Below are 134,896 nucleotides of genomic sequence, written 5' to 3' on the forward strand. Positions count from 1 at the left end.
ACTTTTGACAAATATCAGTCAGGTTTTAGATCAAATCATAGTACAGAAACTACATTGCTTTAAGTAGTTAATAACTTGCAGCTTAATGTTGATACAGTTAACATATCAGTTTTTGTTCTCTTGGATTTGAGCACAGCATTTGATACAGTAGATCACAACATTCTCATAAACCACCTTAGTCGATGGCTGGGTCTTTCTGGTCCTGCCTTAAGGTGATTTCAGTCTTAGATAACAGGATGAAAATTCTTTGTTAGCTGTGGTGATTGTGTGTCTAAAATCCATGTTATTGTGTTTGGTGGGCCACAAGGATAAATTCTTGGCATGTTATTTTCACTCTATGTGCTTCCATTAGGTCAGATTATTTCAAAACACAAGGTGAATTATCACAGCTATGCAGTCAACACATAACTGTATTTGTCTATTACCCCAGATGACCCTGAGGCTCTAAGCCCTCTGGACCAGTCTCTTTACTAGTATTACAGTATTCATTTACCTTAAACTAAGTAAGGAAAAAACTTACGTTTTGGTTGTATTTGTAGCGATTTTTAAAAATCGAAAATCTTAGAAATAAACGATCATCTGGCCTTACAAATTAAGCCAGAAGTAAAGAATTTAGGTGTTATTATTGACTGTGAGCTAAATTTCAAATTACCATATTAATCAGATTATTGAGACTGCTTTCTTTCATTTAAGGAACTTTGCAAGAGTTTGATTTCTTACAACATCTCAAAATGCAGAGAAATTCATACATGATTTTGTTTTTAGCTAATTAGACTACTGTAATGCTCTCTTTTTCAGGACTGCCCAAGAAAGATATAAATCAGGGGCAGCTTGTTGAAAATGCAGCAGCAAGAATGTTAACCAGAAAAAAAATCTGTGCACGTTTTACCAGTTTTGGCATCATACTGGCTGCTTGTGTCCTTTAGGATCAATTTTAAAGTACTCTTAATTGCATACAAGTCTCAGAAGAATCTAGCTCCTCCATATATTTTAGTGTGTCTGTCCCATTATTTCCCTAATCGTAATCTTAGATCCATGAATACTGATTTGTTTAGTCTTCCTAGAGGCAAGCATTACAAGAACTAGCGATATAGCCTTTTGCTCTAATGCAACAATCTGAAATACTTGACTGAGATCGGCCAGGCTGGTACTGTGGAACGTTTCAAAACACTTCTAAAAATCCTTATTTATACTACTCACAGGATTACTTAATTTCCTGTTGATGTTGATTACAATTACATTTGGTATTTTCAATTATATTTTATTCAACATTATTTTTCTTATGATTTTTAATTTTTCGTATTGTTTTGACTATTGATTTATCTTTACAATCTATGCAGTCTCATGCATCTTAATGTATGAAGGTGCTATATAACTAAAGTTATTTTCCAATGTTAAATATTTCTTTGAATGTTCTGGATTCAGATTTTAACATAGAACACTGTAAAGGCCCTTCAGCCCAAGATGTTTTGCCATCCTTTTGACCTACTCTGAGATCAAACTAATCTTTCCCTCCATTTTTCTATCATCCATTTGCCTATCTGAGAGGTTCTTAAATGTCCATGATGTATCTGCCTCTACCACACCCCTGGCAAAGCATTCCATGCACCCACCACTCTCTTAAAATTAAACTTGCCTCTCCCCCTGTACTTTAAAATTATGCCCCCCCTGGAAATTGCTGATTTATCTTGCATAACTTTATACACAGTTATGATGTGTATCTATACATTTGCCTGGTGTATCTCGTCTTTAACTTCATCCTCCTAGAACTCTGTGGGTTCTAGCTGAATAGCTGCCAGCTCATAAAAGTATCTAAAGAATGTTGAATATACAGTAAATGTCACATGTACATTTTGACCAATCTGAAAAGACCAAGAAAATGTTAAATTTATTCCTATTCATCCATTTTCTGCTTTCATTTTGTGAAAATAATATAACATGGAACATTACAGTACAGGCCACTTGGCCCACTATGTTGTGCTGACCTTTTAACCTATTATTCTAAGGTCAATCTAACCCTTTCCACCTACGCAGCTCATTTCTTAAATGCCCCTAAATGTATCTGCTTCTGCCATACCTCTGGAGATGGTGCTGTCTCCTAAATTAGGTTGTTGCAATGATTGTGCTAGTCAGCACCTTGGAATGTATATGCAGTGTCTGCAAGGCAAATGTTTTTCCATTGGATTACTTGTCCTGTGTATGAGCAGAAGTTCTTCATTCCAAACGCCAAACTTTACTACCAGTATTAATGAGATAACAGCAAACTGTTAGATTGGCATCATGTCTTTATTCAGTACGTGCTGCATAAAAAAATTAATAATCTCAAGCATTTGCAAAAGTCATCATGGTATTCCCAGGTCAATGAAGTGTTCATTATGTATGTTCTACCAAAGTGCATGACCTCATACTTTCCCAACATTAACCTCCATTTGCCATGGTTAGCCTTCAATCAAACTATGCTGATTTACACAAAATTAGTTTGCATTTTTCTGTGCCAATATTCTATACTGTATAATCTACCCTTTGTCATGTTTAAAAACCTCATGGACGTTTCAAGAAACTGTAAAGGTGTGGAACGAGGTAGTCTTTAAAGTGTCCATCGATAAATCCTTTCCCGCTGTTATGGATAAACCAGCAGTGGATATTTGTTCCATTTACGGTGTCTGTCCTGTAGTCTTTCTGCACCCCCCTACAAGACAATGCACACATGGTTAGGTTAGATCACAAGCATACAAGCGCTTACCTCATTCACTGTTGGAAGGTCTGATTGTGTTTGTTCCCCACCACCTTTTGCAGGCATGTGTTTCACCACTGATTTTCGCTAAAGCTTTGCAATCCTTTAGTCTTTTATGTTTCACTTTAAATCTATGTCCTTCAGTTGCTGGTTGAGAGCAATGGGGCTGGTTTCGCTGCTGATGCTTTGTTGTATCGTATGGTCTGTGTTTTTCTGTTGATCATGGTGGGCTTGCTGTATTAATACCGGAATGTATAGTGGCACTTGTGAGCTGTGGTCAGCACTTCCTTGGGTGGGTTGGTGTAACTGGCAGATGGAATAGTGTGTCTGGAAATGTATGGTCATGCACTTTGGTTGAAGAAATGAAAGAGTTAACTATTTTCTAAATGGAGAGGAAATACAAAAATCTGAGGTGCAAAGGGATTTGGGAGTGCTTGTGCAGGATTCCCTAAAAGGTTAATTCACAGCTTGAATCTAGTGAGGAAGGCTAATGCAATGTTAGCATTCATTTCAAGAGGACTAGAATATAAAAACAAGGATGTAATGTTGAGGCTTTATAAGGCACAGGTAAGGCCTCACTTGGAGTATTATGAGCAGTTTTTGCCCCTTTATCTTTGAACGGGTTTACTGAAACTGGAAAGGGTTCAAAAGAGGTTTACAAAAATGATTCCAGGATTGAATGGCTTGTCATATGAAGAACATTTGATGGTTCTGGGCCTGTACTTACTAAGATTCAGAAGAATGAGGGGTGACCTAATTGAAATCTGTGGAATGGTGAAAGACCTTGATGGAGTGGATGTGGAGAGGATGTTTCCTATGGTGGGAGAGCCTAAAACTAGAGGAGACAGCCTCAGAATAGAGGGGTGTCCTTTTAGAATGGAGATGAGGAATTTCTTTGGCCAGAGAGTGCTGAATCTGTGGAATTCTTTGCCACAGGCAGCTGTGCAAATCAAGTCTTTATGTATTCTTAAGGCAGAGGTTGATAGATTCTTGCTTGGTCACAGAATGAATAGATACTGGGAAGACAGGAGATTGGGGCTGAGAGGAAAATTGGATCAGCTATGGTGAAATGACAGAGCAGACTCTGGGCAAACTGGACTAATTCAGCTCATATGGTCTTAATGCAAATGACACATTTTACTGTATGTTTCGATGTACGAGTGATATATAAAGCTAAATCCGAATCTGAACAATCTGCTGATTGGAACTACGTTTTGTCCTACTTAATCCTGTATATGAGTAACACATCTTTATTTCAATTATAATTACCCATTCTGCTGATGAGGATGACCAAGGCCAAAGGTTTTCTATCTTAAATGGTACTTTTCTGTTCATTTGATCCCATGTATATTATTTCCAACTTTAAATGACACAATTTTAAAACAAACACTGCTCTGGGAGGTGACACATGTTTCCTTATTCAAAAAGACAATGGTTGAATTTGTGTTCTGACATTTCACATGATTTCCATGGTGTTACAATCTTGAGGGAATAAAGAGCTAAGGATTGTGATTCTCTGATGGGCTGTTAAGATTAGCTTTATTTATTGCATGTACATTGAAAATGAAATGTGTCACTTGCGGCAAATTAAATCAGCAAGGTTGTGTTGGGCAGCCTGAAAAATGTCATTTTTCATAAGTCAATAAAGCATGTCTACAACTCACGAACCGTATCTGTACATCTTTGGAATGTGGGAGGAAACCGGAGTGATCATGCCGATAACATGCAAACTTCTTACAGACAGTAGCGGGAATTAAACCCCAATCAGTAGTCACTGCTGCTGTAAAGCGATGCGCTACTGTGTATACTGTGGTTAACCTGGGAAAATGGAGTTTAATGTGCAGAAACTGTGAGTTCATGCATTTCCGTAAAGTAGTACAGTACATGAACAGGCCCTTCAGCCCACAATGTATGTGCCAACTATGATGCAAAGATAAACCAAACTTATCTGCCTACACGTGATTCATACTCTGCCAATAGAACTCCCCACTGGCACCAATTGTTAACATTTTAGGAATGATGCTTTCATTCACTTTGCCATCTGAATGCTCACATTGATCATGGTCCTTTATCTATGTGGTGTGTTGGTCAGTGATATGATGGTTTTGAAGAAAGATGAAAGAATAACAGTGTAAGTGGGAAATTTGTGAAAACAAAAAAGTATTTTCAATTAAAATGTTGATGGTACAATTGTAATTGCTATTGTTTCCTGATTTTGTCAAACACAGGAAAGCAATTTCCAAAACTAAACCTACAATACAAAGCAAAAAATATCACACCTAAAAATGAACTTAAAAAATTTGAAGTTGAAACTTTACTGGTTGCTGATATTGTTTATAGATTTGTATTTTGTTCAGTAATCCTGTAATAATGGTCAAAATATCAATATAAAATAATAAAATAGAAACATAGAAAACCAGCAGTACAACACAGGCCCTTCACCCACAAAGTTGTGCCAAACATGTCCCTACCTTAGAAATTACCTAGGATTACCCATAGCCCTCTATTTTTCTAAGCTCCATGTACCTATCCAGGAGTCTCTTAAAAGACCCTCCACCACCGTCGCCGACAGCCCATTCCACGCACTGTGTAAAAAAAAAACTTAACCCTGACATCTCCTCTGTATCTACTTACAAGCACTTTAAAACTGTGCCCTCTTGTGCTAGCCATTTCAGCCCTGGGAAAAAGCCTCTGACTATCCACACGATCAATGCCTCTCACCTCTATCAGGTCACCTCTCATCCTGGGTCGCTCCAAGGAGAAAAGGTCAAGTTCACTCCACCTATTCTCATAAGACATGCTTCCCAATCCAGGCAGCATCGTTGAAAAACTCCTCTGCACCCTTTATTGTTTCCACATCCTTCCTGTAGTGAGGTGACCAGAACTGAGCACATTACTCCAATTGGGGTCTAACCAGGGTCCTTCGGCGCTGCAATGTTACTTCTCAGCTCCTGAACTCAATCCCACAATTGATAATGACCAATGCACCGTATGCCTTCTTAACCACAGAATCAATCTGCACAGCAGCTTTGAGTGTCCTATGGACTTGGACCACAAGATCCCTCTGATCCTCCACACTGTCAAGAGTCTTACCATTAATACTACACATTGCCATCATATTTGACCTACCAAATTGAACCACTTCACACGTATCTGGGTTGAACTCCATCTACTACTTAGCACAGTTTTGCATCTTATCAGTGTCCTGCTGTAACCTCTGACAGCCCTCCACACTATCCACAACACCCCCAACCTTTGTGTCATCAGCAAATTTACTAACCCATCCCTCCACTTCCTCATCCAGGTCATTTATAAAAATCACGAAGAAAATCTAAAACTTTAAATGCTTTCCCTCTCCCTCTCTAAGTGTTCCCACTATTTTCTAATTTGTCCTATATATGTGTAAAGTAGAGGTTTAGCATTCTCTCATTCCTTAGCCATGGTAACACACAAAAAAAGCTGGAAGAACTCAGCAGGTCAGGCAGGATCTATGGAAAGTAATAACCAGTTGATGTTTCAAGCCTTAGCCATGGCTCAGTGATTAACCCCAAGCTATTAATTCCAACCTCTCAGGTTACAAGTATCCTTGAGAACACACCAGAGTACAATCTGCAATGTGAAAAGATCAAAGAAGGAAATAAAAGATATGGTGTGTTTCTGTAATTGGTAATAATTGCTCAGTAATGACATTGCTTTATTTACGTACCTGGTTACGGTAATTCTGTGACCTTTCACTTCCATGGTAGCTTGTGGCTTATTTGAGTCCGAGCTGGTGTACACATTGTACACATTTACTTCTGGTTCATGGGTAAATTGACCTGCAACGAAGAGAATTCCCTTTGTCATTGAACCTTCTTAACCTGACTAATTAGCATCTCGTCCATTTTATAGGCTTTAACTTTTTTTATTTATTGAGATACAGCATGGAATTGGCTCTTCGAACCCCACCATCCAGCAATCTCTTAATTTATTCTGAGCCTAATCACTAGAGAATTTACAATAACCAATTAACCTACCAACCGGTACACTTTGAACTGTGAGAGGAAACCCACATGTGCATGGGGAAGCATGTACAAACTCCTCACAAACAGCAGCAAGAAGTTAACCTGGGTCGCTGGTACTGCATAAAGCATTGTGCTACACTACGCTACTGTGCCTCCCAGGTACTACACCAGTAATCACTCTCTACTGAATCTGCATTCTTTGGAATTTAGAGAAAAGAGAGGTGAACATTGAGACATACTGTATGAGATTCTAAGGGGGAAGTCTGTAAATGTCAAGGCATTTATTCCTAAGAGACAGAGTCACAAGTGAGGGCACATAAAAATTATAAGATAAGGGGCTGAAGTTCCTTCTCACATTGGATAATGAATATCTGAAATTTTCCCAGAGGGAGCCATAAGAAGTACTTAAATTGAAGGTCGATAAATTCAAGGAAGATTGGTGATTGACTGTGGTAACTGCGCATAGAAGAGGAATTGAGTCCAGGGTGTAGATCGGCCATTGAACTGTGAGGCGGGCTTGAGGAAGTGAGTGGCATACTCCCACTCCTGGTTCCTTGTATTCTAGAAATTGGCTGCCTCAAATACCGCATCACCGCCATGATTACTGATAGAGTTACATAAAAAAGAATTTTTGAGAAGTAATTACCAATCAATCCATGGACACTGTTGGAGAATGTGTTTGTGGGAGGAGTGTAAAATCCAAGGAAGTCCACATTGGTTGGATGATTTTTCCAGACACGGTGAAGTAAAATCAAGAAAACCATATCTCTGTCCATGGTGATTGTGACGTTAGTATTTCTTTTCACCCTGATAACAAAACTAAAACAGGAAAACAAGACAAGCAAACTGAATATGTTTCACTAGCTTCTCTGAATTAGTCTGAATAGTTTTTCAGAACTTTCATGCTTTGCTTGATGTAAGAATAAATCCCTCTCTGGTTAATTGTCACGGAGACTGATGGAGCAATACCTCACTAAGGCGCTGGGTTAGGATTACAGACAGGATTTTAATTTTCAACCAAACCTCCGAAAGCTATCCCTATAATACAATGAGCCATAGGACATTGAACAATATTGTGTTATTTCTAGTGCATGGAATTTTTCATGCTAGTCAACTCCAAGTACATAGTTGAATTATGAATAGAAACCTCTTAAAAATAAAAGTAATTATACTCTCATGGCCAGTTTAGTAGGTACACCTGCTCATAAATGCAAATATCATCCAATCATGACAGCAACTCAATGCAAGCAAACAAATCTAAGAGGTTCAGTTGTTGATCAGACCAAATATCAAAATCAGGAAGAAATATTTCCTCAGTGATGTTGACCGTGGAATGATTTTTGGTATTAGGCAGGGTGGTTTGAATATCTCAGGAACTGCGGATCTGGGATTTTCACTCACAACAGTCTCTAGAGTTTATAGAGAATGGTGCAGAAAACAAAAAAAAAAATCCAGTGAGTGGCATTTCTGTGGGTGAAAACACCTTTGTCAATGAGAGAGGTCAGATGAGAATGACCAGACTGGTTCAAGCTGACAGGAAGGCGACAGTAACTCAAATAAGTGGTGTGCAGAAGAGCATCTCTGAATGAACATGTCAAGCATTGAAGTGGATGGGCTACAGCAGAAGAAAACCATGAATATACACCCAGTGGCTATTTTATTAGGTACAATAGGTACCTAATATGATTATTATTCACTTTCAAATTATTTTTTCTCTATGAAAATTGAATTTATGAGTCTGTTCTTATAGTAGAATCCAGAATCCCAGAATAATTTTTATGACTTTTTAAAATTGTTAATCTTCATTCATTTTTCAGCTGGGACTGTCTCTGACAATTCCGGCATTTGTTACCCTTCTCTGCTCATGAGAAGATGGTGCTGAGCCGTTGCTGCCCTTCTTGCGAAGGTGCCCTCACGGTGCACAAGAGACTTCCAGGTCAATGATATACAATATTTCAAGCTCAGAATGAGTGTACAACTTGGATGGGATCCTACACTGCTGTTGTTCACCTCTGCCTGCTAGTCTCGTCCTTTATATCTTTTCGTCTCGCGCTGCACAAGTGGAATGAGGGAGGAAATGAGCACCCAGGGGAAGCGCCCATGGCCACTGGCAGAATGTACAAATTCCTTGCAGACATTAGCAGGAATTGAAGCAAGTTGCTGGTGCTGTAATAGCATGACACTAACCAGGATGATACCATGCAGTCCAATCTATTGTCCTTCAGTTCTCTCTCTCCATCCACATTTTGTTCTTGGCATTGAATTGGGCGTTACTGTTGGAACAGCATAATCGAGTACGATGCATTTCATCATTTGTAGGAAGCTTCAGGGATCAGCCCATTTTTTCTTCTCCTGATGATGTTCTCTGGAACAACTTCACCAAAATCTCTATCACTGTCTCTGTCTTTACCAGAATTTTATCGCTGTCTGATATAGAAGCATCACTGAGCTGATTTGGGAAACGCTGCAGAGGATTATAAATTCAGCCAGCTCCATCATGGGCATTAACATCCCCACCGTCAATGATATCCTCAAAAGGAGATGCCTCTAAAAGGTTGCATTCATCATCAAGGACCCCCACACCCCAGAAATGCCCTCTTCTCATTACTACCATCAGGGAGCAGGTACAGGAGTCTGAATGCACACATTCAAAGCTTTAGGAACAGCTTCCTCCCCTCCACCATCAGATTTTTGAACGGTCCTTGAACACTACCTCACTATTTTTGCTTTTTTTTGCACTATTTATTTAGCTTTTTTAAAAAATTTTTTTATTCCTTATTAGAATTTATCATATATTTCATGTATTGCACCAAACTACTACCACAGAACAACCCATTTCAGGCCGTATGTCAGTGATAATAAAGCTGATTCATTTCTTCCTTTTACAAAACCATTATCTCAAGTCTTCAATGTGGACGTGGCACAAACACATTCATTCAGTTTCTCTCCCCAGCCAACTTACTTAGCATGGGTCAACATAGCATTCTCTGACCACTGAAGCAGAGTTTTCTGAGCCCCATCCTTCACGAGAATCTTCTCTGTGCTGATCTCAAAGCTTAGGTTCAGTTTGGTGAAATGGAGCCCGATTATTCCAAAATAGGTGTTCAACTTCTCATTTTTGGCTTTCTTTCCACTGATGACTTTACCATTGATTGCAATGCCTGTGGGGAAAAAATAATGCGAGTGTGTTAAAAGGAACAAAATCAGTACAAGTGTTTTTGTGTAAATATCTTGATTGGAGGCTGTGATGGTGGATCTATAATCTATTTAACAGGATGGATGGATTATCCTTTAAAAGGGGAAGAGCTACTTTCTTGTTGCAATGTCATTGCTCAAGCACTAGATGGTGATATTGAACCACATATAATCATTTAGTTCTGTTGCCCCCATTCCAATATTGCTTTGCCTTATTTCTTTTTTTTTCCACATTTTAAGCACTCCTATCCTAAGTTATTTATATTTTTGTAGGTTTTCCATTAAATTGCCACACATTTATTGAGGAGTAAATGAGGCAGGAATTTCTGGAGGTTGTGCATTCACTGTTAAACACAAACATTTGCAACTGCAATTTGGGGTTGTCCCCCATTGCTCGCCTAACAGATATTTAGAAAGGTCTTAGCTCCGTGTGTGAGTTTTTCATAGTTTGATAGATACACACCAACTGACACTGGCTTATAGGCTGAAATGCACACAAAACCTTACAGTGACTCACAAGCAGAAAATTACACACGAACTCGCACCGTCTCACAGGCAAAAACCCACCACACTATCTTACACCATCTCACAGGCGGAAATCCGCACACAAACTCACACTGTCTCACAGCCAGAAACCCACACACAAACTTACACCATCCCGCAGGCAAAAACCCAAACACAAACCTATGCCATACAATGGCCTGTTGACATTTTGGGTCGAGGCATTTCATCTGAACGCAGATAATTCAGAAATCCTGATGATTTACCATCTGGCTCATCAGTTTTTCATTCACACTTTCCTTTTCAACTCACCAAAGGCCCGTTTGCTGGATTTCCTTCATACACTGGGGCCTTGCTCTCCACACTCTTTTGAAACTCAGCTGGTTCATTGGAAAGTTTATAATGCCACTGTGTAACATCTTAGAAAATGTGAATTAGAAGTGTGATGGGGTACCAACAGGAATAACATCCAGCAGTCTGGTAAACTGACCAGTTCGGCACAAAGGAAGTCCTTGAAAATACCAGTTACCAGAGTATCACTACTGATTCTTGCTTCATGCCCTGCTGAAGGGTCTCATCCTGAAACGCCGACTGTTCATTTCCCTCCATAGATGATGCCTGACCGGCTGAGGCCCTCCTGACGAAGGGTCTCGGCCCGAAACGTCGACAGTGCTTCTCCCTATAGATGCTGCCTGGCCTGCTGTATTCTACCAGCATTTTGTGTGTGTTGTTGTTTGAATTTCCAGCATCTGCAGATTTCCTCGTGTGAGGCCCTCCAGTGGTTTGTGTGTGTTAATCCCTACTTCATGTAGATTATCTAATCCTTCAGCCTGTTGTCAGTTCCACCTATCACCTTTGAGCTTCTGGTTCATCTCCCACTCTCCTCTCTCTCAGTTACCTATCATAGTCCATCCAGCTCCTTCCTCACCTATATCCACCTATTGCCTGCTCGGTCTCGCTCAGCTCTTACCCACCACTGTGGGGCTTATCTCCCCTCTATCTTTCAGTGCTGAAGGGTCTCAGCCTGAAACATCAACTGCCCATTTCCCTCCATAGATACTGCTTGACCTTCCGAATTCCTCCAGGCTTTTGCACGTGACCCAGATTCCAGCAGTCATTGAGGTTAGAAACAGGCCTTTCATCTCATCTAAACTATTCCAAAATATTGTACGGTGTAATTGCTTCACACTTGGAGCACAGCCCTCCCTACCACTCCTATCCATGTACTTAACCAAATTTCTCTTAATGATGCAATTGAACCCACACCTGCCACTTCCACTGGCAGTTCATTCTATACTCTGAGTGATGAAGTTCCCCCTCAGTTTCCCTAAAATATTCCACCTTTCACCTTTAACCTATGACCTCTAGCTCTTGTCACACCGAACCTCAGAAGAAAAGGCCTGCTTGCATTTACACTGTCTATACCCCTTATAATCTTGTGTACCTCTAACAGATCTCCCTTCATTCTCCTATACTCCAGGAAATGAAGCCCTAACCTATTCAAACTGTCCCTATAACTCAGGTCCTCAAGTCCTCTACAACTTTGTAAATTTTCTCTGTATTCTTTCAAGCTCATTGATATCTTTCCTGTAAGTAGATAACCAGAACTGCACACAATACTCCAAATTAAACCTCACCAAAGTCTTATACAATTCTCGTGTGTCTTCATTTAAGTTAGTATCCTATCTATTCTGCTACTGATCCTGTAACTCCCTAAGCATCAATTTTGCTAACTTGCTTGTGAGAATGGGACTAGCAAGATGACACTGCATTTCCTTCATCAATGTTGTTGCCTTATCAAAGAGCTCAATCAGGATAATCAAACGTAATTTATACAAGGGACAGATAATTATCAAGTGCACATAGTTACTTTGACATAATAAGTGCTTTGGAAGAGAAGTCGAGTGGTTTCTCTGTTACCTTTGATTGGATCTGACACCAGGCTCAGGATTCTTCCAGGCTGTGGATCGATATTGAAGCAAACAACTTCATTACTCTTCGGCAGATGAATGATGAAGTGAGGATCATTATCAACTAAACGAGAAAAATATGGTCATGATTATTGAACAGATTTCCCCCTAAGATACAGTTAAACATCCCAATCCTTGGGTAAATCTGCTACAGAGCCGAAAGCAGCCTCCCCTCCGCGGACTCTGCCTACACAGACATTCTCTCTTCTCCCCTCTCGCTTTGAACAGAAGATTAAAAAAACCTGAAGGCACTTACCACCAGGCTAAGGACAGCTTCTATCGGACTGTTATAAGCCCTTTGAATGGTCCTCTAATATGAAAAGATGGCTATTGACCTTAAATTCTAGCCCATTATGACCTTGCATCTTATTGTCTACCTGCACTGCACTTTCTCGGTAACTGGGGCACTTTATTTTGCATTGTAGTTTTACCTCGTTCTACCTCAATGCAGAGATGGTGGAGTACTGGGCTGGATGTCATGCTCACTTAAGGAAGGTGAATTGTCTTCCATATCCTCTCCTTTCCAGCTGTAGTGATCACTGTAGGACCACTGGCTTGCCATGCAGAAAGTCACAGGCATATGGCCTCTCCTTCAGTACCATATCCATAGCAACGCCTTCACCTGGCATCTCTATTTTTACTAAGTTTGCTATGTCATGAAATGACTGGGTGCCCAGTGGTATGACTGCGTGGGCAGGCTGGGCTATTCAGCCTTGGATGGCATCCAGCCTCGGAGAAGGACAGCTCTGATTCCAAACCCGGGTAGATGGGGCTCGTTAGCTTTGCCAGGCAGTCTGTCTAGGAGAAGGGAATTTCTGACACTCAACCTACAGCCTTGTGGTTGCCTCAGTCGTTGCAGCTCGCTGTACCATTGTGGAACGTCCCCCGGCCTAAAGAGTGGAGTTGGTCCGCACGCACCAATCCTCACTATAAACCTACGCAGCACAGCTGGGAAGGAAAGTCCTACAGTGATGGAGTTTTCCCTCCTGATCTTCGCAAGTGAAGTACCAGTCATCATCACCTCATGGCACTGTGCAATGATCAAACAGTTACCTCGTATGATAAGGTGGGGTCTTGACCTCACAACCTACCCTTCAGCTTTCTGCCTCTCTCCACTGCACTTCCTCTGTATGCTGCATTCTTTATTTATTTTATCGAGAGACACCACGCAGAACAGGCCGTTCTGCCCAACGAACAGCGCCGCCCAGTAACCCACCAATCACAGGACAGTTTGCAATGACCAATTAACCTACCAACTGGACTGTGGGAGGAAACTGGAGCACCTGGAGGGAACCCATGCACTCAGAGGGAGAACATATAAATTTGCTTACAGAAGATGCTGGAAATGAACTCTGAATTCTGAAGCCCTGAGATGTAATAGCGTCGCATTAATTACAACACCACCACAGTGCCAACAATGGTGTAACTGCATTGTTCTACCTCAACGCACTGAGTAATCAGCTGATCCGTATGAACAGTATGCAAGTCAAGCTTTTCATTGTATCTTGGTACATGTGATAAGGATAAAGCAGTACCAATATCAGCAGAAAAGGTGCATACATTCTTTGAATCTGTAACATATTATTCACATTCTGTCATCTATCATATTAGCCAACCATTAATCATTGCACAGCGCATTATTTCCCTTTGGACTACCTCACGATCTGCATGCATAAAGATAAACATACAAAGCTTTATTTGAAACATACAGCGAGATGTGTCATTTTGCATCAAAGACCAACACCATCTGAGGACGTGCTGGGAGCAGCCTTCGAGTCGCACCATGCTCCCAGTGGCAACATTGTATGCCCACATCTTGCCAACCCTAACCTCTACATCTTTGGAATGTGGGAGGAAACTGCAGCACCCAGAGGAGACCCAAGGGGAGAAGATCCTTACAGACACTGGCAGGAACTGAACCCAATCTCATAGCTGGTGCTGTAAAGCATTACAATAACCGATGGCATGTCATCATGGACAATAGCAATATCTATTTCAGGCTGCTGTTTATTGATTACAGCTCAGCGTTCAACACCTCCATACTCTTAGTACTGATCAATAAGCTCCAAAATATGGGCTCCTTACCTCCCTCTGAAACTACTTCCTCATCGGGAGACCACGGTCAATGCAAGTTGGAAATATCATCTCCTCCTTGCTGACAATCAGCATTCATCCCCCTCAAAAATGCATGCTCAGCCCACTGCTCTACACCCTCTACATCCACGACCGTGTGGCTCGGCACAGTTCGAACAGCAGCTATAAATTTGCCGATGACACAGCTCTTGTCAGCAGAGTTTCAGATGGTGATGAGGAGGCATGGAGGAGTGAAATGGATCAGCTAGTTGAGAGGGGTCACAACAACAACATTGCACTCAACATCAGTAAGTCCAAAAACTTGATTGTGAACTTAGGGAAGCAGGAATCAAGGGAGCACACACCAGCCCTCTTCAAGCGATCAACAGTGGAAAGGAGAGGAATCAGAAAAAGCTGTAGAATGTTGTAAAATCAGCCGGCTGCATCTTGGGCAATAGTCTACCTGGCATTGAGGGCACCTTCAAATGGTGATGCCTCAAAAAGGTGGCATCCACCATTAAGTAGCCCCATCACCCAGGACATGCCCTCTTCTCATTCCTACCATCAAGGAAGAGGTACAGGAGGCTGAAGAAACACCTCCAATATTTTAGGGACAGCTTCTTCCCCTCCACCAGCAGATTTCTGAATGGACACTAAACCCATGTCCACTACCTCATTATTTTTGCTCTCTTATTGCACCACTTAATTTAATTTTATATATGTTCCTTATTGTAATTTATAGTTTTTAATTATTATTTATTAAAATGCACTGCTGCCTCAAAATAACAAATTTCATGATATACTGTATGCCAGTGATATTAAACCTGATTCTGATTGAAAACAATGTTTTTCATTGTATCTCAGTTCATGTGACAATAATAAACCACTTTACCAATATACCCCTAGTGGCCACATTGGAGTTTGAATGAACCTGCTATGCATCTACGCTCACTGGCCTCTTTATTAGGTGTCTCCTATACCAAATAAAGTGGCCACTGAGTGTATGCTCTTGGTCTTCTGCCGCTGTGGCCCATCCAAAGTTTGATGTGTTGTGTGTACAGAGATGCTCTTCTGCACACCACTTCAGTATGATTATTTGAGTTACTGCCACCTTCCTGTCAGCTTGATCCAGTTTCATTGACAAGGCATTAACCTCTCCCATTAACAAAGCATTTTTGCCCACAGAGGCACTGCTCAATGAATTTTTTTTTGTTTTCCTCACTGTTCTCTGTAAACTCTGGAGACTGTTGTGCCTGAAAATCCCAGGAGATCAGCAGTGTCTGAGATACTCAAACCACCCCATCTGGCACCAACAACCATTCCACAATCAAAGTCACTTTGATCACCTTTCTTCCCCATTCTAATGTTTGGTCTGAACATCAACCGAAACTGTTGACCATGTCTGCATGATTTTAATCATTGAGCTGCTGCCATATGATTGTCTGATTTGATATTTGGATTAATGAGCAGGTGTACAGGTGTACCTAATAATGTGACCACTAAGTGTGTATTTTCCTGGTTGATTCTTGGTGTAGAATGTTACCATTGTGATCTATCCACTACAATAACATCTCATTTTAAATTCTGGTTTTCAAAGAAACACTGTGATGACAACAATAAGTAACATTATTTCACTCAGCATTGTATCACCTGGATGATAGTAATACCTATAATCAGGCTACAAGTTATTGATTACAGGTCAGCGTTCAACACAATCATACACTCAGTTCTAATCAACACACTCCAAAACCTGGGCCTCTGTACCTCCCTCTGCAACTGGATACTTGACTTCTTCACCAGGAGCCCAGCAACTTGGCAGATCAAAAATAACATCTTCTCCTCACCAAAGAGTATCATAACTGGTTGCATCATCATCTGCTACGGAAGTTGTAAACTCAGCCAGCATAAAGGACATCTTCAAAAGGCGATGCCTCAAAAAGGCGGCATCCATCATTAAGGACCCCCATCACCCAGGACATACCTACTTCTCACTGTACCATGATGGAGGAGGTACAACAGCCCAAGAAAACCACACTTAGCATTTCAGGAACAGTTTCTTTACCTCCACCATGAGATTCTTGAATGGACACTGAACCCATGAGTACTAACTCCCAATTTTTCCTTCTTTTTGCACTACTTATTTAGTTTAAAAAAATATATATGTATACTTTCTGTAATTTATAAATTTTAATTTTTAAAATTATGTATTGCAATGTACTGTCGCCACAAAACACCAGATTTCATGACATATGAGAGTGATATTAAGACTGATTCTAATAACATGAAGAAGTGCTACCTGAGGTCACTCGAGTCCCGAGCAATTCAGATGGTTTTGTAGGGAAAGGTGTAGGACCATTTGGTTTTTGAAATTGAATGGATGTTATCTTCTTCCCAATGATAGGTGTTCCTACAACAATGAGAATATCAAGTCAGGGTATTATCAGTCATTGTAATTCTACTTAAGTGCGAGAGGGTGGCAGCTCTTTTTCTCCATAATAACATGAACAATATTATTTCTGGAGAAAAGTACTTGTTCCAATTAACATAATTGTCTACATTAGTAATTTTCAGTTTGTAGTTCATTACTAAACAACATAATGATACTTTAATTATATCTGGATATAATATAATGTTAAAATTATAAGTTTTCAATATCACATAATTAAGAAAATGAGGACATGAGATAATCACCTATGATTTTCCATTGTTACATGAAACTGTGAAACATTATAATAGTTACTCAGTTACCTTTTATTAACTCCAAGTTCACTTATGAGAAATATGCAACATAATTGCATAGAGAAATGCAAGGCACATGAACAAGCCCATAATGTCTGTGCCGACCATGATGCTGAATTAAAATTCCCACCTGTGTATACGCGATCTGTCTCCTTGCATTCCCTGTCTGTCCATGTGTCAGTCAAAATGCTTCTGAAATTTTACCGTATTATCTGCTTCCAAAATCTCCCCTGGCAGCTCATTCCACATACTGACCACTCTCTGAGTGAAAGAGGTTTCCCCTCAGGTTCCAATTAAATATCTCCACTCTCATTTTAAACTTCTAGTTTTTGATTCCCCCAACTCTGCACAAAAGAGCAAGTGGATTCTCTCCATCAATTTCTTTGATTTTTCAAAAATTAAAGTTGACATCTAACGTGTTTGGTTTGGTGAATGTGCAGAGGAGATTCACTGAGAGGCTGCCCGCAGGGAGTTTCTCAGATGTTTTTACTTTCCTTGGAGAAGAGACTCACTGAGGTGTACAAAGTTAAGAGAGGCATAAATGAGACGGGCAGTAGCAAACTTTCCCCCACAGCATAGCTATCCATAACTAGTGGTCATAGATTTAAGGCAAGTAACTAGTTTAGGGAGGATACAAGGAAGAATTTTTCACCCAGAGGGTGTTAGGAATTTGGAATGCAGTGCCGGAGAAGTTGGTTGAACAAGACATTCTCACAATATTTAAGAAATATCCTGACGAGCATTAAAATTGTCAAAGCATAGAAGACCACAGGCTAAGTGTTGGCAAATGGGGATAGAAACGTGTAGAGGGGCACTTGATAATCAGCATGCACAGGATGGGGACCAGATCCTGTTCCACTGCTGAATGATTTTATAACTTGTGTTGATTGTGTAATTGTTTATATATAAGAAATTAGTCTGGCATTTTTAATTAACTGTTGTGCTTACTGCATTACTACAATAATTTTACTCTATTGGTTGGTGTTGTATCCTGATGCTTTTGCGATCCAAAGGTTCTTTGGAAGTTAAGAATTAGGAATAAAACTTGTTATTTATGGCCGTTTTATTACACGTTACAAGAGCAAATAAGAACAAGAAGAAGTGTTGAGAGAATGAAGAAAAGACCAGATTAATAAGTAGTCATGGTTGTCTCAGCAATGCAACTGAAACAAAATGCTAGGGGAACTCAGCCAGCTAGGGAGCATCTATGGAAAAGAGTACAATCGACATTTCGGGCCAAGACCCTTCATCAGGACTTCGTCATCCTGATGAAGGATCCCAGCCCAGAACATCAGCTGTATTCTTTTCCATAGACGCCGCCTGGCTTGATGAGTTCCTCCGGCATTTTGTGTCTGTGTTGCTTGGATTTCCAGCATCTGCAGATTTTCTCTTGTTCATTTGTTGTCTCATAACAATCTAGAGAAAACAGAAAATTCCTTTGGTAATAATTAACTTATAAAATAGCCAGATCCATGTGGTGAGACACCTGCTACTGAAAGCTAAGAAGTTTCTAGAAAAGTACAAAAGTAACTGTACTGCAATTGTTGAACAATCACAAATATATAGGTGATTACATAAAAATACAAACAAGCATAGCAAAGTTCACCTACAAGAAATTACATGAAAAAATATAGTTCTACACCCCAATCCATCACTGGAGACACAAGAGCCTGCAGATGCTGGGATATGGAGTGATAAACAAAGTACCAGACGCAGCGGGTCATGCAGTATCGTTGTAGGGAAAATGATGATTTGGGCCAAGATTCTTCATCTGGATCCCCTCTATGACTTCCACTACCCTTCCTACCACATCAGACTAAGATTCTTGACCCAAAAAGTTAATTTCCTTCCTCAGATGCTGCCTGATCTGCCGGGTTTATCCACAACTTGCTTGTACCTCTTCAGCTGCGTAGAGATGATCAGAGATGTTATAAAAATGTAAGGCTTTATTCTTTTGCAAGGCCTTTCTTAGACACGTGAATACATTGTGTTTTTTAACTAAACCGTAAGAATTAACAAACCTGTACAGCATCCATTCCTGGTGTCCCTAGGAGAATCTGCCAACAGTTTTTGCCCCGTCTCCTCGCTTTCCACCAACATGGAAGTTACTGGGGTCACAAAGTGATGAATCAGAGCTAGGGCTAAAATTCTGCTCGTAATGTTCCTCTTCTGAATGCCGGATTGAGCCAATGCCCTATCATGAAGAAGAATTTGAGCTCAATTAATCTTCATGGGAGTGAAAAGCTGGCTAACAAAATGAAAAACTGCGACAATATTTAGCAACGCACAATCCAGTCTTGATAGTTGTTGTATTTGTTTCTGATATCAAATGTATTATTCTAAACTAAAACTGAACTTTAGTATGAAATAATATTAGTTATGCGTTATTATAAACGGTACTGCAATAAAAGCTTTAAAATCTGAAATTATGACTGAAATACAAAGAGAAAAAAGGGTACAGTCGACATTCCCTGTGTGGTAAGAAAAAGAAAGGAATAGTTTTCATTACAGGTGATCTGTGCTCAGTATTGGACTACGCTGCTTGGGAAGAGGACACTACATCCATGGACGTGGCCAGTGCTGCAGCCAACAGTGTCTGGTGTGGTGTATGTGGGACTAAGGCATTATTGTAAAAATAATTGTATGGAAAATTGATCGCATTGTGCATAATTTTAATGTCTTTTACAGTAGATCTGAAGTTCAAAATTAATTGTTAATAATGTATGGTGGGGTCTACCTGATGATAGTCGACTCGTGCATGGATAGTATTGGGCATTCAGTAGTGATGTTGATTCAAGATTCAGGTATTTTCATCACACGTACATCAAAACATACAGTGAAATGCGTCATTTGTGTTAACAGCCAACAGAGCCGATGGTGTGGCTGGGGTAGCCCGCTAGTGTCATCATACATTCTGCAACCAAACTTTTGGCTTCCCTGCTCATTGCTTATCCCTTCTGAAACACTTTGGTGTATATCTGTATTTAGCACTTATTGGGGAACCATATCAAACCTTATGGACTTCCAGTCTTCACTGGAAGTTTGTTCACTGTCCATTTTTATTTGGACGCTGCTGGGGCCACTAAAGCAACCGACGGCTCTCACCAATGATCCTCTTCCCTACGAGTCTAGGGATATGGCCTTGTTTTATCCTTAGAAAGGCCCCGACCACAACCATTCTTTCGCTGGCTCTCCCTGTAATGCCCTACTCCATCAGAGAGACTTTGCAATTCTGTCCCATCATAGAGCTTAAGGGAAAGCAACGGATGTGGTGCATTTGGTGCCAGGAAACATTTGAGAAAATGTCAGGCAAAACGTTATTAAATAAAACTAAAGCACATGCGATTGAGGGTAACAAACTTCCATCCAGGAATGGAGAGAAAACAAGAAACAAAAATAGAACAACAGTATAGCACGGGAACGGAAACTTCAGCCCACAGTGTCTGTGCCAGCCATGATGCCAATTTAAACTAAACTTCTGCCAGTACATGATCCATATTCCTACATTTGCTACACATTCATGTGTCTATCTGACAGCCTCTTAAATCTGAATCAGAATCAGTTTTAATATCATGGGCATGTGTCATGAAAGTTGTTGTTTGGTGGCAGCAGTACAGAGCAGCACTTAAAAAAACTATAAATTACAATATGAAATATATGTAAATAAAGCAAAAAAATAGTAAAGCAGTTTTCACGGGTTGGTTCATTGTCCATTCAGAAAACTGATGGTGGAGGGGAATAAGTTCATGAAACATTGTGTGTGTGTCTACAGACTTCCGTACCTCCTCCTTGGTGGTAGCAATGAAAAGAGGGCACGTTCTGGGTGATGGGGGTCCTTCGTGATGGCCGCTGCCTTTTTGAAGCATCTCTTTCTGAAGATGTCCCTAATGCTGGGGAAGGCAGTGCCCACGATGGTGCAGGCTCAGTTTCTAACCTTCTGCAGCCTTTTCTCATTCTATGCAGGAGCCCCTCTACCCCTGGAAACCCATTCCAGGCACCTACTACTCTCTGTGAAAATACTCTATCCCACATCTCTTTTAAACTTACTCCCTCACCTTAAATGGGTATCTTCTAGTACTTGAAATTTCCTCCAAGGGAAAGAGATTCTGACTGTCAACCCTATTGATGCCTCTCATAATTTTATAAACTTCTTTCTGATCTCCCCTAAGCCCCTAGTGCTCTCCCCACCATTCGAAAGCAACTTAGAGTGGTAATTCCAGCTGAGAACTGCTGGCCCATGATGTTGCACCAACCTGTGAACCTACTCTAAGATCAATCTAGATCTTCCCTCCTACATTGTCGTCCATTTTCCTATTATCCGTCTGCATATCTAAGAGTTTCTTAAATGCCCCTAATGTATCAGTCCCTACCACCATGCCTAACAGAGTGTTTCATGCACCCACTGCTCTCTGTGTAAAAGGTCTACCTCTGACATGGCCCCCTATACTTTCCTCCAAACACCTTAAAATATGCCCCCTTGTATTAGTCATTTCCACCCTGGGAAAAAGTCTCTGGCTATCCATTCTATCTATGCCTCTTATCATTTTGTACTGTTAAGAGCTCCTTTTGGGGTTCCTAGTGTTAACTTTGTTTCTTCCTCCACTGAAGCTGACTAACCTATCAGAGGCCTGCCAAGGAATTTTGTGTTGAGCATGTATAGTGACAACACTATAGCCTGCCACACTGAAGACGATTGGGCAATCTCTCTGTCAATCAAGTTCAGAGATCACATGAATGTGACTGAGGTTGTTTTTAAGTACATAACTACATCTTGACTATCCCTTGCTTAATAGCTAGAAGAGTTATTCTGCATTTCATAGAAGTTTGTTCCTTCTATGCTTTAAATGTGGCATTTTTCTTACACGTTAATTAACTTTGCTGTAAAATACATTCCCAATCCATTAAACACATGCTAATTTCTGGAGATGTATGGTGCAGAGCATTCTGACTGGTTGCATTAGAGCCTGGTAAGGAGGCTCCTGTGCACAGTAGAGGCTGCAAAAATTTGTAGGCCCAATCAGCTCCATCATGGGCACAATACTTCCCACCATTGAGCAGATCTTCAAAAGGTAGTGCCTTATAAAGGTAGAATCCATCATTCAGGTCCAGGAGACTGAAGGTGCACACTCAACTTTTTGGGAACAGCTTCTTCTCCTTGGCTATCAGACTTGATGGGTCAAATGGCCTAATTCTGCTTGAATGTCGTGTGATCTTATGGTCTTATACGATCACTGTGATCTCTGCACTAAAATAGACTTGGTGTTGTTTTTGTTCTAATTACGATCTTTCATGTAAAAGATGTGTATAATTTATGTTTAATTGGTGCATCACTAAAGCTCAGCAGTTGGTGTGACGATATTGCAACGTGAGTTATTGGTTCAGACGTTCAAAGGTCAAATTTAATGTCAGAGAAATGTATACAATATACATCCCGAAATGCTTTTTCTTCGCAAACTGAAGTTCAGAGTTCAATTCTATCACCCTCTCTAAGAGTTTGCAGAGCCTTCCTGTGAGTGCATGGGTTTCCTCAGGGTGCTCTGGTTTCCTCCCACAGCCCAAAGACTACCTATGGATTAGTAGATTAATTGGTCAGTGTAAATCGTCCTGTGATTAGGATAGGTTTAAATATGTTGGGTAACTTGGCCGTGTGGCTTGTTCGGCCTATAGGCCTGTTCCAAGCTGTATCTCCAAATAAAGTTTAAAATTAAATGAAATTGTATGTTTTTCTTATGATTTGCTTATCCGATTCTATGTGCCTGTGATACTGCTGCAAATAATTATTTCATTGCACCTGGTCATACATGTACTTGTGCATATGACAATGAACTCAACTTTGACTCTGTGTGAGATAAATTAGTTGGAGCTTCTCACTCCTGTTATCATCTTGATCCAGGTACTGTCCTCCACAGAATGTCTGACAAATCAAAATTAGCCGTGTCTATGCTCTTCCCCTTCCCCCATCTAACCCAGCATTGTACTAAGACAAGGTCCCAACCTGCCATCATCATGGCTGGGGCCCCAGCATAACAAGTGGTTTCAGAAGAGAGGAGGAAGTAGATGGACAGAGAGAAGAATGAAGCAAAATGTAGAAATCAAAATTATGAGATAACCTGTCGGCAAGCAACTGTTGAATAGTAAGGAAAGCCCAAAGTTGCTTTGTAAAATGAGGAAGAACATATTGGTGTTTAGCCAGGATTTTGTCAAGCTCATCTGTTGGGGCCTCCACCTCCAAATGTACGTCACTGTTTGCCTGAAAAAGAGGAGAATACATAAAACATTAACCTTGCCTTTGGCTTATTCTCCAGAATTGGCCCACGTCCTGCTCCCATCCCATTCCACAAAAGGTCACAAGAGCATGTTATTGAATCATTCCTGATGTTCTAGAGGTCATCTCATTATGCTTTTAAAACCACTGAAAATTTGAAGAATCTTACTTTATTCTGGGGCACCTTGCCCAGATTAAGTTAATCTAATCAAGTCCATAATCAAATATTAAAACAGACGTTTGTTTGAGGGATTGAGTTCAAGAGTTGCACCTCTATAAAACCCTGGTTAGACCACGCTTGGAATATCCTTCAATATAGGAAGGATGTGGAAGTTTCAGAGAGGGTGCTGAGAACATTGACCAGGATGCTGCCTGGATTACAGAGCATTTCTTGTGAGGATAGGCTGAGCAAGCTAGGGCTTTTCTCTTTGGAGCGGAGGAGGATCAGAGGTAACTTGATAGAGGTGTACAAGATGATAAGAGGATTTTGACCGAGTGGACAGCCAGAGACTTTTTTTCCAAGGGCAGAAATGGCTATAAGACAAGCAGCAAAGTTTTAAGGTCTTTGGAGGAAAGTATAGGGAGAATGTCAGCACCATGTTTTTTTACAGAGAGTAGTGGGTGTGTGAATACACTGCCAGGCATGGTGCGAGAGGCAGATACGTTAGGGACAATTAAGAAGCTCTTAGAAAGGCACATGGGTGATAGAAAAAGAGGGGACTATGTGGAAGGGAAGAGACAGATTGATCTTAGAGTAGATAAAAGATTGACACAACATCGTGGGTCAAAGGGCCTGTATAGTTCTATGTTAGATTTATTTTAATGAATCAGTTGTACTTCAGTTAAGATAATTATTAATGTAATTAGACAAGCTGAGGGAGGGTGGAATATCAAAAGATTCTATGATTCAAAGTACATTTACTATCAAAGAATGCATAAACGATACAACTTTTAGACCTATTTACTCACAGGTAGCCACACAGCAAGAAACTCGAAAGAACCCAGTTAAAGAAAAAAAAGACCAAAACCCAATGCGCAAGAGAAAGAGGAAAGAACACAAATCATGCAAACAATTGAAGCAAACAACAACATTCAGAACCAAAACTGAGGCCTCAGATCCGAACCCTGGAGCAGCCTGGAGTAGGCCCAAAGCCTTGTATTAGTTCATGATATTAGTGGGCACAGAGCACAAATTCTGAGGAATTTCCTTATTCTCTGCTACATCGAATAGTTAACTGCTAGGTAAACCATCCTCTGAAAGAGCCCATTCTACTCCTTATTGGCGCATGGCCAAGTGGTTAAGGCGTTGGTCTAGTGATCTGAAGGTCAATAAGACTATTCCCACTTTAATATGTATTCAGTTCATTGTATTCATTCTCTGAAGTCCTCTATTTCAGCACAATGGAAAGCTAATGATTAAAATTCACTGCTATGTTTTGTCCGTTAAAAACTATTAAACAAATTAGTTTTAAATTGGAAAGAAGCTCCATTAAAAGAATCTTTATAAACACGGAAGTAGCTTGAATTTAGACATTTAACATGTAATTACTAGGTGTGGAGCAAAACGAAGACATTTCCATACAATCTGTGACACACTGTGCAACGATTCTTAGGTGTGTTACAGTTTCCCGGGAAAAACATCAAGACCACTAGTGTTTTGTGCTGGGGATTATTGCTTCCAACTTCTTGATTAAAGCTAAGTATTGTGAGGGCTATAAATCTGAAATTAAAAAGAAAACCGACAGCTGCAGGAGCTTCCTATCAAAACCAGTTAACTTTCTCATTGGTGTCTACCTGTGCCTTTACCGATCACTTTTCTTTGCATTTATTGCTTTTTGCTGTTTCCACCTTCACAGATCCTTCAGCTTCCACCTTTCACACCTTTTGCTCATTCCAACCCTCTTTACCCGCCACATAATTTGCTTAAAATCCATTACAGCCCTAATATTTTCAGTTCAACTTTGATTAGCTCTGCGTGTTTCTCTCTCCATGGACGCTGCCTGATTTGCTGAGTATTCCCTAATTCTCATATGTTTATTTCAAATTTACTTGCATCTACTAGTATCTGTAGTTATTTATCTCTGATTTTTTTTCTTGTGTTTCTGTTCTAGATAAGAGGATATACTTTGTGATATTGAACTTGATATTGATAAGAGCCATGCTGTTTCATGGACTTGAACTCCCTCCTCGCCACGCAAAACCATACTTAAGTGTACAGCAGTTTGCCAACACACAGAACCTCACTATTGGTGTGGAGGTAAAAGCTGATCCCAGGCATTCTGCTAAATGTAAGTAATCACAAATTTACTCAGTGGCCTCTTTATGAGGTACCCCTGCTCGATAATGCAAAATCTAATCAGCCAATCACGAGGCAGTTACATAAATGAATGCAGGCATGTTCAAAATGTCCAGTTGTTGTTCAGACCAAACATCAGAATGGGCAAGAATTGTGATCTAAGTGACCTTGACTGTGGAATGATTATTGGTGCCAGACAGGGTGGTTTGAGTATTTCAGAAACTGCTGATCATCTGGGATTTTCAAGCACAGCGGTTTTTAAAGTTTACAGAGAATGGTGTTAAAAACAAAAAAAAAAAAGACACCCAGTGAGCAGCAGTTCTGTGGGCAAAAACACCTTGTTAATGAGAGAGGTCAGAGGAGAATGGACAGACTGGTTCAAGCCGACTGGAAGGTAACAGCAGCACAAATAACCATGCGTTACAACAGTTGAAAAACACCTCTGACCGCACTACACATCAAACCTTGATGTGGATAAGCTACAGCAGCAGAAGACTGCACCAGGTTCCACACCTGTACCAATAAAGTGGACACTGAGTGATTGTAGTCAGTCTTAGAGTAATATTTTGCTGCGCATCCTGAATTCATCATCAACTTGGCATCTTCTTCCAATTCACAATTAAGCATTTATAAATTGAATTCACCTCATAGGGTTGACTGATCACTGCTGTTAAGCCACACTGCTCATTCATCCCATTAGGATTAATTGTATTTTTAATCCTTTGTTTCCTATTATTAGACTTAATAGTATTTCAATTCCTGGCTTTTTTCCTCTGAATGCCACTGAAACCTTCTATTGAAATCTGTTTGGTTAAACTGTTAAAATCCATATGTCCTCACGCCAGTGAAGAAGGCTATTCAGCCCATTGAACCTATGCTGACTCCCAGAACAATCTCATTCCCCACTTTTTTTGTGAATAGATAAGGTAAACCAATGGAAATATAGGAAGCATTTGATAAGGCGCTGTGAAAAGTGTTACTCAATAAAATGAGGGCACCTGGGTTATAGATGGTAGCACGATTACTCGTCGAGTATGTTGTTCTCCTAAATGTTGTCAACTGGTGCATCCTCAAGTGGCTCTGGAGGCCAGTCTGGGATCTGTGCATGCTGGAGCAGTGTGGGCACAAAAAGTGGCGGTTCTGGCTAACGGTTGGGTCTTCTGTTGCTTTGGAATGAAGATAACTTGCTGAATGGACGATGGACAGAAAACAAGAATAGAGCGCTGAACAATACAGCACAAGAACAGGGCCTTAAGCTCTCCATTGTCTGTGCCAAACATGATGCTGATTTAAACTGTATGTCTGTCTGCACACGGTTTATAGCCTTCCATTACCTGCCTGTGCATCCATCTGCCAAAAAGCCTCTTAAATCGTTCTTGTTCTTGTGAAAATGCAGCTGAGGGCAACATCCCATGCATTATCAATCTCAGGCCATGTCACTCAGGGACTTGTGCTAATATTATTTTGTGACTATATGTACTATTGTAACTGTATGCGCTGTCTGTTACTGTACTTTACATGCTGTATTTTGCACCTTGGTCCTGGAGGAATCATGTTTTATTTAGCTGTATACATGTGTAGGTTAAACAAGAATAAACTTGAACTTGAAGTAAACACAAAAGATTTGGAAGATACTGTAAATCTTGAAGAACACACAGAAAATGCTGGAGGAACTCAGCTGGTCAAGCAGCATCTATGCAGAGGAATAAGTTATCTGTGTTTTGGGCCAAGATCTGAAAGTCTCAAAGCTCTGATGAAGGGTCTTGGCCTGAAATGTGGAGAGTTTGTTTCTACTCATAGATGCTGCCTGAACTGGTAAGCTCCTCCAGCACTTTGTGTGTGTTCCACTTACATGCAGTACTTCTATCAGATCAGTCCTCAGCCTTTGATGCCCCAGAGACACCACCCGAGTTTGTCTAACCTCTCCTCATGGTGAATACTTTCTAGTCCAGGCAATGCCCTGGGGAATCTTTTCTGCACCTTCTGCAGACCACCCACATCCTTCCTGCCATGTGGCAGCCTGAACTGCATGCAGTACTACAAATGTGACCTAACCTAGGTATTATTCATGACTCCCTGATCTTTATATTCATCACCCCAACTGCTGAAGACAAAGATGTTGTACGTCTTCTTTACCACCCTCCCTTCTTGGGTTGCCACTTTCAGGGAGCGATGGACTTGCACCCCAAGATCCCTCTTTACATTAAGAAGTAGGAATAATTTGATCTCTTTCGCTTCGAGAGGCTGTAAATGATGTGGTACCATAGGGATAGGCTTTGGGACCCCAGGTGTTTGCGAACTGTGTCTTTAGACAAGGGATATGGATCTAACAGCGATGACTATATGACACTGGATGGAAGAGTGAGTTCTCAGGAGGACAGGAGAGAGATTTAGACTGGCTGTGTAAAGTTGTCAGGGTATTGCTGGTGGAATACATTGAGAAATATTTGTGAGGTCATCCACTTTAGTAGTTAATCTCAAGGTAGTATATGATGACATATGTGTACTTCGTTAATAAATTTACATTGACTTTGATTTATGTTGGCTTTAGTAGAGAAAATATAAACCTGGAGGTTTTTTTTGTATGATGTGAAACTGAAATGTGTTGCTGTTCAGAAAGACCTGGGTATCACTAGACTCATTACCAGAAGCTACATGTTTTACAGCATGTAATATGGATGGCAAACAGTTTATTGAAGAGGATTTTAGTTCAAGATTTAGGGATTAAGGATAATTGGAATTCTATGGGGCTCTGGTAAGGTTTCACCTGGGACATTTTGTTAGAGAGTGTGCAATAAAGGTTCACCAGACTGACTGGTGCAAAAATTGTCCTGAAAGTAAGCAGACCCGGCTGATCCACTCAAGTTTAGGACAATCAGAGGCAATTTCACTGATTGAAATAAAATTCTTACGGAGACATTAGAGAAAGTGCATATGTGTGAATCTGGAGAAACACAAAAATCTGGAGGAACTCAGCTGGTCAAGTTGCATCTGTGGAGGGAAACAGACAGTTAACTTGATGAAGGGTCTCGACCCAAAATATTGACTATCTATTTCCCTCCACAGATGCTGCCTGACCTGCAAAATTAACCCTAATCTGCCCATGTATCTTCCCTCCTGCCTGGCTTCACTTATCACCTGCCAGTTTATACTCCTACCCTTCCCCTTACCTTCTTATTCCCCTTCCATTCCAGTCCTGATGAAAGCTATCAGCCAGAAACTTCGACCGTTTATTCCCCACCTTAGATGCAACCTCTCATTATAGCATATGCCCTCTAATTCAGGCAGCATCCTGCACCCTCTCCATACCCTTGACATCCTTCCTATACTGGAGAGACCGGAACTGAATACTATACTGTAATGCACCCAAGTAGAGTCTAATAAAGCTGTAACATAATTTCCTGACTTTTGAACTCAGTGCCTCGACTAATGAAGGCAAGCATGCCAAATGCCTTCTTAACTAGCAGATCTAACAACCTGACAACACACTGCTAAGTATTTGCTTTCAATTTCATAGGAGAGTACAGCACAGTACCAACCCTTCAGCTCGTAATGTTGTGCTGAGGTCTTAACTTATTCCAGAATCAACTTAACGCTTCTCTCTCCATAACCCTCCAATGTTCTTCATCCAAATACCTAAGAGTCTCTTAAATATCCCAAATGTATCTGCCTCTACTACTACCACTGATAGCGTGTTCCATGCACCCACCACACTGTGTTAACAAAACCTACCTCTGACGTCCCCCTATACTTTTCTCAAATCACCTTAGAAGGACGTCCTCTTGAATTAGCCATTTCTGCCCTGTGAAAAAGGCACTCTATCTATGCCTCTTATCATCTTTTACACTTATATCTCAATCACCACCTTCCATGAATTAGTTTTCACATAAATCCATCTGAAGGTGCTTTGCAATAAGGAAATTGTCAGCGATGGGGAACAGGATTATATTCCACTAGAAACTTCAAAGTTCAAAGTTCAAATTATCAGTGTACGCACATTGTTACCATATACAACCATGAGATTCATTTTCTTGCCAGCATTCACAGTAGAACAATGAAAGACAATAGAATCAATGAAAAGCTGCACACGGAAACTGGCAAGCAACCAATGAGCAAAAGACAATCCGTGCAAATACAAATAAAAACAAACCTTCATAATAATAAATAAATAATCAGTCAATGAATACTGAGAACGAGTTGTAGAGTCCTTGAAAGTGAGTCCATAGGTTATGCTTATAGTGCACTCAGAATTAGTGAGCCCCTCTCATCCTATATTTCCTTAATCAAAACTGATTCGTTATTTGTGGGTTTACCATTCTGCAAAACAAACATCTTCATGGACCTCCACAGATGGTTTGATATTCTTTAAACCTTTATCTTGAACATTAAGTGGAGTGATTGGATCATGTTGTCTTAACCTATCTTCACTCAAAACTCTTGAATTATGAACTCCATTCAGAGGCAAATCCAAGATCAATGGAGAGCGTACTCAAGTATTGTCCTCTTTCCTATTACGTAAATAATCATGAAGACAATTGAGCCCCGCTTACTGAACTTAGTTTCATCTTCCACTAACTACAGGCAGATGATAGAAACAGATCTGATTACGATTCATGTCCAATCAGAATCAGGTTTATTATCACCAACATGTGTTGTGAAATTTGTTAACTTAGCAGCAGCAGTTCAATGCAATACATGATACAGAAGAGAGAAAGAATAAGTAAATCAATTACAGTATACATGTTGAATAGATTAAAAATCATGCAAAAACAGAAATTATATATATTTAAAAAGTGAGGTAATGTTCACAAGTTCAATGTCCATTCAGTAATTGCATGGCAGAAGGGAAGAAGCTGTTTCTGAATCGCTGAGTGTGTGCCTTCAGGCTTCTGTACCTCTTACCTGATGGTAACAGTGGGAAAAGGGCATGCCCTGGGTGCTGAAGGTCCTTAATAATGGACGCTTCCTTTCTGAGACACCACTCCTTGAAGGTGTCCTGAGTACTTTGTACCCAAGATAGAGCCAACTAAATTTATGACCCTCTGCAGCTTCTTTTGGCCGTGTGCAGTAGCCACCCACCCCATACCAGAAAGTGATGCAGCCTGTCAGAATGCTCTCCACAGTACATCTATAAATGTTTTTGAGTGGTTTTATTGACATACCAAATCTCTTCAAACTCCTAATGAAGTATAGTCGCTGTCTTGCCTTCTTTATGGCTGCATCAATATGTTGGGACCAGGTTAGGTCCTCAGAGATCTTGACATCCAGGAGTTTGAAACTTCTCACTCTCTCCACTTCTGATTCCATTATGATGATTGGTATATGCTTCCTTGTCTTGCCCTTCCGATAGTCCACAATAAACTCTTTCGTCCTACTGACATTGAGTGCAAGGTTGTTACTGCAACACCACTCCACTAGTTGGCATATCTTGCACCTGTATGCCCTCTCGTCACCACCTGAGATTCTACCATCAATGGTTGTATTGTCAGCAAATTTATAGATGGTATTTGAGATATGCCTAGCCATACAGTCATGGATATAGAGAGAGTAGAGTAGTGGGCTGACCACACACCTCTGAGGTGCACCAGTGTTGATTGTCAGCAAGGAGGAGATATTATCAACAATCCACACAGATTGTCATCTTCCGGTTAGGAAGTCGAGGATCCAATTGCAGAGGGAGTTACAGAGGCCCAGGTTCTGTAACTTCTCAATCAGGATTGTGGGAATGATGGTATTAAATGCTGAGTTATAGTCGATGAACAGCATCTTGACGTAGGTGTTTGTGCTGTCCAGGTGGTCTAAAGCCATGTGGAGAGCCATTGAGATTGCATCTGCCGTTGACCTATTGTGGTAATAGATGGGTCCAGGTCCTTGCTGAGGCAGGAGTTCAGACTAGTCATGACCAACCTCTCAAAGCATTTCATCACTGTAGATGTGAGTGCTACAGGACAACAGTCATTAAGGCAGCTCACATTATTCTTCTTAGGCACTGGTATAATTGTTGCCATTTTGAAGCAAGTGGGAACTTCTACTCGTAGCTGTGAGTGGTTGAAAGTGCCCATGAATACTCCCGCCAGTTGGTTGGCACAAGCTTTCAGAGCCTTACCAGGTACTCCATTGGGGTCTTCGGCCTTATGGGTTTCACCCTCTTTAAATAGATCCTAACATCAAGTTCTGAGACAGAGATCACAGGGACACCGGGGAGCAGCAGGGATCTTATATTCATCCTTTCAAAGCGGGCACAGAAGGCACTGAGTTCATTTAGTAGTGAAGCATCGTTGCCATTCATGCTATTGGTCTTTGCCTTGTAGGAAGTAATGCCTCGCAATCTAATGGCTGAGTATGTAAAATTTTGCCCCAGTGGACAGCTTAGTAAAATGGATTAGAAGATACCTGTTCCAGACCCCTTTGCCGAGTTAATGCATCCACACACGGGAGTATTTGAAATTACCAAAGAAACAGCAGTGGTGTGTAGACAGAGGATCCTGGTGCTGGCTGTTTGTAACTGCAGCTAAATGGTACATACGAGATTTGAACTGATGAGTAATTATTATAACATACTGTATATAATATTATTACTCGTTTCATTAAGTGTATCTTTTTTCACTAACAACCGGACATTGTATTAAGATCAACACACTGTTTAATATACTTACTGAGCTTGCTGTAACCAGGCTTTGTAAGATTGAAGGATCCTTGTTTGTCAGTCTTCCTGCGATAATGAGTTCAGAGCCACTGAAGTACTTGTCAAAGGTGTTTTGTGTCACATCGGTTACGTTTTCACCACCGTAGTGCACCTCAATCTCCCTCAGCAGTGGAGTGGCAACCTCCTCGTAGAAATCCTGTCATTGACAATGAGAATCACAGCCAGATAACGTGCGGCTGAACTGGACTGCAGTATTATTGTACAGTGTTAATTCATTACTCTGTGAAAGAAGGCAGCTTTTTGGAAGCACTGATTTCAAGGTGACATTTCTGTTGGAAAAGTGGATTACTGAGTGCCCCTTGGAACCATGCACAACCCGAGACTGTAAAGAAACTGCAGCGAGTTGTGGATGCAGCTCCGAACATCACAAAAACCAGCCTCCCCTCCATGGAGGCAGTCAACGTCATCAAAGATCTCACCCATTCCCCCTCTCATCAGCCAGAAGATGCAAAAGCACACATCATCAGGCTCAAGGACAGTTTCTATCCCACTGTTATAGGACCACTGAATGGCCCCTTAAGTTTAAGGGGAACACGAAGGGGAATTTCTACACTCGGGCAGTGAGAGTGTGGAATCAGCTGCCAGTGGAAATGGTAGATCCAGGTTGGATTTCAAAATTTAATTGAAATTTGATTAAGTACATGGATGGGAAAGGAATGGAGGGTTATGGTCCAGGTGCAGGTCATTGGGACTAGGCAGAATAATGTTTAGCATGGACTAGATAGGCCAAAGGATTTGTTTCTGTGCCGTAGTGCTCTAGATAGATAGATAGATAGATAGATAGATAGATAGATAGATAGATAGATAGATAGATAGATAGATAGATAGATAGATACTTTATTCATCCCCATGGGGAAATTCAACTTTTTTTCCAATGTCCCATACACTTGTTGTAGCAAAACTAATTACATACAATACTTAACTCAGTAAAAAATATGATATGCATCTAAATCACTATCTCAAAAAGCATTAATAATAGCTTTTAAAAAGTTCTTAAGTCCTGGCGGTTGAATTGTAAAGCCTAATGGCATTGGGGAGTATTGACCTCTTCATCCTGTCTGAGGAGCATTGCATCGATAGTAACCTGTCGCTGAAACTGCTTCTCTGTCTCTGGATGGTGCTATGTAGAGGATGTTCAGAGTTTTCCATAATTGACCGTAGCCTACTCAGCGCAGAAGAGGGCGCTCTCCACAACTGACCTATAGAACATCTTCAGCATCTCACTACAGACATTGAATGACGCCAACCTTCTTAGGAAGTACAGTCGACTCTGTGCCTTCCTGCACAAGGCATCTATGTTGGCAGTCCAGTCTAGCTTCTCGTCTAACTGTACTCCCAGATACTTGTAGGTCTTAACCTGCTCCACACATTCTCCATTAATGATCACTGGCTCCATATGAGGCCTAGATCTCCTAAAGTCCACCACCATCTCCTTGGTCTTGGTGATATTGAGACGCAGGTAGTTTGAGTTGCACCATATCACAAAGTCCTGTATCAGTTTCCTATACTCCTCCTCCTGTCCATTCCTGACACACCCCCCTGCGGCGCCCCTGTGCTGCTGACCACCGTGTCAGACCTACAGTCTCCCAACCGCACATACTGAGGTCTATCTGTCAAGTAGTCCACTATCCAATCCACCATGTGAGAGTCTACTCCCATCTCCGTTAGTTTGTGCCTTAAGATCTTGACTCCTATGACTCCATGACTACAATAAGACGACTCTTGACCTGTCCAGGTATAAATGAATTTGGCCCTTTGACTGTCAAGGGGAAGATGGTAGAGTGTGGCATACTGCCCCAATGAAGCAGGGGAATTCCAAGTCCAAATAACCCAATTCTTGCCTGCATCCCTCTTGAAAATCCAGAGCAATGCACAAAATGCTTCAGGAATTCTGCAGGTCAGGCAGCATCTATGGAGGAGAATAAACAGTTGAAGGCTGAGACCCTTCATCAGGACTCATTGGTCTGTTTATTCCCCTCCACAGATGCTGCCTGACCTGCAGATTTCCTGAAGCATTTTGTGCACACCTCTTCTGAAAATCTTGAGAGTTAAAATTATGAATCTTTTCATCAATTTCTCCAATAAAAATATATTAATAAAACATGTGCTGCTGTATATTATGATTCTAATTAGGGGATATGAATATAAATTATAATTTATTATATTAAACAGGACTATGTTAGCAGAGTGATTCAGTTATTGGAATAATAAGTAAATATCTGGACTATTGATCTGAAACATTTCAAAGTCCATTGCTGACTAAACAAACCTGGAAAGAAAACCCTAATCTGTTATGGTCACTATGAAGCCACAGATATTCATGTAAACTCACAGGTCTCCTGAATGCTTTCACGGAAGGTTATCTGCCATCCTTAACCGATGTGTAAATATACGTCTGCATACAAAATGGCTGACTTTTAATTGTTTTCTGAGGGAGGCCAGTAGGCAACTCAGTCCAAGGTCTGAAGGGATGGGCAACACACTCAGTGGCCAATTTATTAGGTACACCTGCTCATTAATACAAATACCTAATCAGCTAATCATGTGGCAGCAACTCAATGCATGAAAGAATGCAGACATAGTCAAGAGGTTCAGTGTTGTTCAGACCAGATATCAGAATTGGGAAGAAATGTAATCCAAGTGACTTTGACCATGGTGTGACTGTTGGAGCCAGACAGGATGGTTTGAGTAACTATGGAACTGCAAATCTCCTGGGATTTTTCATACAGAACAATCTCAAAAGATTTTAGATACTGGTGTGAAAAACTAAAAAAAAACAACATTCAGTGAGCGGCAGATCTGAAGGCAGAAATGCCTTGCTAATGAGAGAGGTCAGAGGAGAATAACCAGACTGGTTAAGTTGACAGGAAGGCCCCTAATAAAATGGCAACTGAGTGTATGGGTATAAGTGCATCCACATTCAAAATGGTTGACTTTTAATTGTTTTCTGAAGTGGGCTAGTGGGTCAATCACGGATGGAACTGCCCACTTCCATGAACAAGTAAGCAAGCAATAAGCAATCCCCTCTCACCATCTGTCCATGAAGGGAGAGGGGTGAGAATCAATGTAATTTTTCTAATTGGGCTCACAACAGCAAACTGAGAAGCTGAAGGGAAAGCTGAAGTGTTATTAGTAAGATTATTACCTTCAGTTGGCTGGATGCATTGACATTTGCCTGGATGCGCCGAGCTTCCCCTCGGTTTTCGAGGGCAATCCTCTCCAGGAAGTCGTAGTCCACATCAAAGCCAATTCCGAGGCAGAAGAGGGAAAAATTTTCTTGCATGTGTTTCCTGATGTTCTTCTGGATGGTGCTCAGTTTAATTTCACCTTCACATTAAAGAAACATAATTCTACTTCACACAATTCTTTTTTATGTCGTGAATGTAAAGAAAAATATCTCTGGAGACAATTGCTAGTCAAATGCTGCCTTACATCTTCAGTGACTCATGTTCAATCCTGACCAACGGTGGAGTTTGTACTTTCTTCCTGTGACTTCCTCTGGTTTCATTGAGTAATACTGCTTGGAAACAGGCCCTTTGGCCCAGCTCTCTAGGCTAGCCCAGTAGTCCAATTTGATGGCATTTGGCCCATATGCCCCTAACCATTCCTATTCAGGTTCTTGTAAAACTGTTTGTTAACATTCTTATTGTAACTGCCTCAGCAATGTGTTCTGGCACATCAATTAAGATGCGTTGGTTGATATGTTAATTGGCCACTGTAAAAATTTCCTCTGGTGTTTAGGTGAGTGCTAGAATCTGGAGGGAATTGATGGGAATGAAGGAAGAATAATAAAATAGAAAGGATTAAGTTAGATAGATGTTTAATGAGCCTGATTTTGTACTTTGTGAATAGAGTATATTATAAATCTGACTGCTGGGCACTGCACTATGGAACTTACTGCTGACTCTCAGGCACACCAGCTTAATAGTATATCATTCAATGGGACAGTGTTTGCAGTCGTTTACTGTATCTGATGCTTCTGGTGAGAGCCGATGTAGATTGGGGGACTGCTTTATCAAGCACCTTTGCTCCATCCACCACAAAAGGTAGACTTTCCCAGAAGCCACACATTTTAATTCTACTTCTCTTCAGTCCATGTTCTCCTCTGCTGCCACAATGAGGCCACTCTCGAGGTGGAGGAGCAACACCTCATATTCCATCTAGGTAGCCTCCAACCTGACAGCATGAACGTCGATTTCTCTATCTTCTGATAATTTCTCGCCATGCCCCATTCTCAAGTTTTCCATTCCCCATTCTGGTTCCCCCTTACCCCTTCTTTTCTCCTCATCTGGCAATCACCTCTTCTGGTTTCCCTCCTCTTTTCCATTCTCCCACAGACTACACTCCTCTCCTATTAGATTCCTTCTTCTTCAGCCCTTTACCTCTTCCACCTATCACATCTCAGCTTCTTACTTTATCTCCCCTCTTCCATCCACCTTCCCCCCTCACCAGGTTTCATCTCTCACTTCCCCACCACCAACCTTCTTATTCTGGCTTCTTCCCCCTTCCTATCGAGTCCTGATGAAGAGGTTTTGGCCTGAAACCATCTGTTTATTCCTCTCCATAAATGCTGCTTGAACCACTGAGCTTCTCCAGATTTTGTGTTTCTTGTTCAAATACAGAAAGTGATTTACAAACCTTGCCTATACAACAAAAACCCAATCTGTTTATTGTGTTGATTGATGTTATTGATAGACATTCAATACGACTGTGAGTGAGAGAGAGAGAGAAAGAGAGAGAGTGAGAGGAAGAAAGGAAAAAAGAATGGGAAAGAGAGAGGGAAAGAGAGCGGGAAAGAGAGTGATAGTGAGAGAGATTGAAAGAGGGTGAGAGTGAATGAGAGAGAGAATATATCTAAGACTGGGTGACAGTCTTAGAGTAGGAACATGGGCCATTTTGAAGAAAAAGAAGGAAAAAGCTCTTCCCTCAGCAGACTGGAATTTACTATCTCAGATGGCTAAGAGGGGAGGTTGCTCATTGAGTCCATTTAACAAAGAAATTGATAAAATTCTGGATATTAAGTGGATCATTAAATTCAAGGAAGTGTAGTCTGTCCATGGCCTCCTCTACCGTCAAGATGAGGCCACATGCAGGTCGATGGAGCAATACCTTATCTCCTGCCTGGGTAGCCTCCTACCTGCCGGCATGAACATCCAACTCACAGACCTCCGTTGATACCCCCGCCCCCCCCCTTACCCCCATCCCTATCTATTATTTCAGTCTGGTTCTCTTTCTCTCTCTTTTCCCCCCCCTCACTATAATCTCCCACCAGCCCTACCTTTCTTTCTCTTTTATTTCCCATAATTCTCCACCTTCCCCCCCACCCCATTTCCCTCCAGCCTATAACTTCCCAGCTCTCTACTTTATCTCTCCCCCCACTCCTTATCCCCCCTTGACCATCCCATGTTACTTCACTGCTGATGAAGGGTTTCGGCCCGAAACGTCGTTACTACCTCCTCCCATAGATGCTGTCTGGCCTATTGAGTTCTGCCAGCATTTTGTGTTTTTAAGTGTAGGAAAATGCCATTCAGGTTGAAGATCAGGCATAGGTTTGAAGAATAGCTGAACAGACACAAAGGATTGGAGACTGCTTCCTACTCCTCGTTCTTTCATTTTCACAGGCCCACTCACATTCCTGGTGCGTTGCATTAATTACACCAGCATATATCCAACAAGAACTGGAAAAGGTACATGCCTGCACAAGAAGCACTGTTTGGGAGAGCGGGCAAGGAAGTGGCAGATGGAATACAAATTCGGGAGGTGTCAGGTTATGTGCTTTAGCAGGATGAATAAAGTTGTAAACTGTTTTCTAAATGGAGGAGATAATTCAGATATTGGAGATGTGAAGGGACTTGGAAGTGCTAATTCAGAAGTTGCTAAATGTTAACTTGCAGATTGAGTGGGTAGTAAGGAAGGTAAATGCAATGTTATATTAGGTTCAAGGGGATTAGAATATAAAAGCAAGGATGTAATGCTGAGGCTTCATAAGGCATTGGTCAGACTGTACTTAGAGTATTGTGAGCAGCTTTTGGCCTTTTATCCAAGAAAAGATGTGCTGGCATTGGAGAGGGTCCAGAGGAATGAAACACTTGATGTAGGAGGAGCATTTGATGCCTCCGGTTCTGTACTCAATGGATTCAGAGGATGAGAGGGATGTTGTTTAAACCTACTGGATAATAAAAGTTCTGGATTGAGTGGACGTGGAAAGGATGTTCCCATTTGTGTTTTATTTTCTGTGTTTTTTGCTCCTTTTTGCCATTTGCGCAATTTTTTTGATGTCTTTTTCATTGAACGGGTTCCATGGTTTTCTTTGTTTTGTGGCTGTCCACAGAGAAGACGAAACTCAGGGGTGTAAACTGCATATATACTTCGATAGTAAGTATACTTTGAACCTACAATCTGAGAGCACAGCCTCAGAATAAAGGGATGTCCCTTTAAAACTGAGATGAGGAAGAATTTCTTTAGCCAGAAAGAAGTGAAAGTAGTGAATCTGTGGAATTCATTGCCATATGTGGCTGTGGAGGCCAAGTCATTGGGTACATTTAAGGCAAAGATTGATAGGTCTTTAATTGGAAAGGCTAAAGGTTATGGGGATAAAATGGCAGAATAGAGTTTAAAAAGAAAACAATGATTGAGAAGACTTGATGAAGTCTGTTCCCAAATCTTATTGTCACATGCCCTGTTATGGATAAGATGGGACAAGATGTGGGGTATAAAAACTGCTAAAGAATTTAGGGCCAAATTATTTGCTTCTGTGTTCTGGATACTTTTCAATTTGATCATTAGGTAGTTTTTGTGTATTAAGCATACTCACCCACAGTGGGATCTCCATCTGAAACCATAACGATGAGTGATACAGATCGAGGATCCAGCAGGCCATGGATGTCAGCATTGGTTAATATCTGAATGGCTGACAGGATTGCTTCATTGATGTTTGTTCCTGATTTAAAACAAGAAAGTTTGGTGAATAGGAACATAAGAAACTAAGTTCAGGAGTGTGCTACCTGCTCCCTAAAGCCTGCCCTACTATTCAATGGACGATCTCTGCTGGCCTCAACAATTCTTTTTTGTCAGATTCCCATCACCCTCACTTGTCTACCTACCTATAAGTATATCTGATGATCTGGCCTCCACCACCCTCGAGGGCAGAGAATTTCAGAGACCTACATCCTATGAGAGTTGCTACATACTTCAGTTTTAAATGTCAGTCTCTTATCTTCCGGCCATATTCCCTCCCTTGTTCCAGACTCTTTCACTAGTGGAAACTTCTCAACATCTACCCTGTCAAACTTCCTGCTGCTCTCCGCATCATCGATCATGTGCTCAGCTAGACTCACTCCTATCTGGTATCTTTCCTGTCAGCCCTTTACCTCTTCCATGTATCGCCTCCCAGCTGCTCACATCGTCCCCCACCCATCCACCTACCTTCCCCGTCACCTACTCTCCCCTATCACCTACCAACTTGTATTCCTTCCCCACCCTCCACCTTCTTATTCTGACTTCTGCCCCTTTCCTTCCTAGTCCTGATGAAAGGTCTCAGCCCAAAACATTGAATGTTTATTCCTCTCCGTAGTGCTGAGTTCCTTCAGCACTTTGTGTGGGTGTTGCTCCTTTAGATTTTGTATGTTTAAACATACCATATGCCTTTGAGGGATCTATAGATGTGGGCCCCAAGGTCCCTTCGCTCCTTCACACTGCTAAGAATTCCTGCCATTAACCCTGTATTCTGCCTTGAAGTTCAACTTTCCAAAGAGTTTAACTTCACATTTTACTGGATTGAACTCCATCCGCCACTTCTCAGTCCAGCTCTGCATTCTATCAATGTCCCAGCTATGACAACCTTTTACACAATCTACACAACACCACCAACTTTTATCTCATCTGGAAACTTGCAAACCCACCCTTCCACTTCCTCATCCAAGTTATCAAAATCACAAACAGCACAGATCCCAAAACAGATTCCCACAGGTCACCGACATCCAGGCAGAAAACACTTCATCTACTTCCACTTTCTGCCTTCTGTGGGCAAGCTAATTCTGTAACCACATAGGCAAGTTTTCCCGATACAATGCCTCTTGATTTTCTGAATGAGCCTTCCATGGGGAACCTAATTAATTATCTGCCTTTTGATACTTCGGCCCAATATAAACTCCATTTACCCAATTACTCAGTCAACAACTCAAATAATAGAAAACACATATTTAAAACTCTTTGAAATGACCATCAGTAGAGTAAGTTGCAGGTTAAATGGTGCATTAGTTCTTTACTTTTAAGTTAATTGTCTGAAAGCCTATTTTCCCTTCTTTCACTGGCAGTGATACAAATAGATTTACACCACACAAGTATTAGACCAAACCCCACCTCTAGCATGAGAATATATGATTATGATATTCAAAGGTAATACCATCTTTGAATCTTCTGCCATCTACATCCCGTGCTCAGCAAGGTTGTCAACAGTTAAAAAATCCTCGAAATATATTAATTAGATTTTGTCATCATAACATGGTAAATTATGCATAGATCTATCTTAGCGGCAGATTAATACAATGAGATGTTTTTAATCTATCTGCTAATGTAGAATAATGTTTCAAACAAATCACCATGCACAATGCCAAAGATGATTCAGTGATTTTAAAAAACATTGGAAACCACTTTTAGAGGCATTAATATGGAAAATATAAACAAGAAATGTTTTCTGAATGATTCAGTGGGGCTATCCAGTAAGTAGAAGTTATTTTGGGCTCAGCTGTGTAGTTGCCCAGTCAGCTGATCTCAGCTCTTTGAATGAAGAATAACAAGCCTCGGGTTTCTGAATTAATTGGCATTTTGTTCCCATTGGTTTATATGTGTAGCTACAAGTTCAGCCTTGGAGCAGAATCAGTTATGGTTCCTACATAATTGGAGTAGTTATCATCATTTCCAGGGTTCCCAATTGAATAATGGCTATTTGAATAAAGGGCTGGAATAGAGGCATTCTCTGCAGATCTTTAAAAAGGAAAGAAATGTAAATGGACAGAGATTTCTGGTGTAGAAAAGCTGAAAGACAAACACAGATATTTAATGACAAAACCATGCCAGCCAATGAGATGGAAGTGGTAGTGGAATATGAGTCAGAGCAGATTATTGTTGCAAAGGAAAGTTAATTTAAAGCGGGGCAAACAGCATTTCAAAAGCTCTCCCTGTCTAAGTAGGATAATACTTTTCAAATGTGGAAAGGATGTTTCCCATGGTGGAGGAGTCTAGGACAAGAGGGCACAGCTTCAGGATAGAAAGACCTACATTTAAAACAGAGATATGGGGAAATTTCTTTAGCCAGAGGGTGGTGAATTTGTGGAGTTTATTACCACAGGCAGCTGTGGAGGCCAGGTCGATGGGTGTATTTAAGGCAGAGCTTGATAGGTTCTTGATTGGACATGGCATCAGAGGTTGCGGGGAGAAGGCCGGGGAGTGGGGCTGGGGGGCGGGGGGGAATGATCAGCCATGATCGAATGGCAGAGCAGACTCTATTGGCCAAATGGCCTAATTCTGCTCCTATGTCTTATGGTCTTATAGCTCCTCTTAAAATAGGCAATAGATAGAAAATAGTTACATGTAAATTATGCACATAATCTCACAATGAGGTTACCAAACATGATTAGCAGGAGCAATATGTTATAATCTCTACTCTACTGGTGTAGCTGTTGGACCTATATACAGCCAATAAATAAACATATCTGAATCAGAATCAGGTTTATTATCATTGATATATGGAGTGAAATTTGTTGTTTTGCAGCAGCAGTACATTGCAATACATAAAAGTTACTATAAGTTACACAAATAAATAGTACAAAAGGTGAACCCATGAAAACTACTTCATTATTCCTCTTTTCCACTATTTATTTATTTATTGTAACTTATGGTAATTGTATGTCTTCATCTGTACTGCTGCGACAAAACAACAAATTCCACAAGATATACATTATCAGAGATAATAACCCTGATATGTTGGTTTATTGACTGTATATAGTTCCAACAGCAACAATTGCGGAGAAGAGGCTATAAAATAATTCTCCTGTTAGTCAAGTCTGGTAACCTCACTGCTTGAAGTGCCTGAGATCATACACATATTTGTCAATAATTTTTAAATGACCACTTTAGTGGCACGGAAAGCAAGTTCAAACTCTAGTTTTCTAAATCTTGCAAATACTACATGTTTAGTATCCCTTGTCTAAGAACAGATTGGGTCTATATCCTTTGGCTGAAGGTGAATCCTGAGACTAGCAGTGAGTCGCTCTGTGCTTTTCGACACATCCTTGATGTACCCACCACCATTGGGCTGGATATTCTTAATGTATTTTTTGGCCTCTGCAATCTGGACAGATGTGGCTGGAACCAGGTGTTGACTCCAAAACCGGATGTTGTGGTTGAAGTCGATGATGGTGAATTGGTCCTGAGGACGCAGATCATCCAGGATGGTTGCCATGGCTTCAACAGTCTAATCGTGAAAAATGAAGAATACATTGAAAATACATTAGAGTTTGCATTGTATTTGGCTTCAGGTTCCCACAGTTCTCATAGACTCATGGAGGAAGGCATTTCACCACCGCTGGCCATCAAGTACCCTATCCATACCAATCCCATTTTCAAGCCCTCAGTCTGTAGCTTTGCATATCATGGTGTCTCAAAGTCAAAGCCAATGTCAATTTATTATCAAAGTAAACTTATTAACAAAGTCCAAGTAAAATGCTTATCTAAATGTTTCTTCAGTGTTGTGAGAGTACCTGCCTCCACCACCTCCTCAAACATCAGGATAAAAAATAATCATTCTTCCTCAAATCCTTTCTATATCTTCTCTCCCTTCTGTTAAATCTATGCCTTCGGGTCATAGTCACCACTCCAAGGAGTTAAGTTTTTCCTCTATTTATCCTAACTGTACACCTCATAATTTTGCCTCCTCTGTTCCAAAGAACACAAACCAGCCTATCCTGTCTCTGCTCATGGCTGGAAGACTCAGGAAACGTCCTGATGAATCCTCTCTGTATCCTCTCCAATACTGCCTGGTAAACGATCTCTGTACTCTGTTCAATACCTCCTGGTAAACGATCTCTGTACTCTGTCCAGTACCTCCAGGTGAATCCTCTCTGTACCCACTCCAGTACCTCCTAGTGAACCCTCTCTGTTCTCTCTCCAATACCTCCTGGTGAATCCTCTCTGTATCCTTTCCAATACCATTGTATTCTTCCTATGGTGTGGTGGCCAGAACTGCACATAGCACAGGTTGCCCTTGGCTTAAGAAACACTTGACTTGTGGACACTCCTACATGCTGATGAGGTCCCATGATATTAAAGACAGTAGTTCCTCTGAATGGCAGAACTAGTTTCCTCCACTCTCTTTACTTTTGGAAATTGTTCTTTCATATCAGTCTGAAATGCTTTTATTGTTGTTCATTACAAGGCATAGAGGTATCATTCCCATATTGAGCGATGTGTATTTCCTGACTCATGGACAAAATAGATTTCAGTACAGCTGTATGAACAGAACCCGGTTATTATCCTGGGACAACTGATACTCTGACTGTAGCCTAACTAATGATTTATATAGTTGTACTGCATCTCCCCACTCTTGTATTTATTTTTAATAGAATAATAGAGCACTACAGTCCAGAAGCAGATCTTTTGGCCCATCTAGTCCATGCTGAACCGTTATTCTACCTAGTTCCATAGACCCACGCCTGGACAACAGCCTTCCATACCCCTCCCATCTATGTACTTGTCCAAACTTCTCTTAAGTGTTGCAATCAAACCCACGTCCGTCACTTTTGCTGGCAGCTCATTTTACACACACACCACTCGCTGAGTGAAGAAGTTTCCCTTTAATATTTTTCCTATCACCCTTAACCCATGACCTCTAATTCTAGTCTCTGAGGGGACAAAACCTGTTTGTAGTAACCCCATCTATACCCCTCATAATTCCGTGTATCTCGACCAACTCTCCCCTCATTCTCTTACACTACAGGGAATAAATTCATAACCTATTCAACCTTTCCCTAATAACACAAGTCAGGGCAACATCCTTGTAAATTTTTTTCTGTACTCTTTCAATCTCATTGCTATATTTGCTCAGAATAGGTGACCAGAACTGCACAAGTATTCCACATGTCTTCTTAACCTGCCAGCCTTCTGTAATATGAAAATCCTTCTGTTATTCCATTTTTCTTATGGTTCTGGCATTTATTATGTATTTTCCAGCTTATTAGTCATCCAAAAACATATAACCTCACAATTTCCAGGGTTTTCTCTCTCCATCTTTACCGACAAGTCAATATTGGTCTTTAACTGTAAACCACCTTTCCTATTATTACCAATCACTGAATGAAAATTATCTCTAAAAATGGAGATGCTGAAAAAAAAACAAACAGAAAATATTGCAAAGGTTTAGAGCAAGTACAGTAGGTCAGGCAGCATCTGCGGGAAAAGAAATAGTACCCTGTTTCTTTCTTCATAGATGCTGCCTGACTTAGAACATAGAAGAGTGCAGCACAGCAGTAGATCCTTTGGCCTATGATGTTGTGCCAAACTAATTAAACTAATGATACTAATTAAACTAACCAACTCTGCATATAATCCAGTCTGTGCATATTCCTGACAAAGGGTCTCGGCCCGAAACGTCGACAGCGCTTCTCCCTATAGATGCTGCCTGGCCTGCTGTGTTCCACCAGCATTTTGTGTGTGTTGTTCTCTGCATATTCATCTGCTTTTCTAACTCTTGCATAAAACGACTTGCCCCACATCACCTTTGAACTCCCCCCTCCTCAATCACCTGAAAAATGTCAACTCTAGCATTGGACGTTTTGAGCCTGGGTAAAATATACCAACTGTTATTCAGTGCCTCTCATAATTTTATGAACTTCTGTCAGACCTTCTCTCAGCTTCTGAAGCTCTAGAGAAGTCAACCCAAGTTCGTCCAACAACCAGGCAAAATCCTGATAAACCTTTTCTGCACCCTCTCCAAAGCCTCTATATCCTTCCTCTAATGGGGCAACCAGAACTGAATACAGTACTCCAGAAACAGCCTAACTAGAGTTTTATGAAGAGGCAGTCTGCTAAGTGTTTCAGCATTTTACAAGGATGTTGCTGGGATTGAGGACCCAAGTTATAGGACAAGGTTGAATACATTAGGACTTTATTCCCTGGTGTAGCGGAGAATGAGGGGAGATCTAACAGAGATATACAAAATTATCAGAGCTATTGATTGGATAAATACTTGAAGACTTTTTTCCACTGAGGTTGAGTGAGACTGGAACCACAGGTCATATGTTTAGGGTGAAAGGAGAAATATTCATGGTGACCCGAGGGAGAACTTCTTCATTCAGAGAATGCTGCGTGTGGAATGAGCTGCCAGTATAAGAGGTAGATGCAGGTTTAATTATAACATTTAAGAGAAGTTTGGATTGGTACATGGAAGGATATAGTGAGCTAAGATTTGGATGCAGTTAGATGGGATTATGCAGAAAACCAGGCTGGCATGGACTAGAGGGGTTGAGTGTCTGTTTCTGTGCTGTAATGCTCTATAACTCCATTTTCTGTTTTAATTTATTCTCCATTATTATGTCAGCTGCAAACCTGCCAGTCATAGCTCCTACATTCACATTGATTGATACAATTACCATGCTCTGTATGTTCCTTCAGTGAAAAACTGTCCCCCTCGTTCCTATTAAATATTTCTTCCTTGTTTTCCTTGAATACTGTTTGATGTACTGATGTATGGAATGATCTGTCTGCATGGTGGGCAAACAAGAGCGTTTCACTGTATCTAGATGCCGGTGACAATAATAAACCAATTACCATTTACCAGTTACTTACCTGCTTCATTTTGATTCCCCACATTGAGCCGCTGACATCGATGACAAAGATTATGTTTTTCAGAAGAGGTGGCAGATTGACCGGAGCAAAGAAATGAACAAAGTAGCCATCCGAAATCTGGAGCAAAGTGGACAATTCAGTCAGTGTTTTAACTCAAAGACAATGACCCTTCAAAGAGAAAAAGAATTAACTGAGAAGGTTGTAGGCGTTGGGTACAAAACACAGAGTAACCTGAAGGGCTCCTCCATTGAGCTCCCGTTTCACATCGTATTTCACCACAATGCTGCCATCAATGGCCGTTTCAGGACAGCCTGGGCATTTCCGCTGCTGGTCCACAGTTGGCTTGAAGGTCAGATGAGCCTGTAGAAACAAAATGGGTTGTGAATGCCACTCCTAACATTGGTGTTCAATGGTAAAACACAGAATGGGTTGCTTGGTTGTAGATCAGGAATCATAGATTCAGAGAGTCACAGAGCACCACATCACATAAACAGGCACTTTGGCCCATTTAGTCTGTGCTAAACTATTATCCTGTCTAGTCCCATCCAGTCACACTTGACGCATAGCCCTACATATCTATCCCTTTCATTTCCTATGCAAGGTTCTTCTAAGTGTTGAAATTGAGCCCACATCCATCACTTCTCAGGCTCTCACTTCCCCCTCTGAGTGAAGAAGTTCCCCCTCATGCTCCCCTTAAATTCTTCATCTTTCATTCTTAACCTATGACCTCTAATTCTAGTCTCACCCAACCTCAGTGGAGAAAACCTGCTTGCATTTGCCCTAGTTGTACCTCTCATAATTCTGTACACCTCAATCAAATCTCCCCTATGCTCCCGGGAATAAAATCTTAACCTATTCAGCTTTTCCCTATAACTCAGGTCCTCAAGTCCCAGCAACAACCTAGTAGATTTTCTCTGTACTCTTTCAATCTAATTGATATCTTTCCTTAGGCAGGCGATCAAAACTGCAGACAATACTCCAAATTAGGCCTCATCAATGTCTTATACAACTTCAACATAACATCCCAAATCCTGTATTTAATACTTCGATTTATGAACCACTGATCACTTTGTGATCCTATCTATCTGTGATAGAAGATACTGTAATGGGAGTTTCTCCTCCATTATCCAATCAGATAACCTCCTTGCAGGCTGGTCCCAGACATTTGCCAATTTATAAGAAGAAAGACAAGAATGCCTAGTGTTTATATAGTGTCTTTTACATCCTATTTGGGATAAGTGCTTCGAAGAATTTCTGAAATGCAGGCACTGGTTCCATGTGAGAAAAAATCGAAATAAGCTATTTTCAAATGCATTGACACATCAGGAATAATTATCTGAAGCACTGGATTGATGCAAATTTAGACTGTAATTTTCAATTAAAGAAACTTAACAAAATTTTAAAGACATTTAATTTACAAGGAAAGTTGGGTGCTTCTAAAAGTAAAAATGTCAGAGGAGAAGTAGTTGTTGGATCCTGATACATCTGCCATCCTAAGGTTTTTTTGGAAGTTGAGAATAAGGCATAAAATCTGTTGCTTATGATTCTTTTATAACCTGTATGAACAGTGCGGAAGACCAGCTTTTCACCCTAAGACCTTAAGATTATTGAAAAGACCCCTAGTATGATAAGATGGACTCTTGCCTTTACAGAATACCTCAATATGGTTTTAGTGGACATGGAGAGGATGTTTCCTGTAGTGGTGGAATCTAGGACTAGAGAGCACAGCCTCAGAATACAAGGACATCCCTTTAGAACAGAGATGAGGAGGAATTTCTTTATCCAGAGGGTGGTGAATCTGTGGAAATCTTTGCCACAGACAGCTGTGAAGACCGTTAATGGGTATATTTAAAGTGGGGAGTTGATAAGTTCTTGATTAGTAAGGGCATCGAAGGTTATGGGGACAAGGTAGGAGACTGGGATTAAGATGGATAGTAAATCAACCATGGTGGAATGGCAGAGCAGATTCAATGGGCTGAATGGCCTAATGCTGCTCCTATGTCTTATGGTCTAATGGTCTCATAGCAACAAAGTGCCAAGAGAACAAAGAAAAAGAAGACTAAAATGTAGTCGTAGAGTTCTAATACCAAGCAAGAGCTAACTGAAATTCCCCTGATAACAGTTAACCAGTAAAATAGCCACATTCTAGTAATGTGACACCAGCTACTAAAACAAAGAAATTTTCAGAAAAATACAAAGGCAAGTGCTCCGTAATTACTGGAAAATTCACTGAACAATTATATATATATTTAGGTGAATATACAAAAACATAAGCAAACATAGGAAAGCGAAACTACAGTCACCTCCAACATAATGATTATTCAAAAATTAATAAAGAGATAACTCTAAGTTGCTTATAGATTCCACAAGTGTGAGTTCATTAAAACCTCTGGTGCTACTATCCTGTCTTACATTATAGCCCATTCGCCTGACACCTGTCAGCTAAACATCTTCCCAACTTTACATGCAAAGTGCTGGAGGAACCCTAAAAGTTAGTGGCTAAAGTACACATATGGAATAAAATGTGGATAAATACATGAATGCCAGTATGTATTCATTATCTTTTATTTAGCGATACTGCCTCTTTCGGCCCTTTGAGCCACGTCATGCCAGCAATCCCACAACTCCCAACTAACACAAAACTAACCATGGGACAATTCACAGTGACCAACTAACCTACCCGGTACAGCTTTGGACTGTGGGAGGAAACCGCAGCACCCGGGAAAAACCTACACATTCCTTGAGTGGAACCTACAGAGACTCCAGACAGAATGGCACCGGAGTTGAACTTTAAACTCCAAAATGGCCCGAGCTGTAATAATATCGTGCTAACTGCTATGCTTCTGCGGTGCCATGCTATTTGCAATGTAAACAGCATTATAGAAAGTGCAGTGCGGTGGAGGGGTAAATAGAATGATTGATCAAATTAACTACCTGGGGGAAGAAACTTTTAGGATGGCGTGGTTTTTGTTTCAGTGGCTCTATGGCGCTTTCCAGAAGGAAGTTTTTGGGAAAGGGAGTTTGCAGGGTGACTTAGTGTCTGTAATGATATTTTCTATCCACTTCCTTGTTCTGCTCACTTGCAAGTCCCACAGTCATGGCAGACTGCTGCCAATAACCCGACAGTTTCCTGTCATTTTCGTATATTATGAGAGGATGCTGCACCAAACCAGACAGTAATGGCTGACGTGAGGACGCTCCCTATGATGGCAGTGAAGAATTGCAGCAGGATGTCCCAGGGAAGATGGAATTTTACCAACTGCTGCAAGAAGTGCATCCTTTATTGAGCCTTTTTGTTAATGAAGGATATATGATTTTATAGTGAGATCCTATGAAATAATGATGCCCAGGAACCAGAATATTGAAACGTTGCTAACTATCACAATCACCGTGATGGTCTACATACAATCATAAGAAATACAAACAGGAGTAGTTCATCTGGCCCTTCAAGCATGCTCCACCATTCAATAAGATCATGTCTGATTTGTCTGTGGACTCAGCTCTACCTATCTTCCTCTCCCATAATACTTAATTCCCTTGCCATACAAAAATCTTTCTAACTGTTAGAGTCTCTATTGTTTCCCTGGGCAGCAAATTTCACAGTTTTTAAAAAAATCTCTGTCCTAAATCTATTCCAGTAAATCTATTCCCCCAAACCTTGAGGCTATGTCCCCTACTTCTAGCCTCACTTACCGGTGGAAACAGCTTTCCTGCCTCTATCCCTTTAAAAATGCTATGTTTCTATAAAATCCCCTCTCATCCTTCTAAATTCCTGAAGGTCTCCCAGGAAATCACAGTCAAAGTTGTGACTCTGCTTACCTTGTTCTCTCCTTTCGTTATATGGATGAGTCCATCAAACTGTGTTCCGAGCTTATTAGGTGCTTCGAGGAAGGCAATACCTTGTGGCTCAAAAATGTAGACGTCAACCTAAGGGAAATATAGATGAGGTTTTCAATAAAAGTACCGTGAATTCTGGAGATCTGATATAAATACAGGAATGAAATGGATGAAGCATTTCATTCCATTCTATGTGAAGAAAGAAGCTAAACTAACATTTCAATTTGCAGACTGATTGATATCAAATTCTTTTCTACTCTCTCTTTGAAGGTGAAATCTTTTCCAAAGATGGTCACGTAATCCAAATGTGGCAGTTTAATAGTCAAATGTACATGTTAAGATCTCCTTTACAGGTCTTTATGTCCTCTCTGGTTCACAGACTAGGGACAATGTCACATGAGACAGGGATAGTGTCGTCTGATTGAATGAAGAAATCACAGGGTGTTCTACAAAGGCCCTGATTTTTAGCAGCCTTCTTCATCAAAATGAACTTGCTTGACAACGTGTTAGTTTGTGTGCACACACACACACACATGTGCAAATTCTGAGAAGCACCAAACATCAAACAGGTAGTAAGCACAAGTCAACTTAGCCTTTACTGATCTTAATGAATCCCTTGTTGTGAAGCTAGAGTGTAGTCAGAGATCAGGTACAAGGTTGAAATGCTTTGCTTTGAACATGTCCTATGTCCAAAGGAAAACTAGGGTGCTCCAGCTTATTGTAGACAGATAAATCATAAAAGATTATTAGGCACTACATTTTGAGTATGAGAAGGAGGTACAGAAGCCGGAAGTCCTACACTACCAGGTTCAAGAAATGTTACTTCCCTCAGTAATTCAGTTCTTGAACCAACTCGCAAAACCTTAATCAGCACCGCAGCTTAGTAACGCTATGACCACTCTGATTGCTTTGCACTCAAATAGATATTTTTTTAGGTTCTAATTGTGAATTTTTGTAAAAATTATGTATAGTTTATGCTTTGCTTTTCTTCTGAATGCTGCTTATGTGATGCTATATGCCTGTGATGCTGTTGCAAGTAAGTTTTCATTGTACCCCGAAGACTTGTACTTGTGCATATGACAATAAACTCAAGTTTGTTTTTGATCTTTGATCCCACTAACTTAGCCCTGAAATTGTGGGCACTTCATGGGATAAAATGGATTGGACAGTCCTGATTGAAACACTTCAATTAGGTTTAGTTCCTTCATTAACCTTGCCTTGTGGTTACACCAAACCTCTGTGGATGCAATTCCTTAGAACTTTGAGGTGCAGGTTCTACCCCCAGTCAGTTCAGAGGAGAGGACTATGGATGATAAAAACCTTCAAGACACCAAGTCCAGTCTGCAGTGCTTTCCTTACAGCTTGAGCTACCTGAGTCTCACTTTACTACTTCAACAAATAGAGGCATTTAAAAAATCATTCCAATTATTCCACCGTCACCAGCAACCAGCAATCCTAATGAGATCATAGAAAACTCTTGAGGTGATTGAAAATCTGAAGTAAAACTGAAAGTATTAGATCTATGGAGAAAACTGGTCAACATCTCAGGAAAAGTGAAGCAAAGTAAACCTGTTGCTATGGCAATACCTTTTAATCTGAACTGTTAACTCTTTCTCTCTCTCCATATATGCCGCCTGGCCTGGTATTAAATATACAGTAATAATTTTAATGCTTATTACCTGATGAAATGTACAATAATAATGCAACATTAATGGAAATATAATCAGAGATACTAATGCTGAATTGAAGAGGGGGAATCTGTAAATATGAATGATATAGATATGCTTGATATTTTAAAGAGGTTGGTGCTAGATTTGGGAATGAACTTCTTATTGGAATTCAAGTGATTAAAGATTCATCACATACATGAAACATAGATTGAAATGCATCTTTTGTTTCAACCACCAACACAGTCCAAGGATGGGTGGGAGATGCCTGCAAGTGTTACCATGCTTCTGTTGCCAACATAGCATGCCCACAACTTACTAACCCTAATCTTTGGAATGTGTGATGAAATGACATGGTTATGGGAAGAACCAGCAAAGTCCTTACAGACAGTGATGTGAAGTGAACCTCGATTGGAGACGGCTGGCGCTGTAAAGCGGTGTACTAATCTTTATGCTGCCATACAGCCCCTGGGAGTGGGAAGTGATGCAAAATATTCCAACCTTGGTCAACTGTTCACTTTAGATAACCTTTGGTAATTTCTCCACTATTCCCTTCCCTTTTTTAAATTTTCCACTCTAGCTCCCTTCTCACTCCTCTTCTTCTCACCTGCCTATCACCTCCCTCTGGTGCCTCCCCTCCCCTTTCTCTCATGACCCACTCTCCTCTCCTACCAGATACCTTCTTCTTCAGCCCTTTACCTTTTCTACTTATCATCTCTGAGCTTCTCACTCCATTCCCCCCTCCCTCACCCACCCACCTTCCCTCACACCTGTCTTCATCTATTACCTTCCAGCTTATTCTCCTTCCCCTTCCTCCTCACCCTGAATTCTTATTCTGGCATCCAATCCTGATGAAGGGTCTCGGCATGAAACATCAACAGCTTATTCTTCTCATAGAAACGTGGAAAACCTGCAGCATAATACAGGCCCTTCGGCCCACAAAGCTGTGCTGAACATGTCCGTGCCTTAGAATTACCGAGGCTTACCCATAGCCCTCTATTTTTCTAAGCTCCAGGTACCTATCCAGGAGTCTCCTAAAAGACCCGTTCATTTCCGCCTCCACCACTGCCGTTGGCAGCCCATTCCATGCACTCACCACTCTCTGTGTAAGAAATTTCTCCTGACATCTCCTCTGTACCTACTTCTAAGCACCTTAAAACTATTTCCCTCTCGTGCTAGCCATTTCAGCTCCGGGAAAAAGCCTCTGACTATCCACACGATCAATGCCTCTCATTATCTTGTACACTTCTATCAGGTCACCTCTCATCCTTTGTCGCTCCAAGGAGAAAAGGCTGAGTTCACTCAACCTATTCTCATAAGGCATGCTCCCCAATCTAGGCAACATCCTTGTAAATCTCCTCTGCACCCTTTCTATGGTTTCCACGTCCTTCCTGTAGTGAGGCGACCAGAATTGAGCACAGCACTCCAAGTGGGGTCTGACCAGGGTCCTAGATAGCTACAACATTACCTCTCGGCTCCTAAACTCAATCCCACGGTTGATGAAGGCCAATGCACCATATGCCTTCTTAACCAAAGCTGCACAGCAGCTTTGAGTATCCTATGGACTCGGACCCCAAGATCCCTCTGATCTTCCACACTGCCGAGAGTCTTACCATTAATGTTATATTCTGCCAATATATTTGACCTACCAAAATGAACCACTTCACACTTATCTGGGTTGAACTCCATCTGCCACTTCTCAGCCCAGTTTTGCATCCTATCAATGTCCTGCTGTAACCTCTGACAGCCCTCCACACTATCCACAACACCTCCAACCTTTGTGTCATCAGCAAACTTACTAACCCATCCCTCCATTTCCTCATCCAGGTCATTTATGAAAATCACAAAGAGTAAGGGTCCCAGAACAGATCCCTGAGGCACTCCACTGGTGACCGACCTCCATGCCGAATATGACCCATCTGCAACCACTCTTTGCCTTCTGTGGGGAAGCCAGTTCTGGATCTACAAAGCAATGTCCCTTTGGATCCCATGCCTCTTTACTTTCTCAATAAGCCTTGCATGGGGTACCTTGTTCAATGCCTTGCTGAAATCCATATACACTACATCTACTGCTCTACCTTCATCAATGTGTAGTTACATCCCCAAAAAATTCAATCAGGCTCATAAGACATGACCTGCCTTTCACAAAGCCATGCTGACTATTCCTAACCATATTATGCCTCTCCAAATGTTCATAAATCCTGCCTCTCAGGATCTTCTCCATCAACCTACCAACCACTGAAGTAAGACTCACCGGTCTATAATTTCCTGGGCTATCTCTACTCCCTTTCTTGAAAAAGGGAACAACATCTGCAACCCTCCAATCCTCTGGAACCTCTCCTGTCCTCATTGATGATGCAAAGATCATTGCCAGAGGCTCAGCTTCCCACAGTAGCCTGAGGTACATCCCGTCTGGTCCCGGTGACTTCTCCGTAGATGCTGCCTGACCTGCTGTGTTTCTCCACCATGTTCTGCATTTGTCCCTGGATTTCCAGCAACTGCACAATCTCTTGTGTTTGTGGATCACTTTAAGGTATTTTTAATTAGGGGTATGGTATATAGAGAAGGCTCTATATTGTCCACAGCTACATCGAATGACTTCCACAATACCTATAATAGGTTTCACCCTGTTAGCGTAAGATCTACAGAGCAGATATTTATCAGGAACACTATTATGCAGGGCCCTTAATGTTATCAAGTATTCCTCCCACACATCTTTGACCTCCTATTGTTTCAGTAGGACAAAAACTGTTAAGGTGGGAAACAGCTTCTTCCCCAGGGCATGAGTCTACTGAACTCCCTGCCACCAACCACCCAGGTTTCAGCACTAATGAAACGCCAGTAGTGTTTCACTGCTTACTTTTAACTTTTGTCCTAAACACACCTCATGCTAAATGTAAATCTTCTGGAATATATTTTATTATTTGTTAATTTATTTGTGGGTAATATTACTTTATGTGTTGTGTGGGAGTTATATGTGTCATGTTGTGCACCTTGTCCAGAGGAACATCGTTTAGCGGTACACGTTTTGAATGAAAATAAACTTGAACTTGAATTTTCTCATGTACCTGGAACTGCCTCACCAAGCTTCCTGGTTGAAGAACAATAATTTGCTCATAAAATCCCAGTCGTCGCTGTAGCAGCTCTTGGCAGTAAAGCTCAAAACTGATTTTACTTCCTCCAGGGACATTCACATCAGCTTTAAAGTGCTCCATCTCACGGCCATATGTCCTGACCACATAAACAATCAATAAATTGTTGAATGGTATATCAGACAAATATATACAATATATACAGTACATGTTTAAAGTTCAAGGTAAATTTGTTATTAAAATACATATATGTCACCATATACTACCCTGAGATCCATTTTCTAGCAGGCATTCACCAAAGGTACAAAGAAACTCAATAGAATCCATGAAAAACTAAACACACACACACACACACACACTGTAAGAGGACAAACTGTGCACTTTCAAAATCAGATAAGTGAAAACAAAAGTAAGCAAGTAATTAATAAATAATATTGAGAACATCCGTTAGAAGCCTTATGGTCAGGCATGATGCTACTGCTTATCCAATTGATGAACCACAAGCCTTTTGATCTCCGATTGACCTCTTAACCAAGGAACTGATCCATTACTTAAACAAGATGTGTAAGGAGCAAGAGAAAAGCTTCACCTAATAAGCCCAGCAGCTTTTCCTTGAGTTCTTGCTTCTTCATAAAGACGTCTGGCTAAATTCTTCTCCTGCACGGACCCGACAAATGTGATATCATTCACAGTCCTGTTTAAGACAAGAGAACATTTTAATTGATCCTCATAATTGCAATACAAAAACACAAGAGATTCTGCAGATGCTGGAGGAACACACAAAATGCTGGAGGAACTCAGCAGGTCAGGCAAGATTCATGGAAAGGAATAACGGGTTTCGCTCAGAAACTCTTCATCACATCTGGTGTGTAACATAGAGAGCATGCTAACAGTTTGTAACACCATCTGGTATGGAAGGACCACTGCACAGTGTTGGAAAGAGTTGTAAACTCAGCCAGCTCCATCATAGGCACAAGTCAGCCCAGCATCGATGACATCTTCAAAAGATGATGCCTCAAAAAAGTAGTATCCATCATTAAGAAACCCCATCACCCAGGGCTTGCCCTTTTCTCTTTGCTACCATCAAGGAGGAGGTACAGGAGGCTTAAGACACACACTCCTCACTTTAGGAGTAGCTTCTTCCCATGTGCCCAAGTAGATTACCTCACAATTTTTTTAGTTCCCTTTTCCACTACTTATTTAATTATATATATATATATATATATATATATATAGTGAATAAGGAGTGAAAAAGCTATACTTCCGCTGTGGAAACAACAGCATGGTTTTAGATAGAAACTTCATTTGCTCCTGACATTGTCATGGTCCGGATCGGTTCCCCTTTAAACTTAGTTAGGTTGCGATCCGAACCATTGACGCCTTGTTCCCTTCTAATTCCGTTTCACGCGTCCCTTGAGCTTGGCAATCGAGGTAGTCCACCCTCGACCCGAACCGGCAGCTTATAAGCCCCTGGATTTAGCAGTTCGGGGCAAGAGTGTTAAGAAGCCTTCGCAGTTCGCCGCCGCTGCTACGACAAGCCAGAGTGATCCAGCCCGCATCGGAGTACCAGCAATTCCCCTTCCGTCGCCAGAGTGATCCAGCCCGCATCGGAGTACCAGCAATTCCCCTTCCATCGCCAGAGTGATCCAGCCCGCATCGGAGTACCAGCAATTCCCCTTCCGTCGCCAGAGTGATCCAGCCCGCATCGGAGTACCAGCAATTCCCCTTCCGTCGCCAGAGTGATCCAGCCCACATCGGAGTACCAGCAATTCACCTTCCGTCACCAGAGTGATCCAGCCCGCATCGGAGTACCAGCAATTCACCTTCCGTCACCAGAGTGACCCAGCCCGCATCGGAGTACCAGCAATTCACCTTCCGTCACCAGAGTGGTCCAGCCCACATCGGAGTACCAGCAATTCACCTTCCGTCGCCTGAGTGACCCAGCCCACATCGGAGTACCAGCAATTCACCTTCCGTCACCAGAGTGACCCTGCCCGCATCGGAGTACCAGCAATTCCCCTTCCGTCACCAGAGTGACCCAGCCCGCATCGGAGTACCAGCAATTCACCTTCCGTCGCCAGAGTGATCCAGCCCACATCGGAGTACCAGCAATTCATCCTCCGTCACCAGAGTGATCCAGCCCGCATCGGAGTACCAGTGATTCACCTTCCGTCACCAGAGTGATCCAGCCCGCATCGGAGTACCAGCGATTCACCTTCCGTCGCCAGAGTGACCCAGCCCGCATCGGAGTACCAGCAATTCACCTTCCGTCGCCAGAGTGATCCAGCCCGCATCGGAGTACCAGCAATTCACCTTCCGTCACCAGAGTGATCCAGCCCGCATCGGAGTACCAGCAATTCCCCTTCCGTTGCCAGAGTGTGTCCGGGCAAGGTCAATCTACCAGGGGTGAGTTGAAGGCAGAGTCCTGGCTCGAAGTTCATGCCCCTTGTCCCTGTCTACTCCTCGAAGAGTCCCGGCTCGGTGCCTGAGTTGAAGGCAGAGTTCGGACTCGACGTTCATGCCTCTTGTCCATGTTTACCCTTCAAAGAGTCCCGGCTCGGTGCCTGAGTGGAAGGTGGAGTTCCAGCTTGATGTTCATGCCCAGTGTCTGTGTCTACCCCCTGAAGAAGAGTCCCGGCTCAGTGCCTGATCTGAAGGAGGAGTCCTGATTCAAGATTCCTTGTCGTGTATTTTGGTGTCCACGTTTCTGGCTGCAGTGATCCATGGTGTCCATGCATCTGGCGGCGGTGAATCAAGGTCCCAGTCTTCAAGTCCAAGGTCCGCGGCTGTCCATGTTCCCCCGTCCAAGTCCAAGGTCCGCGGCTGTCCATGTTCCCATTGTCCAAGTCCAACGTCCGCCGCTGTCCACGTTCCCCCTGTCCAAGTCCAAGGTCCGCGGCTGTCCACGTTCCCCCGTCCAAGGTCAGCGGCTGTCCACGTTCCCCCGTCCAAGTCCAAGGTCCGCGGCTGTCCATGTTCCCATTGTCCAAGTCCAAGGTCCGCGGCTGTCCACGTTCCCCCGTCCAAGGTCAGCGGCTGTCCACGTTCCCCCGTCCAAGTCCAAGGTCTGCGGCTGTCCATGCTCCCCCGTCCAAGTCCAAGGTCCGCGGCTGTCCACGTTCCCCCGTCCAAGGTCAGCGGCTGTCCACGTTCCCCCGTCCAAGTCCAAGGTCTGCGGCTGTCCACGTTCCCCCTGTCCAAGTCCAAGGTCCGCTGCTGTCCACGTTCCCATTGTCCAAGTCCAAGGTCCGCGGCTGTCCATGTTCCCCCTGTCCAAGTCCAAGGTCCGTGGCTGTCCACGTTCCCCCTGTCCAAGTCCAAGGTCCGCGGCTGTCCACGTTCCCCCTGTCCAAGTCCAAGGTCCACGGCTGTCCACGTTCCCCCGTCCAAGGTCAGCGGCTGTCCACGTTCCCCCGTCCAAGTCCAAGGTCTGCGGCTGTCCACGTTCCCCCTGTCCAAGTCCAAGGTCCGCTGCTGTCCATGTTCCCATTGTCCAAGTCCAAGGTCCGCGGCTGTCCATGTTCCCCCGTCCAAGTCCAAGGTCCGCTGCTGTCCATGTTCCCATTGTCCAAGTCCAAGGTCCGCGGCCGTCCACGTTCCCCCTGTCCAAGTCCAAGGTCCGCGGCTGTCCATGTTCCCCCTGTCCAAGTCCAAGGTCCGCGGCTGTCCATGTTCCCCCGTCCAAGTCCAAGGTCTGCGGCTGTCCACATTCCCCCTGTCCAAGTCCAAGGTCTGCGGCTGTCCATGTTCCCTCTGTCTGAGTCCAAGGTCTGCTGCTGTCCACATTCCCCCTGTCCAAGTCCAAGGTCCGCGGCTGTCCATGTTCCCCCTGTCCAAGTCCAAGGTCCGCGGCTGTCCACGTTCCCATTGTCCAAGTCCAAGGTCTGCGGCTGTCCACATTCCCCCTGTCCAAGTCCAAGGTCCGCGGCTGTCCATGTTCCCCCTGTCCAAGTCCAAGGTCTGCGGCTGTCCACGTTCCCATTGTCCAAGTCCAAGGTCCGCGGCTGTCCATGTTCCCCCGTCCAAGTCCAAGGTCCGCGGCTGTCCATGTTCCCTCTGTCCGAGTCCAAGGTCCGCTGCTGTCCACATTCCCCCTGTCCAAGTCCAAGGTCCGCGGCTGTCCATGTTCCCCCTGTCCAAGTCCAAGGTCCGTGGCTGTCCAGGTTCCCACTGTCCAAGTCCAAGGGCCGCGATTGTCCACGTTCCCTCTGTCCAGGTCCAAGGGCCGCGACTGTCCACGTTCCCACTGTCCTAGTCCAAGGGCCGCGGCTGTCCACGTTCCCATTGTCCAAGTCCAAGGTCTGCGGCTGTCCAGGTTCCCACTGTCCAAGTCCAAGGTCTGCGGCTGTCCACGTTCCCCCTGTCCAAGTCCAAGGTCCGCTGCTGTCCACGTTCCCATTGTCCAAGTCCAAGGTCCGCGGCTGTCCACGTTCCCCCCGTCCAAGTCCAAGGTCCTCGGCTGTCCACGTTCCCTCTGTCCGAGTCCAAGGTCCGCGGCTGTCCATGTTCCCATTGTCCAAGTCCAAGGTCCGCGGCTGTCCATGTTCCCATTGTCCAAGTCCAAGGTCCGCGGCTGTCCATGTTCCCTGTTTCCAAGTCCAAGGTCCGCTGCTGTCCACGTTCCCATTGTCCAAGTCCAAGGTCCGCGGCTGTCCACGTTCCCCCTGTCCAAGTCCAAGGTCCGCGGCTGTCCATGTTCCCCCTGTCCAAGTCCAAGGTCCGCTGCTGTCCACGTTCCCATTGTCCAAGTCCAAGGTCCGCGGCTGTCCACGTTCCCCCTGTCCAAGTCCAAGGTCTGCGGCTGTCCACGTTCCCCCTGTCCAAGTCATGACCGCAGCGATCCCAGTTCCCTGTTTCCAAGTCCCAGGTCCACGACGATCCTAGTTCCTAGTCCCCTAGTCCGAGGTTCATATTCCTCTTTGTCCTCCTTGATTTCCCGATCTTCTGTGTAGTGAGTAATAAACGCTATTTTATTGTACCTAAGAAAGATGTGTTTGTGTCCTGCTTGTGGGTCCTCTCCCAGCACCCTTGTCCCCACCTCGTTACAGACATATACCTCTGACCTTCTGCCAGCCAAAGTGCTTTCCTACTTCATATTTTCTGACTGTGCAGGAAGGGACCTAATACAGATCTGAAAATGCTCATTTCAAAATAAAAGATAGATATGCTTAATCACACAGAAAAAAACCATAAATCAATTGCCTGAAATCTGAACTTTCATTCCATAGCTGATGACATCCTTGATCACGTCATTGACCCTGTACCACAAAAACGTGAGATAATTCCTGTGGTCACCTCGGAGGAGAAAACAATGGAACATTTGTTGTATGTCTGCAGGGATAGCGACCTGCTCCTTCCAAAAACAGACCAAAACCCCCCAGGAGGGAGTTATTGAAGTCTGGACCTATAACAGAAATGGAGCTCTTTGTGCTGCAATTCTTGAAGGTAGATCTGTCTGATTTCCCAGATGCATCTCTGCTATTTGGAACAGTGAACCTAAGCCTATTTCTTTTGCATGCCTTTCGGCAGATGAACCTGGCGAAGTAATCAAATGGAGAAAAATGGCCACCATTTTCTTCTTTGAGTCTTTCTTTCTTTCTTTCTTTCTTTCTTTTCCAATCTTTTTATTATTATTATTAATATCAACATAATAAGATTAATACATAGATAATGGGATTACAAACATACAAATTTAAACTGAACATGAAAGGATACATAAGCAATAGTTACAATATAAATGAGTCTTCCCAAATCATGGACAATACAAGTAACATATAAACAAAGCAAAACTAGGTATATCATAATATATATTAAAAAAAACAGAAAAGAGAAAAAGAAAAAAAAATTATGCTAGAAAAACTAATCTAACAACCTAATAACTAATAAGGAAAAAAAAAGAAAAAAGAAAAAAAAGGAAAAAAAATGAAAAAAATGGGCTGTTTATAATATCTAACAAAAATACAAAATCATCAGTGTCATCAACTCCGATCCTCTCAACATATGTAAAATCAAAACTGGAAAAACAAATAGGCTTGGAACAGGGTCACATTACATCATATGAAAATATTGAATAAATGGTCTCCATATCTTTTCAAACTTAATAGAAGGGTCAAATACCACACTTCTAATTTTTTCAAAATTTAGACATAACATGGTTTGAGAAAACCAATGAAATACAGTAGGAGGATTAATTTCTTTCCAATTCAACAAAATAGATCTTCTAGCCATTAATGTAAGAAATGCAATCATTCAACAAGCAGAAGAAGATAAATGGACTGAGTCCATCATTGGTAAACCAAAAATTGCAGTAATAGCAAGAGGTTGTAAATCAATGTTCAATACCATGGAAATAATATCAAAAATGTCTTTCCAATATTTTTTCAAAAGCAGACAAGACCAAAACATATGAGTTAAAGATGCTATCTCAGAATGACATCTGTCACAAATAGGATTTATATAGGAATAAAAATGAGCCAATTTATCCTTGGACATATGAGCCCTATGCACAACTTTAAACTGTATTAATGAATGTTTAGCACATATAGATGATAAATTGACTAATTGAAGAATTTTATCCCAATTCTCAATAGGGATAGTAAGGTTAAGTTCTCTTTCCCAATCATTTTTAATCTTATAGAAGGGCTCGGAATGTATCTTCATAATTATATTGTAGAGTTTTGATATTACCCCTTTCTGAAAAGGATTTAGTTCTAGCAAATTCTCCAAAATACCCCAAGACTCAAGATTTGGAAAGGTAGGAAGTACAGTATTTAAGAAATTCCTAATCTGTAAATATCTAAAAAAAATGAAATCTAGGCAAATTATATTTATTAGATAATTGTTCAATAGACATAAAACAATTATCCAAAAATAAATCGGAAAATCGTAGTAATCCTTTAGTCTTCCACGTTGAATAAGCTTGGTCTATAATAGAAGGATAAAAAAAGAAATTGGATACAATAGGAATATTTAAAACAAACTGAGTCAACCCAAAAAATTTCCAAAATTGAAACCATATAAGTAAAATATGTTTAACTATCGGATTGTCAATTCGTTTCTGCAATTTAGAAAGAGCAAAGGGAAGAGAAGACCCTAAAATAGAACCCAATGAAAATCCTTGTACAGATTTAATTTCCAGGTTCACCCAATGAGGGCTAAAAGATAAATCCCAATCCTTTAACCAACATATCAAATACCGGATATTGACTGCCCAATAATAAAATCTAAAATTAGGCAATGCCAATTCACCTTCCTTCCTTGCCTTCTGTAAATATTTTTTACCTAATCTAGGATTTTTATTCTGCCATATATATGGGGAGATTTTTGAATCAACATTAGCAAAAAAAGATTTCAGAATAAAAATTTGTACCGCTTGAAATATATATAAAAACTTGGGTAAAATAATCATCTTAATAGCATTAATCCGACCTATCAGAGATAAAGATAATGGTGACCATTTAGTGAACAAACATTTAATCTGATCGATTAAGGGTAAAAAATTAACCTTAAATAAGTCCTTATAATTTTTTGTGATTTTAATCCCTGTATATAAATGAGTCATTAACTAATTTAAAAGGTAAATTTCCATAAATTGGAACCTGTCTATTTAAAGGAAACAATTCACTCTTATTAAGATTTAATTTATACCCAGAAAAATTACTAAATTGAGCCAACAATGATATAACTGCAGGAATGGATTTCTCAGGATCAGAAATAAATAATAATAAATCATCTGCATATAATGATAGCTTATGTATATCTGTCCCACGATTAATGCCAAAAATGTTCAGTGATTCTCTAATAGCAATTGCCAAGGGTTCTAAAGCAAAATCAAATAATAATGGACTAAGAGGACAACCTTGTCTAGTACCCCGAAATAAATGAAAAAAGGGAGATCTTTGATTGTTAGTAAAAACCGAGGCTACTGGAGTATGATATATCAGTTTAATCCAGGAAATGAATGTCGGACTAAAATTAAACTTCTCAAGCACAGTAAATAAGTATGGCCATTCAACTCTATCAAATGCTTTCTCCGCATCTAATGAAATGACACATTCTGAGGTGCTATGTGAAGGAGTATAAACAATATTCAATAATCTCCTAACATTGAAAAAAGAATAGCGATTTTTAATAAAACTAGTTTGATCTTCCGAGATAATTTGAGGTAATACCTTCTCCAGCCTGGATGCCAGTAACTTGGAAAAGATCTTGGAATCTACATTCAATAAGGATATTGGTCTATAGGATGCACAGTCAGTAGGGTCTTTATCTTTCTTCAATATTAAAGAAATGGAAGCTTTATAAAAAGATTGTGGCAGATTACCCAATCTAATTGCTTCTTCAAAAACCCTGCATAACCAAGGAGAAAGAGTAGAAGAAAAACATTAATTTTTTTTTACTGTATACCCATCTGGACCTGGTGCTTTCCCAGAATTCATGGAGGAAATAACCCCTTTAATTTCTGCATCCGTAATAGGAGTTTCTAATATTGAAAGATCATCTGATGATAATTTTGGAAAGTTCAATTTCCCAAGAAAATCATACATGATATAATCATGAGGGAATTCAGAATGATACAGGGAGGTATAAAAATCTTGAAAAGATTTGTTTATCTCATCATGGTTAACTGTCAAATCACCATTCTGCTGACGAATCTTAATAATTTGGCGTTTAACCAAAGCATTCTTCAATTGATTAGCTAACAGTTTACCCTATTTATCACTATGTATATAAAAATCAGATCCGGTTTTCATTAATTGATTTTCAATCGAAGATGTAAGTAATAAACTACGTTCCATTTGAAGTTCAACCCTTTGTTTGTAAAGCTCCTTACTAGGAGCAGTCGAATATTTCTTGTCAATCTCTTTAATTTTATCAACCAATAAAAGAGTTTCCTTCTTAATGCATTTTCTCAAACCAATGGAATAGGAGATAATCTGTCCACGTATATGTGCTTTAAAAGTGTCCCAAAGTGTTCTGCAATAAATATCATCCGTGGAATTAGTTGTAAAGAAGAAATCGATCTGTTCCTTCATAAATTTAATGAAATCCGGATCTTGCAGTAAGGTAGAATCAAATCGCCATTGTCTAGCACTAGAAGCTGTATCCATAAATTTAATAGAAAGTTTTAATAGAGCATGGTCAGAGATGGCTATAATATCATAATTACAACCAATTACCAATGGAATAAAACAAGAGTCAATAAAAAAATAATCAATTCTCGAGTAAGAATGATAAACATGTGAGAAAAATGAAAACTCTTTGTCCTTAGAATGCCGAAATCTCCAAATATCAAAAATTCCATTATCAGTCAAAAAAGAATTAATATAAGTGGCCGACTTATTAGGTAAAGTCTGAGTAGATATAGATCTGTCCAACAAAGGATTTAAAGAACAATTAAAGTCACCACCCATTATTAACCTATATTCATTTAGATTAGGTAGAGAAGTAAATAAGGACTTAAAAAAACTGGGATAATCCACATTTGGAGCATAAACATTAACCATAGCAACCTTTTTGTTAAAAAGTAACCCAGTAATTAACAAAAATCTACCATTCGGATCTAAAATAATATCGTGTTGGACAAATGCAATAGAGGAGTCAATAAAAATTGAAACTCCCTTTACTTTAGCATTCGAATTCGAATGGTGCTGTTGGCCCCTCCAAAACCTAAAAAAACAATGATTGTCCTCTTTCCTCACATGAGTTTCTTGTACAAAAATAATATGTGCATTCAGTCTTTGGAATACTTTGAAAATCTTTTTCCGTTTAATCGGATGGTTTAAGCCATTAGTATTCCAAGAGACAAAATTAATGGTCTGAGCCATATTTCTGAAATCAACCCTTTGGTATATAAAGGGTTAAACAAATTATGAACTCATGCACCCGGAAGAGGAACAAAAATAAGGGGCAGACCCGGAAGTGACAACATCGCGGACATTTTAGTAGTTTAAAATCAGCCCAAATGAAAAAACTAAAAAAAAACTGATAAAAAGAACAATAGATTTAGAAAAAAAACCTCCACCCCCCACCCAAGAAGGGAAAGTTTCTCCCAAGCCAGGTGAAGGCTGGGAAGAAAGAGGAATGAAACTAAATCTACCCCCATATCAGCAGAAGGCAACTCCGTATGTAAAGGAAAAAAAATGATCCACCCAAACTCCAAAAAAAAAGATCACTATACTAAAACAAACTTCTTAATATAATTGCTAGTTAAAAAAACAAAAAGAATATAATCGCTAGTAACTTATAAATTGGGTTAAAACCCAAACAAACCAAAAAAAATTTAAACTGTGATAACAAATGCATTATAGGAAGAAGACAAGAGAAAAAAAAATGGCGAAATAAAAAAAAGCAAAAAATATTTTAGAGAAGAAACCGTCATCTTAGTAAAAAAAATCCTCCTTCGAAGGATTAATAATAATGACCAAAGATAAAGTACAGTGGTTAAAGTAAGTAAAATAAAAAGATTAGTACGTAGAAAAAAAAACTTTAATTAGAATATAAAATATAGAGTAAACCTACACCAATAGCCAGAAACAAAATCTGGTTTTGGAAACAAAAACTGTTTTGTAACGATCAAAATCACTCATTTATTAAAAACAAGAGTCAAACAGTAGAATAATACTCATCCAGAAAGCTTCGAGCTTCAGGTGTGGAGAGAAAAACACGCCGTGGTACATTCGGAGGCGAGATTCTGAGCTTCGCAGGATATAAGAGCGCAGGTTTTAGATTTTTCTCATAACATTCGGACATCAGAGGTTTAAAAAGAAGCCTTGCCTTCATTACTTCTGGGCTAAAATCCTCCACTAATCGAAAATCGAATTCTTGGAATTTGACCATCCTTAAACGCCAAGCCACATGAATAAGTTGCTCTTTGACATGCACATAGTGAAATCGGACAATTACAACCGGTGGTTTAGATGAAGAATTTGGTGATCGGCGCATAATTCTGTGGGCGCAATCAAGTAACGGAGGACTGTCTGGGAATACAGAAGGGAACGCATCCTTTAAAAGTTGAGCAAAATACTTCGAGGGGTCCCCTTGTTCAATACCTTCCGGGAGATCAAGTATGCGTAAGTTCTGTCTTCTGGACCGATTTTTAAAGTCGACACTCTTGGCTTTAAGTGTTTCCACCTGTTTTATCGTCAAAGATAATTTCTGCTCCAGTTTTTCGATTATCAAGTCTCGCTTCCGAGCGTCCTCTTGCAAAGTTGCGATTAGAGCTTGCTGCTGGTTAACTACTGAATCAGTCTTATCCATATAATCCTGAAAAGCCTTTATATCTTGTTTGAAAATTTGTCGTTGTTCTTCAAATTTTTCATATAAAAGCTCCAATAACATTTCACATTTCATAAGTCAATTCAGTGCGCTTAGGATTGGTCTTTTTTTTCTTCCGTTCCCGTTAGAATCTTTCCCAGGGTCTCGCCCTTTAGATCTCAAAGCCATTTCTGTACTCATTTCTTCAAAATTCACAATAGACTCTTAAAGATAAGTCCAAAAAAGTAGCAAGAATCTTTTGGTGTAGGTAAAAGTAAGTTAAATAAGGGTGATCATAGGTTAAAAAAAGTAAAGGTTATGGAGCGAATCTGAAACAGTGCTCACTCCATGAGCGTCTCCTGCTGACCTCCTCTTTGAGTCTTGAACCAGTGGATAGTTACTTTCCTGAAGTCCATGGGGGAGTTTCTCTACCATGGGCCAACACCACGAGCAGTGGCCAGGTAAGTGAAATCTGGCAAATAACCCTCTTCCTTGCACACTGAAGTTTCATAAGAAGGTCTCCCAGTTCCCATAACTTGTCATGGCCCTTGGCAGAGATTCTAGAAAACTCTTCTAAATTCTTTAATAGAGACTTCTTAATAATTTCTGGTGTGGTGTAACACTTCTGAAGCCGTTCCCAGGCCTTCTCTAGAGCTGCAACAAGCTTACTTACATGCTGAGCATATCCTCTTGTATTGCTCACTGGATTCTTTGCCCAGCCGATTTGTCAGTAGATCCACTCTTCTGTCGCTGTGTGGCCAAGCTCCCTAATGGCATTGTTGAATGACGGTTGCTCTGTAGTCCTCAGGATTGTCATCAAACTGGTAAAGGCTTGTGCTCATTAAGTCACGACGAGCCAGATATTGTGTAAGGCGTTTTGTTGCAGGCGCCTGGCTGGTGGAAGCTGCCTTGTTCTGGGAAATATTTGACTGTTCAGTGGTGAGCTGTAGGGGTGATGAACTGTCCTGGTGTCTGTCCGCTGCTCATTCTCCCTGTGGTGGGCCTTTGTATTGGAATCTTTGGGAAGAGGTATGAGGGTAATCGATAAACTTATCGTCAGCAACAGGTGGCTTACTGCTTCTGTTGGGTTGTCGATTTTCACCATCTTCTGAAGGAGATCTCCATGCAATAAAGTTGCCGTCAGGAAACGCTGAACTTAGGGAAGTGCTAGGAAAAGATATTTGGTTCTGCGACGTGTGAAGTTCAAGCTGTATTCACCTGTACATTCCACAATGTCCTTTTCTAAACTGCTTTGCTGGCTCTTTCCAACTTCTTCACTCCCTCCATTTCTTCAGCTGCCTCTAAGGCCTCGCCCTGTGCAATGGCTGCAGGTGCCTCTTGCTGAAGGGTAAGTGCACTTAGCTGGGCCTGATTTTGCCTCTTCTACTTGCGGTTCTGTTTTTTCCATCTTAATCTTTGCCTCCTTCTCAGCAAATAAAGTGTATGGTTTTTCCAGCTCTGTCTTGGCGCTGGCTCCTGCTGCTGCACTAGCTGACGAGGCTGATGTTCAGAAACACCCAGAAGTATTATGGCCTTGTTTCTGTTCCGTAATGCAACTTTCGGATGTAAGGAGGTTTTACCTGCTGCAAAACCTGATCTCTGCTTTTTCACTGTACTGCCCTTGCTGAGGTGTTGTGCACCAGCTAGATAGTCAGCCAAACTCAAAAATGGCTTTAGAATCAAGATATAGCATCCTAGCTCCTTGGGTTTTTTACAGAATCAATAAACATAGTGAACCTGGGGAGAAAGAGCAATGCTTCTGCTGGGGAAACAACAAGGTGGCCTTCGATAGAAACTTTGTTAGCTCCTGGTACAAACCTCTGGCCTTCTGCCAGCCAAAATGCTTTCCATCTTCCTATTTCCCGATTACACAGGAAGTGATCTAATATAAATCTGAAACTGGTCATTTCAAACTAAAACCAAATGTGCTTTATCACCTGGAAAAAGCATACATTGATTGCCTGAAGGGCAGAACACAGCTGGCTTGCTGAAGTTGGTTGCTGAATGAAGTAAGTGTCCTGGTCTGCTCGATATATGGCTTTAGGTTCGCATATTGTTGGTTGACTCTTAATTAGTGTCTAAATGTTGCCTACCAAAGGTCTAAAGTTGTATCAAATTGAGCAAACTCTTCTTGGGCTTCCACCTGGGCACAGGTATCAATTTTAACCAATGTTTTGATGACAAGCTCTACCATCTTCATCAGGGATGATGCCTGTATTTATACCCCTGTCATCCATCCCTCCTGATTGGTTAGTCCTCATCCAATCAGGTTTCTGCTCTCCCACCTTGCTTACAGTGGAATTCCACATCTTACTTAGAGTGAGACCTTCGACTTTGTTAAAATTCTTTATCTCTAATTTTATTTCAATGGCTTCCTTCACCAGGCGAATCCCAAAACTCGTTGGAGTGTCACAGTAGTTTAGCACCATCGAAATCAATCCTATGTCCACTTGACTGCAATGTTCTACTACCACTGATTTCTCCAGGAAACCCAAACAGATACACCACCTGTGCTCCTCGATGCGGGTTTCCACCTTGTGTCCCATCTGGTCGGTATATGCTGTTCTGTGTTCACAGGGAATCCGGTGAACGCCAGGCATCCTGAGTCATTCAATTTAACATGGAGATGGAGAAGAATGGTTGCCTCCTGTTCCTGGACATTCTAATACGACAGAAACCAGACGGTAGCCTTGCATAAGGCATCTATCGGAAACACACTCACATTGACTTTTACCTCAGCAATAACAGCCACCTTCACACCTCCCAATGTAGAGCAATTCTTTCTACTTTGATTAACCATGCAAAAAGTATTTCAGATGAGGAGAGTCTCCATGAGGAAATAAAATGATTATGCATGACATTCCTAGAGAATGGCTACAAGATGAAGGAAATCAATTGGACCTTTAGAAGGGCTGACGGAAAAACCAGGAAACCTAACAACAAGGAGGAATCTGTCGCTACCTCCTGACTTTCCTATATTTCCATGGTTTCTGGAAGGATCACCAGGATCCTGGAGAAATACTGGATAAATACATCCACAAACTCAAAAAGAAGCTCAAGTCCCAGCTTATGTGGGTGAAAGATGGCCTGGGACTCAGGATGGCTGGTGTTTACAGGATTCCCTGTGAACATGAAGCAGTGTATATTGGCCAGATGGGACGCTCGGTGGAAACCCACATCAAAGTGCACAGGAGGTGTATCTGTGTGGGTTACTTGGAGAACTCAGCGATAGCAGAACATTGCATCTGCAATGGCCATAGGATCGACCTCGATGGCGTAGAACTACAAAAGCCATTGTAGAACTAAAAGTGGCTTTTGGGATCACCTGGTGAAGGAGGCCATTGAAATAAAACTAGAGGAAAAGAATTTTAACAAAGCTGAAGGTCCCACTCCAAGTAAGATGTGGAATTCGATTGTAAACAAGCTGGGACAGTAGAAACTAGATTGGACGTGGACTAGCCAATCAGGACGGATGACGACGGGGGTATATATACCCCCGGACTAGACATACCTAGGCATAATTCCTGATGAAGATGGCAGAGTGTGTCATTGAAACATTGGTTAAAGTCGATACCTGCACCCAGCTGGAAGCCTGAGAAAAGTTTATTCATCAAATATGCCGGGAAAGCACTAGATCCTTGTATCAAACTGCTATGCATCAGCTTTGTCAGAACAATACCCTGTGCGTGAATGGCAGCATTTTGCGAAGGTACTTAACCCCTTCTCAATGGTAATGTGGCAAGGCTTTGAACAGGTGAATGGATGAGAAATCACACTCCTAAGTATGCTGGCTCAACGCGTCTCCAATAATCTAATTATGTCAGTGTTGGATGATTTCGGTGAATGAGTAGCCACAGACCTCAGATGGATGTGGCAGCACAGTCATGTGGCAGTTAGTGTGATGTTTTACAGAGCCAGCAGTAATTCAGTGTTCAATTCCCGCTGCTGTATGTGGAAGTTTGTATGTTTCCCCACGACTGTGAAGGCTTCAGTTTCCTTCCACATTTCAAAGACAATAGATTAGGGTTAGTGAGCTGTGGGCGTGCTGTGTCCGTGCCAGAAGTGTGGAAACACTTGCAGGCTGCCCAGTACAATCCTCGCAGGTCTGATTTGACACAACACAATGTATTTCACTGTACGCTTCGATGTACATGTGACAAATACAGCTCATCTTTAATCTTTAATCAGCGATCTCCTGCTCAATTTCTGACAACCACCCTTTATTCTGAGACCATCCCTCGAGTCATAGAATTACTCCTAAATATCTTATTGATATTGGTTTATCATTGTCACGTGTGCTGATAAACAGGGAAAAGAATGTATAATGCTGAAGTTACAGAGAAAATGTTGTGCAGATAAAGTAAAAGGGCCACCAGGAGGTAGACTGGGAGATCAAAAATTCAAAAGTTCATCTTCCAAAGTATGAGATCTCTTTAGGAGTCTGATAACAGTGGGATAGAAGCTGTCCTTGAGCTTGGTGGTACATGTACTCAATCTTCCGTATCATTTGTTTGATGGGAGGGAGGAGAAGAATATCTGACTGGCTGTTTTCCTGAGGGAATGGAAAATGCAGGTTGAGTCAAGTCTTTTATAAGAGTTTGTCCATTGTATTTCAAAGTTCAATTTCTTTACTTTGATCATCTTAGACGATCAATGGTAGATGATCTTATAGCGCAGTCAGAGATTGACAGGTATGATGTTGTGGGCATTGCTGAGTTGTGGCTGAAAGAGGATTACAGTTTGGAGCTTAACATCCAAGGTTACACGTTGTATCGAAAGGATAGGCAGGTAGGCAGAGAGTGTAGTGTGGTTCAGTTGGTAAAAAATGAAATCAAATTTCATAAGAGGTGACAAGTGATTGGAAAATATAGGTTCCTTATGGGTAGAGTTAAGAAATTGTAAGTGTAAAAAGACCCTGATGGGAGTTATATACAGACCTCTGAACAACAGGCAGGATGTGGCTACAAATTACAATGGAGGATAGAAAAGTCATGTAAAAAGGGCAATTTTGTGATCGTCATGACAGATTTCAATATGCAGGTACATTGGAACAATCAGGTTAGTGCTGGATCCCAAGACAGGAAACTTCTACGATGCCCATGAGGTGGACTTTCAGGGCAGCTTGTGGTTGAGCCTATTAGGGAAAAGGTAATTCTGGATTGGGTGTTATGTAATGACCCAGATTTGACTAGAGAGCTTAAGATAAAGGAACTCTTAAGAGGCAGTGATCATAATATGATAGAATTCACCCTGCCATTTGAGAAGGAGAATATAAGCTCAGATGTATCAGCATTTTAGTGAAGTAAAGGGAATTAAGAGGCATGAGAGAGGAGCTATCCAAAGCTGACAGGAAGAGGAACATGCAGGGATGACGGCAGAACAGCAATGGCTGGAGTTTCTGGGAGCAACTTAGAAGGTGCAGAAAAGGTAAATCCCAGAGATGAAGAGGTATCCTAAAGGGAGGATGAGGCAACTTTTGCTGACAAGGAAAGTCAAAGACAGCAGGAAAGTTATATAACAATAATTTGTGGGAAGGTAGAGGATTGAGAAATTTTTAAAAATCAACAGAAGGCAACTAAAAAGCTATAAAGAGGGAAAATATGAAATATGAAGGTAAGCTAGCCAATAATATAAAAGAGATTATAACATTTCTTTTTTAGATTTATGAAGAATAAAAAAAGGATGAGAATGGTTATAGAACCATGGAAAAGGATATTAGAGAGGTAGTAATGGGGGAATAAAGAGCTTAATAATTATTTTATGTCTGTCTTCATTGTGGAAAGCACTAACAGAATGTCGGGGGCCAGAGGTGAGTGTCATTGCTATTACTAAGGAGAAGGTGCTTCAGATGTTTAAAAGTTTGAAGGTACTGAGATCACCTAGACCAGAGCTCTGAAAGAGTTGGCTGAAGAAACTGTGGAGGCATTAGTAATGAACTTTCAAGAATCACTAGATTCTGGAATGATTCTGGAGGACTGGAAAACTATGTGTCATTTTGCTCTTTAAGAAGGGAGCGAGGCAGAAGAAAGGAAATTATAGGCCAATTAACCTGTCTTCAGTGGTTGGAAAGATGTTGAAGTCTATAGTATTGTTGTTAGCACAACACCTTACAGTACCAGTGACCCAGATTCCATAACCGACGCTGCCATGGAGGAGTTTGTATGTTCTCCTTGTGACCGCGCGGATTTCCGCCAGGTGCTCATTTCCCCCTCACAGTCCAAATACGTACCGGTTGGTAGGTTAATTGGTCATTGTAAATTGTCCTGTGGGTTAAATTTGGGGATTGCTGGGCAGCATGGCTTGAAGGGCCAGAAAGACCTATTCCATGCTGCATAAATATATAAGCAAAGTAATAAATGAATGAATAAATAAATAAGGATGAGGTTTGGGGGTACTTGGAGGCACCTAAGAAAATAAGCCAAAGTCAGTATGATTTCCTGAAGGGGAAGTTCTGCCTGACAAATCTGTTGGAATTTTTTGAGGAAACAACAGGCAGGATAGACAAAGGAGAGTCAGTGGATGTTGCTTGTTTAAATTTTCAGAAGGCCTTTGTCAAGGTGCCACACATGAGGCTGCTGAACAAGATGTGAGCCCATGGTATTACAGGAAAGATGCCAGCATGGATAACGTATTGGCTGACTGCCAGGAGGCAAAGTTGGGGAGTAAGCAGGGCCTTTTCTGGTTGTCTGGTTCCTAAGGCTGTCATAGCTGGTAGTGTGGATAAGCTACCTACAAAGTGCTCCAAATGACATGCGACACAAACAGCCTCTGACAACCAAGTCCAACTCTTGGCCTTCATGTGTGGTTTAGCTACTAGGCCTGGTGGAACTGTTTCTACTGACAAGACCAAAGGCAGACCACTGGCCCTTCAAAACCAGCTGCTTTGGGCAGGTGGGGCTCATCAGCCTTGGACAGCAGAAGGAAAACTCTGATTTTAAACCTCCGCTGCCTTGAGGCCATACCCAACCACGGGGAAGGCTTCGGGAGCAAACCCCAAGGAAGAAATCCGGAGCCAGCGTCCCTAAAGCAGTTTGATGTTCTTTACAACTTCACCCTGGCAACCTCTGTGACGGCACTGGTGCCAAGCTGCATCAGCACTTGCCCTTCCCTTGGACTATATCAGTGACGTGGAGAGGGGCAACAGCTGGTTCTTCAAATCTTCCCGCCCAGTCTTGCGCCCTGGAGAGGACACAGTCCACCAGAGGCGGAAACCCATGATCCGCTGGGGTCGACGGCTGTCTACTATTCTGGTTGTCTGCCTGTGAATAGTGACATTCTGCAGTGGTTGGTGTTGGACTGCTTCTTTTCATGGTATATGTCAATTATTTGATGGTGTTGTGGCCAAGTTTGTGGATAATACAAAGGTAGATAGAGAGGCAGCTAGTGTTGAGGAAGCAGGTTGTCTGCAAAGGACTTGGACAGATTAGGAGAATGGGCAAAGAAGTGATAAGATGAAATATAGTCCAAGAAAGTGCATGGCCATACAATTTGGTAGAAGGAATAAAGGGGAGAAAATTCCAAAGTCAGAGGTGCAAAGGGAGCATTAAACCAAAACCATTGATGGCATGAGAAAACATGAATTTGAAAAGGAGATGGAGAGTTATTGCTAGTGCCACGGCAACAAATCATACCATATTTAACATTACTAGTAAGATTATTTGATAATAGTTTGATAGAATGTTAAATAAAGATTGGAAGTATTAAATCTAAACAATGCAAACTACAAAAGTATGAGACATAGAATGGTCAGGGCAGACTGGCAAATGGCATTTATATGTATAACACAATTGCTAATATTGTGCTTTGGGCTTTGGGGTTCTAATGTTTAACTGTCTTTCATTCTTTAGGGCACTCCTCTGTCTCCATGAATGTTTGCGAAGAAAAAGAATTTCAGGATGTATATTGTATACATTTCTCTGATATTAAGTGTACCTATTGATATCTATTGAAACCTGTTGATTTATATAATTAATACTTGGTTACAGCAAACACACTTCTTCATTTATTCATTTTGCTAATGTAGCCAACATAGTCAAAGACCTACCGACACCAGGCGTTCTCTCTTCTCCCTACTCCCATCAGGCAGTAAATTTAAAAGTCTGCAAGCACATACCACCAGGATCAAAGACTGTTGTATGGTTTCCAGAATAATAATAAGGTGGTCTCTTGACCTCACATATCATCCTTGATAACAGTTTGCACCTTATCGTCTACCTGCACTGAACTTTCTCTATAGCTGCAACACTTTATTCTGCAACATGTCCAAGAAGCTGGAGGAACTCAACGGGTCGGACAGCATCCGTGGAAACGAACAGTCAACGTTTCGGGCCAAGACCCTTGGGTTGACTGTTCATTTCCACGGATGCTGTCCGACCCGCTGAGTTCCTCCAGCTTGTTTGTACGTGTTGCTTTGACCACAGCATCGGCAGTGTACTTTGTGTTTACTTTATTCTGCATTCTGTTTTGTTTTCCCTTGTACTAACTCGATGCACTGATGGCAGGCAAAATGAAGTTTTTTGCTGAAGGTGTAAAAATAACAAACTAATTTACCAATATACATTCCTTTAAGGTTCAAAGCCCAAATGAAAAGGTGATCAAACTGTGGCAATCCACAGAAGGCAGAGATCATAGAACATGATAGGAAGGGTATATAATATTACTAAAAGGAGAAAGAATTGGAAAACTTCAGAAAAAAAGGACCAAAAATTGTAAGGTGAAGGAAATTAGAATATGATAGTAATTTAATAATTAGAATACAGTACTAGGGACCAAAAGAGCCTCTGATACATAAAATGGAAAAATTAGGATAAGTTAATCTGGGTCTGTCACAGACTTAAACTGGAGAAATTATATTGGGGAGTAGTGAAAAAGTGAAACTGATAAATTAATCAAGCATATTGTGTTTGTATAAGTCACAGAAAACCTCTTGGAAATAGTGAAGAAGAATGATCTAGAGTGAAAGAGAAACAAGACCCATGACCCAGGCAATGTATAAGATCTGACCAGGTACAGGTCAATGTTTTGAAAGAACCGGTTATATAGATGAAAGATGGAGTGTTTGTTTTCTTCCAAAATTCCATAGATTGGGAATATTTCCTATCAATTGGAAGGTAGAAATGCACTCTCACTCTTGAAAGGGAGAAGAAAGAAAACAGGAAACCACAGACCATTTAGCCTGACATTAGTATAAGGGTGTAGTTATATATTATTAAGTACAATTTATTATTAAGGAAACAATGGTGGGACATCTAGAAAATAATTCTAGGATGGGCAGAGTCAACATGGATTAAAATGAAATCATGTTTAATGAATCTGTTGTCTAGCAGAGTAAAAAGTGGAAAAACAGTGGATGTGGTCATTGTGTCATAGAGCAGTTCAGCATGGATACAGGACTTCTGACTCAATCAGTCTCCATGGACCTTGGTACTCACCCAGCTGGTCAGAATTTTCAGCATTCGGCCGATATCCCTCTAAGCCCCACCACTCCATGGGCCCATCCAAGTGCTCCTTAAATGATACTATTGTATCTGCCTCAACCACTTCCTCTGGCAGCTCGTTCCACACACTCATCACCCTCTTCACAAAAAAAATTGCCCTCAGGTCCATTTTAAACCTTTCCACTCTCACTCTATGTCCTCTGGTTTTGGACTCTCCTACTCTGCAAAAGGACTGTTAATGCACACCTTATCTATGCCTCTCATAATTTTGAACACCTCTACAGGCTCACATCACACATACCTCATCAGATTTTGCAGGTTCCTTGGGTTTTGATTGTGTTACTTTCTCATTCACTGTATGTTTGAAATGCTGATTTATTTCAGCTCCTCTTATTCCAAGGAACAAAGACCGATCCTGGGCAAACTCTTCCTATAACTCAAGCCTCTAGTGCTGGTAACATCCTAATAGATATTTTCTGCATTCTTTCCAGTTTAGTCATGTCATTCTTATAAAAGCATGCTTTTGGCCATTCAGAAAGACTTTGATAAGGTGCCCCACATGAACACGTCAAAGAAAGTTGGATTAGGGATGAAATACTGACGTGAAATGAGTGATAGTTAACAGAGGAAAACATATGTGGCATTTGGCATTGGGATTGGTTTTGGTATTGCTATCTCATTCAGATGATTGAAAAATACCTTAAGATGTGGAGTGGTTGGAAGAGACGGAGTTGTGAGGGGACTGATCCCTTTGGAACATGGAGAGGGGAGGGGGAATATGTTTCTAGTGGTGGAGTCTTCTTGAACCCTGCAGACATTTTGAGGGATCATCAATTGAACATGGAATCTGGTGTTGTAGAAGGACCAGGGGAACCCTATACCTTAAAGGACAAGGAGTGAGTACAGATATACTGTACTAACATTGGATGACAGGTGGCCCAGGACTCAGCTGAATAAAGAGGATGTCCCCATTAAGGAATAACGAAGACACTTCTGTGGGGAACACCTCTTTATCAGAATGAATGCAACAGAGACAGAGGAAGTGGAAGAACGGAGAGAGGTCTTAAAGCAGGTGGAATGGGAGGAAGTTTAGCTCTGGTAGACATGGAAGCATACAGCACAGGAACAGGCCCATCAGCCCGTGATGCGCTGCCGAACTAATTAGGTTAGTGACTCCCTATCCCTTCTGCCTGCACGTGCTCCATATCCCTTCACTCTCTACACATTCAGAAAAAGAAAGCAATTATAAAGATTAGTTTTATTTGTCACACGTACATCAAAATATCAAAACATACAGTGAAATGCATCATTTGTAGCAACAACCAACATTGTCCGAATATGTACTGAGGGGCAGCCCCAAAGTGTTACCATGCTTCCGGCACCAACAAAGCATGTACACAAATTATTAACCCCTACGTCTTTGGAACGTGGGAGGAGACCGGAGAATTGAACCCGAATCGCCAGTCGCTGGTGCTTAATAGCATTAGCCACAATGAAGCTCTAAGAACCTCTTAAACATCGCTATCATATCTGCCTCCAACACCAACCCCAGCAGTCCATTCCAAGTACCCACTACTCTCTGTATAAATAAACTTTTCTACACATCTCCTTTGACGGGTGCCATGGTGGCATAGCCATTCTTGATGCTCTCACAGCTCTGGGCGTTGGAGTACAGAATTCAATTCTGATGTCACCCTTAAGGAGTCTGTACGCCCTCCCCATGGAATGCATGGGTTTTCTCCAGACGCTCTTGTCCTGTGATTAAGCTAGGGTTAAATCAGGGGTTGCCCGGTGACGCAGGTTGAAGGGCCGGAAGAGCCTATTCTGCGCCGTGTCTCAGTAACTAATTAAGTAAATAAACTCCCCCCACCCCACCTTAAATGTATGCCTTTTACTATTAGCCACTTTGATCCTGGGAAAAAGATGCTGACTCTCTGCTCTATCAATGCCTCCTGTAATTGCATAAACATCAACTAGGTCTACCCCTAAGCCACTAGACTCCGTAGAAAATAGCCTCCAACCACTCCTCATAGCACATGCTCTCTAATCTAATCAGAATCCTGTTTCTCTTCCCTCATGTTCTTCTTACATTGTTGATTGTGGGAGCTCTCTGTGTGTAACGTGGCTGCCTTGTTTCTGACATTGGACTGGTGTCTAATGTTTCAAACAGCAATTTGTCAGTTATAATGTGCCCTGGAACATCCTGGCATTGCTAAAGACTTTAGAGGATTGCAGGACTCTGTTGTAATTTCTGCTTTCTCTATTGCTGGGCAGATTCAGTTAAAATAGGATTTCAAGCCAGGCAGAAGATGAAGGAATGGGATTAAAACAGTTACTTGTTCCAGAATCCATCTAGGTAAGTTTTAATTTGTAATTTTGCTTTAAAAGTACGTTTTTATTCACCTACACAAAATATTGCTTCTGCAAAGCATGATGGACTTAACTTTGTAGCTTTGAATAATGACCTAGTCCTCAGCTTTTTTCCTCCAGTCCTGCCGAAGGGTTTCAGCCCGAAACGTTGACTCTACCCTTTTCTGTAGATGCTGCCTGGCCTGCTGAGCTCCTCCAGCATTTTGTGTGTGTCGTTCGGATTTCCAGCGTCTGCAGATTTTCTCTTGTTTTTATTAACCTACTTGCACTTAACAATGTTAAATTGTGAACAGTCAAACTTGAAGGACAACCACGGCAATGTTTACAAGAGCAAATAAGCAGATAAAACAAAAAATTCCAGAGTCCGATTTTTTTTCACAGGAACCTTTGTACTTTCTCAGTAATGAATTATTTTTCTAAGGATTCATGACATATTACATATGCAATTTAATCTTCAGGTTTCTGTCTCAAGGCAACTAATGACTAATTTTAGACACTCTCTCAGTGAGAAGTAATCCTTTCTGGTAGTGTAAGGCAAACTTGGGCAAATCTATGGCTCCTTTGATCTTCTATTGTTGTTTAATTTCATTTTCAGATAGAGCAAGAAACAGTACAACACAAGAACAGGTCCATTGGCTCATCATAAGATTGTAAGCCCGTAAAGCATAGGAGCAGAATTAGGCCATATAGCCCATCAAGTCTGCTCTGCCATTATTAACCCTCTCGACTCCATTAACCAGCCTTCTTCCCATAACCTTTGACGCCCTTACTATTCAAGAACCTATCAGCTTCTGCTTTAAGTATACCCAATGACTTGAGCCTTTTGTAGGAATGAATTCCACAGATTTACCACCCTCTGGTGATAGAAATCCCTCCTCATCTCTGTTCTAAAGGTATGTCCTTGCATTCTGAGGTTGCACCCTCTGGTCCAAGAGTCCATCATTATAGGAAACATCCTTTCTGTGTCCACTGTATCTAGGCCTTTCAATATTCTACAAGTTTCTGTAATGTTGTACAGAACTAATTATTAAATACTTAACTGAACTCAACCCTTATGCCCATACGATCTCCATATCATTGTATTTCTGCATATTATGTACCTATCTAACAACTTCGTAAACTCTTCTATTGTACCTGCCTCTACACCATCCTGGCAGTACATTCCAGACATCCACCACTTTCAGTGTAAATAAACTTGCCTAATTGATTATAAACATGAAAAATTCTGCCGGAGCTGGAAATCCTCCACAACACACACACAAAACGCTGGGAAGAACTTAGTAGGTCAGGCAGCATTCACGGAAATGAATAAACAGTCGACATTTTGGCTCAAGACCTTTCTTTAGAACTGGAAAGGAACGGGGAAGATGACCGAATAACAAGGTTGGGGGAGGGGAAGGAGAAAGCAATAGGCAAAGCCAGGAGGGTGAGAAATGTAGAGGGCCAGAAAGAAAGGAATCTGATAGGAGAGGAGAGTGGGCCACAGGAGAAAGAGGAGGAGGGGACCCAGGGGGAAATGATAGGCAGGTGAGAAGAGGTCAGGGGCAAAAGTGGGGAATAGAAGAAGAGGGAAGGGGGAGGGATTTTTTTACTGGAAGAAAAAATTGATATTCATGCCTTTGGTTTGAAGGCTACCCAGACGGAATATAAGATTTTGCTCCTCCACCTTGAGGGTGGTCTCATTGTGGCCCAAGAGGAGATCATGGACTGATGTGTCAGAATGGGAATGGGAATGGGAATTTTAAAATGTTTGGCCACTGGGAAGTTCCACTTTTGGCAGATGGTGCGGAGGCACTCAATGAAGTGGCCCTTTAATTTACGATGGATCTCATCAATGTACAGGAGGCCACACTGGGAGCACTGGACCCAACAGATGACCCCAGCAGATCTGCAGGTGCAGTGTTGCCTCAACTGGAAGGACTGTTCCATATTCCAAAGAAATACAGGTTAGTAGGTTAATTGGTCACGTGGGTGTAATTGGGCAGTGTAGTCTAGTCGACCAGAAGGGTCCATTACCACACTGAATGAACACATGTGAGATCATGAAGGGATCTTACTCTAAAACATTAACCTCTCATAGATTAGGCATATCCATCGTGTATCACACGTCCCTCTTCACTTTCTAAAGATGCTCCCATCCCAGGAATCCAAACCATAAACTGTTTCTCTACTTTGAACACTCACATTGTGAAATTGGTGATGTACGCTCCCTTGGGAATCTTTAAGTTGAACTCCACATTCTGTGCACTCGATTCCTTGTTGCGCACCTTCGTGCTAAAGATTGTTTCAGCAAAGCGTGAAGTGATGATGGATTTAACTTTGTAGCTTTGAATAATGACCTGGTCATCAGCGTGATCCTGTTGAATCAAAGGGAGAGATTAATAAACACACTCGTATTCCTATAAGGAATGAATTTCCAGTGTGTAGTTTTATTTTTATTTATTTTAGAGATACAGCACAATAAACCCCATTCTGGTCCAATGACCTCAAGCCACCCACTTGCAGCCAAATGACCAATGAACCTACTAACCCATCTTCGGGATGTGGAAGGAACCCACAGCATCTGACGGTTACCCACGTGGTCATGGGGAGAATGTACAAACTCCTTAAAGTCAGAGGTGGTAATTGAACCCGAGTTGCTTGAGCTTAAAAGCGTTTACACTAACCACTATGCTCCCGTGCCACCCCACCATTAAAATACTTCTAAACTATACTTTATAAAATTTCCAGTCTGCTTGTTCTCTGGAGCAGCAGAGAATGAAGGGAGACCAAGATCAGAAGCCAACTTAATGTCACTGACTTGCATGATGTGAAATTTGTTGATTTGGAGCAGCAGCACAATGCAAAGACATAAAAATCACAATAAATTATAAAATAAGCAAATAGAGCAAAAAAAAGGAATAACAAGGCAGGTTCCTGGGTTCTTGACCATTCAGAACTCTGATGACAGAGGGGGAAGAAGATGTTCCTGAATGTGGGTCTTTAGACTCCTTTACCTCCTACTTGAAGGTAGCAGCAAGAAGAGGGCATGTCCTGGATGGTGAGAATCCTCAGTGATGAAATTATTATGAACTTTTATAAAGGTTTACATGCACTGTATTAGGAATTTGCTGTTGTGTGTTGGTTATGGGATGACCTACAACAAAACACAACTTTCAACACTTATTTATTTATTGTGATATAATGTGGAACGGGCCCCTCCGACCTTTGAGCCCAACAACCCACCAATTTAACACCAGCCTAATCATTGGACAAATAACAATGACTAATTAACCTACTAACCGGTACGTCTTTGGACTGTGGGAGGAAACTGGAGCACCCAGAGGAAACACATGTAGTCATAGGGAGAACGTACAAACTCCTTAAAGGCAGGGTCAGGAATTGAACTGGGGGTCACCTGTACTGTATAGCATTGTGCTAACCACAATGCTACCACGCTGCCCCGCTGCCCCAATAAAGAATAAAAAAAAATATAAAAATAAAATTAGAGTTTAAATATGGATATGGAATAAAATGTGCACAAATATTGTACATAAATGCAAGCATATATTTACAACGTAAACAACATTATTGTTGTTTATAAAAAGTGGTTGAAAGTGACTACACTGCCGTGAAGTGACGGGGCATAAGATGGAGGTGGGGGCTAACTAGAATGGTTGATCAGATTAACAGCCTGGGGGAGGAAATTTTTAAACTGGTGTGAAGTTTTTAAACAGCCCTACAGCACTTTCCAGAAAGGAATTGAATTGAATTTATTTCTTGCATCCTTTACATACATGAGGAGTAAAAGTCTTTACGTTATGACTCCACCTAAATGGGCAAAGTGCAATCATAGTAATTTATAATAATTTATAATAAATGAAACAGTCAATGTAATATAGAGTACATGCACATCCATGTGAGTTCATCAGTCTGATGGCCTGGTGGAAGAAGCTGTCCCGGAGCCTGTTAGTCCTGGTTTTATGCTGCGGTACTGCTTCTCAGATGATAGCAGCTGGAATAGATTGCGGTTGGGATGGCTTGGGTCCTCAGTGATCCCATGGGTCCTTTTATATACAGCTGTCCTTGAGAATGTCCTGAATCATGGGAGGTTCACAACTACAGATGAACTGGGCTGTCCACACCACTCTCTGTAGAGCCCTGCGATTAAGGGAGGTACAGTTACCCTAGCAGGCAGTGATGCAGCCAGTCAGGATGCTCTCAATTGTGCCTCTTTAGAAAGTTCTTGGGATTTGGGGGCCCATACCAAACTTCCTCAACTGTCTGAGGTGAAAGAGGCACTGTTGTGTCTTTTTCATTACACAGTTGGTGTGTTCAGACCGTGAGGTCCTCAGTGATGTGGATGCTGAGGAACTTGAAGCTGTTTATCCTCTCAACCCCAGATCCATTGATGTCAATAGGTGTTAGCCTCTCTCCATTCCTCCTGTACTCCACAACCAGCTCCTTTGTTTTTGCGAAGGGAATTTTGAGCAACACACACAAAATGCAAAATGCTGGAGGAACTCAGCAAGTCATGCAGCACATTTGGAGGGGAATAATCATTTTAGGCCAAGACCCTTCATTTGGACTGGAAAGGAATGGGGCAGAAGCCAGAGTAAGAAGGTGAGGCGGGTAGGGAGGAGTACAACTTAGCAAGCAATAGTTGAAACCAGGTCATAAAGAAAGTGGGTGCATGGGGGAGGTGGGGATGATATGAGAAGATGGGAGGGGATACGTGGCAGAGGTAAAGGGCAGAGGAAGAAGAAATCTGATAGAAAAGGACAATGGAGTAAATGGGAGGAGGTGGGGAACCAGAGGGAGGTCATGAGGGTGGGGGAGGAGAATAGAGGTTGTGAAAGAGCCACTGGAATGTGGAAATTAAAAAAGGGGGAGGGGAAAAGGGGAGTGATTACTGCAGGTTAGTAAAATTGTATTTGAACTTGTTCTGCATAGCTGATGGTGTGGGTATCTGTATAACCCAACATCACTGACCACTAAATACTCTCAATAATTCATGACCTGTGTTAATTTTCATACTAAAACCAGTACAACTGGGGATACAGGAGAGGGAGGCCTGGACTTTAAATTGCTGTGGATCACCACACAGAAAACCCCAAAAGCCACTTAGTTTCCTCTCTGCAGCAGACACAAACTAGAAAACTTAGAAAACAGAACCCCATGAACCTCACAAATCCTACCTTCCAGAAGTAAAGTTGGTGGGAAGCAGTGTGGAGATTCACCTGGAGTTTGTAAGTGGGGATGGAGAGTTGGTGGGGTTGGGGCACAGGATACAAGTTGATATATTTCTATTGACTCCGTCCTGATCCCATGGAAAAAAACAATTGGACAAATAAATAACATTGGATATTCTCAATTGTCCTGGTTTGTTGGGATTTGTGGGAAAATGACTCAGGTCAGGGATTAAAGAGTGCAGTTAGTTGATGATACATGCCTTGTGAAGATGTCTCACAACCTGCTCTGAAGTTCAGATTAGAATAACAATCTAACACGACCAGAATGGGGAAATAATCCACCAACCTTAACTGCCTACACTGCTTGGTTCCAACTTCATTCATTCATTCATCCATCATGTTGTTTCAATAACACATTCTTTCTTCCTGTAACCCCTGGAGAGCAAACTGATCGGCTGCATCACTGTCTGGCAAATACACGGGATCGGAAAATGTTGCTGGGGTTGTAAGCTTATCCAGCTTCATCATGAGCTCTAGCCTCCCCATCATTGAAGACATCTTCAAAAGGCGATGCCTCCGGAAGATAGCATCAATCATTAAGGACCTCACCATCCCGGACAGGCCCTTTTCTTGCTACTACCATCAGAGAGGAGGTACAGGAACCTGAGGATGCCCTCAGTGTTTTATGAACAGCTTCTTCCCCTCTGCCATTAGACTTCTGAATGAGCCAATGAGCTCACTATTATGCTCACTTTTGGTAATTTTTATTTCCTTTTTTCCTATATTCTTATTGTAACTTATAGTTTTTTATGTATTGCACTGTACTGCTGCAAAAAAAACCCCGAATTTCACATTATATGTTAGTGAAAATAAACCTGATCCTGATTAATTTCTCCCATTCATAAATTAATTCATCCTTTCAGCAATACTATCATTAAAGTAGGATCCCAAAAAATAAAAACTGGTTGGAAATAATTAATTGTACTTCCATCTTCAGGGAGAAAACCAATACAGTTTCACTGAACAACCTGACCAACCTTTCAACTTAGTTAGCAATACACGAAAAAGCAGCAAACTTGTGACACTCATTCATATAAATTATTTACAAAAGCAAAATATTAGTAAGAGCACAGATGTCAATAACCCTCTGGTTGTGTAAACACAACAATCAGTAGATAGGTAATGGTTAAACAGAGCAGGAATTTAAAACACTATAGGAAAACAGAGAACAAAAATCTTACCTCCTCCTCTTCGTCTTCTCCATCTTTACTTCTCTGCCAAATACAAGGATGAAATATTAGCAAAACAAAGTTTTCTTTATATTAAGGGTATCTGAGAACAATAGAAAATATTTTAAAGCTGGTGAATAGGCTTATTATTGTCTCATGTACTGAGGTAATGTGAAGAACTTTCCTCCCACACAGATCATTTCAATACAGCAGTGCATCAAGACAGCACAAGGGAAAACATTAAGAGGGTGTAACAGTTACAGAGAAAGGGCGGTGCAGGCAGGCAATAAGGCGCACGGTTATAACAAGGTACAGCGTGAGGTCAGGATTCTATCTTATTGTATTAGGAGATCATTCAATAGACATAACAGCAGGCTCAAAGCTGTTCTTAACCCTGTTGATACGTGCTTTCAGACTTTAGAATCTTCTGCCCAATGTGAGAGGGGAAGAAGAGAGAATGATCAGGCTGGATGAAGTCTTTGATTATGTTGGCTGCTTTAATGAGGCACTGAGAAGTGTAGACAGAATCCATGGAGGGGAGGCTGGTTCCTGTGATGTGCTGAGCTGCGTCCACCACTCTCCGCAGTTTCTTGCTGTCAGGACACAGCAGCTGCCACACTAAACAGTGACACTTCCAGTTAGTGTGTCTTCTATGGTGCATTGATAAAAATTGTTGAGGATCACAAGGGACATGCCAAATTTCTTTAGCCTCCTGAGGAAGTAAAAGTGTTGGTGCGTTTTCTCGGCGGTAGCATCAATAGGATTAACCAGGACTGACGGTGGGTGATATTTACTCCTCAGCACTTGAAGCTTATTTGAATTATGGTAAATGATCCATCATGGAGGATAAATCATTGAAGAATAAATAATGAAAGGTATCAAAAATAGCACTTTTTAAATTTGTCCTTCATGAATAACATACAGTATGTATGGGAGATATTAAATAATTCTTTGTGGATTCTGTGATACACTAAGGTCTGTACAATGGTGTAGTGTTTAACGTAACACTTTACAGTGCCAGGCACTAATGTTCAATTCCTACTGTCTGTAACGAGTTTGTATCTTCTCCCTGTGACCGTGTGGGCTTCCTCTGGGTGTTCTAGTTTCCTCCCTCAGCCTGGTTAAGGTGAGTAAGTTGTGGGCATGCTTTATTGCCACTGGAAGCATGGCTACAATTGTGGGCTGCCCCCAGCATATCCCCAGGCAGTGTTGGTCATTGTTGTAAATGACGCATTTCATCATATGTTTCAATGTACATATGTATAACAAATAAAACCAAACTTTAAGTTTGATTCCGCAAATGAAGATATCATTTGTATGCAAGCACTCCTTAACTAAGGTAAGCAGTCCACTGTGAAGGATAAATTGGTGAAGAACAAATACTGAAAAATATAAAAATGGCACTTCATGATTTGTTCTTCATGAATAATGTATTTCCGGGAGATATTTAATTTTTTTTGTGGAAGCTTTGATACATTTAATTCAATGAATTAACACATTATTTGCATGCAAGCACTCCTAAAAGATGAGTTTTAGTGGTCTTGGCCACACATTTTACCATCAGCGAATTCTGTTCCTCAAATATTCAAGTATATTCCTTGGCTTGCTTACCAGACCACAGCATTGGTAATCTACTGGAATTAAACAGAGCTGTTTTATTCCTCAGTCAGTTTACAAGAAGGAAAACAGCACCATCTTCTTCTGCAACAGTGTTGGGTTAATCCTTGGAAAAAATAAAATCAGTTTACTGCACATGCCATTTGCAGCATGGGCCCGAGATGAAGTTCATCTGTTCCTGCTTTATGTTCAATAAGTGAACAGATCTATCAGTAAATTCAATCGCTATATGGTGCAACGTGAAGATCTGTAACTATTTCAGGTCACACTGATGCACACAGCAGCACCTTGGCTTGAGGTTCCCTGTTGCTTTGAGAAATTTTCTGGATTGGCACATTAATTAACTGTTAAACTCGCCAGAAAATGATGAGTATCCAATTAACAGTGTGAGTAGCCTTTTAGCAGTTGCCATTTCAATCTCAATCAGATTGTTTTTAAACACAAAGAATTCTGCAGATTGAGTAACAGGCATAAAATGCTGGAGGAAATCAGCAAGCCAGGCAGAATCTATGGATGGGAATAAGTAGTTAACATTTCAGGCTGAGCCCCTTCATCAGGACTGGAAAGTAAGGGAGTAGAAGCCAGAGTAAGTAGGTGGGGAGGGAGGGGAAGGATGGGAAGGTATACAAGTTGGCAGGTGACAGGTGAGATCAGGTGAGAGGGAAGGTTGGTGAGTGTGGGGGCAAGGGGTTAGTGTGAGAAGCTGCGAGGTAAAAAAGACAAAGGGCTGAGGAAGAGGAGTCTGATAGGAGAGGACAATTCAGAAAGAGGTGGGGAACCAGAGGTGGTGATAGGCAGATCATGAGGACACGGAAAGAGAAAAGAGGAGTAAGAGAAATTAATAAATTAATAATTTATTCATAATAATAAATTAGGAGGGGAACGGGAAAAGAGGTAAGTGACTACTGAAAATTAGAGATGCTCTGTTGAGAAGGTTGCCAATTCTGTTTTCGGCATACAGTATTATACCTTCCTAAAGAGTTGAAATGCTACAAGCTAAAACCTCGTATTTCATCTGGGTAGCCTCCAACCTAATGATATGAACATTGATTACTCCAACCTGGTAATTTTTCCTCCTCTCTTTCCCTCTTATCCCATTCCCCATTCTCACCCCCCTTACCTCTTCTCCTCACCTGCCTATCACCTCCCCCTGATGCCCCTCTTCCTTCACTTTCTCCCGTGTCCTCCACTCCTATCAGCTTCCTTCTTCTCCAGCCCTTTACCTTTTCCATGTCCCACCTCCCAGCTTCTTACTTCAGCCCCCTCCTCCGCTCACCTGGCTTCACCCATTACTTTCTAGCTTGTCTTCCTTTCCCTCTCCCCACCTCTTTATTCTGACAACTTTCCCTTTCCCTTCCAGTCCAAATGAACGGTCTCGCTCAAAACCTCTCCATCAATGCTGCCTGACCTGCTGAGTCCCTCCAGCATTTCGTGTGTGTTGCTCTGGATTTCCAGCATCTGCAGAATCTCCTGTTTTAAAAATTTAAAACCTTGTGCTATCCTCTTCTTTATTTCTCTGGAGCATATTTGATTCAAATTCATTCTCGATTGCCATTGATTCTCTCTCCTCCAGCTGAGAGGATAAACCCCTGATCCTGTCACTCACTCTGTGCTCAGAAACGCTTAAACTTCTGCTCTCAGGTCTCCAGAAAATTATGGAACAAATTATATTAAAACCAAAATGCTCAGAAAATGTTCTAACCCATGGGCCCCTTAGGGAGTCTCCATTCCAGTGAAGTTTGGCCTATTTCGTTTGCAGAGAGGATGATTTAAGACCAGTAAAATGACATCTGTCAGAAATTATCCAATTTAATTCATTCAGAGCTATTGACAGAGTTTCATTCAAATTATTTCAGTTCATATTCAAGTTTTTATCTCTGAGATATATTCTGTTTTAGCTCAGAGATGTCAAATTTCTGGTAGGCATCGACTGGATTTTGTTTTCTTTATCTGTTCATCAGCAAGCCATTTTCCACATTCAATTCGGCAACTAGCAGTTAGTGTCATCATAAAGTCTGAATTGTACAGGCTATCAGTGCAAGAGAAAAAGCCACTGAATCATAAACCAATCTTTTTCCTCCTTCACGAAGGCACCAAAGATTTGTGTCCTCTCTCTGACCTTATCAGAACTAAATGCTGATGGAGGATGAGAATAAAAGCTGGCATTTTCTCTTCAAGGAGAAATGACTCTTCTTATCTCTTGTCTGACTTGGCATCATCGGTGAGTCCGGAGTTCAAGACCGAGAGCTCGGTGATTGGCGGGTCCTGGGATCGATGCTGATGATCAAGGCTTGAAGGTTGATTGGAAGTCCAGAAGTTGTTGTCTTGTGGCTGGACCCGACTCTGTGAACCTCTATAAGTTTCTTCTTCTCATCCAATAACTTCTCTATACACAGTGAGGATAGGATCCATTTGGCTACAATTGAATAACCTATTGAAGCTTGTTATAAAGACCATGAAGATTAACTCTGTATTATGTACATTGAAATATACAGTGAAATTAATCGTTTTGTGTCAAATCAAATCAGCGAGGATTGTGCTGAGCAGCCTGCAAGTGTCGCCACACTTCCAGTACCAACATGGCAACTTACTGATCCTAACTGTATGTCTTTGGCATGTGGAGAAAATGGGAGCACTCAGAGGAAACCCAGTTGGCCACACAAATGTACAAACTCCTTTCAGACAGCAGTGGGAGTTGAAATCCGATGTTACAACTGACTGCTGCAAAGTGTTGTGATAGCCATTACGAAAGCAACAGGGAAACTAATTCGCTCGTAGTTACAAGCAATAGTTCCTTATCAGTCCTGCTCCTAATTCTCTTTAAAACAGGATCATTGTCAGTTCAGGATCAATTAGGAGAGAACAATAAATGGTAACTTTGCCATTGATGCTTATAAATTACAAGGATGTCACTGGGACTTAAAGGACTTGTGTTTGAGGGAAAGGTTGAGTAGGTTAGGACTGTTGTGTATTTAATATTTCAGTAGTATTTGAATAATATTGTAAATATATTGTTTGATGAAGCATTTTTGTTCCTTTAAATAATATATTGTGAGTTATCTGTAAAATCACATAAATGGCATACATCAACACACCACCACATGATACGTGCACACTCACTTAAAGTAAAAAATTAACTAAGACTCACATCTCTCAATACTCCTGTTTCATCTTCAATTAGTTTAATATTTTGGAGTTACAAAACATAACAGTGGTGATGAGGTATTTTTAAAATGAACCTATGATGACTACCTAACTGTTGAAGCACAGCGAGACATTCAAATTTATAAAAAATGCACAGCAAGAACTGATCAAGTAAAATAATATAACACAGCACATGTTCTTCAGAAAGTACAGACATAGTTGAGTTTAAAAAGGCAGAAAATGGGTAAATTCATGGGTTCATAAACAGAGAGTACGGGTGATAATATTCATTAATCAAAAACAGAAATGGCTGGCTACATTGGAAAGATAGGCACATTACACAAAAGAAAACTGGAAATTTTTAGACTGAACGGATTGAGCAGCATTTTAAAGTAAAGGAAATAGCCAATTAGAATCAAGTGCCAATTTTATTGTGCATCGGGTTTAAAGGCATACAGTTTGCTTAGATGTTTGACTGCTCTCATCAAACCAGCTGAAATGAGCTTTGCTGATATTGTGAAAGAAATGCAGGAACATTTAGAACTGAAACCATTGTTTTTTTTGCAGATTGCTTTAGGTTTCATAAGTGGAATCAAAAAGAAGGGGAGTCCAATTCAGCATACGTGGCTGAACTGAAGAGATTGTCTGAGCATTGTTAATTTGGTGATAGGCTAGGTGATGCACTGAGAGATTGTTCAGTTTGTGGAAATTTACAAGAAAACATTTAACAAAGGCTCCTCACTGAAGCACAACTTACATTTAAAATAGCAGTTGAAATAGCTGTGTCAATGGAAACAGCAGATTGAGATGCAATTGAGTTGCAGTCAGGACTGGAAGTGAGAGTGAACAAAATTGCAACATTTAAACAGAAATCTGCCTGGCCAAACAACTTGAGTTACCATTTGTGGCAGGGGCTCACATACATCAGACCAATACAGATTTAAAGGCAAAACTTGCAGAAAATGTACAGCATGCCAGGCGGCCTATATGGAAGAGAGTACAGTCGACGTTTTGGGCCAAAACCCTTCAGCATGACTTTGTATGTGTTGCTTGAATTCCCAGCATCTGCAGATTTTCTCTTGTTTGTGAGAAAATGCAACACAGTAGGACACATACAGGGAGCATGTTGAGCAGACAAAAACAAATGGACTGCACAGGGCAAAGAAAACAAAAATGTAGAGTTTCACAAAGAGCAGTAGTCTGCATACTGTTGATAATGATGTAAGTCACACGGGACTTGGTAGCCTTGAGGTTTATAATGTGAAAACTAATAATAGATAAGTAACATGGCTTACACCAAAAGTGACTGGCAAATTAATTAAAATGGAATTGCACACAAGCTCGGCTGTTTCAGTCATTCCACAAAATGAATGGCATTTCAAAGATACTAAAATGAAGTCTGCTGATATTCAACTAAGAACTTACACTGAAGAAAAGATAACTCCTGTGGGAATGACTTTTGTAATAGTGAAATACAACAACCAACAAGTCACTTTGGGCTTGTACGTGGTTAAAAATAGGAGGGCCAGCATTGTGGGTGCATGATTGGGTGAGTCAGGGACAACTTGACTGGAGATCCATCCACCATTTTCCATATTGCTTGCAATAAAGGCAACTGAAAGCTAACTGTAACATACTGGATGATGCCACAGCAGTGTTCAAGGATGGCACAGGAAAAATCAAATATATCAAAGGTAAAATAGCGTTAAATGAGAATGCCACACCCAGATTTTGCAAATCCCATCCAGTTCCTTGTACCATCTGCGATAAATTAGCCAGTAAGCAAGATCCCATGGAGGCTGAATGAATTCTTTCCAAGGTGAGTAGAGCCAATGGGTAACACCAGCGGTCTCAGTAGCCAAGAAGAATGGACCTGTCAGGATCTGTGGTGAATTTAAGGTCACCATCAACCCAGTGGTGAAAGTAGATCAATGCCTTCTGCCCATGATGGAGGGTATCTTTACAATCCTTCCTGAAGGAAGACACTTCAGCAAAGTAGACTTAACTGAGGCCTATCAACAGATGGAAATGGAAGAAGTGTCCAGAGTGTTCCTCACCATAAACACTCACAAAAAGCTTTATCGCTAATATAGGATTTTTTTTTTATAGAATCTGGACTTGCACTCTGGCAGTAATCTGTGGACCAGGAGCTGTAAGGCTGTCCAAGTGCTCAGTGTTCCCTGGATGACATCATTGTTACTGATAAGGATGACAAGGAACATATACAAAATCTCAAGACAGTGTTAAAAAGATTAGAAGGTGATGGACTCAGAGAATGGCACAAGTGTGAATTTGTTAAATCAAGCATCACTTACTGTGGTCACACCATTGACGTTCAAGTATTATGTAAGTGTGTTGAGAAAATTCAAGCAGTGGTGGATGCCTTAAGGCCAAAGGATATGTCATAGTTGCAGTCCTTTTTTGGATTTTTCAAATATTATAACAGGTGATTACTGTGCTCCCCCCCTTGAATTCATTACTATGATTGGGAAACAATGGCTGTAGACAAAACAGTGTGAGGTGGCTTTCTAACAGGTAAAAGAAATGGTGACGTCAGACACTGTACTGACACTTTATGTTCCGCATCATTGAGTGAAATTTGTCGGCTTTTGGGATAGGTGCAGTCATGTCACATATTATGACTGATGGAAGTGAATGTCCCATAGCCTTTGCATCACATTTCCTTACTGCTGCAGAGAAAAAATATGCACAGATTGACAGAGAGGCTTTGAGTCTGGTTTGGGGTGTAGAACGCTTTAACCTGTAATTATATGGAAGAGAGTTTATCCTTGTTATGGATTATCAGCCACTAGTGTCATTTTCAATCAACTTAAGTGTGTTCCTTAACAGCAGCAGTATAAATGCAGAGATGGGCTCTGTTCCTTGGAGGACACAATTACAAGATCAAATTCAAGAAGATGACTAAGTATGGAAATGAGGGTGGATTGCCTCGTTTACCTTTGGAAAAGGAAATACATGGAAAACTTACAAAAGAGGACACTCCTTGTGACATATTCTCCCTAATGCAAATCATACATTTTCCTATCACAGCGGAGGTGATCCAAAGGGAAACCACAAAGTGCCCCATACTGTCTCAGGTCTACATGCCCACCCAAAATGACTGCAATGTGCAGGAGAAACGTCAGTTCATCCATTTTTACCAGTGCCAAGGTGAACTTGCCCTTGATGGAGGCTCCCTTATGAGGGGATTGGAAGTTGTACCATCCAAGTTGAGAGCTAGTGTTAGAGGAGCTACATGTTGGTTGTCTAGGCATGGTTAAAATGAAATATTGGCTTGAAGCTTTGTCAAATGGCTTGGGACAGATCAGCAGATCGAGCAACTTGCCATGCACTGTGCGAGTTGCCAAAGGCAGTGCTTCTCCGTCCCTGGGAATGGTCTGCATTATCCTGGCAGAGGATTCATGTGGATTTTGCCAGACCATTCATGGGCTCAAATTTTTTTTGGTAGTAATGGATGCAGCTACAAAGTGGCCAGAAGTGTTCCCAATTGCCTCCACTAAAGCCTCACACATTGTTGACATGTTGAAAAGCCTCTTTGCAAGGACTGGTGCTCCAGAACAGTTAGCTAGTGACAATGGACCACAGTTTGGGATGGAACAATTCAGCACAGTCCACAACAAACAACTCATCAGCTATGCTGGTCCTAAGTCGTCCCTTGGGTTCTGCAAGGATCTCCTCAAACCCAGTCTTAGAAGGAGTATGCAGGACAAACAGATGACACAATTTGAGGTTTCCTCAAACAAGGAAGTTCACTGTTTCACTCCTGGACAAGCAGTTCTGGTGAGGGACTACAGAGGTGATCTAAAATGGGTAATTGGCATGATTAAAGATAGAGCTCTCCTACACAGTGAAGATTGTGTCTGATATCATCTGGAGATGATACATCGATCAGTTGAGGAAAGCAGAGGCAGTTGTTAGAGAAGAAAGGTGGCCAGAGCTGTCAGAACTCGTTCCTGCAGTCACAGAGTTAACTTCTACAACACTAATGGAGGCAGCTCCAGAACCTGAGATTGCTTCACAGCCATAGGTCTCACCTGCCAAGCACAGTGATTCCCCCCTTTTCTGGAAAGACATTATCCCACAAGAGTGAGAAGACCTCCACAGTGATTAGATCTTTACACCTGACTGGGACTATTAGAAATTTTACTATGCTATGGATGTCCGTAGAGTAGTTGTATTATATAGTACACTGTGTATATAGTTGGGATGCATTTTATATTGAGTTGGAGTTTATAGCTAAGCTTATAGTTTATAGCTAATCATGGAGAAGTGTTGTGTAATTAATATTTCAGTAAAATTTGAATAATGTTGTAAATAGTTAGTTTGATTAAGCATTCTTGTTCATTTAAATAATGCATTGCTGGTTATGTGTAAAAGTACGTAAATGGCTTCTGTTATCACATCACCACTATATGTGCGTGCCTCACTTGAAGTAAAAGATGAACTAAGACTTGTAGCTTTTGGCTCTTTTGTTTTCCTTTGAAATAGTTTTACATTTTGGAGTTGCAAAACAAAACAAGGGCTTTATTCCCTGAAGTGTAGGAGAACGAGGTAAGATCCTACAGAGGGACATAAAATTATGAGGGGTAGAGATAGGATAACTAAGGTTGGATAAGTCTGGAATTAGAGGTCATGGGTTAAGGATGAGGGGTGAAATATTTTAAAGGAACCTGAGAGGGAACTTCTTCACTCAGAGGGTGGTATGAGTGTGGAATGGGCTGCCAGCAGAAATGTGAATCAGGATTCAATGGCAGCATTTAAGAGAAGTATGGATCAATGCATGGATGGGAGGGTTGTGGAGGGCTTTCGTCCAGGTGCGGGTTGATGGGCCTAGGCAGAGTAACTGGCACACACTTAGATGGGCCGAAGGGTCACTTTCTGTGCTGTAGTGCTCTATGACTTTATGACAGAATAAATAAAAAACATATTTGTTAGTAGTCCAAAAAAAGAGCAAGGGAGATCTCCTCAGAGCCCTGGCCAATTATCTGTTGCCCAACTGCTTCACTAATGAGATGATCATTAACTCATGCTGATGGAAACTTGCCAAATGAAACTTAACCTCCAACATACCAGTGAGTTAACTTCATTTCTATATCAGTGGCTGTGAAATGCTTTGGGATATCTTAGAGTCATTGAAAGGTCTTTATCAATGCAAGTTTTAAAAACATCTTAATGAGTGCTGCCTTGAAAAGTACACGAGGAAATGTTAGGAAGGTTAAAATTAGACATCCATTGCAGACAATTTAATAACAAGTCAGGGAAAGAAATGTAATGTTGCTTATAATATTATGAGTCAATATTTGGCAGGAATGAGCTTTAGTATATGTGTGAAGCAACAGCACAATTTTAATGTTTTTGGAAAGATTTAAAAAATAAAAATATTAAAAATATCCTTCCAGAGAATGGATTGGATTCAACGATACCAGATTACATTCCACCAGGTAAATGAGAGGACAAAGCATTATCACAGAGTGCTGATACAAGATTAATGAGATTTAGATGTACCTTCTGGCGTTTTCCATATCTGTTTCTGTTTACACGAGGGCCATCTCCAAGCTCATAAGCTCTGGGAACTTCAATGCCCTGGCAAAGAATAAATTTATTATTGAAATGAAGCAACAACACAGATGTTTTTTTGTTATTAAGAAGTTATATTAACTCAACATCACAAGCAAATACAGGATGGGTGGACTTCAGCTGACCCTAGTATATATTTCCATGATACTGCATCAGCACACTGATCCAGACTTGGCCATGTATATGAGGACCTCTCTTGGCTATGATGAGAAAATACCAACCTCTTCTGCCAAAATCCACAAGCCGAATTTTCAACTCTTGAGATCTGATGTGATGAGCAGGCCTTCTGGAGAACACTTCTTTGACCAGCACAGACACCATAGGCCAAATAGCTTCCTCCAAATGGCAGTGTTTGCATTCATTTCAAGAGGACTAGGATATAAAAGTGTGGATGTTGAGCCATCTCAGGCATTGGTCAGATGGCACTTGGAGTATTGTGAGCAGTTTTGGGCCCGTTAACTAAGAAAGAACACGCTTGCATGGAAGGGGTACAGAGAATGTTTATGAGAATGGCCTCACAAATTAACGTATGAGGCGCTCTGGGCCTGTACTTCCTTGAGTTTTGAAGAATGAGGTAGGCTTTCATCGAAACTTATCAAATATTGAAAGGACTAGATAATGTGGACTTAGAGAGGATGTTTCTTCTACTGGGTAAGTCTAGCAGCAGAGGGCATAGCCACGGAATACAAGGTCATCCCTTTAGGAACAGAAATGAGGAGAAATTTCTTCAGCCAGAGGGTGATGAATGTGTGGAATTCATTGCCACAGATAGCTGTGGAGGCCAAATTATTGGGTATATTTAGGATGGTGGCTGATGGGTTCTTAACTTGTAAGGATATCAAAGTTTATAGGGAGGCAGGAGTATAAGTTTAAGAGGATTAATAAATCAGCCATAAAGGACTGGGGGAGCAGACCCAATGAGATCGAATGGCTTAATTCTGCTCCCATGATTTATGGTCTCCTGAGTCATATATTTTCTCTAACCTTTGAATTCACTGAACCTGTTGTAAACCTCCAGGGCATCATTTAATTGAAATAGAAATGAAACCCTGGCTATAAAAATGGTTACTAAAGAAAGGAAACTCACATTTGGAGGAGTTTTCATTCACTTCAGTGACTGGATGGAAATATAAAACTAAATGTTAAATTGTTGCATGTGGAATCACCGGTCATAGTGTGGAAAGGTCCATACAGTCTATAGAGTCCATTCTGGCTTTTTGATCAGCAATCCTACTAGTGCAAAGGATTGAAATTTGGGAAGTCAAACTAGGGTAGAATTTAAAAGTGAATGGTTGGGCTCGGGGGGGTGGGGGGGGTGGGGGAGGGTGTATCAGAGGTACCTGGGAGTATAAGAAGGACCTAGGAGTTTGCTGAAAGTGGCGTTACAGGCAGACGGGGTAGTGAAGAAGGTTCTTAGTATGCTGGTCTTTATTAGTCAGGCTATTGAGTGTAGGAGTTGGGATGTTATATTGCAGTTGTACAGCAATTGGAGTATTGAACACAATTTTGGTGGCCCTGTCATAGGAAAGACATCATTAAACTGGAAAGAGTGCAGAGAAGGTGCAAGGAGAACTACCAGATTTCAAAGATCTGAGCTTTGTGGGGAGGCTAGGACTTTAGAGCATAGGAGAATAACACATGACTTTACAGAGGTGTTTAAAGTCATGAAGGGCACAGATAGGGTGAGCACACACAGCCTTTTGCCAAGGGATGGGGAGTAAAAAATAAGAGGTCTAGTGTGAAAGGTGAAAGATGTAAAAGAGACCCGAGGGGCAAGGGCTTCATACAGAGGGTGATGTTTAGATGGAACACAGAGAACTACATATTTGTGTGGGTGGGTGCAGCAGGAGTTGGGGGGAAAGGAGCTTGTCTTGCTGTTGTGTTCCGTATGATTCTGCCGAGCACTGTCAGCTTGCTCTGTTGCCGTTGGAACGTGTGGCATCTCTTGCAGTCTGGCTCCCAGCATATCCTCAGGTCATTAATGCCAACTGCACGCTTGATGATTCGATGTATATGCGACAAATAAATGAATCTGAATGAGCTGGCAGGGAAAATGAGTGAGGCAGGTACAAAAACAATATTTAAAAGTCAGTTCAGTAGGTACATGTGCAGGAGGGGTTTAGAGGGATATGGGCAAATTGCAGGCAAATGTGACTAGACAGAAACTAGCACCATGGTTGTTATGGATGAGTTGGTGTGAAGGGCCTTTTCCCGTACAGTATTACTCTATGATTCTAATCTTTTCATTTATTTAGAGATACAGCATGTTAACATGCTCTTCCAGCCCAATGAGCCCACGCCACTCACTGGACTAATTAACCTAGTAACCCGTACATCTTTGGACTCAGGAAACCCATACAGTCACAGGGAGAACATATAAACTCCTTACAGACAGCAGCAGAGCTGAACCTGTGTCACTGTAATAGTGTTATTCCTGTTATTTAACATGTTATTCCAACTACTGTGCTGGCTTATCAATGAAACTACCCTAGTTTGACATCACAACTTTCAACACCTTGCACACATGACCTGGTCCAACATACTTATTTTGTCTTCAAATAATTGACTAATTCCTTTTTGAAAGCTACTATTGAATCTCCTTAAGTTATAAGACCATAAGACATAGGAGCAGAATTAGGCCGTTCAGCTCACTGAGTCTGCTAGGAAAATTCCATGCACTACATTCTTGTATGGAGTTAATCTATGTTACTGGACCAACATTTCTGACGATTAAGCAGTTTCCAGGGTGATTTCTTCTACTGAGCTGAGATTGTGACACATCGAGTCATTCCCGGCTGCCTCCTCTTGGCTCCTCTCTTCAGAGCCTTAGGTGGAGTGGGCAATGTCATCAATTACCAAAATTAATCAAAATTTTAGAAGGATGAGAGGGGATCTGATTGAAACATATAAGATTATTAAGGGACTGGACACGCTGGAGGCAGGAAGCATGTTCCCGCTGATGGGTGAGTCCAGAACTAGAGGCCACAGTTTAAGAATAAGGGGAAGGCCATTTAGAACAGAGATGCGGAAAAACTTTTTCACCCAGAGAGCGGTGGATATGTGGAATGCTCTGTCCCAGAAGGCAGTGGAGGCCAAGTCTCTGGATGCATTCAAGAGAGAGTTAGATAGAGCTCTTATAGATAGCGGGGTCAAGGGATACGGGGAGAGGGCAGGAACGGGGTACTGATTGTGTATGATCAGCCATGATCACAGTGAATGGTGGTGCTGGCTAGAAGGGCCGAATGGCCTACTCCTGCACCTACTGTCTATTGTCTATTACCATGCAAATTATGATGACGAGCCTTCTTGACACCTGAGAGAACCGTGGGGCAGTGGGTCAGGAGACACATACAGGCTTGGTAACGTGACAACGTCAATTTCCCTTCCTTTGCAGACCTCAGGGAAGTCAATGGAATTTTACAAAATTAGTTCAGTATTACCAGACTTAAGAGAAATTCCTTTCCCACTGCCATCAGACTGCTGAACCAATCAGCTCATTCACATCCCCAGCGGTGCTGACGCATATTTGGACTTCTTGTTCCACCTCTCTTCGTTATTCCATATTTCTTTTATACACTTCAGACTGCAGTACAAACTCCACACCATTCTGCTGTTTGTGCTCACCGTTCTATTTATTATTAACATGCTTACTGCTTATTCTGTGAGCTTCATAGGAAGGAACTTCAACACAGCAGTGTATATGACAATAAACTAATTGAATCTTATTCCAGATGAATTTCCGATTATATTCTAGATTCTGTGCTATTGAATGATCATGGAATTTCCTAAGGGTTAAATCTTAGGAAAGAATTGAATCTGCTTTGTTCATTTAAGAATATCACAAGTAAAAACAGAGGGAGATCATTTTGCTCCTCGCTCCTCCTCACTTCAAAATAACCATGGCCGATATTTACCTTAGCTCCGCTTTTCTGTACCCATCGCAAGTGATGGAATACACTCCTAGATTTATGCTCCACAGCCCCGAATTCCAAAGATGCATTCCCCAAAGGTAAGACAATTTTTCTCATCTGTCATGAATTTGCCAATCTCTTATTTTGATACTAAACTTTGATTCTAGTCACCCCAGCAATGGGAAACATTGTCCTCAAATAAACAACCTGTCCAAAATATTGCATGCTTCAGCAGATCACTTCCCATTATTTCAAATATTAGGGAGTCTTAATTTTAGTCCAGTCTTAACCTCCTTGATGATAAGACAATGGAACAGCACTAGACCATTCGTCCCATCGAGTCTGCTCTGCCATTCAATCATAAATGATTTATTTTCCCTCTCAACCGCATTCTGCTGTCTTCTGCCTATAACCTTGACACCCTTACTAATTAAGCAACTATCAACCTCCACTTTAAATATGTCCAATGATTTGGTTTCCACAGCCACCTGTGGCAATGAATACCACATATATACCACTCTCTGGCCAAAGAAGTTCCTCCTTATCTTTGATCTAAAGGGCTGTCTTTCTATTCTGGGGTGGTGCCCTCTGGTCATAATTGCCCACTATCGGAAACATCCTCTCCATCCCCACCTACCCCCCCTCCCCATTCTTTTAAACTCCAGTGAGTGCAGGCCCAGAGCCATCAAACGCACCTCACACATTAACCCTTTCATTCCTGTGATAATTCTCATAAACCTCCTCTGGATACTCTCTGATACCAGCACATCCTGCTCACGATACTCCAAGTGCAGTCAGACCGATGCCTTACAAAGCCACAGCATTACATCCTTGCTTTTATATTCTAGTCCTCTTGAAATGAATGCTAACGTTGCCTTTGCCTTCAGAGGACCAGTCCCAAGCCAGTCCCATCTGTCCAAGAATCCAATGTGTGTACTTCTGTCTATTGCAAAAACATGCAGCCTTAATTGGAGACCAGACTTTTACACAATCCAGTCTCACTAGGGTCAGATTTAAATGCAGATTACTCTTGAATGTAAAAACCTCTTGCAATAAACAAACATAGCATTCGCCCTTTTAATCACTTGCTGTATCAGCACATTATCTTTCATTGATTCATATACAAAGGCACTCAAATTCCTGTGAACATACCAGGTTTCGATCTTTCTCCATATATCAAATAAATTCTACCCTTTTACTTTTTCTACCAAAGTGATAGGCATAAATAGAATGAAGACCCAGTGCCTTTATTCAACAGCAGCGAGGGATAATACCCCAGGACATTTTGTTGAAGGTGATAGGAGCAAATAATAAACACAAGAGATTCTGCAGATGTTGGAAATCCACAGCAACACACGCAAAATGCTGGAGGAACTCAGCAGGTCAGGCAACATCTACAGAGGGGAATAACACCCTGATGAAGGGTCTTGGCCTGAAATGCCGCCTGTTAATTTTTCCTCTAGAGATGCTGCCTGACCTGCTGAGTTCCACCAGAATTTTGTCTGTGTCGCAAAGGTGATTGGAGAAAAGTTTACGGGAGATGACAGAGATAGTGGGTGTGTGTATGGAACTCACTGCCAGGGTGTAGTGGTACAGGCAGATACATTAGGGACATTTAAGCAACTCTTAGAGAGGCACATGGATGAAAGAAAAATGAAGGGCTATAGGTTATGTAGGAGGGAAGGGTTAGATTGAATGCTGGGTAGCGTAAAAGGCTAGTACAGCATTGTGGGCTGAAGGGTCTGCACTGTGCTGTACTGTTCTTGCATACTTCATACAACTCACCCTCCATGTAGCATCAGCAGTCTTGGATACATGACTCTAGCTCTTCTCACAGTGGTTGCATTTGCAACCTTTCAATTCGTGAAAAGGTTCTAAAATCTATCAAAGTTTGGGAGATGACAACTAGTTTACCTGTAACTCCATAGACATCTCTTTCACAGATTGCACCACCTCGAGATGACTTACTGAATTTCAGTCCTATTTCTTTCTCCAATTCTATTTTTAACTAATACAACACACGTAAAATGCTGGAAGAACTCAACAGGTCAGGCAGGGTCTATGGAAAAGAGTAAACAGTCGACACTTCGGGGTGAGACCTTCAGGACTAATGTTCCTTTCCTTCAGCGCCACATTAACTGTAGATATTGGTCACTTATAACCCTACATCCATAATGGTTAATAGATTGTTCCCATTTACTTCATGAAGGACCCTTGCCCACCCAAGACAAGCCCTCTTCTTGTTACCCTCATTGAAGAAGAGAGAAGGTACAGGAACCTGAAGACCCATAAGAACAGCTTCTTCCACTTCACCATTAGATTTATGAATGGTTCATAAACTCATGAACATGATCTCGCTATTCCTATTTTACACTATTTATTTATTTTGCAATTTATAGTAATCTTATGTCTTCGCACTATATTGCTGCTGCAAATCAGCAAATGTCACTGATAAGAGACCTGATTCTGATTTCAATTATGCTATCGAACTTTAAATAATATAGAACATGGAACAGTACAGCATAAGAGTAGGACCCCTAATCTGCCGTGTCTATGCTGTGAGGTTAATTTATGCTGATCCCATTTGCCTGCACATGGTCTATATCTTTATTGATTGCCTGTTGAACTGCTTTTCAAAATGCCTCTTAAACATTCATATTGTATCTGCATGTACTATTTTCCCTGCTAGTATGTTCCAAGCCCCTACCACTCTTTGCATAAAAAACTTATCCTACACTTCTCCTTTAAACATTCCCCTTCTCACATTAAATATATGCCTATTGGTTTTGACATTTCCATGCTGAGAAGAAAAGCATCGGATCCGTCAGTATCGTCTTTCCATAATCTTTCCCTGCGCTGATTATGATTAAATGTATTTTGTACGGTTGATGTTGGATCTGCAGATGATACAGTTTAGAGGTTCTTTGGAAGTCAGGAATGAGGAATAAATCTTTAGGCTGCAGCCATCTTATTAAGTGTTTATAACAAAGAAATAACAGAAATAACTCTAAATAACAGATTAAGAGTTCGGCACGGACTAGGAGGGCCGGAATGGCCTGTTTCCGTGCTGTGATTGTTATATGGTTAATCAATCAGTAAGAAAGATCAAGTAAAAAACTCAAGGAAGAAAAATAATTTTGCCTTGTGAATGTCCTTATACAGAAAACTAGTTCAGACTAGACAGATAAGAACGTTCTTTTGTTGAGAAGAGCCTATGAAGCAATTTGATTGATGCTGGCGTGACACAGGCCGCAAGTACCTGGGGGTGCACATGGAAGACAGATTTAAGTGGAGCACCAACACAGAAGCTGCATACAAAAAGGGCCAGAGTCGCCTCTACTTCCTGAGGAGACTGAGGTCCTTTGGAATGTGCAGGCCTCTCCTTCACATGTTCTACCAGTCTGTTGTTGCCAAGACAATCTCCAATGTGGTGGTGTGCTGAGGCAATGGCATCAACACGGGTGATGCCGACAGACTCAATAAACTGATTAGGAAGGCTGGCTCTGTTATAGGAGTCAAACTGGTCACACTGGAGACTGAGGTAGATCAAGGAACCCAGAGGAAAATCCTGGCAATTCTGGACAATGTTTCTCACCCTCTACATGCTACCTTGGCTGAACAGAGGAGCACTTTTAGCAATAGACTAAGACAACTGTGCTGCTCCAAAGAGCGGAATATGAGGTCATTCTTATCCTCAACCATTAGGCTCTATAATTAGGCCGGGGAAGTGAAGACCCCCCACCCCGCCCCCGTTAGCCTGTTTGAGGTTACTTATTTTCTATTCTTTGTATATTTGTACTGCTACGGTGACACTATAATTTTGCTTGGGATCAATAAAGTATCTATCTATACAAAGAAACTAAAAAAAGAGCCAAATATACTACAAATTACTGAAAATCCACTGAACATTAACAGAAAAACAGGTAATTGTTCAAACATATAAGCAAGCATGAAGAAAGTTAAACTACAAAAAAAAAAGAATTTACAGCCTAATCAATCACTATCATGTTAGTATGTCCTGTCCCTTCCTGACACATTTTCGTGATGTTACCGATGTCACCACTCTGCACTTAGTCTACTCACTCCGAAACTGCTGGAGACACTCACAGATCAGTCAGCATCTATGGAACCAGAAAATGTTAACATTTCAGGTCAAAAGCTCTTTTTTTTTCATGCGCTTCCTGACCTGCTGTCTCCAGAAATTTTTCAGTTTTTCTTTCAGACTTCCAGCGTCTTTTTGGTTTACACATTGCCTCATTATTTTATAACCTTGTTAACTTTCATTGCCTTATTAATTTTCTAACTGTCCCCTTCACCTGAATACTACCAAATCCTACATTTTAAAACTTTATATACAGTCCTAGCAATATGAACCAACAGGTCCCATTCTGATACACGTAAAGGCCATCCCTGTTCTCCCAGAACTGTGTTTGCTCCCCATGAATTAAAAACACAAGAGATTCCACAGATGCTGGGAATTCATAGAAACACACAAAAAATGCTATCTGAGCTCAGCAGGTAAGGCAGTATCTACAGAGAGGAATAAGCGGAAGACATTTTGGGCCGAGACACTTTGTCATGAGCCCCATGAAGTGTCTCAGCCCGATTCCTCTCCTTGCACGCTACCTGACCTGTTAAGTTCATCCAGCATTTTGTGTGTGTTTCCCATGAATTAAAATCCTCTTCTCAGCCACCAATCTTTGATCAAACGATTCAAAACTTTAATGCATTTCTCTCATGCTTGTACATAGTTTAAGTAAACAAGTGGTGTTAGTTATCAGCTCTGAACATTTTAACACTTACATTCAGTTCTGCAAAGTCTCCTGCGATTATTTCAAGACTTTGTACTTCAGAGGTGAACAAGAGCCAGGCAAAAAGGATAAGGTGTTTCATAGTGCACTGATGCTCTCACACTGCGATCAGTGAGACTAAGTCTGGATCCGACTCTTCTTTTATAAGTTCAAATGAAAAACAACCCCAAAAAAAGTTGCATTTGAAGTTCCTTCCTTGATCCAATGAACGTGTTGCTCTCAGCTCCGGTCAATATTTGTACTGAGTGAGTTACCAAATGCCCAAATATGCTGTAGAGGTTGTACAAACACAGGTTGTTCTCTGGTTCCTTCAGCAGATAACCACTGAAAGCCTGATTGATTTTGATTTTGATCTGTAGGTCCCACGTAATTGCCTTAGATTATATTCCATGCAGTTCAAAGAATAAAGCTATTTCCACTGCTGAGAGAAACCTACTGTATTTTACATATAAAAGTGGTGAACCAAAAGGCCATGAGAAAGAAGTTGTTTGGATCCTTGAACTTGTTCCATTGCTCAATAATCATAAGCACAAGAGGTTCTGCAGATGCTGGGAATCCAGAAGAATACACACAAAACTCATCAGCATCTATGGGGGGGTGGGGAAGTGGGCAAAAAGTTGACGTTTCGAGCCGAGACCCTTCATCAGGACTGGAAAGGAAGGGGACAGAAGCCAGAATAGGAAGTCAGGGGTGTGGGGAAGGGGGAACCTAGTGAAGGGGGGGTGGGGGGGTATGAAGTGTGAAGCTGGAATGTGATTAGTGGAAAAGGTAGAGCGCTGAAGAAGACAGAATCTAACAGGAGAGGAGAGTGGATCATGAGAGAAAGGGAAGGGGGAGGTGAACCAGACAGAGGTTCCTTCTTCCCCAGCCCATTACCTTTTCCATCTATCACCTCCCAGCTTGTCAATTTATCCCTCATTTCCCACTCCCTATCTCTATCTTTAATAGCTCTTTTTTTTTGCTTTCCAGGGTTCTTTTGAAGACCCTGACCTAGAGTTATATGCTGCCTTCGGTTATATTGCTTGAATGGGACCCACTCTCGGGGTCTCACGACCGGCTGCTGTTCAATACGCCAAGGAAATCGCCTAGACTAGTGCGCCTTCAGGGTGCTGGCTTTTCAGAGCTCTGGAGGTGGGCGGACTCGAGGATGGTGCCGCTGCCTGTTTTAAATAGACGCCCCTCTATCCTGAAATTGTGTCCTATTGTCCTAGACTCCTCCAGCATGGGAAACATCCTTTCCACACCTACTCTGTCTAGGCCTTTCAACATTTGAAAGGATTCAGTGAGATCCCCCCTCATCCTTCTAAATTCCAGCAAGTACAGACCCGGAACTGCCAAATGTTCCTCATATAAGAACCCCTACATTCTTGGAATCATCTTTGTGAACCTCCTCTGAACCCTCTCCAATGACAGCACATCTGAAAACTGTTCACAATCCTCACCAGTGCCTTATAAAGCCTCTGTATCACATCCCTGCTCTTGTATTCCAGACCTCTTGGGATGAATGCCAACATTACATTTGCTTTCCTCACCACTGACTCTACCTGCAAGTTAACCTTTAGGAGGTCCTGCACAAGGACTCCCAAGTCCCTTTGCACCTCAGATTTTTGGATTTTCTCCCCGTATAGAAAATAGTCTGCACATTTATTTCTACTACCTAACTGCATGACCATGCATTTTCCAACACTGCATTTCATTTGCCACTCTTTTGCCCATTCTCCTAATCTGTATAAGTCATTCTGCAGGCTCTCTGTTTCCTCAACACTACCTGCACCTCCACCAATCTTTGTATCATCTGCAAAGTTGGCAACAAAGCCCTCTGTTCCATCATCTAAATAATCGGTATGCAGCATAAAAAGAAGTGGTCCCAACACAGACCCCTGCGGAACACCACTAGTCACTGGCAGCCAACCAGAAAAGGATCCTTTTATTATTCCCACTCACTGCTTCCTGCCAATGCTCTAACCATGCCAGTAACTTTCTTGTAATACATTGGGCTCTTAACTTGGTAAGCAGCCTCATGTGTGGCACCTTGTCAAAGGCTTTCTGAAAGTCCAAATATACAACATCCACTGCATCCCCTGTATCTACCCTATTTTTAATCTCCTCAAAGAATTCCTGCAAGTTCATCAGGCAAGATTTTCCTTTAAGGAAACCATACTGACTTGTCCTATCTTGTCCTGTGTCACAAAGTACCCCATAACTTTATCCTTAACAAATGACTCCAACATCTTCTCAACCACTGAGGTCAGGCTAATTGGTCTATAATTTCCTTTCTGCTGTCTTCCTCCTTTCTTAAAGACTGGAGTGACATTTGCAATTTTCCAGTCCTCTGGCGCTATGCCAGAGTCCAGTGATTTTTGAAAGATCATTCCAAATCCTCCACGTCCTCTACCGCTAACTCTTTCAGAACCCTAGGGTGCAGTTCATCTGGTTCGGGTGACTTATGTACCCATTGGTCTTTCAGCTTTTTGAGCACCTTCTCCCTTGTAATAGTAACTGCACTCACTTCTCTTCCCACGCATCCTTCAACACCTGGTACACTGCTAGTGTCTTCCACAGTGAAGACTGATGTAAAATACTCATTTAGCTCATCTGCTACCTCCTTTTGGCCCCTGTCATTATTTCTCTGGCCTCATTTTCTAGCAGTCCTATATCCACTCTCATCTCTCTTTTATTTTTTCCATACTTGAAAAAGCTTTCACTATCCATTTTGATATTGATTGCTAGCTTGCTTTCATATTTCATCTCTTCCCTCCTAATGATTCTTTTAGTTGCTCTCTGTAGGGTTTTAAAAGCTTCCCAATCCTCTGTCTTCCCACTAATTTTTGCTTTGTTGTATGCCCTCTCTTTCGCTTTTACATTAGTTTTGACTACCCTTGTCAGCCATGGTTGTACTATTTTGCCTTTTGATTTTTTCTTTGTTTTTGGAATACATCTATCCTGCACCTTCCTCATTTCCCCCCCAGAAACTCAAGCCATTGCCGCTCTGCTGTCATCCCTGCCAGCATCTGCCTCCAATTTACTTTGGCCAACTCCTCTCTCATACCACTGTAACTTCCTTTATTCTTTACTTTACTTTATTGTCACCAAACAATTGATACTAGAGCGTACAATCATCACAGTGATATTTGTTTCTGCGCTTCACGCTCCCTGAAGTACATATCGAAGTAAATATAATAAAAATTTAAATTATAAATCATAATTAGAAAATAGAAAAGGGAAAGTAAGGTAGTGCAAGTCAGGTCCAGATATTTGGAAGGTACGGCCCAGATCCGGGTCAGGATCTGTTCATCAGTCTTATCACAGTTGGAAAGAAGCTGTTCCCAAATCTGGCCGTATGAATCTTCATGCTCCTGAACCTTCTCCTGGAGGGAAGTGGGACAAAAAGTGTGTTGGCTGGGTGGGTGGTGTCCTTGATTATCCTGGCAGCACTGCTCCGACAGCGTGTGTGGTGTAAAGTGAGTCCAAGGATGGAAGATTGGTTTATGTGATGTGCTGGGCTATGTTCACGATCTTCTGCAGCTTCTTCCGGTCTTGGACAGGACAACTTCCATACCAGGTTGTGATGCACCCTAGAAGAATGCTTTCTACGGTGCACCTATAAAAATTAGTAAGGGTTTTAGAGGACAGGCCAAATTTCTTCAGCTTTCTCAGGAAGTAAAGGCGCTGGTGGGCCTTCTTGGCAGTGGACTCTGCTTGGTTAGACCAAGTCAGGTCATTTGTGATATTCACCCCGAGGAACTTAAAGCTTTTGACCTGTTCCACCTGCGCACCACCGATGTAGATAGGGATGTGCGGTCCGCTACTCCTTCTGAAGTCAACAATCAATTCCTTCATCTTGCTGACGTTGAGGGATAGGTTATTGTCTTCGCACCATGCCACCAGGTTCTTAATTCCCTCTCTGTACTCAGACTCATCATTACCCAAGATACAGCCTACAATTGTGGTGTCATCAGCAAACTTATATATTGAGTTCGATGGAAACTTGGCTACACAATCATGGGTGTACAGTGAGTACAGCAGGGGGCTGAGTACACAGCCTTGTGGGGCACCGGTGCTCAGAGTGATTGTAGAGGAGAGCTTGTCCCCTATTTTTACAGCCTGGGTCCTGTCTGTGAGGAAGTTGAAGATCCATCAATTCATCAAAGATTCTATATCAGACTTTACTTTCCCCCCCATCAGATTTTAAGTTGAACTCAATCAGATTGCGATTACTGCCTCCTAATGGAACATCATCGAAGGCCACTATCTTAATACATCCTGCTTTCTGCTAATTAATCCATACTATGCAACCGTATAGAATGCAAATCACCTTTGAAGTGTTTGATTGGCTAGATGACATACTACAATTCACATAACTCTGGACTTCTGGATTTGCTTCCGTAACCTCGGATTAATCCTGACCTCCAGTAGAGTTCACACACTGCAATCTAGTAGTCAGTTAACCCTCCAGCTGGCATGTTAGTGGTACGTGGGAGGAAACCAGACTCCCACGAGGTCATGGGGAGAACTTGGAAATTCCACACAGACAGCTCCAGGTCGGCCCTTAAAAAGATTAGTTTTATTCACTCACCTCATCTCATCCTAATCGTAACCTGATTCCCGCAAACTTCTTTAATTAGCCCTCAACGAATGCCTAATTACCCATTGATCTCAAGCCTGCCAAATGACCCGACTGGCCTGCTCGCTTTTTCAAATCTCACGCTCACAATCCAAAAATCAGCAGCTCTTGCACATTCAAGCCCATCAAATGCCTGCCCTGACTGGCCCCACTCACTTCACCTCGATAGGTTTCTGGATATTTAGCGAATGAAGAGATCTGGGAGCAGTGCAGGAACGTGCAGCAGGGATAGAAGATCATTCATCATCTTGATCGTGACAGAGTACGCTGGATGGTCCAAATGACTTCCTCTTGCTCCTGTGTCTCGGTTTGTTTTGGGAGAGTCACTCAACATCTTACACAGAGCACGTCCGGTAGAGTCTCCGGAGAGGGGAAGCGAGAAGAGAGCTGACATTGGAGGCAGAATGGCATGGCATCCATGCTGGCCTCAGTGCTGCCATCTAGTGTTCACCTGGTGAAAGACAAGCTGGATTATATTCGTCTGCAGACTGCTGCGGGCTTTCTCTTGCGGGCAACATTCATGGACTCGGATTGGGGCTATATTATTTTTTTTTCATGCGACTGTATGTTTACTGCTGTCTTCTATGTGCTGTATGTGCCTTGTGCTGTGTATGACTGTTGGTAATGTGTTTAGCACCTTGGCCTGGGAGGAATGCGGTTTCGTTTGCTGTATTCATGTAACATCAGAAGTAGTTAAACCTGAACTTGAACTTTAATAGTTTTCTGGGAACGAGGTGGAAGGGATTGCTCTTCCAGCAGCCAGTATTGACACAAGGGGCTGAGCGGTGTCATAACAACCATCTCTCACTCAACGTCATCAAGACCTAGGAACTGACAGTACACTTCAGGAGAGGAAATCCAGAGGTCCAAGAGCCAGCTCTCTTTGGAGGATCAGAGGTGGGGAGGGTCAGTAACTTTCAGTTGCTGGGTGTCACTATCTCAGAGGACCTGTCCTGGACCCATCATGTAAATTTAACTGTAAAGAAAGCACGACAGCGTCTCTACTTTCGCAGGGGTCTGTGGAGATTTGGCATGACATCGAAAACCTTGGCAAACTTCGATCGATGTGTGGTGGAAAGTGTATTGAAAGGCTGTGTGATGAACTACATATACCTGTCTGGACATGCCCCCCCCCCCACCCCCCCGCTGACTGCTCCTGTGGCTCCTCCCACAGACCCCGGTATAAAGGTGATTGGAGGCACTGCCCCTTCCTCAGTCTCCAGGATGTTGTGTGGTGGTCACTTGCTGCTTGTGCTTTCTTCCAGCCAATAAAAGCTTACCTTAACTCACATCTCAGAGTCATTGATGGTGCATCAATTTTATTGGCTGGAAGTTTTAAAACATAGAAAGCATTTTATGTCCGGAAAAATTGGACATTGATCCTCAAGACTCAGAAGCAGCTCTTGCCTTTGAACTCTGGCTTGCATGCTTCCAATCATACCTGGAAGAGATTCGCGTGACTGAGCCCGCTATCATGCACAAAATCCTCCTTTCAAGGGTCAGCCCGAAAGTATACTCCCTTATCAGGGACCTGCCGACCTACCAAGGGATCACTGACGCCTAGTGGGCTGACACCTCCAGTCAGGCCGGAACCAGCACAACCACCGTCTCCGGTGCAATCACCACCGGCACCTGTGCAATCACCACTGGCACCTGTGCAATCACCACCACTGGCACCTGTGCAATCACCACCTCCGGCACCTGTGCAATCACCACCACCGGCATCTGTGCAATCACCACCACCTGTGCAATCACCACCACTGGCACCTGTGCAATCACCACCACCGGCACCTGTGCAATCACCACTGGCACCTGTGCAATCACCACCGGCACCTGTGCAATCACCACTGGCACCTGTGCAATCACCACCACTGGCACCTGTGCAATCACCACCTCCGGCATCTGTGCAATCACCACCGGCACCTGTGCAATCACCACCTCCGGCACCTGTGCAATCACCACCACCGGCACCTGTCCAATCACCACCACCGGCACCTGTGCAATCACCACCTCCGGCACCTGTGCAATCACCACCACCGGCACCTGTGCAATCACCACCTCCGGCACCTGTGCAATCACCACCTCTGGCACCTGTGCAATCACCACCTCCGGCACCTGTGCAATCACCACTGGCACCTGTGCAATCACCACCTCCGGCATCTGTGCAATCACCACCGGCACCTGTGCAATCACCACCTCCGGCATCTGTGCAATCACCACCGGCACCTGTGCAATCACCACCTCCGGCACCTGTGCAATCACCACCTCCGGCACCTGTGCAATCACCACCTCCGGCACCTGTGCAATCACCACCACCTGCACCTGTGCAATCACCACCTCCGGCACCTGTGCAATCACCACCACCGGCACCTGTGCAATCACCACCTCCGGCACCTGTGCAATCACCAACACCGGCACCTGTGCAATCACCACCTCTGGCACCTGTGCAATCACCACCTCTGGCACCTGTGCAATCACCACCTCCGGCACCTGTGCAATCACCACCACCGGCACCTGTGCAATCACCACCTCCGGCACCTGTGCAATCACCAACACCGGCACCTGTGCAATCACCACCTCCGGCACCTGTGCAATCACCAACACCGGCACCTGTGCAATCACCACCTCTGGCACCTGTGCAATCACCACCTCTGGCACCTGTGCAATCACCACCTCCGGCACCTGTGCAATCACCACCACCGGCACCTGTGCAATCACCACCTCTGGCACCTGTGCAATCATCACCACCGGCACCTGTGCAATCACCACCTCCGGCATCTGTGCAATCACCACCAGCACCTGTGCAATCACCACCACCAGCACCTGTGCAATCACCACCACTGGCACCTGTGCAATCACCACCGGCACCTGTGCAATCACCACCACCGGCACCTGTGCAATCACCACCACTGGCACCTGTGCAATCACCACCAGCACCTGTGCAATCACCACCTCCGGCATCTGTGCAATCACCACCTCCGGCACCTGTGCAATCACCACCGGCACCTGTGCAATCACCACCACCGGCACCTGTGCAATCACCACCACTGGCACCTGTGCAATCACCACCAGCATCTGTGCAATCACCACCACCGGCACCTGTGCAATCACCACCCCCAGCACCTGTGCAATCACCACCTCCGGCACCTGTGCAATCACCACCTCCGGCATCTGTGCAATCACCACCAGCACCTGTGCAATCACCACCACCGGCACCTGTGCAATCACCACCTCCGGCATCTGTGCAATCACCACTGGCACCTGTGCAATCACCACCACCGGCATCTGTGCAATCACCACTGGCACCTGTGCAATCACCACCACCGGCATCTGTGCAATCACCACCACCGGCACCTGTGCAATCACCACCACCGGCATCTGTGCAATCACCACCACCTGTGCAATCACCACCACCGGCATCTGTGCAATCACCACCACCTGTGCAATCACCACCACCGGCATCTGTGCAATCACCACCACCAGCACCTGTGCAATCACCACCACTGGCACCTGTGCAATCACCACCTCCGGCACCTGTGCAATCACCACCACCGGCATCTGTGCAATCACCACCACCTGTGCAATCACCACCACTGGCACCTGTGCAATCACCACCTCCGGCACCTGTGCAATCACCACCACCGGCATCTGTGCAATCACCACCACCTGTGCAATCACCACCTCCGGCACCTGTGCAATCACCACCACCAGCACCTGTGCAATCACCACCACCAGCACCTGTGCAATCACCACCACCGGCATCTGTGCAATCACCACCTCCGGCACCTGTGCAATCACCACCACCGGCACCTGTGCAATCACCACCTCCGGCACCTGTGCAATCACCACCACCAGCACCTGTGCAATCACCACCTCCGGCACCTGTGCAATCACCACCTCCGGCACCTGTGCAATCACCACCCCCGGCACCTGTGCAATCACAGCCGGTGCTACGTAGATCGCAGCGACAGATTCGACCACCTGATAGACTTAACCTGTAAATATACTTGTAAGAAACTTCACCCCATGGGGACTCTCTTTTAAAACAAAGGGGGGGTGAATGTGATGAACTACATATACCTGTCTGGACACGCCCCCTGCTGACTGCTCCTGTGGCTCCTCCCACAGACCCCGTATAAAGGCGATTGGAGGCACAGCCCCTTCCTCAGTCTCCAGGATGTTGTGTGGTGGTCACTTGCTGCTTGTGCTTTCTTCCAGCCAATAAAAGCCTACCTTAACCCACGTCTCAGAGTCATTGATGGTGCATCAGGCTGCATTATAGTCTGGTATGGGAACAGCAATGCCTTTGAATGGAAAATCCTGCAAAAGGTAGTGGATTCGGCCCAGTACTCATGGGTAAAGCCCTCTCATTCATTGACCACATCTACATGAAACATTGCCGTTGAAAAGCATCACCCATCATCAAGGATCCTCACCACCCAGGCCATACTACTTTCTCGCTGCTACCTTCAGGTAGAAGGTACAGTACCCTCAAGAATCGTGTCACCAGGTTCAAGAGCAGTTATTACCCCTCAGCTATCAGGCTCTTGAACAAAAGGGGATAACTACCCTCTTTCTGCTTCTGATGTTCCCACAACCGATAGTCTCATTTAAAGGACTCTATATCTTGTTATTTTGTGTCTTGAAATTTAAGGCTTTTCATATCTATTTGCATTTGCACAGTTTGTTGTCTTCTATGCTCTTGCTCTTTCATTGATCCTGTTTACAGTTACTGTTCTATAAATTTGCTAAGTATGTCCACAGAAAAAGAATCCCATGATTGTATGTGGTGACATGTATGTACTGACAATAAATTTTACTTTGAACTTTGAACCTTGAATGGCCTCTGTCTGAGTCTATTAATTCATTCTATAATTTCTGTAGCACGTATCTTACTCTTTCCCATGGTGAAGCTTCACCTGAGTCTCGCAAATAGAGGATAACAGGGAAAGAAATAAACTTGACTATCCCTCTGTTATGTAGCAAAGGATGAACCTAATGAAGTGGCCACTGAGCGTATATCAGAACAGTCAAATCATGTACAGATGGAAGAGTTCAAAGGTCTTGGTGATACGGACAACAGGCAAACTCAAGTGAATGTTAATGATTTATAAGACAGTCTCTCTGGAAGGTACGCCAAAACAATTTTTGCAAGCAGACCTCAAACCAATTTTTAATCTGATTATGTTTGCTTGGTTACCTACTGATTTTATTTTTAAATATTTTAATGGAAAACTAACATTTATAATTAAAACTATATCTGATCTTATCAGTGGAGCCACTTCCACTTTGGCTGTTTTCCAAACTGTCATTTCATTTCATTCTGCAGATTTGATTAAATTGAGAAAGCTCTTAAATGAACTAAGAATTCATGAACGTGCATGACGATGATTGATTCCGGTGATGATTTCCCCTGTTGCTTGATTCAGGGAGGACTTGTTGACTTGAAGGAGGGATGACTAAAATGCCAAAATATACTTCAACCAGTCCAGTTATATCTGAACTTTGCTCAGGTTGACCGAATTTGACTACTTTGTAGGTATATAGTCCAATGGGTGATGAAACAGTGTCAATTAAGCACGAAACTCAGCACGTTTCTGTTGACTCTTACCAATGTTTATGGATGCACCACAGAAAGCATTCTGGCTGGGTGCATAACAGCTTGGAGAGGTAACTGCTCTACCTGTGACCACAAGAAACCGCAGAGCATTGTGAACACAGCTCAGCACATCATGGGAACCACCCTCGCCTCCATGGAGTTTATCTGTAATTCCTGCTGCCTCAGTAATGCAGTCAGCATAATCAAAGACCCCACCTCACCCACCCGGGACATTCTCTCTTCTCCTCTTTGGGGCAGGAGATACAAAAGCCTGAAGGAGCATACCACCAGGCTCAAGGACAGCTTCTATCCCACTGTCATCAGACCTCTTGTATGGAAGGATAAACTCCAGGCTTTGCAAACAATTTCATTATGATCATGCACACTTTCATTAGCTTTTACACTCTATTCTGCATTGTTACTGTTTAACTTTATTCTAGCTCAATGCACTGCGTCGTGATCTGTATGGACATTGTGTAAGGCAAACTTTTCATTGTCTTTTGGTACATGTAACAATAATAATCCAACACCAAATCAGGTCGCTAGTTTTCCGACGCACTTAAGGAGTAAAAGTGAGAGTTACTGTCGGTCTGATTGAAGGGTATGTGAAAATCAGATCTCCTCCCTCAGGTACAGTTCTGTGTCAAAGTCTTAGGCACTCTACAATTTTTATACGAATTTTGTTTTAGATGTTTACTTTTCATCTTCTGCATTAGTGGAAAAGAGCAGATTTTAGATTTCTAATCATTCATTTTCCAAAATGTTAAATGATACTGAGAATTTTTTTTGAATTTTGTTAAATAAAGTAACATGTTAAGTAATAGACAACTTCTCAAATAAAAACTCGATGCCTTTGTAGATTTATAGCCCAGTGCATGATTAAACAAAGATAACAAATCAACAGCCAACAGTGAAGCACAGGGGAAGTTCCCTGCAGGTTTGGGCTGATTTTCTGAAAATGCAGTTGGTGATCTGGTCAGAGTTATTTGAATCCTCAATGCTAAGAAGTACAAGCAGGTTCTCATCCATCATACAATACCGTCAGGGAGGCCGTCTGATTGGTCCCAACTTCATTCTGCAGCAGGACAATGACCCCAAACACACGGCCAAGGTCATAAAGAGCTATCTTCAGTGAAAAGAAGAACAGGGAGTTCTGCAGGAGATGGTTATGGCCTCCACAGAACCCAGATCACCACATCATTGAGGTTGTCTGAGATTACCTGGAGGGATGGAAGCAAGTCTGGAGAAGAACTGTAGAAGTTCTCCAAGACGCTTGAAACAACCTAACAGCTGATTTTCTTATAAAAGTACACAAAGGTGTACCTAAGAGAAATGATGCAGTTTTAAAGACAAAGGGTGGTCACATCAAATATTAATTTGCTTTAGTTTTTTTATTAGTCACTACTCTTTATAATAAATTTTTGGATATTTAGAAACTTAATTTCATTATTTTTGAAAGCATCTTCACCTTACAGAATATTTTTTACAAGTGCCTAAGACTTTTGCACAGTACTGTAGATCTAAAAGTTCACATAGCAGTGTTCTGAATGGGTGCTGGGAAGTTCTCTCCATGGTCTTGGCTGATGGTTAAGCCTCATTCAGTAGAACTTAGAAGTTGGTGCAGAATCAGCAGGTCATCTAATCTTTGATAATAATAATAGTTGTTCAACAGAGAGTATCCTGACTGGTTGCATCATGGCCTGTTATGGAAACGTCAATGATCAGGAATGGAAAAGCTTATGTGGTGGACACAGCCCAGTTCATCACAGACAAATCTTTCCCTACCATTGACCACATCTGCAAGGAGTGCTACCACAAGAAAGAAGTATCCACCATCGAGGAGCTCCACCGTTTAGGCCATGCTTACTTCTCACTGTTGCCATCGGGAAGAAGGTACAGAAGCCTTAGGTCCCTCACCACCAGGCTCAGGAACAGCTATTATCCTTCAACATCAGGCTTCTGAACCAGTGTGAATATTTTTTCAGTATATAGTTGAACCTAAAGTTATTGTCTCACCAATGAAAAATATTAAAGATACATGCAGGTATTGTGTGGCAGATTAGCGTAGCAGTTAGCATAACACTATTACAGTGCCAGTGACCTGGGTTCAATTCCTGACGCCATCTGTAAGGAATTTGCACATTCTCCCTGTGATTGTGTGGGTTTCCTCCAGCTCCTCCCACATTCCAAAGCCATCCAGGTTAATTGGACAGAAGGGCGGTGTAAATGTGCATTGTGGGCTCATTGGTCTGGAAGGCCCTGTTACTGTGCTAAATCTCTAAATAAATAAATAAATATTATCCATATTTTGTGTTTTCACTTGTCATTTTTTTGTCCAAAGTGCAACATCATAACGAGACAGATTGCAAGGCCAAGAGTCCATCTTATCATTCAAGAGGTCCATTCTGATAACAGTGGAGCAGAAGCTGTCCTTGAGCCTGGTGGTATGTGCTTTCATGTTTTTGTGTCTTCTGCCCAGTGGGAGAAGGGCGAAGTGAGAATGTCTGGATTGGGTGAGGCTGGCTGTTTTACCAAGGCAGTAAGAAGAATAGGCAGAGTCCAAGGAGAGAAGGCTGGCTTTGCCCACAACTCTCTGCAATCCTTTGTGGGCTTGGACAGAGCAGTTGCCATACGAGCCATCATGCATCCAGATAGAATGCGAATGCTTTCTATGGTGCATTGATAAAAGTTGGTCAGAATTAGACACGACGAATTTTCCTAGTCTCCCGAGGAAGTAGAGGCATTGGTGTCTTTTCTTGGCTATGGCATCAACGTGCTTGGACTAGGACAGGCTGCTGGTGATTAGAAACTTGAAGCTCTCAACTCTTAACCTCAACACAGTTGATGTAGACAGTAGCACGTGCATTGTCCCCCACCTTCCTGAAGTAAGTGACCTGTTCTTTTTTGACATCGAGGGAAAGATCATGACATCATAATTTTACTTTCCATATTTAATCCCATGTCTGAAGTTGGCGAATTAGAAAAATGGAACTGGTAATAATCTTACAGATTGTTGTATCAACAAATGCCTTGTTCATGAATTGAAATAAATCTGTCCCTGCCTATGTACTGCAATGATGTGATTCCAGAACCACAAAATGTGGTTGACTCCTGGCTGCCCTCCAGTGGCCAAGTAGGGATGTGTGATAAATAAATACTGTATCAGCATTGTGAGCATCACCATACTCTGTGAATGAACAAATACAAGTATGGGTTTTGTGGATGATTTTGAAATTCAGAGGGGGGTCTTTTAAAGTATTACAAAGCTCAGGGGCTTGTCACTGTAAGCAAGTACGTCAGTGTTGGAGCAATTTAAATGGGGAGATGTTAAAGCTGAGAATGGAGGTTGCGGGGGGGCGCGGTGTGGACTTTGAAGTCTTGGAGAGTTACACATAACACATATTTGCTACATAACTCTGTTCCAACTGTCGAACACAGCTGTAGTCTGTCCTCTGGCTAACTTCTGCAGTTTTTCCTCATGGTTTTAATTTGACTAGGAATTTGGTTCTAGTTGATCCGTCTCCTGCAACCACCAAGAGTAAACACAGGTGACAAGACACATGCATGGAAGATAATTGGAATAAATGGGTTTCTGCTCCTCCATTTTTGCCAACATTTATAAATCCATGCAAAGTGTTTTGCTTCCTTGAGTCTGTTTATCACAGATTTAAAAAAATAAGAACTACCCTTTGTCTGAAATTATTAATTCCCATGCAATGTCTTTACCAACACATAACAGTTTCAAAGCCTTCAGGCAAAACAAAGTTAATGTTTTAATCCACATTGTAGGAATCTACCAGTGGAAACTTTGTCATTATTCCTTAAAAGAGACTTTGAAATACTTTTATTAGAAGAAGTACCTATTGTAAAACCTGATTAACAGGGAATGGGAGACTTCAAGTAACTAATGTTTAATGCATGGAGTCTTTCTTCTGTATCAGGGACCAGTAAGTTACTTTTAAAAGTCATTTTTATCTACATTGCCTTCAAAGCTTTGCGCTCCCCTTTTACTGGGAGAAGGCGTTAACCAAACTGGATACAGCAGCTGCGGTGAGTGCCAAAGGCTATATGCCACACAGGAGACAAAACTCTCAGTAGCCTCTTTTTAACTGAAGATTTCATTTTGAAAGGAAACTCCACTGTGCAATTTGCAGATTTGCTTTATGCTGAACAGGAAAATGGTGCAAGCTTAAACACGCTTGCCATGTTTCCTATCTGTTAGTCAACAGTAGGTGAACCCCTGACATCGTCAACTGGTGCCTCGAGATTATTACCATACCTCCAAAGTGACGAATGGCTGTTTCCAGATAAAAGCAAGAAAGATTCCTCATTCAGAGCTTCGAATGGAGGATGCTAATAAATAATAATAATGTAGCTAGATTATGTGGATGTCTTAATAAATATTATACAGTCGCTGGTCTTTCTTTTCATTTGAATTGGTGGTAAAGGATAATCAGATATTTTCTTTAATCTTGTTTGTCTAAAAGGGGAAATCTCAGCTGTCAGCGATAGGAAGAATAGATAACTATATGGACAAATAACTGTTTTATGTACATGCCATTAAAGAAAGGAAATGGCAAGCTAAAACCATTTCACAACTTTTTATGCAACACACACAAAATGCTGGTGGAACACAGCAGGCCAGGCAGCATCTATAAGGAACTGCCTGGCCTGCTGCGTTCCACCAGCATTTTGTGTGTGTTGCTTGAATTTCCAGCATCTGCAGATTTCCTCGTGTTTGCTTTTACAACTTTTTATTTTGTTATTTCTTGAGGTGAGGGATCTGGGAATCTCAAGTGAGGAAGGTATTTATATTGTCTGCGGCTGACTGCTCTTAAGTGGGCTATCTCTTTGAACTACTGTAGGTCTTCTGGTGAAGGTGGTTCCACTGTGCTGTTGGGGATGCAATTCCGGGGTGTAGACCCAGCAGTGCCACGTCAGACTGGTCTGCTATTTGCAGGGAAACATTCAGCTGAGGGTGCTCCACACTCCAGAAATCCTCACCCCTCCCAGTGGTAAAAATTACCTGTTTGTGAGGTGCTGTCTGTGTAGTTAAGTGAACAAACTGCAGGATCAGGATCTGGTTTATTATCACTGACTTATATGACGCAAAATTTGAATCCTGCCAATGGGTGTCAGCCCGAAAATTCGACTGTACTCTTTTCCATAGCTGCTGCCTGGCCTACCGAGTTCCTTCAGCATTTTGTGTTTGTGTTGCTTGGATTTCCAGCATCTGCAGATTTTCTCTTGTTTATGACATGAAATTACCTGTTTTACAGCAGCAACATTAAGTTCTAAGATAGAAAATTACTATAAATTACAAAAATAATAAATAATGCAAAATAAATGAATAACAAGGTAGTTCATGGACAGTTTGGAAATATGATAGTGAAGGATAAGAATCATTGATTGTGGGTCTTTATGCTCCTGTACCTCCTCCCCGATGGCAGTAATGAAAAGAAGACTTGTCCAAGAAGGTGAGCATTCTTATTGATGGATGCTGCCGGCTCTTGAAGACGTCCTCAGTGGTGGTGGATTCTGCACAGATAGGATTGGCTAAGTCTAAAACTCCCTGCGGCCTCTTGCGATCATGTATATTGGAGCCTCTATAGCAGGCAGTGATGCAGCCAGTCAGACTGCTCGCCACCATACCTTTCCGCCCTAAATCCTCCTCGAGGACTTGAACTGCAGTTGATATTACTCAGTTCACTAATAAACCAGGGAATGAATAGTTAGAATGATGCACAGGGTAAAAATTAAGCTCACTGATTGCTACAGAATCCAAATACTTGGGTCTTGAATGGTAGGGGAAAGGCTCCTTTATTAGTTGGCCCACATCAACCTATGCCAGAATGAGGTCAATGTCTTCCTGCTCGCAAGTCAGAACTCCTTCATTTCCTAAAGAATCGTGAATGGAACTGAACACTGTGAATTCATCAACGGACATTTGACAGGAAGGTCGTGAAGTCACAGAATCACAAAGTCATGGGTTCACGAAGCACAGAAAAAGGCCATTCAACCCATCATGTCCATTCTGACTATCAATTACCAATCCATTTCCATTGCCTTGTACACTCAGTGACCATTTTATTGGGTATACCTGTACACCAACTCATTAATAGAAATATCTAAACAGGAAATCGTGTGGCAACATCTCGATGCATAAAAACGTATCCAGTGAGTTCTGTGGGCAAAAAATGTTTTGTAAATGAGAGGGGTCAGAGGAGAATGGCAGGACTGGTTCAAGCTGACCAAAAGGCAGCGGTAAATCAAATAACCATACATTACAACAGTGGTGTGCAGAAGAGCATCTCTGAATGCACAACATGTCGAACCTTGAAGTGAATGGGCTACAGCAGCAGAAGACCACGAACATACACTCAGTGGCCACTTTATTAGTACCTAATAGAGTGGCTATTGAATATATACCATGGCAATTAAAATGCTTATTCAGATACCCCTTAAATGTTGTGAAAGTATCTACAAATCAGGCAAGTTCCCTTCACCCTCTGCGTGAAAATATTTTTCATCAGATCCTTTCCAAACCTATTTTCTCTTATTTTAAACCTATACTGTATTGTTTAAGGTACCTTGGCCTTGAGGAGAAGTTTCCTACCAGCTATGTAACTATAGCGCCTCACATTTGTGAATGCCTTTACTGAGGTCTCCTCGGTCCCCACTGCTTTGAGGAAAGCAAGCACAACCCCATAACAATGGTGAAGCAGCAGTAGATTGTTGGTCCCAGGACACCTCCCTGAGCAACTCCTGTCGTTTTCAGAATCATTTTTATTATCACTGATATATGTTGCAAAATTTGTTGTTTTGCAGCAGCAGTACTGTGTAACACAGAAGAAATCACTATAGGTCACAGAAATAAATAACTAAATAGTGCGAATGCGGAATAATGAGGCATTGTTCATGGGTTCAAGAACCTTTCTGATTATAGAGGGGTATTACGTATTTAATCTTTCTGTAATATTTGAGTAATATTTGTAAATATATTGTTTGATTAAGCATTTTTTGATGTTTAAGTAATTTATAATGGGTTATAATATGTAAAAGTGCATGAATGGCTTATATAATTACGCCATCATGTCATACGCATGTGCCTGGCTAAAGTAAAAATGAAACTAGAGTACACACATTATTTTCAGCTCCGTGTCTTTCTTTCAATTAGTTTTATGTTTTGGAGTTACAAAACACAACAGTGACGACAAGTAAGTTTAAAATAAAAGCTGAGATGACTACCAGCCTGTTGAAGTGCAGTGAGATGTGAATATTAGGTGATAATAATCGTAAGTAAACAAAGAGCAGAAATGGTCGGCTACATCAGAAAGATAGTTGCATTTGATTGCACAGAAGATACTGAGTGAATTGAGCTGTATTCTAATGCAAATGAAATAGCTAATGAAAAGCGAGTGCCAGTTTTGCTGAGTGCATTGGGCGGCAAAGCAGAGAATCTCCTCCAACCAAACCAGCCAAAATGAGCTTTGCTGATATTGTGAAAGTAATGTGGGAACATTTAGAACTAGAACTATTGTTGATTGCAGAATGCGTTAGGTTTCATAAGCCGGATCAAAAGGAATAGGCATCCATTTCAGCTTGTGTGGCTGAATGAAAGAGATTGTCTTAGCATTGTCAGTTCAGAAATGGGCTTAATGATGCACTGAGAGATTTGTTGGTTCTTGCAAGAAAGCATTCAGAAATGGCCCCAAAATGAACAACATCTCACATCTAAAAGAGTTTTGTCAATGGCCACAGACCTAACTGAGTGGCAGTTAGGAATGAAAGTGAATGTGAACAAAATTGCAAGATCTAAACAGAAAGCTGCCCGGCTGAACAGATTGTGTCACCATTGTAGCAGGGGCTTACATACACTAGAACAATGTAAATACTTTGGTCATGGGGAGGCCAGGTGAGCTAAGGACAGCAGATTTTGTTTTTTGGTGCATTTGTGATCCAGATTGTAATGCCTGTTCTTGATAAAAGACACACTTGCGTGGGTAAAAAACTAACACATTTATTCGGACACTTGAGACATGATGGCTTCCAGCTCCACACTTTAGCGCGTGCTCCCAGTTCACGAATGCTGCTTCCAGTTCCGGGTGAACCGTTTGCACTACACTTTGGGAATTGAAGTTTTTTATTATGTACTTACATAATAACACACAGATAACATTTTGTGACAATGTAGTGGTTTTGCAATGTAGTCTTAATTTGAGATTACTTAACTGAATATAAACTTCAGTCCAATTGGTGCTGTAGGATTTGAACACACTCTGGTTTCTTTGTCAGGTAATATATGCACTATACCTCTCGCAATCTCACAAATCCTACTTCACCTCTCAATCTACCTCAACTTGGCTCCTGCACATTACTGTATACCTGCACAACACTTTCTCTTCAACTGTAACAATAGCACTATATTCTGTGTTCCATTATTGTTATTATTATTATTATTATATTTATGCTTTTAAATAATCTGTATGGACAGCTTGTAAAATACTCTCTCTGTATCTCAGCACATGTGACAATAATAAAACAATTCCAATTCTATTTCCTAGCTCCAGATACTGGTGTTAACACTAAGCGCGCACTGTAATGTCCTTGTTCAGGCACTTAGATCGAGAGTGAATGGAGACAATGATCAATTTTGCATTACACTGGGCTGCCCATGATACACGGGTAAGCAGGTAGATAAAGTTGGATTAGATATATAGACAGATAGATAGATAAACAAGCTGGTGCAAGAACTCAGTGGGTCAAGCAGCATCTGTGGGACAAAAGGGGTTGTCATCATTTTGGGTCAAAAACTATGTATCGGGACCATCACGCCCTGAGGCAGGGTTTCGACCCAAAACATTGAGAATTCCTCTCCTCCCACAGATGCTGCTTGACCCACTGAGTTCTTCCAGCAGCTTGTTTGTTGTTTCAGATTCCAGCATCTGCAGTTCATTGTGTCCAGATAGACTAAGGGGAAAATTACATAAAATTATGGAAAATCAGAAGTCAGAATTATTTTAGGCGATGCCAGTTAAGAATGGGATGTTTGTTGGGACATTTGCCCAGCATCAATCTTTGTAACTTGCCTTAATGTCTCCATGCTAAAAAAACATGCTCAATGGGAATTAGAGGTAGAAATGTGGCCCTATTCCCTACCTGAAGTGCACAATTCTGTGTAGGAGTTGGTCTACAGTAGTTTCAGGCAGCAGACCTCACTTCCAGCAGCAAAAGAAGCCTCATGGTACATATTGATACCAATGACATAGGCAGGAGAGGGGTGCGGGTCCTGTGGGGGTTTAGGGAGTTAGGAAGTGGCTGAAGAGCAGGCCCTCCAGCGTAGTAATTTCCGGATTACTCCTGGGGTCACGAGCTAGGGATTGTCAGAACAGGAAGATAGTGCAGATGAATCAGTGGCTGAGGTGATGGTGCAGGGGGCAGGATTTCAAGTTCTTGGATCATTGGAATCTTTTCTGGGGAAGGGGTGACCTGTACAAGTGGGACGGGTTGGACCTGAACTGGAGGCAAACCAATACCCTGGGAGGGAGGTTTGCTAATGCTAATTGGGAAGAGTTTAAACTGGATTTGCAGTGGGATGGGAACCAAAGTGAAGAGGCAGAGGATGGGGAGGTTGGAGCACAAGTAGGGACAGCTTGTAGGAAGTTTGTGAGGATGGATAGGCAGATGATCGAGCAAAGATGCACTCAACCAGATAGTTGAAATGTGTCTATTCTAAAGCAAAAAATATCATAAACAAGGTGGATGAACTTAGAGTGTGGATCAATACGTGGAACTACGATGTTGTGGCCATTACAGAGACTTGGATGTCTCAGGGGCAGGAGGGGCTGCTGAGTGTGCCAGGCTTTGGATGTTTCAAAAAAGACAGAGAGGGAAGCAAAAGGGGGGGGGGGCATGGTATTGCTAATCAGGGATAGTGTTACGGCTGCAGAAGAGAAGGAAGTCATGGAGGGATTGTCTACTGAATCAGTGTGGGTAGAAGTCAGAAACAGGAATGGGGCAATAACTCTACTGGGTTTTTTTTATAGACCCTCCAATAGTAACAGAGACATCAAGGAGCAGAGGGAGGCAGATTCTGGACTGGTGCAATAATGACAGGGTTGTTGTAATGGGTGATTTTAACTTACTTAATTTTGACAGAGCAAGGGATTGAGATAGGGTAGAGTAGAGTTTGTTAGGTATGTTCAGGAAGGTTTCCTGACACAATATGTAGATAAGCCAACTAGAGGAGAGGCTGTACTTGATCTGGTATTGGGAAATGAACCTGGTCAGGTGTCAGATCTCTCGGTGGGAGAGCATTTTGGAGGTAATGATCACAAGTCTATTTCCTTTACCATAGTGCTGGAGAGAGATAGGAGCAGACAATTTGGGAAAACATTTAATTGGAGTAGGATGAAATATGGTGCTATTAGGCAGAAACTTGGGAACATTAATTGGGAGCAGATGTTCTCAGGGAAATGCATGGCTGAAATGTGGCAAATGTTTGGGGAACATTTGCATGGCATTCTGTATAGGTATGTTCCATTGAGGCAGGAAATGGATGGTAGGGTAAAAGAACCAAAGTATGTAGAAAATCTAGTTAAGAAGAAAAGAAAAGCTGACGAAAGGTTCAAGAAACTAGATACTGTTGGAACTCTAGAAAATTACAAGATTGCAAGGAAGGAGCTTAAGAATGAAATTAGGAGAGCTAGAAGGGGTCAAGCAGGATGAAGGAAAACCCCAAGACATTCTACGAGTATGTGAAGAAGAAGAGGATGAGCCGTGTGAGAATAGGATCAATCAGGTGTGATAGTGGAAATGTGTGCATGGAGTTGGAGGAGCTAGTGGAGGTACATAATGAATACTTTGCTTCAGTATTCACCAGGGAAAGGGACCTTGGCAATTGTGGGGATGACTTATAGTGGACTGAAACACGTGAGCATATAGACATTAAGAAAGAGGGATTGTTGGAGCTTTCAAAAAGCATTAAGTTATGTAAGTTGCTGGGTCCAGATGAAATATGCCCCAGTCTATGTGGGAAGTGAGATGGGAGATTGCTGAGCCTCTGGCGATGATAGTTGCATCATCAATAGGGATGGGAGAAGTACCAGAAGATTGGAAGGTTACAAATGCTGTTCCCTTGTTCAAGAAAGGAGTAAAGATAACCTAGGAAATTATAGACCACTGAGTCTAACTTCAATGACGGGCAAGTTGTTGGAGAAAATCCTGAGTGGCAGGATTTATGAGCGTTTGGAGAGACATATCTAATTAGGGATAGTCAGCATGGCTTTACCAAGGGCAGGTTGTCCCTTATGAGCCTGACTGAATTCTTTGAGGGTGTAACAAAACACATTGATGAAGATAGAGCAGTGGATGTAGTTTATATAGATTTCAGTAAGGCATTTGATAAAGTTCCCCATGCAAGGCTCATTCAGAAAGTAAGGAGGCATGGGATCCAAGGAGACCTTGCTTTGTGGATCCAGAATTGGCTTGCCCACAGAAGGCAAAGGGTGGTTGTAGATAGTTCATATTCTCCATCTGTTCTGGGACCCCTTCTTTTTGTGATGTTTATAAATAACCTGGATGAAGAAATAGAACAGTGGATTAGTATGTTTGCTGATGACACAAAGGTTGAGTAGTCTAGAGGGGTGTTGGAGGTTACAGTGGGGGCATCGATAGGATGCAGAACTAGGCTGAGAAGTGAGAGATGAAGTTCAACCCAGATAAGTATGAAGTGGTTCATTTTGGTATGTCAAATTTGAAGACAGAATGTAATATTGATGGTAAGACTCTGGGCAGTGTGGAGGGTCAGAGATATATTGGGGTCTGTGTCCATGGGACACTCCAAGCTGCTGTGCAGGTTGATGGTGTATTTAAGAAGGATGATCATGTGATGGGCTTCATCAACCATGGGATTGAGTTCAAGAGCCGGGAGGTAATGTTACAGCTATATAGGGCCTTAGTTAGACCCCACTTGGAGTACCTGTTCATTTCTGGTCACCTCACTACAGGAAGGATGTGGATACTATAGAGAGAGTGCAGAGGAGATTTACAAGGATGTTACCTGGATTAGAGAGCGTGTCTTATGAGAATAGGTTGAGTGAACTTGGCTTTTTCTCCTTGGAGTGGCAGAGGATGACAGGTGACCTGATGGAGGTGTACAAGATGCGAGAGGCATTGATCATGTGGATAACCAGAGGCTTTTTTCCCAGGGCTGAAATGGTTAACATGACAGGGATAGTTTTAAGGTGCTTGGAAGTAGGTGCGGGGGGATATCAGAGGTAAGTTTTTCACACAGAGACTGGTGGGTGCGTGGAATGCACTGCCAGCAAAGGTGGTAGAGGCAGATACAATGGGGTCATTTAAGAGACTCTTAGATAGGTACATGGAGCTTAGAAAAATAGAGAGCTATGCAGTAGAGAAATTCTAGGCAGCTTCTAGAGTAGGTTACATGGTTGGCACAGCATTGTGGGCAGAAGGGCTGTAATGTGCTATGTTCTATGTGCTAAATGAATAAGTTTCTATTAAAGGAAATAATACCATGTCATCAACATTTCTATGCCAGTGTGGGAGTGAATAAGCTAGTCTTGTTTGACTTAGTTCCAGATTCATTTCAATCTGTGTGCAGGATGGTGGGAGCCAAACTTCTTTTGACTACTCTCTAGGGTTTCTTCCACCCCTGCTGCTAACAGTACTGAGAGACCAAGGCCAAAATTCTGTCAGCCATAGCAAGCACTTGGTGAAGGTGCCAATAAGAGGCTCAAGCGGAGAATTGCGAAGTCTAGAGCGGCAAACCAAAACCCAGTAACATGTTGAATCAGCCCTGTCAGACCAACCTCAGGGTGATAGCCAAGTGCCAAATACATCCGTCCACAACTGACAGAATCACCGTTTAAATGAAGGTTAGTTTCTTCTCCTGATTCAGTTCTCTCCATCTGTTGACTTTATGATAAAAATAGAGGGATTAGGTTACAGTCAGATCAGCCACGGTCTAATTAAATGACAAATCTACTCCTGCCCCTGATTTGTATGTTACTGTGTCAAATGTATCTAGACTGCATTTATACTGCCAAAAGTGCCTTTGAGATAACTCAGATTACCAAGTGCACCAGACACAAAGAGCATAGAACAGCACAGGCCCTTCGGCCCACAATGTTGCATCAACCTTTAACCAGATCAATCTAACCTTTCCCTCCTACATAGCCCATTATCCTCCATAAGCCAGTCTAAGAGTCTTTTAAATGTCCCCTATGTATTTTCCTCTAGCAGTGTGGTCCAGGCACCAACCATTCTCTGTTTTAAAAAAAACCTACCTCTGACATCTCTCCTAAATTTCCTCCACTCACCTCTGACCTTAAACTGAAATCCACCAGGATTGGGCATTGTTGTCCTGGAAAGAATGCAAATAATGAAAGCAGTCCACTGTATTGCTGTACTGAGATAGCGATTGGCATGTTAACTTTTAAACCTAATCCATGACCCTTCCCTCCTACATAGCCCACAGCCCTCCATTCACCTCTCACTCATGTGCTTATCTCAGTCTCTTAAATGTCTTTAATGTGTCTGCTCTACCAGCACCCCTGGTAGTGAGCTCTAGGCTCCCACCCCTCTCTGTGTAAACAACCCTACCTCTGACACCTCGCCTAAACTCTCCCGCTATGCTACAATTATACAAAATTTTTGACAGCTAACTGGATTAGAAATGCTTACGATGGGCCAAACATAGGCAAATGGGACTAACTCAAGTCTTGGTTCATGGTTTTGACCCGGTACGATGATAACTCCTTTCCTCCCGCAGATGCTGTTGTCTCTGCTGTCTTTTCTTTCGTTGCCATGGTCCGCTTGTAGCAAACGGCTTAGCTCCACGACTCTGCGTAACAGGAGGAAATATCCGAAATACTCAGATTTTGCCCCACCCACAAATCCATGCTGAGCTCAAAGAATGCAATATAACGTCAATCTCCCCCCCACCCGCCAAATTCTGTCAATGCCTTTCACTGCAAATGACTTCACTTTCATATCTTCCACGGTCACTTGAAACTGACCAAATTGCTCACAGACAGACCCTTCCTCCCTTTGCGGTTGTCTCGAGTTTCACCAACGAGCAACGTAATTAACCCTCAGCTCAGCGCCTTCCCCTCACCGCCGGCGCGTTATGATTTTCTTTTCATTTATAAGATTAAGGATCAGCTTTATTTGTCACAACTACATCGAAACACACAGTGAAATGCGTCGTTTGCGTTAACAGCCGACACAGTCCGAAGCTGTGCTGGGGGCACTTCGAGATCAAAGAAACAAGATTCAAGAATCGGGATCGTTTAATGTCTTTTCCAGTACACAAATATAAAGGAGAACGAAATAATTGTTACTCCGGATCCGGTGCGGCGTATAAACAACACAGTATGATAAAGAGCGCAAGAATAAATATCGATGCACAAACTAGCTCATATACATAGATTGATTATATGTACAGGAATACGTACAGGTCTGTACATTGGGTGACTGACATGAAATGATATAGTGGTGCTGGGGGAGTTGTGGTGGAGTGGGTTACTGGTTTAATGTGCAAGTTAACAAAGTGCCTCAAATGTTTTATTAGGGAGGGTTAACTCATCAGTACTGTGTGTACATCAGAGCGGGGGGTGGGGTAGAGAGGAGAGTGAAAGAGAGAGAGAGAGTTAGGAACGAACCCGGTTGACCTAGGTTGGACCCACCTCTAGTCCGGCGCTGGTGCGCGGCCGGACCTAACAGCAGCCACTTGCAGAAGTATTCGCACCCACAGAACAGCTGGAATATGATCGCTCTCCTTTTATTAGGGGTCTTCCTGACCGTTTGGACGCAGGGCTCTAGGGTCGACCACGACTTTAACAGAGTATCCGTTCCGAAGCTTGTAAGTTTCATGCCAGCCATATGCGAAACAAATTTCGTTTATGGGATCTTTGCTCAGAAACTAACACAGAGACTGCGTTAGAAACCGGTCGGTTAATTCACACAGAAAAGAGTAAATGTATTAATCGCACATTAGTGGATTTTCCAAACTCTAAACTTTCGTGGAATTCAGGTTGAAAGTTCGAAGTAAATTTATGATCAGAGTACTACTTTGAAATTAATTTTCTTGAAGGCACTTACAGGCAACTTTTATTTATTTCATTCATTTTTAATCGACCAGTAATTTACTATATAATAGTTGACTTAAGAAATTGATTTGAGGACTAAATAACCGAATGAAACTGACGGTGATAAGATGGTTACTTGAAAACAAAAGTCTCTTTTTTTTCCCTCCTTCAGGAATCTCAGCGTCCCGCGAGGCAGACAGTTGTTCAGCAGAGACTGGTAAATTGTTTTTTTTAATTTTATGGACCGTGTTTTTTTTTTAGCAACAACAAACGTGCGCGTTTGACTCAGATCTCAATGTTAGGGCACCTTTCAGGCACGGCTTTAAATTCGCCCGCTGCTGAGGGTTCATTGCCCAGTGCTGATGGCTGATGGAACTCATCGGCGTTGTACATCAGACATCAGTTACTTTCTCTTTGTCGGGCAAATCTCCACTTGAAAGCTTCGTTATCTCCTTGTAAATCCCCGCACTATCTCGTGCATAGCCCTGAAAGGGAGTGAGAGTAATCCATTTTAAGAAACACTTTGCATGTTAAGTGTAGTTGCTATTGCTTATGAGATAGCGTTTGGGAAGCTGAAAGGTCTGAAGGTAGATAAGTCACCTGGAGCAGATTGACTACACCCCAGGGTTCTGAAAGAGGTGAATGGAGAAATTGCGGAGGCATTAGTAATGGTCTTACAAGAATCACTGGATTCTGGAAGACTGGAAAATAGCAAATGTCACTCCACTTTTTAAGAAGGGAGGCAGGCAGAAGAAAGGGAATTATAGGCCAGTTAGCCTGACTTCAGTGGTTGGGAAGGTGTTGGAGCCCATTATTAGGGATGAGGTTTCGGAGTACTTGGAGGCACATGATTAAAATAGGGCAAAGTCAGCATGGTTTCCTTAAGAGGAAATCTTGCCTGACAAACCTTTTGGAACTCTTTGAGAAAGGACAGCCAGTGGTTGTCGTTCATTTGGATTTTCAGAAGACCTTTGACAAGGTGCCAAGGTGCCTTGATGAGGCTGCTAAACACCATAAGGGCCTATGGTGTTACAGGAAAGATATCATATGGATAGAAAGCTGGCTGACTGGCAAGAGGCAAAGAGTGGCATAGCCTAAGAATTGAGGGACATCTCTTTAGAATAGAGATGAGGAGGAACTTCTTTAGCCAGAGGGTGATGAATCTGTGGAATTCCTTGCCTCAGTTGGCTTTAGAGACCAAGCCATTGGTTATATTTAAAGCAGAATTTGATAGGTTCTTGATTAGTATGGGTGTCAAAGATTATGGGGAGAAGGCAAGAGAATTGAGATTCAGAGGCATAATAGATTAGCCATGATGGAATAGTAGAGCAGACTCAATGGGCCAAATGGCCTAATTCTGCTCCTATGTCTTATAGTCTTATGATATTTTTCTTTGTTGTCCAAATCTCCACTTAAAGCTTCACTACCTCTTTGTAAAACCCAGCACTATCTGGTGCACAGTCCTGATAAGGAGAGAGACCAGTGCATCTCTAGAAACACTTTTCATTTATATGCAATCAATTCTGGTTAATTAATCTATTAGTTATTCGGGGCAGCTGCTTATTTGAGAAAACTCTTAAAAAACAAAAACTAATCAAAAAATAACTGGGATTCCCTTTGTTTATTTGGGACATTGTGCCGTTTAATTGGGGCAGGAGAAAGTTTTTAACTAGTGTCAGTCATGTGAACTTGTGTGGCCCTTAGGCACCACACTGTACCTGGAGCGAACAGTTTTTAGATAGCATCAATAACGTCATAGTGCTTGCGTTAAAAAAAAGCTGTGATTTTTGCCACTGATAATCGGCGAGAAAGAAATAAGCAGTAAGAAAATTTGGAACTGTTTTGCCGTCTGTGATTTTAAGCATTCAGGATTGAAGAAGCCAGAAATGGCCAGGAGTGAAAATGAAATAATTTCACTGCTTCAACAAGTTAAGAACCACAAAGAATTTGAAGGCATCAACAATCTTTGTGAATGTTACAATGAAAGTGAAGATTTGGAGGATGCAGTCATTGAAAGCATTGTATGAAGTCTGTATTATTTACACTAGGTGTCTGTGCAGATTTTGTTAATTTACAGTCAGTCAAAAGAACCCAGCAGTGTGCTGGTTGGCTGTCATATCTGGCTATAACAGTGAAACCGTGTGGCAGAGTTTTTAAAGCGGAAAACCCGTGCTAGGACAATTCCACTCTCGACTTGGAAGTCTGGGTCCAGTAGTACGAATAGTCACCACAAACCAGGGTCTTCCTGACTTCTTCTGGGCCTTATCATACCTTTGCTCTCCTTGAAGCTTTGCAGAACCACCTTCTTGGCCGTTGGATCTCACTGTTGATCTCATCCACTTAGTCTGCTGGAGTGGACTTCACATGCTAGGATCGGTACGTCACTATCTCACTGGGGCACAAGGTCTGCTGGCTACCTTCAGTCAATTTAGCCCACCTATCAAAGTGGTTTACCGGGGCATAGCCGCTGTTGCATGCAAACGGCAAATGTACTTGGAGCCATGGTAAGAGTTGTGTTTCTGGTGGGGACCAAAGTTAAGCGAATTGCCCCAGAATTGCACAACAAGCACCTTCACCAGAGGTGCTACCCCTCCCTGGACACCCAATACATGTCAGTGTACACCAGGTGAACTCCTCCGTCGATAACAAATATACACTGTTTTTCAGTCGTATAGTAGCATTGGTAGTGTTCTAATTTGTACTTTAAATACACAATTTATTCTCTGGTTTATCTTTTTTATACCTTTTTAACTATTTCTGTTAAACTTCATCTGGGGCAACTGCTTAACTGGGCCAAAATATACTGGTCCTGATGTGTCCCAATTAACCGGAATCCGCTGTATATACGTGATTGTTGATTTACAGAAGGAGATGGAGGGTGAAAGTACGCTGGTCTAGGTTAGTGGACTGGTGGTGGAGAGGGTTAGCAGCATTAAATTCCTGGGTATTAACATATTAGATGACCTGCCTTAAGCCTAGCACATAGATACAATCACGTGGAAGGCATACCAACATCGTTACTTTCTTAGGCGGTGAAGGAGAGTCGGCTTATCACTGAACTCTACTGCAGATGTACATTTGAATGTGTCCTTTCTGGTTGTATCATTGCCTGGTACATCGATTTGAATGCAGTGCAACATAAGGAACTGCTGACAGTAGTGGACTCAGCTCAATACATCACGGGTACAGGCCCTTTGACCCACAATGTGGAGCTGACCTTCTAACCTGCTCCAAAATCAATCTAACCCATCCCTCACATGGCACTCCATCTTCTTTCATCCATATGCTTATCTAAGTGTCTCTTAAATGTCCTGAATGTATCAGCCTCTACCATCACCCCTGACAGTGCATTGCATGACTTACCACCCTCTGTGCCACTGATGTCCCCCACTGGACATTCCTCCAATCACCTTAAATAAATGTCCTCTTGTATTACGCGTTTCTGCTCTGGGTAAATGTCTGTGACTACCCACTATGCCTCTTATCATCCTATACACCTTTATCAGGTCACTTCTCAACCTCCTTCACTCCAAAGAGAAAAGTGGTACCTCGCTCAATCTATTCTCCTAAGACATGTTCTCGAATCCAGGGAGCATCCTGGTGAATCTCCTCTGCGCTCTCTCTAAAGCTTCCACATCCTTCCTATAAGGAGGAGATCAGAAATGAGCACAGTACTGCAGGTGGAGGGATCTTCGCAATAACATTGAATGTGGGCAGGTTTGAGGAGCCAAGTGGCCTAATCCTGCTCTTACTTTCTTGGGTCATTACTCCTTCAATAAACTCCACCCTGTGGAGAATGTTGCAGCGACCTTTGATGTCCTCGCAATGTGGCATATCAGGATCCTAACTCTTTTCTCCTTTGATGTTCCCTTCCTTTCTTGCAGGACAGCAAACCTCACGTGACAGATTTCATTGTGAAGTCCACCATATTTTCTCGCTACGCCTTCACAGCCGTTTCCTGCACCATGGTTAATCGGGCTTCTAGAGCCAAGGATGCGGTTTTCCAGATGCAGTTTCCAGCTGCCGCCTTCATTTCCAACTTTACAATGTGGGTATTTATCGGACTCGCTTCCTTCCGTGTTGGAGTTTCAATGGTTTATGATAACTTGCAGCCGACTGATCGGACATCTGGGTCTTACAGTGATCAGAGGATGTGTGACAGTGCAGGAAACTGGTGCTGAGGTGGAAGCTTGTCCAGGAACTTACTCACTGATGGAGAAAGCTTGAAGTGACAAGGGGTTTATTTCCACACCTGTTTCTTGAGTTATGCCATTCTGCAGTGATCAACGAGTAGGAATAATTGGAGTTATTGCATGGACAAACTTGTGTTGTTTTCTCTGGAGCGTCAGAGGCTGAGGGGAGGTCTGATAAAAAAATTATATCTGAGAGGCAATGTTAGAGTGGACAGCCAGAATCAAATTCTACCCTGATGTTTCTGGGGTAGACATACCAAACTTTAGAGGATGTATATTTAAGATGAGAAGGGAATGTTTAAACGAGGTATGCGGGGCAAATTTTTATACAGTGATGCGTGGAATGGGCTGACAGGACTAGTTGTAAGATTGCCGCCATCTTCTTTCCGGTAAGATAGCGGCATGATTAGATGCTGTGGCCTCTGAGGGGCCAACCAAAGGTGTTTTTGCCTTTTTTAAAAATCTTTTTACGATCACAAGACAATGCTGGTCTTTAAGAGCTTTGGGTACTACAGGACTACCTCATCAGTGAGATGGATGGTGCAGACCGTGTTGCTGCCTGCTACAGGCCATTGTAACAATGGGTGATTGTCTTGGATGTTTCTCTTGCGATTGCAAGACCCAGTTGGACATTGATAATGTTTCTTGCGCGTGGGCATGGCAGTTGACGGGGGAGCTGCGTAGCCTCAGTTGTAGCGAGGACAAGGTCTCAAGCTGTGGACTTGCCTGTTGCTGCAGCCCAGGAAAGGAGACACAGGAGCCATCATAGTACGGTTTGGAGTTTGGCTTCTGCTGTGGGTACTGCCCTCTAGTGTTTGATTAGTGGAATGACAAGCTGGATTGTGTGTGTGTATATGTGTGTGCATTCATCTGTGTACTGCTGGGAACTGCTTTTTTGTGCTGATGGCACACGCACACCATCAATTTGTGGGATATGTCACTCAGGGACTTTGGCTATATATATACTTTTTTGCATGACTATTTGTTTGCTTGCTATCTTGTATGTGCGGTGTGTGCCTTATGCTGTGTTGTGCTGTGTATAGTTTGTCACTGGGCCCTGGAGGAACGCTGTTTCATTCGCTTTATTCACAAATGGTTGAATGATAATTAAACACCGCTTCAAAATGGCACTGCTGAAGTTCAGCGACTTCTTGCTGGTGGAAACTGAAACAAAGAACGCAACAAAATACTTTGTTATGCACACTTTTTCTGGTAAACGATGGCTGCAAACGGTGGCCTGTGGCTTCCCTGCTGAAGTTGAGTGGAATTGCCTGAATGACCTGGAATTTTTGCAGAGTGGCTGGGGTCTCAGAGAGTCAGGATGTCCAGGCTGGAGTTGCTAGGGCGGACTTGGAGGCAACTTGATGCAGTGGAGCCAAGGCGAGGCGGTCGAGAAAAGGTCTGAGGCTGGATCGATTTAAGAACCGGGCTGAACTGGAGAGGTGGGTAATGGCCGAATCAAAGCGTCAAAGCCTGAGTCCGACCTGAGGTTTGGGTGATCTAAGCTCCGGGCCAGATTGAAATGGGCAGGGTGTCGGGGTCAGAGGCGAGGGGCGGTCCAGATTGGCTCACCACTCCACAGGGTTTGATCGTCTCTGTGCAGGACTGAGGCTGTGCCTGAGGCGGTGGACTTCTGCATCAGCTGCCTGGCGTTGTGAACCTCAGTTCTGAATCTTGTTCGCTTGCTTTCACCGTCTGCACTATTTGTTTTTTTTCTCCCTCCCTCTGCACACTGCGTGTTTGACAGTCTTCTTTTGTTTTTAATGGGTTCAATTAGGTTTCCTTGTTTCTGTGTAAGGAGACGAATCTCGAATGAAGTATACATACCTTGATAGTATATGTACTTTGAACTTGGTGGAAGTAGCTATGTTAATGGTATACAGGAGGCTTTCAGAAAGGCAT

General features: G+C 42.0%; 2 protein-coding genes across 2 annotated transcripts in view; one reads left to right on the forward strand and one right to left on the reverse strand.

Annotated features, from left to right (window-relative positions):
* Positions 1-2,267: 2,267 nt before the first annotated feature.
* On the reverse strand, positions 2,268-103,623 carry itih2 (inter-alpha-trypsin inhibitor heavy chain 2). Its single transcript, XM_073066524.1, has 21 exons — positions 103,458-103,623; positions 94,672-94,749; positions 84,397-84,429; positions 80,169-80,341; positions 55,511-55,615; positions 54,898-55,060; positions 50,145-50,252; positions 46,557-46,685; positions 46,326-46,442; positions 42,789-42,957; positions 39,298-39,423; positions 35,629-35,810; positions 32,434-32,619; positions 23,327-23,466; positions 19,238-19,410; positions 16,774-16,884; positions 12,355-12,468; positions 9,701-9,899; positions 7,385-7,557; positions 6,441-6,552; positions 2,268-2,689 (listed from the first exon to the last, which is right to left on the reverse strand). Exons 1-21 carry the CDS (start codon positions 103,545-103,547, stop codon positions 2,542-2,544), a joined length of 2,829 nt encoding a protein of 942 aa, XP_072922625.1. The 5' UTR covers positions 103,548-103,623; the 3' UTR covers positions 2,268-2,541.
* A 24,766-nt stretch (positions 103,624-128,389) lies between these two features.
* itih5 (inter-alpha-trypsin inhibitor heavy chain 5) overlaps positions 128,390-134,896 on the forward strand; it is a 52,325-nt gene continuing 45,818 nt past the window's right edge. Inside the window, exons 1-3 of the mRNA XM_073066528.1 lie at positions 128,390-128,575; positions 128,974-129,018; positions 132,686-132,849. Coding sequence (XP_072922629.1) covers positions 128,480-128,575; positions 128,974-129,018; positions 132,686-132,849 — 305 coding nt within the window. The 5' untranslated portion in view covers positions 128,390-128,479. The remainder of the gene's footprint in view (positions 128,576-128,973; positions 129,019-132,685; positions 132,850-134,896) is intronic.

The sequence above is a fragment of the Hemitrygon akajei genome, chromosome 14 (assembly GCF_048418815.1).
Source record: "Hemitrygon akajei chromosome 14, sHemAka1.3, whole genome shotgun sequence".
NCBI classification, from domain to species: Eukaryota; Metazoa; Chordata; class Chondrichthyes; order Myliobatiformes; family Dasyatidae; genus Hemitrygon; species Hemitrygon akajei.

Bases quoted from the DNA above. Each gene is read 5' to 3' on its own strand.
- itih2 (XM_073066524.1), bottom strand. From the start codon at position 103,547: ATGAAACACCTTATCCTTTTTGCCTGGCTCTTGTTCACCTCTGAAGTA. The intron at 39,424-42,788 runs GTGGGTACATCA...GTTTTAAATCAG, and splicing joins GAATATCCAGCCCAATGGTG to GAACAAACATCAATGAAGCA. The intron at 2,690-6,440 runs GTACGTAAATAA...ATTGTCTTGTAG, and splicing joins CACAGAATTACCGTAACCAG to GGGGGTGCAGAAAGACTACA.